Source organism: Podarcis erhardii, assembly GCF_964252035.2.
Source record: "Podarcis erhardii genome assembly, chromosome: 1".
Classification (NCBI taxonomy): domain Eukaryota; kingdom Metazoa; phylum Chordata; class Lepidosauria; order Squamata; family Lacertidae; genus Podarcis; species Podarcis erhardii.
The window spans coordinates 133180026-133301921 of record NC_138497.1 but is presented as its reverse complement, the minus strand read 5'-3'; the positions used below and the strand labels follow the sequence as shown (position 1 = coordinate 133301921).

Sequence of the window (121896 nt, the reverse complement as noted above, 5' to 3'; positions counted from 1 at the left end):
AGAGGAGGACCTCAGTGTGGAGGTGGAAACACTCCTTCAGGTATACACTGAGGCTGTGTTGGCAAGGGTTGGAAGTAGACAAGTTTGATTTTAAAAATTGTTCTGCTGATGCCAATGCAAATAGAGTCCACCATTATTATACCACCTATCCTGGTATCTGGGTTTTGTTTGTTCGCTTTTTAGGAAAATTACAGGGGAAGGGCTGTGAAATTAATTGTGGAAGCAGCACAATTACCGGTATATTAAGGACTGGAGGGTGAAGAGAATTGGGGAATGACTTAAGGGTTTCAGTGCTCAAGCACATGAAGATACCAGGTTGATCCATCAATGGAAAGCAGAAACAAGCAAAGTTTCTCAGAGGTTAGGTCTAGCCGGGCCTTCCTACCAGGCAGTTACCAAATATACCAGTACTAGAAAGGGTAGACTTGTTTTCTGATTAAAGTTTTGTTTATTTAATTGGAGCATTTACTTGCCCCGCTCCCGAAATGTTCCTGCGGACACTCCTGTTTGGAGCCAGTTTGCAATATTTGGAGCAGAATGGGCGGAAAGTTTATTTGGAGTTAGCTAGGCTTCTCTTTGGAGCAGGAACTGGCAAGCCACTCCAGTATCCCTGCCAAGAAAACTCCATGGGCAAAGACAAGCTGTGGAAGACAGGAGTGCCTGGCGTGCCCTGGTCCATGGAGTCAGTGGCGTAGCGTGGGTTGTCAGCACCCGGGGCAAGGCAAGTAATTTGCGCCCCCTAACCCGTGGATTTGCGCCCCCTAACCCCCCAGATGTTGCGCCCGGTGCGGACGGCCCCCCCTGCACCCCCCACGCTACGCCACTGCATGGAGTCAAGAAGAGTCGGACACGACTAAATGACTAAACAACAACAGGCCTCTCCTTCCAGAGGGGAGGGGTTGTGAGCAGGAGCAGCTTCCCGCTGGGGGCAGGGACGCATACTCGGCTCCCTGCTCCTAATTGCTTCTGCTGCCGCGGCCAATCCCTCCAGCTGACCAATAGGGCCACATTTAAACAGCAGCGCTCAGCTCCCAGTCTGTTTCTGCTTTCTTCGGATCTCTCACCCTCCCTCCCTCTTAGGTCAGCTTCTTTTTGCATATTGACCTTGCTATGGACTTTGGTTGGTTGCCTTGGTTGCCCAAGGGGCCTGGTAGGACTTTCTTATCCATTTGGCAAATTGGCACCAGCCTCTTGGTTTTTTCGCCTACCTCGTAGCAATTGGTCACAATATTCTGGTATTGGCAGTTAGGCATTGGAATAGGTGTGCTGTGTTGGATTGGGTATTGGGGTATTGGGTATGCACTGTCATCTACCCCTCCTCTTTTGGGTATTCCGTTAAAGGAATCCGGCAGTCGTGTATTTGCACCAACAAGCTCCTCCCATTGGTTGTTAACCCTAATTTGACTCCCCACTGTGCGGGGTGGAGTCAGGTATTGCTGTTTCATCCAACGCCTAAGCTAATACTACTCACATGCTGTAACCAATAAAAGTTGTGGCCTAACTTTGCCCATTAACCTAAAATAATGTGTCCTTGTGTCTTATTATACTCCTATGCGGGTGGCAGGTCCTCGACTCACAAAAACCAAATTGCAACCTTGGAGGTAGGGCAAGGCTGCAACAGCTGCTGTCTGAGAACCTGAGGCTGTGCTGGCTGCTACAGGAGTGCCTTTTTGCATCTAGCCTGCTGAGCTTGCATACTGTATTTGTAACAGAACTGATTTTAACAAAGGTCCCATAAGTTGCTAGGGCTCTCTAAGCAAAATGAAAATGAAATTTGAAGTTCTGTGGGTAATGCCGAAAAGTATTACACCAATAAAATCACAGCACACTTCCTTCTTAAAATGCCTTTTATGGTGTACTATTTCATCTTTAACTGGCAATCTCTTCTGCAGTTCCCAAAGATGCTATTGTAAATGGATAATGATAATTAGATTTGTATCATGTTTCACATGTAATGGGAGGGATTTAAAAGGCTGGTGAATTGAAAAGGTGATATTACTAACAGAAGCTGACTGCTTCAAGTCCATTGTCCCACATGAGATGTAAAATAATGTTAACTAATACATTATTGTATTATGAAGATATGAAACCACCCACCATTGTAGTAATTTTAAATTTCACTTTATATAAATAAGATTGTGCACCATGTCAAGCCAATCTAAACATAAAATAATGTCTTTGTTATATTCCCAGTACAGCATCTGAATCCCAGAGGATTAATTTTACTAGGGAAGGAGGCTTTTTCATACAGTTGTTGCTATAGAGACAAACCCCTTGCTTAGCAATCATGTAAATAGTACACTCAAACCATCTTAATTAGTCAAGGACTTTAGTGGCAATATGTGAAAAGTACAAAAGCATTATTTAAAACCGAATATACATTGGTTTATAAAACTTGTATTAATTACGGTAAGTTGTCTTCAGTAACCCTTATAACAGGCATGGCTGCATGGGTATTTTAAAAAAAAGGGCCTGGGGAGGTTGGAAAATATGTCAAGCAAAGAGGCAAGCTGGCCCCAGGCTCCAAGTCCTCAACTAGCACAACAGAACAGAAAATCTTCCTACTGTGTAATTGGAACTGGAGCAGCACAGTCAGAATGATAGGCGAGGGACACTAGGGTGCTCTCTCATCCCCCTGTCTGCACTGTGGAGATGATCAGAGCTTTTTTGTGTGACAGTACTCACCAGAACAGAGTACTGGCACAGCTTTTACATCAGCCCATTTTGTGCTGACACAAACAGTACTTTTATCAAGATATGAGTAACAGCATCTCATTTTTGAACCCAAGAAAGGTACTAGAGATGATAAAACTGACCTATCCCGCAGGGTTGCTTGTTTATTAATTCATTGGTATTTGTTTGTTTATTTATATTTGTATGCTTGCATCCACCCTTCCTCTAAGACTTTCAGCTCAATTTTGGGCAGAAATACGACTACTACTACTACTAATTTATTCTTTATACCCCGCCCATCTGGCTGGGTTTCCCCAGTCACTCTGGGTGGCTTCCAACAAAATATTAAAAATACAATAAAACATCCGACATTAAAAACTTCCCTAAACAGGGCTGCCTTCAGATGTCTTCTAAAAGTCAGATAGTTGTTTATTATTCCTACAGGTGCAGTTTCCGCAGTCACTTGCTACAGTTGTGCTGATGACAAGGACTGATCCCAAATGGCAGCTGCATTCTGCACCAACACTATGGAAGAGGCCACTGTGCCTCTCAGTGCCCAGGCCTCTGTTTTCAGGGCCCAGTACAAACTTGCAACATGGGTCTGCTCCCACCTACACACTGCAACCCCCTCCCATAGGTTAGGAAAGAAAAGGTTGCCTTTAAAGTCTAAAATTACCTTTCTGATATTTATGAAATTATGCCACAGCCCATGCTGGGGTATCTTTGTTTTTTTTTTAGCATGCCTCCAAATACCTCATCATTTTTTTTCCCCTGAAGAAGCATTCCACAAACCTTGCAAACAATTTTGTAACTTTCCGGTAGGTCCCACTGAATGTATTCCTATTCTCGAACATTTTCCAAGAAGAAATTGGGACATTTCTTGTCAGGTCCCCCCTCTCCACATGCACAATAACAACAACACTGCTTCCCACTTGCCCCCCCCCCCCGAAGCCCTGCACACTTACTTGGAAGTAAGCCTCATTGCTGAGTAGGATGGGATTCCCTCCTAAACCTGTGGAGTCCATAGAGATAAAAAAGTGGTCATAGAGAGAGTAAAGTGTAGAGAGAAATGCAATTCGGGACTTTGGGGACAAAGGTACAAATCCGTGACAGCTCATGTTTTTCTGTGATTGTCCCAGCCAAATTGTAGCACTTGGAGGGTATGTGTATTACCCTGTCAATGTTTAATAGTGTATCAATGTGATGGCATCCAGAATTTTGGGTAGGGATGTAATTTATATGTGGATGACATCCATTTCTATCTCTCATTTCTGTCATCTGACTCTGGAGAGAGAATTACAATTCAGATCAGGTGCCTGGAAGACATTTAAATGAACAAACTTGGATAAAATCCTATGTACACTTACATTATAGTAAGCCCCCCTGAGCATAGTGGGATTTATTTTTAGTAAACCTTCTCAGGATTGTGCTGTAAGAATGTAAACATCTCTGAAATGCTTCCTTCTTTCTTTCCCCCTACCAGAGCTCAAGCTACCAGTGTGAATTTACTGAAACACAGTAAAAAATATTCTGGGTTTGGAGTTTTTAATCATATGAGAAAGCAATAATATTTTAAGGATTTTTTTGGTATTGAAATGTTAAATCTTTTCACAGTCATTTTCTGTAAATGTAAAGGTAAAAGGTAAAAGGTAAGCTTTTTGCTGTGTAGAATATCACCCCCCCAACACACCTACACTCAAAAGAATGGTGGTCTGTTGCTTCCTAATGGCTGTTCTGCATCACCTCAGTTCCACATGAGAAGATTATAATTCCTAAGTTGTTTTCTGAGTTTGCCTGAATTTTTCATTTTCTGCAGTTCAGGTTTTTCAACATTGTTTTTATTTAAATATTTTGCAAGGCCAGGCGGTAATGAGAATGTACGGCACAATAGACTGATTGTTTTTGTAACAACAGCGCATTGTATTCATTCCATTCCATGTGCAATAACAAAAGTACAGTAATCGCCTATCAGGCAATAAGATGGAAAAGCACAGTAAGAGAATAGCAAAATAAATGAGATTGCTGCTTTAACCATGTCTACTCAAATGTAAGCTTTATTGAACTAAGTGGGGCTTGCTCCCAGTTCTGTGAGGTTAAGCTAGCAACCTGTTAACTGTAAAGGTAACAATAAAACTAAGACTCACTACACCATTTTTGAAACTCACGTGGCTCAGCAGTATAAATAGATGCATTTGTACTTGGCCAGTTTATTCCTGTCAGCCAGGCCTCAGGAACATTAACAATGCAATTCTATGCAATTGTACTCAAATGCCAACTCCCAGGTAAGCAAGTCTAGGATTAAAGTTTAAATGCATTTTCCTGGCTGACTGAATTTCATAATGGAAATGCCCCACACCCTCCTAGGAACATCACAGGAGTTTGCCTTCCCCAGAGTCAGATCATTGGTTCATCAAACTCAGTATTGTGCACGCTGAGTAGCAGGATCTCTTCTGGGTTTCGGACGGGGGCATTCCTGGCTCTGCCTGGAGATGCTGGCTGGGGATTGAACCTGAAACCTTCTGCATGCAAAGCATGTTGCCTCTGCAGCCTTTGCTTCCTTGTGGGATTCCTAGGATCTTTTCATAGTCCAGCAATGCCAATTTTGTCTGGTATGAGCAAGCATGGGAGAAAAACCTTTCCTGAGTTGGCAAAACCCTGAAGCGTCAACTTAGCAATGGAAATTCTTGAACTGTCCACTGTGGTTGGATTTGATCCACAAGAGAAGCATATACAGTGGTACCTCGCAAGACAAATGCCTCGCAAGACGAAAAACGCGCAAGGCGAAAGAGTTTTCCATTTTTTGAGTCGTTCCGCAAGACGAATTTCCCTATGGGCTTGCTTCGCAAGACGAAACGTCTTGCGAGTTTTTGCGAGTTTGTTTCCTTTTTCTTAAAGCCGCTAAGCCACTAAGCCGTTAATAGCCGCTAAGCCGCTAAGCCGCTAATAGCCGCTAAGCCGCTAATAGCCGTGTTTCGCAAGACAAAAAAACCGCAAGACGAAGAGACTCGCGGAACGGATTAATTTCGTCTTGCGAGGCACCACTGTACTGAAGCTTCACTGGTTAATCACCTTCATTTCATTTATGCATGCTGCAAAAGATAATCTGGCACTAAAACATTGAGTCTGTACTTCTTCCTCCATTTGGGACCCAAAAGTTCCTCCACAAGCATAGACGTATGTCGGTTGTGTGCCAGCATTATTTCTATAAGGATAACATGGATGTATGAAATATTCTTTAAATTAGTTTCAAAGTATATTCTTTAGCTAGTATATTTCACTAAAAGCTGAAAGGATCCCAGACCTCTGAGTAGGTACTCTCCTTTATCATGTTCTTTCTATTAATAAAATGATGGTATTGTACAGACCCTCCAAGTGTCCCTATTTTCCAGGGACATCCCTGATTTAGAGAAACTGTCCTGGTTTCTGATTTGATCCCGGAATATCCCGCTTTTCCTTAGGACGTCTCTATTTTCATTAGAGAAGTGTTGGAGGGTATGGAGTTATTCAGTGCCCAAGCTATCTGAAGGCAATTCTGTACAGAGAAGATTTTTTTAAATGTTTAATGTTTTATTATGTTTTTATATATGTTGGAAGCTGCCCAGAGTGGCTGGGGCAACCCAGTAAGATGTGTGGGGTATAAATAGTAAAAATATCATTATGGAATGGGACGTCCGTATATTAATCAGATAAATTTTGGAGGGTATGCATTGTAGATACAAATGGAATGGGAAGTTAAGTTTTAAAAGTATGACTCCTGTTTAAACCCCTGAAAAAGATCTGCCATTTTGCTTTCCCCGATCTTTGAATGTTTAAGAACACTTGCTGGTTGTAAACACCCATCTGGTTGTAAACATAGGCCCTCATGATTTCAGTACAGTTTTTAAGTTGCAACATCTGTGTTTGTATATCATCTGGTTGTTCCAGGTAAAGATGAAAAGTTGGTTACTGAAATCCATCTGACCAGTTGGTGGCAGTATTTCCTTGCACTTGGATGGTGACTCCTTCTAGCAGCATTCTGGATGACAGAAGGTGGGCTGTTGCAGCCTTATATTCTCCATGATAGTTTAAATTGTTTGCTCGTTTGCTGGAGATTAAATCTTCAACTTTTGACACAGATGTTGAATACCCAAGGATTTTTTATGAAATATTTGTCATCCTTTGGCACACTTCTCTGATTTGGGTAATACTGGAGAGGATTGGACATCACAAAGGTTGATGTCCACTAGGTCTTGTTTTGCACAAATGGAGGTGTCACCTGGACTCCTTCAGTGCAAGAAGCAGCCCAAAGTGATATCTAGGTCAGACCTAAACTTGCCACTTTCGTGCCCAAATTATGGAAGCTTAATTGAGGGGCGTAATTGCAAATGCAGCAATATAGCTTTTAGGGATGTTGAAATAAATTGAATAGGGTCACTTGGAAAAGTGAGCACCCCTGTCAGGCAGAGCCTATTTGGCTTGAAAGTTGTGCCTGCCTTTGCCTATTACACCGCCCCACCCCAGGGGCCCTGAAATTCACCTGATTGCTGCCCTGCAGGGGCTTGGACTTGGTGACCCTCATGATCCCTTCTAACTCTACAATTCTATGAAAAAGGAAGACCACTGAAGCAGGATTCAACCTCAATCTCTTAGCCACCACCCATCCTCCAACCGCTTCCAGGCACTCACACAAGACCTTCACCACCTTCACTGGTTCTGATTTGAAAGAGAGGAAGAGCTGGGTATCATCCACAGACTGATGAACACCCAGTCCAAACCCCTGGTGATCTCTCCCCGTGGCTTCATATAGATGTTAAAAAGCATGGGGGAGAGGATGAAACCCTGAGGCACCCCACAAGTGAGAGCCCAGGGGTCTGAACACTCACCCCCAACACCACTTTCTGGACACGGCCCAGGAGGAAGGAGCGGAAGCACTGCATAAAGGTTGACATGATTTAAATGTGACATGAGATTCTCCATCATGAACCTTGTTTGACCTTGGTGCAAACCTGATACCATCCTCATCTCAAAATGTGTCCTGAAGGCATTCAAGAAATACCTCAAAGGTCCTTGTAAAGGTCAATACAGGCAAATTTAGTTGCCAAGTATAATCTATTCAAATTCCTGAATGAGGGGCATCCAGAGAACGGTCAGACAGAGGGCAGAAAATTCAGTCACTAGGATGACCACTAGGATGACTTTCTTTAAAATGGGCAAGAACTCTGGGAGAAAGACAGGAATTGCTCATCTCAAGCTCCTGCCCCCTTCCCTACTAGAAGTATTATTAAAAGCTCAGATATTTGAGTAGTCAGTTGGCTCTGCTAGCTCCAGTAGAACTAGCCCAGTGCTCTCAAGGACCAACATACATGAACTGAAGGACTGGTATATTGCGTGGACAGGCGGAGTCCCCAGATCCCGAGTGGTCCCCCCCGTCATGTGGAATAACGACTCTAGACAACGTGCTATGGGATTAAATTGGCCACAACTTTATTAAATTTCAAATGTGGGTAGACCTTGGCTCAGGCATTGGGCGTTCTCCCTCCCTAGTCCCCAGCCGGGGACCTAGGGAGCATCAGGGTTATCCAGTGTGTGTGGGGGGGATGGGGCGGCTCTGGAGAACATATGTTCAAGCAGAGATAGCCACCCCCGTTACGCCGCCGCAGGGGAGAGCAATGACGACCTTTCGGCGTACGGCCAAAGCCTCCCTTCAAAAACCCCTTTAACGGGGAACCCTGGTATCGCCGCCGCAAAGAGGAAGATGGACTAAAGGATTCCGCCCAAGGCCTGATACCGCCAAAGTTGTGACGTTTTGCTACGGGAAAGGCGAAACCTGCCAATGCAGGGAAATTCCTTTCCGGCCCTTTAACAGCGACCTTATCGTAGCAGCGCCCGCATACCTGTGGAGACAGGTTAACCTGCAAAACCTATGAAGAAAAGTTAACCTGCAAAAGAAGACATTAACTGAGGGTGGGTAGGGTGGGAGAAGCTCTGGAGCCAAGTGAGGATTACCAATTAAGATCCACCCTCTATTGTGTGGGCAGGTAATCCCTCCCCTTACCTGGCCTGGTTTCCCTGGCAACGCTTCCCCCAGGTGGGATTGGACAACTCACTGGGGTAGGCGGGGACCTCCAGGTATCCCACCTGAGGGAAGGCAAAGCCTATGCTGATGGGGCCACTCCAGATCCAGGGCTGCACGCGTCCACGCAAAAGGCGCCCCCCGTTTTAAGTGGGGAGCGGTCATTCTTCCCCAACCATTTCTGCCTTGCTATTTAGTGCAGGTTTCTGTGGCAAAGTTGCCATACTCACTTTTCTACAAGCTTTTTTGAAAATAGGTATTTCTGTTATTCTTTTGATCAACATGTGTATGTATTATGTGAGATGCTGCCTCTTAAATTTTAATTTTGCTGTCTGAAGCAGCATTTTGGTATACAGTGAAACCTCAGTTGTCGAATGTAAACCATTCTGGAAGGCTGTTTGACTTCCGAAATGTTCGAAAACCAAGGCGCGGCTTCCGATTGGTTGCAAGAGCTTCTTGCACTCAAGCGGAAGCTGCATTGGACATTCAGGTTCCAAGAAACTTTTGAAAACCGGAGCATTTACTTCCGGGTTTTCGGTGTTCGGGAGCCGAAACGTTCGAAAACGGAGCCATTCAAGAACCGAGGTTTGACTGTATTCTGTCACTTCTACTTCATATAATAAAGCAAACTTTATTTATTCATTTGGTGTGAGAACTTATAGGCATAAGGTTAAGGGTAAACATGTATTTATAACAAATGCACTTCATAACTCCAGGAAAAGATTCTAAACCTCTCGTTGGTGTGTGCTTGGACACCTCCTTGGGTTCATGATCCAAACTATAACAGTTGTGTGCATGGAAGGCCTCTCTGCACCTCTTTTTAAAATATATATATATAAATTTTTATTAAGATTTTAAAGGTTACCGAAAAAAAAGAAAGAATATATATATATATATACATAACAATCAAAGAAGAAAAAGAAAAAACCATACATATAGAAAAACATCATCAAAAAACAGAAAAAAGAAAAAAGAAATAAGAAACAAGTCAAACCTTTAAATCACTTACTTACATTCACTTATTTCCTTGACCTCCTTACGCCTCCCATTTTTGTATTCTAATTCAATTAGATATTCCAGCAAATCCTTCCAACTTTGTTTTTGTCCTAATAGTTTATCTTAATATACTGTAATTTTACATTCTCTTTCACCAACTCATTTTTACTTAATCCTTTATATCTTTTCTGCTAAAACCACATAATTTTTTCCCCAACATCTTTCTAACATTCCTTAATTTTGCAATATTTCTGAAGATAAACTTTAAATTTCTTCCACTCTTCTTCTGCCGACTCTTCTCCTTGGTCTCGGATTCTGCCAGTCATCTCAGCCAGTTCCATATACTCCATCACCTTCATCTGCCATTCTTCCCAAGTGGGTAGATCTTGTGTTTTCCAATACTTTACGATGAGTATTCTTGCTGCTGTTGTAGCGTACATAAAAAAAGTTCTATCCTCCTTTCGCACCAATTGGCCGACCATGCCCAAGAGAAAGGCCTCTGGTTTATTCTGGAAGGTATATTTAAATACCTTTTTCATTTCATTATAGATCATCTCCCAAAAGGTCTTAATCTTTGGGCATGTCCACCAAAGGTGAAAGAATGTACCTTCAATTTCTTTACATTTCCAACATTTATTATCGGGCAAATGATAATTTTTTGCAAGCTTGACTGGTGTCAAGTTCCACCTGTAAATCATTTTCATTATATTCTCTCTTAAGGCATTACATGCCGTAAACTTCATACCTGTGATCCATAACTTTTCCCCAGTCAGCCATCATAATATTATGTCCAACATCTTGTGCCCATTTAATCATGACAGATTTAACCATTTCATCCTGTGTATTCCATTTCAACAGCAAGTTATACATTCTTGACAAATTCTTAGTTTTAGGATCTAACAATTCTGTTTCCAATTTTGATTTTTCCACCTGAAAGCCAATTTTCTTTTTTTTTTTTATAAATATTTATTAAAGTTTTTAAACACAAATGCACAAATAATAAACGACCTTACTTCTATCACAACAATTTCATCACTTCTTTGGACTCCCTCACGTCTCCCGCTCCCATTTACATCGTTAAAATTTTTTTCCAAACAAATTATCAACTTGTTTACAATCTCATGTCCACTCATTCAAATATAATCTAGCACTTCTTCCAAAAAATTTTATATTTTCTTTAGTCTCACTTATCATCAAATTTAAATCTAGTTTAGTGGTGGCCAATTTTTTATAATCATAGAAAGCCAATTTTCTTATCCAAATTATAAGCCTCCCTTATTTGATAATAATGAAGCCAATCTCGTACTTTGTTTTTTAGTTTGTCAAAACTCTGCAGTTTTAATCTATCTCCTTCTTGTTCCAAAATTTCCCAATATTTCGGCCAATTTGCCTCCATATTGGGTTTTTTCAGAGCCTGGCCTCTCTGCACCTCTTGGCCCTGCATTTGGAGCGACGACTCCTCTGCCGCTTGCCACCGGATGAAGGGACCCTCGGCACTGGGAGATCCTCCTCCGAAGACTGGATGCTGAGCGCCTCCTTTGAAGGGGCCGACCGAACCTGCACAGAACTAAAAACATGTGAGGAGCTTGGCTGGAAAGAAGTCCCCCCTCCCATGCTGTGTAACTTGAGGCCCTGAACTCCCAGACCCCGGGGGTGCCGACTGTGAACAAGGCAGCCCGGGCCAGAAGGCCTGCTGAACCATGGCATCCATACTCCTTGGACGACCCCTAGGGATAGCTGGCACTGGGATCCTGGAAGGCTAAAACTGGGAGAGCAAGGCCCCAGAAGGATCATAAGCCGCCCTTCGCTCACATCTGAAGGACCATGGGCCTCAAAAACAGTGGAAGACGTGGAGGGGCCAGGCTGAGAATCAGGCTGCCTCCCAAATTGCTGAGCCAATGACTCAAGTTCCATATTAAACCTTGTCATGGCAGCAGGGGCTGAACCAATATCAGCCATGATTTCACCCAAGCGATCCAGCGTAAGCTGAGGAACTGCTGGCGTTTGCGCTGAACGCAGACTGAGACGGGCCTCTAATCACCCTTTTTGAAGGGAGAGCAGGACTAGGATTCCTCTTAAGAGGCATCTTGATCCCTTCTTTTCCAAGCAGGGGGAGTACTAAACAAAGACACAATAATAAAGAGCACTCAGGCAATCAAAATGGCGCTCCCGCCAAAACAAAATGGCGCTCCTGCCAAACTAGCTGGGGCTAAAATGGCGACTGGGCCAAGGGGGGCGGGGTTTCGCAGCCCTGGGAAAATTCCCCACCAGCCTTTACGCAAAATGGGCAATGAAACTCACCAATCCAACAGAGAGGGAATTCTCAAACAATACAAAAGCGATCGGCTGTACAGAACAATCCACCAATGAAACTCATAAATCGCCCCAACACTGCATAAATTCAAAGCGCTTGAAGCTGCAACTGCAGCTGGATCCAAGACTAAAAGTCGCTACACAAGAAATCACCAAGACGATCTGTCGAAGGTAATTCGCTCTCTCTTGGCTGCACAGAGGACACGCTGCTAGCTTGTTCCGAATGCACGCGCCGAAAGAGGAAGCTCTGGGTCATGTGCATGGGTATATATAGGTCCTTCGATCCGTTTGCACTGCGCCCCATTGGCCAGATTGAACCCAACATTGAGGGACCTACCAATCAGGTGTTGTGGCTGACCAATCTTACCCTCCCACAACAAAGGAGGTTGGTCTCCAGGTCTCACTGCAACACGTGCCCTCTTTTAGGGAGGACACGATTTGATAGACCTTTAAAATATACCCTTCTAAATTCCTTCCTGATCAAACCCAAAGAGTGCTCAATAACAGTTCCTCATCACCCTGGAAAAAAGTGACAAGTGGGGTGCCAGGGGCTTCTGTCCTGGACCCGTTGATGTCCAACATCTTTATAAACAACATGAATGAAGGAATTGAAGGAATGCTAATCAAATTTCCAGGTGACAACAAGGGGGGGGGGCAGACGCCAATGCTGCAGAAGACAGAATATGGATTCAAAATGACCTTAGCAGATTGGAGAACTGGGTCCAAAATAACAAAATGAATTTCAATAGGGACAATAGGAACAGGTTCTACACTTAGGCAGGAAGAACCAAATGAACAAATATAAGATGGGGGAACACCTGGCGTGCATGTGGTACATGTGAAAAGGATCTGGGGGGGTCTTAGCAGACCACAAGCTTAACATGAGTCAGCAGTGTGATGTAGCAGTAAAAAAAAAAAAAAAAAAGCTTACACTATTTTAGGCTGCATCAACAGAAATATAGTGTCCAAATCAAGGGAAGGAATCACACCACTCTATTTTGCCTTGGTCAGACCACACCTGTAATACTGTGTCCAGTTCCAGGAGCCAAATTTTTAGAATGATATTGACAAGCAGAATGTGTGCTGAGGAGGGCAACCAGGATGATCAAGGGTCTGGAAGCCAAGCCTTATCTTTGAGGGAGCTGAGTATGTTTAACCTGGAGAAGAGGAGTATGAGAGGAGATAGGATAGGTAAAGGTAAAGGGACCCTTGACCATTAGGTCCAGTCATGACCGACTCTGGGGTTGCAGCGCTCATCTCGCTTTATTGGCCGTGGGAGCCAGCTTCCGGGTCATGTGACCAGCATGACTAAGCCACTTCTGGCGAACCAGAGCAGCGCACGGAAACGCCGTTTACCTTCCCACCGGAGCGGTACCTGTTTATCTACTTGCACTTTGATGTGCTTTTGAACTGCTAGGTTGGCAGGAGCAGGGACTGAGCAACGGGAGCTCACCCGTCGCGGGGATTTGAACCGCCAACCTTCTGATTGGCAAGTCCTAGGCTCTGTGGTTTAACTCACAGCGCCACCATAGCCATCCTCTGATATCTAAAGGGCTGTCCCATGGATGATGGACCAAGCTTGTTTTCTCCTGCTCTGGAGAGTAGGACCAGAACCAATGGCTTCAAGGAGATTCCAACTAAACATTAGCAAGAATTTTCTGACAGTAATAACTGTTCAACAGTGGAACAGACTTCCTTGGAACATGGTGGATTCCCTTCCTTGGAGGTTTTTAAGCAGAGGTTAGATGGCCATGTGTCAGGAATGCTTTAGCTGAGATTTCTGCATTGCTGGGGGTTGGACTAGATGACCCTTGGGGTCCCTTCCAGCTCTACATTTCTATGATTCTATACAGAACTGAGAAAGTTATTGATGACTTGGGAGAATGGTGCTACGTGATTAAAGTAGCAAAGTAAGGCAGACAGCAGGGTGGAGAAAGGCTTATTGAATATTTTACAGTCATTTATATTTGACCTCATGGGTCCAAAACTTATTTTTAGGTTTCTAATCACCTTTCAAGTGATGGAAAATTGCTGGCCTTATGTTTCTGCGTTGCCGTGTTGTAGCACAAGCACTTTTCCAAAGGTGATTGGACTCATTTTTAATGTGTGATAATGGAGAGCCAATTTAGAAAATCAATATGAAATGGCATGCTAAAAAAAGAGGGTTGGTAGGCAATGTGGTATTATTTGTTTACCATAAATCCACATTGAAAGTTGAGAAACATTCTTCTCAAACCATGTCTCATCAATGTTGTGACCCAGTGGAACATGTACACACACATACCACTTCCTGATCTGAGACAAAATATCTTGTACCTGAAGCATTCCTGAGATACACCACCTTGCTAAACTTCCAAACTTGTTTTGAAAATTTTCAAGGAAGGACATTCAGTACCTTCATATTCAACTAGTGTTGGTGGTGAATTTCAGCTTCTACTGTTAGAAAGTTCTTCCTTATTTTTGATGTCAGTGAATGTTTTATTGGTTCCACCCCCCCCCAAAGAAATCCCAGTATATGAAATGAGTAAATGACACCATTTGGAATATTTTAATATTGTCAACTTTCTTAACCCTTAATCTAGGCTTTTCTCCCTGAGTTTCCCTTTAAAACCTTTTGCCTCCGTTTTGAACTGAGATGTTCACCACTGAATCCAGAGAAGGTTGTTGAATAATAATAATAATAATAATAATAATAATAATTTATACCCCGCCTATCTGGCTGGATTTCCCAGAACTAGAATGGTGTTGTGAGGTAATTTTAGGTTCTGGAACATTTCTGTGGCCACCTCAACTGACACCAAGCCAAACTGCACAGATCCTAGATACGACACCAGAACACTTGGGTTAGATCAGCTTTGGAGAAGCTTTTCTGCCTTGTGTTAAAATGAATTTAAAATAAATATACAGTACAGTGCCCAGCTTACCTACTATATCTGCCTAAATAAGCCCACATAAATATATCGTGCTTAAACAATCCGAAAAGAAAAAGCAACAACTATACTACTACTACTACTACTAATAATAATTTATTTATACCCTGCCCATCTGGCTGGGCTTCCCCAGCCACTCTGGGCAGCTTCCAAAAAAATATTAAAATACTGCAATAATCCATCCAACACTAAAAGCTTCCCTAAACAGGGCTGCCTTCAGATGTCTTCTAAAAGTCAGATAGTTGTTTATTTCCTTGACATCTGATGGGAGGGCGTTCCACAGGGCAGGCGCCACCACCGAGAAGGCCCTCTGCCTGGTTCCCTGTAACTTTGCTTCTTGCCGTGAGGGAACTGCCAGAAGGCCCTCGGCGCTGGACCTCAGTGTCGGGGCTGAACGATGGGGGTGGAGACGCTCCTCCAGGTATACTGGGCTGAGGCCATTTAGGGCTTTAAAGGTCAGCACCAACACTGCTGAGATACTACGTCTCTGATCTCGGAAACAAGATTACTACAATTCAGAATTGTGTTGTGTCTTTTCCCACCACTCAATATTATAGCTGAGGGCATTCTTCGTACTAAAAGCCCGCAGCAGAGCCATGATGTGCATGTTATATTTTTGTGTGTTTTTATATTGTAAACTGCCCTGTGATCCTCAGGTGAAGGGTGGTATAGAAATTTAATAATTACAATCAATCAATCAATCAATCAATCAATGATGGGTCGAGGCAGCTGCCTCAGGCAGTGGAAGCCCTCCAGCGGAAAATCAGAGCCAACAATGGTGGAGGTTTCTTGCAAGATCTTGTTTCACTCTGTGAGTTCTTGTCATCACTGCCATTGTGGCTGCCACTTTGTGGGTGCGGCCACACAACTCAAGTAAGGGAAGCTTGGGGTGGGGGGTGGGGGACAGTATTTTCCTATTTTACGTTGGCGGTGAAACGGGATGTGCAGCACTGTAGCCTGCAGAAACCTCAGTCTTCAATAACCCAAGCTTCACCAGGAAATTATCTGTCCATGAGAAATGAGTCAAGGCATATTCCTCACCCACAATTCTCTTTCTTTATGCACTATAGAGAACACCATGCCTACTGTATGAACAGCAGCATGTTGTGATATGTATTTGGAACAGGCGCACAATGGTTATGGTAATTAGGAGCTCCTGAGCTGCACCTGATAAGGCAGCCTCACCAGGGTTGTTGAAGTCCATTGAAGGCAACATCATTAATGTCTACTAATAATGAATGATGAGTACATAGAGGTTCCAGGTTCAGAGGCAAAGACTCTCCTCCCTGGAAGAGAGGGGAGTGGTTGTGGGCGGGAGCCCGAGCTCCACCTCCTGGCCAGGGGCCGTAGCCCCCGCCCTCCTCACCTGGCTGGTGCCCACGCCCACCGGAGGCAGCCAACCAGGTGTCTCCGGGGGGCATGTTTAGCAGCTTAATGCTGCGGGGCCAGCTCCGCCTCCTCCTCAGTCGTCATTGTCCCACAGCGAGTCACCCACCCTCCACTTCCATTTAGCTCAGGGTCTAGGTTTTTGGCCTTGCTATGGACCTTAGGTTGGTCGCCCCGGTTGTCTGGGGGGCCTGGTAGGAATTTTTCCATTTGGCATTAGGCTTTTTGGATTTTTCGCCTACCTCGTAGCAATCATCACAACTTTTGTGGTATTGGTGGGTAGGTTAGGCATTGGATTCATGTGTGTCAAGGGCTAGGTGTGGCCATCGCCTATGCTATCTACCGTGGGTTATTCCGTTAAAGGAATCTGGCGGTCGTGTATTCCGTCCGATGCCTGCTTGGCGGGAGGCCATGGCACGACCCTCAGTGACATCAGGGGGTGAGCCTATAGTTGTATTAGCATCAACAGGCTCCACCTACTGTTGAATAAACCCACCTCCTATAGTCATCCAATGCCTAAGCCAATACCTTTTCACTGCTGTAATCAATAAAGTTGTGGCCTTTTCTTGCCCATTAACCTTATATTGCGTGTCCTTGTGTGTTTATTTCACATATCGGGGGTCGGGCCCTCGATCCACAATATGCTACTGAGGAGATGTTATGACTGCCCTCCTGTCTTGCTCATAGGCTTCCTGTAGGCATTGGTGGGTCAATGTGGGAAACAGGATGTGAACTAGACGCACCGTTAGTCTGAGCCATGGCCACTTTTTATATTTAACAATGACAACAAATAAACTACATTGTTTTCTTCACATTACGTAACAGGAAAAAAACTAAGTAAAAATTAAATCTAATGAGAAGAGCTCTACTGGCTTGGACCAAAAGCCTAACCACAGACCCTACAAGTATCCCCATTTTCCAGGGACAGTCCCAGATTTACAGAAGCCATCATGGCTTCTGATTTCATGCTTTTTCTTAGGACATTCCTATTTTCACCAGAGAAATAATAGACTCATAGAATCATATGTTGGAGCGTATGGGGTTATCCAACCCCCAAGCTGGCTGAATGGAAGTTTTTATACATGTGGAAGCCGCTCAGAGTGGTTGGGGCAACCCAGTCAGATGGGCGGGGTATAAATAGTATAATAATAATAATAATAATAATAATAATAATAATAATAATAATAATGCCATCCCTATTTCATCAGAGAAATGTTGGAGGGCATGTAACCAGTCTCACATCCTATTTCCCTGGTGGACACCCAGATGACCATTGGAAGTTCATGAGCAGCACATGAAGACATTTATCTAATCCCATTTGAAGGCTGCCTAAATTGGTTACCATCAGCACATGATGGTAAACTGTAATTCCACAGTTTAACTATGTGATGTGTGAAGAGGTATTTCAGTTTGTCTCTCCCACCACTCGGCTCCACTGGATACCCCCAGGGTCCACTGTAAACATCTATCAAGATTTTTTTTTTTAAAGTTACAACTTTTTAAAGTTGCATTGAGACCTGATAATTTGGGTTTTCTAAGCATTTTGAGATATTAATCATTCATCAGAACAATCCAATTCTAATTTAGAGTTCTTACTATTGTACTGTAAAAATCTATCAAGGTGTTTCATCCTTTTACAATATTTATTTCTTTCACCCTAACAGAATACATCAGCTTAATATCCAAGACCATCTCCTGACTTCCCACTTAATAACCAATGGCGCCTCTGTTCTTTCACTGGGCCGTGAGGACCCTTGTCACCATGAATAATAATAGATTCACTCCGTTTCTTGTTCTTAACACCAAGCTTGAGAGCACCTCAGTCAATTGAGTCAAAACTAGTCCCTGTCCTATCCCTAGTTTCCAGCACCAAGTGTCCTCATGGGTCAAAGGGCACATAGGTTCCACAGCAAAGGGAATGGAATCCTTTTTGGAATCCCTGCTTCCCTGTATGCCTTCTCTCCACACCCCCCCCCCTTAAAATAATTTTTATTGATTTTCTTTTCTCATAACAAATATCCAATATCATTTTCCAATTTCCTCCCTCCCTGTGACTTCCCCCAACTTCCATTTCTGGTTTATTACATCAAATGTTACATTCTGCTGTTTGTACATAATACTATGTTATCACCTGTTATATTTCTTGTTCTCTGTAAATAAAATTGCAAATGTTTATTTAAATCCTGCCAACGAGTCCATTTTTTTTTTGTTTCTACAAATACTGTAAGTTGTAAAAGGTTCCCATTCTTTTCCAAAGTCACTATTGTCCTTTTCACACAGTTTATCCGTTAACTTTGCTAACTCTGCATAATTCCAGTTACAGATAGGTAGCCGTGTTGGTCTGCCATAGTCAAAACAAAACAAATTCCTTCCAGTAGCACCTTAAAGACCAACAAATCAGTTCTTGGTATGAGCTTTCGTGTGCATGCACACTTCTTCAGATACACTGAAACAGAAGTTTCCAGACCCTTCACTATATAGAAGGGTCTGGAAACTTCTGTTTCAGTGTATCTGAAGAAGTGTGCATGCACACGAAAGCTCATACCAAGAACTGACTTAGTTGGTCTTTAAGGTGCTACTGGAAGGAATTTGTTTTGTTCTGCATAATTCATCAGCTTTTCTTGCCATTTGTTTTTGATGGTATTTTTCCAGTCTTCCAATTCTGTGCTATTAAAATTCTTGCTGCTGTTGTAGCTTACATAAATAATGTCCAATTTTCTTTCGGCAATTCTTGTCCTAAAATACCCAAGAGAAAGGCTTCTGGTTTTTAAACAAAGGTTATTTTAAACATTTTTTTTCCAGTTCATTGTATATCATTTCCCAACTTTTTTAATGATCTTGCAATCCCACCACATATGGTAAAATGTACCTTCCCCGTCTTTACATCTCTGCATACCTTCTTGATGTTGATGCTGCACTTATTTGGCCAGAAGCAGGGCACCACCTCATCTAACCTGGTCTCCACGGTGCAGCAGTCTGACACCCTAGTGCAAGATCAAATCATGAATCATAGCAATTTTATTTGAAGCCAATCTAGAATGAAACAGCAACAGCCTACGACTGGTAGGAGATGATGGGATAACTTGAATACGATGAGTTGGAACAAGAGCTAGCTCCCTTCTCCTATCCTGCTCCCATTTATTACCAAGGACAGACCTCTCCAGTTCCTCATTCATGGGCAAATAAAGGCATCCTGCTTCTGTAAATCGCTTTGTGGTTTTTAAATTTTATGAAATAAAAAAATAAAATAATAATAATAATAATAATAATAATAATAATAATTTTTTATTTATAACCCGTCCTCCCCAGCCAAGGCCGGGCTCAGAGCGGCTTACAAACAATAATAAAAACAAGAAGAATGATTACAACTTAAAAACAAAAATAAAATACAACATTAAAATAATGGAACATTAAAATATTAAAATGTAGCCTCATCGCAGGAGGAGAAGGAAAAGAAAAAGAGAGAGAGAGAGAGAGAGAGAGAGAGAGACGGAGGGAGGGAATCAAATTGGCTCCAAGCCAAAGGCCAGGCGGAACAACTCTGTCTTACAGGCCCTGCGGAAAGAAATCAGATCCTGCAGGGCCCTGGTCTCATGAGGCAGAGCGTTCCACCAGACCGGAGCCAGAGTTGAAAAGGCCCTGGCTCTGGTTGAAGCCAATCTCACTTCCTTAGGGCCCGGGACCACTAGGGTGTTGTTATTTATGGACCTTGAGGCTCTCCGTGGGGCATACCAGGAGAGGCGGTCCCGTAGGTACGAGGGTCCTAGGCCGTGAAGGGCTTTAAAGGTCAAAAGCAGCACCTTAAATCTGACCCTGTACTCCACCGGGAGCCAGTGTAGCTTGAAAAGCACTGGGTGAATATGCTCCCATGGCAGAGACCCCGTGAGGAGCCTCGCTGCAGCATTCTGCACCCGCTGGAGTTTCTGGGACAGCTTCAAGGGCAGCCCCGCAAATACTGATCTATCTGTAAGTGAGTTTCTCATTAAGTCCCAGTAACTCTGAGTAGGGCTTTTGGTTTCCTTGCCCCTCTGTTTTGTTTTGCTTTTTTGGTCAAACAGCACCTACCTACTTTTGGGAAACAATTGACAAGCTTCATGGCTGGATGAAAAGGTCTTTGCTTTCAATGTTGATTTTGTATTTTTGAAAAACTTTTCTTTTTTCTACTTAAAAAACCCCCTTTTTAAAGCTGCTTCATGTGTTTATAAATCACCATGGGATACATGCAAATGCCAAAATAAACTAAACACCCCTAAATCACTTAGGAAAAGCTATTTGCCAGCTTTACTAAAAAACCCTAAACTTAAGCAAACTGTTCAGATTTCTGACTAGATTTATTAAAATAGAAAAAGGGGAGGTACAGGGTGCTGTCATGTTACATACTGTGGTCATCAAGCACGATAAACCTGTTTAGATGGATCAGCAGAGGAGCAGGTTTCATGGGAAAGGAGATAAGGTGACAGATAAGTTCGCTGTGGTTCCTGCATTGCAAGGGGGTGGAATACCCTTGGGAGTATCTTCCAAGTCAACATTTCTATGATTCTATGAGGACTGAGGATAATTAACAAAGGGCTTCCTGCTGCAGCCCTTTGTGCCCCAGCTTTAGTCTGCAACTGGGAAGAAAAAGAATAGCAGAAATCGGCACCTTCCCTGCTTGGTGCACCTGACGCATTAGGGAACCAACACAAGGGTTAAAAGGAGTTTCTGTGACTACGCATCAATAGCTTAAACTTTTAGAGAAAATGTAAAACCAGTATGAAAATATTATGTACTAATGTATAGTTGGTGGCACTGTGGTCTAAACCACAGAGCTTAGGGCTTGCCAATCAGAATGTCGGTGGTTCTAATCCCCGCAACGGGGTGAGCTCCTGTTGCTCAGTCACTGCTCCTGCTCACCAAGCAGTTTGAAAGCACGCCAGTACAAGTAGATAAATAGGTACTGCTCTGGTGGGAAGGTAAACGGCATTTCCGTGCGCTGCTCTGGTTCGCCAGAAGCAGCTTAGTCATGCTGGCCACATGACCTGGAAGCTATCTGCGGACAAACGCCAGCTCGGCTCCCTCGGCCTATAGAGCAAGATGAGCGCACAACCCCAGAGTCGTCTTCAGCTGGACCTAACGGTACCTTTTTATAGTTGCAAAATAATAGCAATAATGAAGTAATTGTTGGAGCTGCAACCTTTTTTGACCTGTTACAAAAATAGCTACTTTCACTTATTAAAAATTTCACAGCTGTGCTTAGTCGCATAGCATTTTGAAACAACAGATAGCACTTAACCTAAAAATATCAAGCTTCTGTACATTTATGACCTAAGATGTTTGAAATGGGTTTAATTACTTAAGAGGCTATATAATGGATAATGGATCTCATCAAAAAAGACGCCTGCTGATGGAGTCAAAGGAAGTTCATAGGAATCCATGTTCAGTCACAAACAAGAATGACTAATACTGTAGAGTGCATTTTCCATGTTGTTGAATAACATTTGCTTATTTTTAGATCAAATAACTAATATTTGTATAATTCTGCTTGCATGATTTTACCCACAGTGCTCTTGATTTTTCTTTGAGCAGAACTTTGGCTCGGAGTAAATCTTTTGGAGTGTAGCATCAGAAAAGGTACAGTGTCAATGAATGCACACTGCCAACAAATTCCTGCTGAGTGTTTTACTCATATTCAGCTGAGCACAAGTAGAGATGATGCATATATAAAATCTACATGCTTTATGTAAATTCTAAATTCCACTCCAAATGTCAAAGCAGCGAAGCACACATGAACAACCCCAAAAAATCAACAACCCACAAAACTAATTGAAATATCTTGAGCCTAAGACTTTGAGAGTTAATTCTAATATTAAGCTTTGTAGAGTTACTGTCAATCACCTATTAAGAGTCTCTCCCCCCCATACATTTTTTTAAATGAGATGCTTCTCTAGTCAGTAGCAGGTTGCTGCCTTTTCCTATCTGAATTTTTTTAACAGCTTGATCAATATTGAGCAGGTGAGATGCCAGCTAGCAGTCATGCAAGCTTATTAATTTTCCTTAACAAATATTTTATATTTGTGGGGATTGCAATTTTACTGGAAACAGCAAATATTATATCATAGCAGACTTCCACTTTTTAGATGTAAGAAAAGCAAATACTTTCCATTCTTATCAACATTGTTTGCAAATTTTCTCCTGCCATTAGTACTTATTACCAACGTGATTTGTTGTGAACTCCTTATTCCCCCCCCCCTTACTTCAGCTCCTCCCACTTTTAAAAGGTGGAATGACACAAATGACCAGGCAGAGCAGTGGATAGTGGAAGTCTGTCAACATCCTCCTGCTGCACACACTACTTTTCCAAGGCTGAGGAGCTTTTGCAGAGTGCTCTAATATTATCAAATAGGTATGTAATATTGTACTTTGCCTTCAGCTTCTTAGTAGTTATCCTTAGAATATTTCCTTTAATATCTGTGTTAATAAGCTTTTGTAGCCTTTTGTGTGCTTCCATTTATGTTTAGTTAGGAATAAAACATTATAGTTACTAAATACTGGCAAATATTAGGGGAAAATCTGTACTCCCCTGTCTGGGGAGTGCTGCTGAGATACATTTATTTTCAGAGTATATCTGGCATTTTATAGTGATACAACTCAGCCATATAAATCCTTGTAAACAGCTATGGCATGGGCTTGAGGTTACCACTCTGTTCATTCACAAAACTTTTCCAGCTCTCTATAATACATTTGTCTTTAAATAATTCATGTGGATAGTGAAATTATTTAAATCCTTTTGAGCTTTGAATGAATAATGAATCATCTTCACATCCAGCTTAACTGAAGTACTGTCCACGGTTTCTTTTTCTTTTTTGGGTGTTAAGGCTATTAAATAAACCAAGTGGTGAAGCTAATAATTATGACAGAGACAGACCAACAAATAATGTATGGACACTTTATCTAGAATAGTCATACTATGAAACTTACATTATGGTGGTAATTTTAAAAATAAAATGATGGAATAATTTGCTTTCCTGACTATGAGTGCAGATCCATTGTGTCAAGTCTATTGATTGTGGTCAGAATTCAGGATTATTTATGATTTAGGTGCGGGCAAATACAACTGGCTGTTTGGAATTTGTATTTTCCAATTGACCTATTTGCTCACTTGCTGAAATTGAATCTAAATCTTGGGACTGGAATTTCATTAGAAGCATAGAAGCAATATTTTACATGTATTTCTTAAATCCAAATGTGTTAAGCAGCCCTAAGCTCAAAATGCCCTGTAGATTTGAAAATTCTGGTAATCTTTTTGGAAGCCCATCAAAATTATTTGTAATCAGCTCCTGGATTGGGACCCTCTACACAGGATTAAGGCCTGACCTAAGGTGACTTCCATAGTTCCAGTTACAGATAGGTAGCCGTGTTGGTCTGCCATAGTCAAAACAAAATAAAAAAATTCCTTCCAGTAGCACCTTAAAGACCAACTAAGTTAGTTCTTGGTATGAGCTTTCGTGTGCATGCAGGTATCTGAAGAAGTGTACATGCACACGAAAGCTCATACCAAGAACTAACTTAGTTGGTCTTTAAGGTGCTACTGGAAGGAATTTTTTTATTTTGTTTTGACCTAAGGTGAGTTGCAGTAGCAGCACTACCACCAGGTAAATTTATGACAAAAAGAAAAACATAACTTGGGCCACATGTGGGGCCTGGGTCAAAAAAGGCTGGACTCTACACCCACCTAGAATGATTTGCTACCGTTTTGGGGGGTGGGTGTGTGATTTCAATTGGTTGAAATATGAAGGGTGAATATTTCTTTCTGTTATTCAATAGCGTGCCTGTGCTTTCATCACTGAAATGTTCACTGCTGTGAAATATTGTTGTGTGGGTGCTAGTGCAGCTTTACTTATTATAGCAAAGAGTTCTCCCTATTTTGAAATTCAGTAGTTCTCATGGGGTGTGTGCAAATGTACGCAGGCATCCCTACTGTTGAGTGAGCTCAGTTGTCCCCCGATTTTGGTGCTTGCCTTGGAGTCATATCCTGATTTCTTCTTCTTTCCTCTGCAAGTAGACAGTCTGTCATTAAAAAATAATAATCAGACACCTTGCGATTTTATCCAAATAAATATTAATAAATTTTTGTTTGTTTGCTTATTTGTTTAAACTGTCCTTTGCTGAAAACTAGCAGAACCATGTTCATTCATTCATTCATTCAGAAGCTTTCTTTGCCTGCTCTTCATGAAATGATTGCAGGGTGAGTTACAGTATTATTTAAAACAGAAAAAACAAGCCAGGAAAAATGAGATCAAGTAAAATAATCCAGAATAAAAAACATAAAAGCACAAACAGTTACAGTAGTGAACCTGCAACCTGGGCAGAAAGGTTTTAATCTGGTGCCAGAATGTCAATACAGTAAGTGCTGCTGTGCTGGTCCGGGGGGGGGGGGGAGGTTACCGTGGGGCGAGGTCCAGGACCTGAGTTGAGGGTCGGCAGACAGTCCTCCTCGGGCGAAGCGGGGTCCACAGAGGGAAGCCGGGCAAGGACAGGAACTCTGGGGGAAACAGGACTGGATGCTGGCCGAAACAGCTCATCAACGACGTTGCTCCCGCAACCTGGGACCAGGCTGACTGGCCTTTATCTTCTCTGAGGCCAGGGGCGGCCCCGGCCCCCAGGAGACCCGCCTCTCCTGGCCTTAAGGCGAGCACTCCTCCTGGGAGAAACCAGTTCCCTGAGCCTCTCTGCCCTGAGCCTCTGCAGTTCAGGAGAGGCTGAAGGGTTACTGGGCCCAGGGGGAGACTCACCTGTAGGCACTGAGTCCTCAACCACCTCTGGAGCCAGAGTGGATTCACCTGGTTCCTGCTCCTGAGGATCCGGCACAGGTGCAGGCGCTTCAGAATCAAGGCCCTGCCCCAGTTCAGCCGGCCCTGGAAGCGGGGACTCCTGTGCAGGCTGGGATTTCTCCGGTTCAGCCTCTGAATCGGATTCCCAGGCCATCACAGCTGCCTTGCAGGTGCCTTGCAGGTGCCATCACGGAGGCGACCCTGTCCCATGTGACCGGCCAATATACTTCCCCTGGTATTGGGACAGAAAGAAAGGGCTCCCCAACATTCAGGTCCTAGGCAGGCTGATCCAGTTCTCCTAGAATCAATACTGCAGGGAATATGACGTAAGTCTGTACTGACTCAGTTATAGAAAGTAGACCTGCTATGAGTATACATCCTAAGTTACTGTAAAGCTCTTCAACCGTTCTAGCAGCTTTAATATATACTTATGTTATCAATGTATCCACTGTGACACTGGCCCTTAGGAATCCCACCCATATGGAAAAGATCTCCCCCCGGCCGAAATATTGGGAAATTTTGGAGCAAGAAGGAGACAGATTAAAACTGCAGAGTTTTGACAAACTAAAAAACAAAGTACGAGATTGGCTTCATTATTATCAAATAATGGAGGCTTATAATTTGGACAAGAAAATTGGCTTTCAGGTGGAAAAATCAAAATTGGAAACAGAATTGTTAGATCCTAAAACTAAGAATTTGTCAAGAATGTATAACTTGCTGCTGAAATGGAATACTCAGGATGAAACGGTGAAATCTGTTATGATTAAATGGGCACAAGATGTCGGACATAACATTATGATGGCTGACTGTGAACAGTTATGGACCACAGGTATGAAGTTTACGGCATGTAATGCCTTAAGAGAGAATATAATGAAAATGATATACAGGTGGTACATGACACCAGTCAAGCTTGCAAAAATCTATCATTTGCCCGATAATAAATGTTGGAAATGTAAAGATACTGAAGGTACATTTTTCCGCCTCTGGTGGACGTGCCCAAAGATTAAGACCTTTTGGGAGATGATATATAATGAAATGAAAAAGGTATTTAAATATACCTTCCAGAAGAAACCAGAGGTCTTTCTCTTGGGCATGGTCGGCCAATTGGTGTGAAAGGAGGATAGAACTTTTTTTATGTACGCCACAACAGCAGCAAGAATACTCATCACAAAGTATTGGAAAACACAAGATCTACCCACCCGGGAAGAATGGCAGATGAAGGTGATGAAGTATATGGAACTGGCTGAGATGACTGGCAGAATCCAGGACCAAGGAGAAGAGTCGGTGGAAGAAGATTGGAAAAAATTTAAAGTTTATCTTCAAAAATATTGCAAAATTAAGGATTGCTAGAAAGATGTTGGGAAAAGAAAATTATGTGGTTTTAGTGGATATGACATAAATGATTAAGTAAAAATGAGTTGGTGAAAGAGAGAATGTAAAATTATAGTATATTAAGACAAATTACTAAGATAAAAATAAGGTTGGAAGGATTTGCTGAAATAACAAATTGAATTAGAATACAAAAATGGGAGGTGTGAGGAGGTCAAGGAAATAAGTGAATGTAAGCAAGTGATGTTTGACTTGTTTCTTATTTTTTTTTTCTCTTTTTCTGTTTTCTGGTTTTTGATGATTTTTTTTTTAATATATGTATTGTTTTTTCTTTTTTTCTTTGATTGTTATTATTTTCTCCTTTTTTTCTGTGATCTTTAAAATCTTAATAAAAATTTATTTATTTTTTTAAAAAGGAAAAGATCTCCCCCCTTCTCTCTGCTTCAACATCATCAACAGTGTTCTGTAGCAAATCCTCCAGGCGACACTAGTGTTGCTATGGAAATGCTCATCTGAACCCCCCTTTGCAGTAAATCAGAGTGAAATCCATTGTAGAGCATAATTGACTGCTACACAGGAGATAGTCAAGTTGTAGTTCATTTTTGGATGGATTTTTAGTTCTGTAGCCAAGTAGAAAGGACTGGTGCCATCAACTGGAAGATGCTCGTGTGAGCCAAATCTCAGAGGGTTCTGCTAGGGATACGGAGCACACAGGACAAATTGGTACATAATTACAATAGGTTGGACCCCCCCCCCATGGCGTTGCTATGAAACGTAGTGATTTCACAGTGATGGCACCCAACGGTATCATTTCATGTACATTGGTAAGTGCTGTTGTTAAAATGCTGGAGAATGGAAATAGCTTAGACATTTCAAGGGTGTCCTTTTTTGGCGTGTACAAATAGTTCCAGAAAAGGAGAGAGACAGAGAGGTTTTTGTGGTCTCTGTTGATAGCTGAAGAGAAGTGAGATACAGTGTTTTGATGAATCAGACTATCAAAGCAGTCTGACAAAAGAGCTATTTGTAAAGAGAGGTGAGACTGGAGTTGGATTTGAAGGAAATGAAGTTATTCAATATTTAAAAGGTGGTCTGTTCACATCATGAAATGTCTGTTTTGCTTTTGAGCAAAATACTGCGTGTTGTAGTGAGTCAGAAAGAAGACCAAATACTTCAAAAAGTCTATTACTGAATTGATAGATTTATAGTGAGCAGTGTTAGTTCTGAAGACACAGCATGTTGGATAAATCCAGAAACAAGGGCATACCTCAAGACCAAGTTAAATAATTAGTTTAGGGGTATCATTAATTGATGCTGACTTTATGAAATCAGACACCCATGTGTCCCTATTTTCTAGGGACATCCTGAATTTAATAAAGCCATCCCAGTTTTTTATTTGATCTCAGAAGGTCCCGCTTTTCCTTAGGACATCCGTACTTTCATTGAAGAAATGTTGGAAACCCATAGTAAACTGTTCAAACCCAGTACACTTCAGTTCTAAGTACAGTGGGACCTCGAGTTAAGAACTTAAATCGTTCCAGAGGTCCGTTCTTAACCTGAAACTGTTCTTAACTTGAGGTACCACTTTAGCTAATGGGGCCTCCCGCTGCCGCCGCACGATTTCTGTTCTCATCCTGAAGCAAAGTTCTTAACCCGAGGTACTATTTCTGGGTTAGTGGAGTCTGTAACCTGAAGCGTATGTAACCTGAAGTGTCTGTAACCCGAGGTAAAGGTAAAGGGACACTGACCATTAGGTCCAGCCGCAGACGACTCTGGGGTTGCGGCGCTCATCTCGCTTTATTGGCTGAAGGAGCCAGCATACAGCTTCCGGGTCATGTGGCCAGCATGACTAAGCCGCTTCTGGCGAACCAGAGCAGCGCACAGAAATGCTCTTTACCTTCCCGCTGGAGGGGTACCTATTTATCTACTTGCACTTTGACGTGCTTTTGAACTGCTAGGTGGGCAGGAGCAGGGACTGAGCAACGGGAGCTCACCCCGTCATGGGGTTTCGAACTGCTGACCTTCTGATCAGCAAGTCCTAGGCTCTGTGGTTTAACCCACAGCGCCACCCGCGTCCCTGTAACCCAAGGTACCACTGTATAAAGCAGAGGTGAAGGTGTACTTAAGGGTACACACAGAGGAAAATCTGAAACCTTGCCCCACCAGTCCATTTTCCTCCCACAACCTTTCTCCCCAGGCTCTTTTCTCCCACTTCCCCCCTCTAGTCAGCTGTGACTCCAGTTCTGGGGGCCATTATGGGAGAAAGAAGAGCAGGCAGCCGAGGTCCAGCAGTCTCTGCTGCAACAGGTCCATTCTCTGCTTCCACTTTGCATATGAAGGGGGAAGATCCTCGCACAGAGCTACTGCCAAAACATGTGTTTTGAGTCTCAAGCACACTTTGTCACTGAACTAGAATATTGTTTATCCTTTCCAGATCCATTTACATTTTCCTGCTCCTGGTGGGTTTCCACTGAAAAAAATGCTTTCACATTTTTCAAATGTACAATTAGTTTTTTTATTGCATAATTTATCCATCAGATATTCTACCTGAGACCCTGTATTTCAATATCATTCATAGCAAAATGGTATAAAGAGAAGTACCCATCAGGGAAATAAATGCAAAACGCCCAGGTAGCAGACAGGAATATGAAGAAATGATCTTTAGGGATGGTCCTTGCCAACTGAGAAAGAAGCATGAAGAGAAATTCAAGAAAGGGAAGGGAAGCAGGTCGTACATGAAATAGAGGGAAGCAAAGTGGAAGCAGTACTCAGACCTCTCCTTGCCCCTTCTCATTACAATGCTGAATATGCAGTGGACCACCCCCCCCCCCATTCTAGTATGTGCTGACTGTTTTTTGTAGGGAGTGGGGCTCCCACAAATCTATCATCTATCTATCTATCTATCTGTCTGTCTGTCTGTCTGTCTATCTATCTGTCTATCTATATCTATCATCTATCTGTCTATCATCTATCTATCATCTATCTATCTATCTATCATCTATCTAATCTATCTATCTATCTATCTATCTATCTATCTATCATCTATCTATCTGCCTATCTGTCTATCTGTCTATCTATATCTATCTATCTATCTATCTATCTATCTATCTATCTATCATCTATCATCTATCTATCATCTATCTATATATATCTGTCTGTCTGTCTGTCTATCTATCTAATCTATCTATCTATCTATCATCATCATCATCATCATCATCTATTAATTATCTATCTATCTATCATCTATCTATCTATCATCTATCTATCTATCTATCATCTATCTATCATCTATCTATATATCATCTATCTATCATCTATCTATCTATCATCTATCTATCATCTATCAATTATCTATCTATCTATCTATCTATCTATCTATCTATCTATCTATCATCTATCTATCTTTCTATCTCTGGAAATGTAATGATATGATGCTGTTTAACTGAAATATGAATAGCAAAACTTAGAGTTTGTATAACAACTATGAGTGCACAAATAATAATAATAATAATAATAATAATAATAATAATAATAATGTGTGTGTTATTACGCCTAGGGGAAGTGAGGTTCAGAAAGTGTAGCTTGCCTAAGGCTGTCTAGTGAATTCACGAGTAAGGGGAGGTCTGAACCATAGTCTTCCTAATTTGCTGCCTTTAGCTACTCTACTATATCCTCATAGGGGATGTTAACTTTACTCATTGTTTTAAAATGCATTTCCTCAAACACTCAAGGCCAATTCAACGAACCCAAATGCTAATATCAACAATTGCAGTGGTATGTGTTCATAGAATTGTAGAGTTGGAAGGGGTCCCACGGTCATCTAGACCAACCCCCTGCAATGCGGGAATCTCAGCTAAAGCATCCATGACAGATGGCCATCCAACCTCCGCTTAGAAACCTCCAGAGAAGGAGAATCTTCCATCTTCTGAGGGAGTCAATTTTGCTGTCAAACAGCTCTTTCTAGCAGAAAGTTCTTCCTGGTGTTTAGTTGGGATCTCATTCCTTACAACTTGAATTCATTGGTTTGGCTCCTAGCCTCCAGAGCAGGAAAAAACAAACTTGTTCCCTCTTCCATTTGACAGCCATGTTGCTAACACTTGGTTAAATATTCCCTTTATGTGTACAGTGGTGCCCGGCAAGACGAATGCCTCGCAAGACGAAAAACTCGCTAGACGAAAGGGTTTTCCGTTTTTCGAGGTGCTTCGCAAGACGAATTTCCCTATGGGCTTGCTTCGCAAGACGAAAACATCTTGCGGGTTTGCTTCCTTTTTTGTAAAACTGTTAATACCCGGGGAATCCGCGCTCTGCAAGATGAAAAAATCACAAGCCGAAGCAACTCGCGGAACGAATTAATTTCGTCTTGCGAGGCACCACTGTAATTCTTAGTACCTTTTCTTCTTCTCCTTTTTATGGGTGTCTGCATAACCCTCTTCATCAGAGAGAAACCTTCACTTTATAGTTTTCAGTGAATGCTGAACATGCATCTCTTCCCCCTGGCCTTTGATGCCTGAAGTGTGTTTTTAGGACCCACCTGATACCTGTGGCTGTAATTTGTTTAAACTGCTTTCAATACTGAATTTTACCTTGTTACCCTAGGACCTGCTGTTGAAGGGCAGGTAATAAATTTAATCACCTCCATCATTGTCCTATCAAATAAAATAGACCTCAGTGGGGAGGTTACTGTATTCAGTAGGGGATGTGTGTCTGAATAGTGGTGACATGTTTGCAGAGCATTGGACAGAAAAATGAATGAACCACAATGTGTCCCAACTACATTGGGTCTTTTAGGCTGTAATATGCTGCTGTGCTCAGAGATCACTAATCGTTTCTGTCCGCGAAGGAAGCTATGGACAGTCTGAAGTAGCAGAACCTTTATTGAAAATAAAATGAAGATACCATTATACTAAAGGAAACACTTCTATAAGAAATGGGTGGGACCCTAGAGGATAAGGTAGTGGCTGAACCCCTTTGTGGATGGCATGCAGAGAATCCACACATCATGGTACACTCTCCAAACCTTTAGGTGGAACTCACTGTCATGATTATTAAAAAGAAAACTAATAGCAAATGAAATCACATTAAGCTATTTTTTGAAAATGGCTGTTTGAATCCCCAAATTCCATTTAAAATGTAAGAGATATCACCTTGGTTCTCTCCTTGGGCAGATGGTGTTAGTCAGATTTTGAAGATACCATGAGAAGTCGAAAGAATGGTACCTTGGAGAGCTCAAAAAGTCTTTATTCCAGTATTTCTCGTAGCACAGATCTATCATACAGCGAGAATGTAAGTAGAAGGATTCTATTCAACTTATATTTGTAAAATCCTCCTAGGCTCATTAGCTGATTGATGCAAAATGTGACTGTGCTGTGTATGGAGAAAGCATATACTTGATGATGAACTTTCTTTGTTTATTAGTGGTCAGATTTTGGGATTTACAGAGCTTGTCTACTTTTAAATTTACTGTGAGTATTGTGTAAAAGCTGACAGCGAATAGTTCAAGATACTGTAGGCAAGTAATCAGCTACAGCTGAGACAAAAGTCCAGAGTACACCTCATGATTAGCCATCATTGTACGTGTTGAGCTGGTATCATCTTATGCTCTTGTTACCATTTTCTTTGGTATAACATGTGGACTGTCCATTGGTTTCAGTGTGTCTACTCTGATGCTCTGACTATGAATTAGTTGGATTGCTCCCTTTATGTTTTGATTTTCCCTTTGCGAAACTCAGCAAATTTCAGGTTTTGAACAATGAACCTTTAATTAACAGAGGTTTCTAGGCAAGATGGACAAGGTTTGGTTTAGTTGTGTTAGTCGTGGAGGGTGAAGTAGGGTCTGTCATATCCCATTCTTAGTAGCAGGTTGCTTGTGGGAAGAGTTTGCACAGATTTGAAAAGGGTCAGATTGTCATTACAATTCTGCTCTGATGACCTTTTGCTCTCTGTGAAGTAAAAATAGCTCTACCTTTGCTAATTACCTTTGTGGAGACAATGTATGTATGTATTTCAAAGAATGTATTACGCACAATGGTAATTCGTTGTTTGAGGAGTGTGCAATTGGATTTCACTCAACTCTTTTACATCTTGCTCCCATAGGACCTGGTGCACTTCATTCAAGAAAACTTTAAGAAGAGAGAGTGTGTCTTTTTCACTAAAGATACCAAGTCAATGTAAGCAAATATTTGTTGCCAAATTCTGAACAAGCTCCAGTGTAAACATTTACATACTGCTACTCATTGAACACATTTGTAAGAAATGAATCCCAGCTGTTTTTCATTCTAGCACTTGCTACGTCCACTGGCAATAATCAGACCCTGCCAAAAAAAACCAGATCTTTTGAAAAAGACTGAAGATCCCATTCTGATAAGCAACAACAACAACAACAACAACAACAACAACAACAACAACAAGAACAATTTATTTATATCCCGCTCATCTGGCTGGGTTTCCCCAGCCACTCTGGGCGGCTTTCAACAAAATATTAAAAATACATTAAAACATCAGTCATTAAAAAATTCCCTAAAGAGGTTTGCCTTCAGATGTCTTCTAAACATCATATAGTCAGAACCTCTGCCTGGTTCCCTGTAACCTCGCTTCTTGCAATGAGGGAACCGCCAGAAGGCCGTTGGCACTGGACCTCAGTGTCCGGCCTGAATGATGGGGGTGGAGACGCTCCTTTGGATATACTGGGCTAAGGCCATTTAGGGCTTTAAAGGTCAGCACCAACACTTGGAATTGTGCTCGGAAACGTACTGGGGGCCAATATAGGTCTTTCAAGACCGGTGTTATGTGATCTTGGCGGCCGCTCCCAGTCACCAGTCTGGCAGCTGCATTCTGGATTACCGTAGTTTTAGTTTCTGAGTCACCTTCAAAGGTAGCCCTACATAGAGCGCATTGCAGTAGTCCAAGTGGGAGATAACTAGAGCATGCACCACTCTGATGAGACAGTCTGCAGTCAGGTAGGGTTTCAGTCTGCCCACCAGAGGGAGCTGGAAGACAGCTGCCCTGGACACAGAATTGACCTGCACCTCCATGGACAGCAAAATAACTCCCAGGCTGCGCACCTTGTCCTTCAGAGGCACAGTTGCTCCATTCAGGACCAGGAGGTCCCCCACCCCCACCCACCCCCTGTCACCCCAGTACTTCTGTCTTGTCAGGATTCAACTTCAATCTGTTAGCCAACATCCATCCTCCAACAGCCTCCAGGCACTCACACAGGACCTTCACCACCTTCACTGGTTCTGATTTGAAAGAGAGATAGAGCTGGGTATCATCCAGAGACTGATGAACACCCAGCCCAAACCCCCTGGTGATCTCTCCCAGTGGCTTCATGTAGCTATTAAAAAGCATGGGGGAGGGATGGAGCCCTGTGGCACCCCACAAGTGAGAGCCCAGGGGTCTGAACACTCACCCCCAACACCACTTTCTGGACACGGTCCAGGAGGAAGGAGCGGAACCACTGTATCACAGTGCCCCCAGCTCCCAGCTTTAGATCAGGGGTAGTCAACCTACAGCCCTCCAAGTTTTGCTGGACTTAAACTCCCATCAAGGATGTTTGGAGTTTCAGCCCCACAAGAGCATCTGGAGGGCCACAAGTCAATGACCTTCCTTCTTTAATTGGCCAGCAGTCCTTGACTTATTATGTCCTTATCATTTAGATTTTTGAATTATTTCAGATTGCTTTGTTATGCTCCCTGTCAAAACAGAAACAAACAAAAACTTTGATGGTTAATTGTTATTTCTCTTTCCCAATATACATTTCTTGATAGTGACAATCTATGTAAATGTGGGTACGCGAAATCACAGCATGTAGAAGGGACTCAGATGGGCAACCATGAAAAATGGAATTATAAGAAGCACACTAAAGAATTCCCAACGGATGCCTTTGGCGATATTGAGTTTGAAAATTTGGGCAAAACAGGAAAAGTAAGTCATTTAAGTGTCCTTTTCGCTTTTCTATAGGATTTTTGGTGGTCATCTTTTCTAAAGGATTAATTTCAAAAGACGAGAATGTTTTGGGGCTGAGAGTCTTATCTATTCTTTCTATCTAATTCTTTTGAATCTGTGATTCTATGAAATTTATTAAGTCCTAAAAACGTACTCAGTCTTTCAAAATATAATTGCCAGGAAACTTATTAATCTTCTTTTTCCATTTGGATACATTCAGAGGGGAGTTTGTAGGTGCTGGGATAACTGTTGGCACCAAAGAAAGAATAGAGTAGATGTTTAAAACTAAGATTGAAGACTGAAGCAAAATCTCTGTTTGCATGCACCCTCACACAGTGGAAACATGAAGAGATACATGCCAACCTGACTTGGAAGAACTCTTAGAATGAATTGAGTTCAGTGGGACTTACTGCCTGGTAAGTGGAGTTAGGATTGCAGGCTTAGGCATTCATCAGAAGTCACTAACAGGAAGGATAAAAGAAGACATCCAAGGTGAATAGGGCTGGTGCATCAATTAAGATTCCTTAAGATGAAATGCTGCACATCACAGAACCTTGCACAAGTTGGTGCCTTTTACGCAGTCAGCATCTCACTTACACCAGCTCTTGGCTGAAGAGCTTAAAGCAGACATGGCAGCATCCCGAGCGTCAGGCGAGTGAGAAGAGAAGGTCTTGACAAAATGAGGCATCTGCCTTTTGGCTTGAGTGGAATATTTTTCTTATTGTAAATATGATTTTCCTCCCTTTTAAGTATATTCGCCTCTCGTGTGACACAGACTCGGAAACACTCTACGACCTAATGACCCAGCACTGGCACCTGAAAACACCCAACCTCATCATCTCTGTCACGGGCGGAGCAAAAAACTTTGCTTTAAAGCCACGTATGCGTAAGATAGTCAGCAGGCTGATCTATATTGCACAATCTAAAGGTAAAACAACCAAGCCTTTCCTCCCAAAACACTTGCTTTATCATAAGCAAAAATTAAAAATGAGCCTCAAGCCATGGGGGAAAGGAGGGACAGTGTCTGAAATATAACCTGCTCTCCGTTCTGCATGTTTATTGCCACCCCAGCCTTTAGGAATTAATGGAATCAATTTCAGGCATTGCTGAAACTGACCACTGATCCTTCCCTTCCCCCTCTATCCTCTCACTCTGGATCCCCCCCCCCATGGAGAGGGTGGGCTCCTACTCTGGGCCTCTCTGGCCCATTTCTCAACAATGTGCAGGACTCTTCTTGACTGGGACTGCCCTGCTGGGCAACAAGGGCAACCTCTGTGCTCATGGCTGTGGCTCTCAGCCTCTAACCCTGTCCTGGAAGAGCCTCCTTCTCCTGACCCACCTTGATCGCTCAAATGCCACAGCATCTCCCAGCTCATCCCTTCCCCAGACTGCTCCTCGGTGTCCCGCCACCACAATCCGGGGTCTAAATTGTCATCTCCTTTGTCCTCCCTGGGGGGCTCTTGGGCAGGCGGCTCCCACCACTCTTCCTCATCCAGCCAGTCCCTGACATTCCTGCAGCCAGGCTGGTGCCAAAGGTATCACTCTGCGTTCCTTTGCGTTCCACATCAGTGAGGCCAAGAGGGGGGGTCTTGACAAAAAAAATGGCCAGGATTTATGGAGGGGGCAGGACACTGTCTAGCAGATTCCAAATGCTGTTTTAAAACAGTAGCTTTAAATTACTTTCTTTTGACCCTAAGTGCTCAGAAAATCTGTCAAACTCTTCCTACAATTTCTATTTTTTAGTTAGGTATTTTTATTTATTTACTTGATTGGGGAGCAGCTGCCCCTCTGCCCTCCGGCTACAGTCATGTTATAGTGATACACACACACAAAATTCATGGTATGGGAATCTTCCTTAAATGTTGTAAAATCTATGAAACAGTTTGCACATTCAACGTGACCCTGTTTGGCCTGGCTTTGCACTCTCAAACTACAGGGGCCTGGATATTCACTGGGGGAACGCATTATGGATTGATGAAGTATATTGGGGAAGTGGTGAGAGATAACACTATCAGCAGGAGCTCGGAAGAGAATGTCGTTGCTATTGGAATAGCTGCTTGGGGGATGGTCTCTAACCGCGAGAGTCTGATTAGAAACTGCAGTGCTGAGGTACTGAACTTGATTAACATCCTGCAGTTATGTTACATCTTTCCCAGATTCCAACTTGTATATGTAACCCCATAAATGTAGCTTGTTGCTGTATAAATGAGGTGGTGGCTTCTTTACTTAAAGCACACCCTTGTGTGCACTGATACCCTGGCTTATTCTTTTTGAAGCTTAAACAGTCCTGCATTTTGATGTATTGTTGATGAAATGGCTAAAAGTGCATTCCAACCTTAATGCATAATTTAGAAGGCAATTTAGTTAATTTTGTCTCTAGGAATTTGGAGAACTCTGGGTAGATGTATACTTAGAAGAGAAAGGTGTAGAGTTTTAAACTGCCAGGGCAGCAGTGGGCTTAGAAAGGGCACAACAAACATAGGTTCTTGGAGGTGGGTCAGGCTAGGCAGTACAAAAATGAGAGAGGAAAGAGCAATGCTGGTGATGACCATGATTCACAAGAGGCTATTTACAAAGAGTGTGGAAATAGGTTGTAAATTTGCTATATGTACAGAAGAGTATTTCAGAGTTCTAAGAGGTAAAATAATAGGTGGCTAGAGGTATCTTGTTGCGCAACAATTGTAATCAGTTGGTGAAAGTAGCTTAATTTTTATTAATGTGGCTGTCTTTTCCAGATGTATTATTCCGCACCGTATATCATGGATGACCTCAAGAGGGACCCACTGTACTGTCTGGATAATAACCATACACATCTAATTCTGGTTGACAACGGAACTAATGGATACCCTGGCATAGAGGCCAAGCTACGAACCCAGTTAGAAAAATATATTTCAGAACGCATTATGCCAGGTCAGTTTCTAAGGAGCACGAGGGTTGGTGCAATGCATTAAAGGACTATCTGAGGGCGAATGAACTGGTTGTAATTGTGAATTGTTTTAATTTGGGTTTCTTTCTTTCTTTGTTTAAATAACTTTTTATTGAGTTTTATAAACAAAGATAATAAGGGTAATGAATACTACGAATAAGTAGAACAAGTCTTCTCATGCCATTTGTATGTCACAAAAATAGCATCATAAATTTGCAGTAATTTCTGTGACCTGGGTTCATTATTAGTGGTCAATTTATAGGTTCTTGGATTGTGAATTGGTTTAAACAAAAACAATAACAAAGGGCAAACAGGCTAGAAGAGACAACATTTGTCAGGGTTTTAGGGAGAGAGGAGACAGAGAGCGAGGGCGACGAGGAAGAGGACGACAACGACCCGAGGTTGTCCCAAAGTCCGTCTAGCGAATCAGAGGATTCCCAGAAGGGAGCCCCCCTGGTCAGGCCAAGGGGCAATAGAGAGGGAAGCAGTCAGAAAGAGGGGAACGAAGAGGGAATCCCCAGTGGGAGTGGCAAAGCGGGACCAGCTCCCCCGTCGGAACGGAGTGGAGGGGGGGGAGTTACCAGTGAAAGAGCAGAACAGGAAGGAGGAAGGGGGAGGAGTTCGGAGCAAGACGTCCTGCCTGAAAGGGAGGAGTGTAGTACCGAGAGTAGCGTAACTGTAGAAAGGAAGGTCAGAGGCAACGTACGCGCGCCAAGTTCAAATATAGAGGCGCGCGGAAATGAGGAGAGCTCTGAGGAGGAGCCTGGTGCCAAAGCACGAAGGAGGGGGGAGCAGGCGGGAGAAGACTCAGCCTCTGGGGAGTCCCGGAAAGAGGGAAGACAGGGGGGCAGGAAGACCCTGCGGAAAAGGAAAGAGAGGAAAAGGTGGAGCAGTACAAGCCTCTTAAATTGGTGCAGGGGAGGGACGGACTCAGAGGGGACTTCTAACATCTAAGGATAACAGATGCGGAGCCACGGAGTTGGGATGTAATGGCTACAATGATCTTCAATAAATCCTTTTGTACATAACTTGGACTGGACTTTGGTCTCTTGTGAGCTGGGACCTCGGGTGGCTCTGACAACATTCAACACCTAGTCAGGAGTGTTTTATTTGGTTTTATGGTAAAATACCTTCAAAGAAGTTATGCTTGAAAGGAAGCCAAAAATATATTAAGTAAGTAAATAAATTAAAGTATCTTAGTAAAAGACCTTATTTGCTGATTAAATCTATTAACGCAAAGCATTAATTTTGTACTGTTTCTGGATGGAAATCATGTGAAATATTATTATTTCTATTTATAAGGCTTAGTCAGTTTACATAATGAAACACAGAATTAGCTTAAGGTAACCTGAGGCTGCTGCCTGGAGGAGCTTACAGAGGAAACATAATGAAGAGAGGAGAAGGGAGGGAGGAGAGGCAAGGTAAACAAGGCAAATATCCAAAACTTTAAAAACCGTTACAAAGTGGTGAGTACAATTTCAATTCCCGCCCCCAACTTTATCTGCACAACTGTATGTTAAGCAGAACCCAAATTAAAGTAATAGCCAAACAAAAAAGAAGGGTGGGAGAGAGAAAACGTTAAGCATAATGGAAGAGCCTCAAAGTTTATGCAGGGGTCTATCGCATGCAGGAGGTTTTACCAAATAGTGGCAAGAAAATATTGGTTTAACAAGAATGCTCATAAAAATATGTCAGTGAAAAATTTATGCAGTTTTGCTTGATGTACACATTTTTGCAAGCCATTAGAAAATTTAGAAAAGGAGCTGTGTTTTGGTTCATGTAAAGTGCAAATTAGATAGGCTCTCATTAAAATCCTAAACAAATCCCCGTCCGTCCCCCCCAGGTGCCTTACCACACTGCTCAGTTGGCTGGATCAGGATGCAGTTACAGAGCTTATAGGGCTGCTTAAGTAGAAGCAGTCAGGCTCCAGTTGGTGGTAGCAAGGAAAGCCATAGGCTGTGACAGTCTGTGGCCTCTTCTGATGTTTAAAATTGCCCCCCTGCCCCCAGCTTTATACATGACCTGGGCCAGGGCAGCCCACCCATGAGGCAAGGTGAAGTGACCACATTGGGCAGCAGAACTGGCCTCCAAGGACTGCATCTGCTGCTGCTGAGATAGTGGCAGCGATGACTGTGGCGTACAAGGCGCCATCCAACTGTCTTAGGGACTGAGGTGGGCATCTGTGGGCAGGACATATAAGAGCTTTGTGGGATGGAAAGATGGCAGGCTAGTCATTGACTGCTGACCAAGATAACCAAGGCATAAATCTTGGTTACTAAAACTCCCTTGGGAGATAAGGGGGGTTGGGAATCAACTGCACATGCTCAGAAGAAGATATTAATCACACCAGAGACAAGGAAGTCTTTGTGTGCGGAGGAATATCTTGAGTGCGGAACCTTCATCGGGCCCATGCGCCACATAACAATCATTAATTGAGGACATCAGGTCAGCAAAACCTCCTTTTAATTATTTAAGTAAGTAAGTAAGTATGAAATGGATTTTTTATCCACCGGTTAGTTAGCACCCAGTTCCGCGGGTGGCGCTGTGGGTTAAACCACAGAGCCTAGGACTTGCCAATCAGAAGGTCAGCAGTTCGAGTCTCCGCAACGGGGTGAGCTCCCATTGCTCGGTCTCTGCTCCTGCCCACCTAGCAGTTCGAAAGCACGTCAAAATGCAGGTAAATAAATAGGTACCACTCTGGCGGGAAGGTAAATGGCGTTTCCGTGTGCTGCTCTGGTTCGCCAGAAGCGGCTTAGTCCTGCTGGCCACATGACCCGGAAGCTGTACGCCGGCTCCCTCGGCCAATAAAGCGAGATGAGCGCTGCAGCCCCAGAGACGACCACGACTGGACTGAATGGTCAGGGGTCCCTTTACCTTTTTACCTAGTTAGCACCCAGAAAACAAATGGACACCTCCAAGATGAAAAGGCACTAATTGACAGGCTAAAAAACAAACCGAAAAGTTTATCTTAATTATTGGAGACTATGAAAGAGTACCATGGACAAGGCAGCTCTGAATCTGTTTAAAACCTTTACTTTATATTAACTGTAATCCTCCAATATGTGCATGTGGTGTTAGCTGCAAAAGTGAAACTCAATTTATCAGCGTGGGAATGGAATTCAGGATTAATGCAGGCTTAAAGAGATGGACACAAGTTTCTTAAAGCAGAGACTGCCACAAGGGAGACTAATAGAACCCAACATGGCAAAGATGCTGCTGAATATCCCATTGATTGTTGGTATCATGCGACAACTGCTAGGTGAACAGCTGTCAGAATTAAGAACTGAGATGTCCAGAATGATAAATGAGAATGGATCTGAGAAACATCGGATTAAAGAATGCCGATGTGGAAAAAGGACCTGTGGAAAAAGATGTTGATCCAGATCTGCCTGAACATGAGAAAGTACAGGCAAAGTGGGAAACACCAGATGATGAAATGGAGTGGATATCCACATAGATGTTTGGAAAATTGGAACAGATAAAGGATGCTGCTGTGATGCTGGAAGAAATGAATGAAATTATGAACAGAGATACCAAGAATCAACATGAGATGGTAGAGACAGAGCTGAGAGAGAAAGGGCTTTGTGTACAAGTTGAAGTGAACAAAGAAAAAGCCTCTAAGCATTGATTAACAAAGAGGACTGTAGCCATTCCTTAAAATGCTGAGAAGAGCGAATCTAGGAATCAAAATAGATTCAGCAAAATATTCTAGTGCTATATAAAGAGAGGTTATTTAAATTATGGAAAGGTCAGGCACATTTTAATGAATGCCTGCTTTCAGAATGGAATACACAAAGTCTGGTCAAAGGACAATTCTGAGAATTATAAACTGTGCAAGGTAAAACAGAGAAGTGTTCTTCTGGAAATGCATACAACTGTTTATTACTGCATTTGTGTTTCAGATTCTAATTATGGTGGGAAGATTCCAATTGTGTGTTTTGCCCAAGGAGGTGGAATAGAAACGTTGAAAGTAAGTATGTCCCCCCAACACCAAATCTCCCTCTGTCTTCTACATCTTAGGTTAGGTGTGCATGGAGGGTAGCATTTTGCCGTTTCATTCATATACAGTTGAACCTCGAGTTGCGGATATAATCTGTGATGGAGGCACGTCCGCAACCTACCGCATTTGCATCATGAAGCACCGCGTCTGTGCAGGAACTGGCGCGATTTGGCACTTCTGCGCAGGCGCGAGCGGCGAAACCCAGAAGTAACCCGTTCTGGTACTTCCGGGTTCCCCGTGGTCCGCAACCCAAAAACATGTAACCTGAAGCATCCGTAACATGAGGTATGACGGTAGATGCAAGGACTGTGTACTTAGGTTTCAGTAATATCCTGAGTGTTCTTGGCAATGGTTTCTGTTTTAAAAGGAAGGAATATATATATATATATATATATATATATATATATATATATATGAAGGAATATATATATATATATATATTTGCTTTCGTAGATTTTCACGGGTACAGGAATGCAGGTTTTGGTGTCCTCGGGTGTCTTCCCGTGTAAAAGTTGGGGTGTCTAGGCGACGTTTCGACGAGGTCTCACTCGTCATCTTCAGGCTGGTGCTTTCGGCTTCTTGTTACTGGAACAGAGCAGGATCTCAGTGTTTGAGTTCCTATAAATACTGTAGAGGGGGTGTGGTGTATAGCCTCCAATGTTCTGGGCAGAGAGGAAGTTCCCAGGCTAGTGTGCCTTTTCTTCTTTTGTTCCTTAATTACTTGAGAGATATCTTGAGTGATTTCTTGAGTGATATCCTGAGTACCACTTAGGTGGGTCATTAGGTGTGGATTAGTTGTTAAAGTCTTTGTGTCTTGACCTCTTGAACTTTGTGAAGAGTTTTCCTGAGAAGATGGCTGTACTGTACTTAGATTAACAACTAATCCACACCTAATGACCCACCTAAGTGGTACTCAGGATATCACTCAAGAAATCACTCAAGATATCTCTCAAGTAATTAAGGAACAAAAGAAGAAAAGGCACACTAGCCTGGGAACTTCCTCTCTGCCCAGAACATTGGAGGCTATACACCACACCCCCTCTACAGTATTTATAGGAACTCAAACACTGAGATCCTGCTCTGTTCCAGTAACAAGAAGCCGAAAGCACCAGCCTGAAGATGACGAGTGAGACCTCGTCGAAACGTCGCCTAGACACCCCAACTTTTACACGGGAAGACACCCGAGGACACCAAAACCTGCATTCCTGTACCCGTGAAAATCTACGAAAGCATATATATATATATATATATATATATATTATCTAAGTTTCTTGAGCAAGCAAGCTTTTTCAATATCAACAGAAGGAGGCAAAAAGATCTCAATGGTTAAGTCTAATTAATTTTTTTCTTGGGTCAAACCCTGTGGTGTGTATGTGTGAGAGAGAGCATAAATGGTTGCTTATAGCCATTGTAAGAATTACTGGGTGGATTGATTGATTGATTGATTGATTTATATTCTAGTGCATTGTTAACTCAGGGGGCTATTTTGTGATCTCTAGACAACTAGCTCAAAATCATAGATCCCTTGACTTCAAAATATTCTTAAATGGGTCCCTTGTGCATCTATTCATGTGCTTGTGTACCTCCCTGCTAACCGTGCACCAGTTAGAGACTCCAAAAGAGAAGCAGAAGAGTTGTGTTATTAAACAGATGAAAAACAGGAGTAGCTCTGAGGCCAGAGTGCACAGACCTGAACTCGTGGAGGGCCAAAGTGTGCGCAGACACAAATGCCATAAATCTCACTCTTCATATGTCATGCCACCAAGCAAGCATGTTAACAGAATATATGTCAGTCAAATAGATATTACTTATAGTAACTCTAGTATAGACTATTACTGACTTTTAGTAGCATGAAGCAGAAGAGGTAGTGATTATTCCCCCCCCCCAACCAATTTCTGTTCCTAAGACTGGAGCTGGCAACTTCTCCACTCTCTCATCACAATGCGGAGACTAAAGCCTGCTCTTGGCTGATCCCTTTATCGGGCAGCAAATCCAATTGATTTTTATAGAATTTACAATTCGTCTTCACAGAACTTTGCTCTGAAAGACCTCTACTAAGGGGCTAAAGGTAAAGGTAAAAGTATCCCTGACCATTAGGTCCTGTCACGGATGACTCTGGGGTTGTTCGCTCATCTTGCTCTATAGGCCGAGGGAGCTGGCGTTTGTCCACAGACAGCTTCCAGGTCATGTGGCCAGCATGACTAAGCCGCTTCTGGTGAAACAGAGCAGCGCACAGAAACACTGTTTATTACTAAGGGGAAAGTCCCACCAAACACAGTGGAGCTAACTTCCAACTAAATATGCACGTGATCATGCTGCTATCCACTCTTCTTGTGACAGAGGGAACTTTGCTTGTTCAGCATCAGAAGCTTGAGCAGAAAAGCTAGTTTTCAGTAGTTAAATATCCAATAAATTCTGTTAAGGCTTGCAAGTGGATAAATTCCTAATTAGGTAATTTGTTTAATTTGAAATTGTTTTGGCATTTGAAATATGCATTATTCTTATTTAGATTTCTTGAACATTCGTTTTGCACAGTCAGTTATTTTAGGACCTTCAGTATAAAATATCAGGAGTCTCATGTGATGTTTAAAATGGTTATAAAATGAGTTCATGCTTGCTAATTATATTAATAGCAGCCTATCTTACATTGTTTCATTAAGTTACATTGAATCAGTTTGCATTACTAGATCATGAATCCGGATAAATGGTTGTCAACTTCACCTCTAGTATAGGTGTTAGTGTTCATTCTTCTGTCTTTATTTAATGGCTGGTATCTTCAAAGTTGTCTCTAAGTTCCATTTGTGGCAGTACTGCAGTAGACTCTTTGCACCAAAAATTTCCAAGAATGATCCCTGAGAAATATCCTTGCTTATTAGCTCCAAATTTCAACATGTGGCAGGCTCCTACAGCTAGTCTTTTTTTGAAATATTCTCATTATTTATGTGAGACGTTTTCAGGTTCCTTATGTTGCATCTTTGTGTTATTTGCTAGACGACCTCCTCTTCCAATATTTCTGGTCCCAGTAGCATTCCTTGTTATCTAAAGTGTAATAAACATTTATGTGGTTTTGAGTCTGGACCACAGACTCAATTTTTGTTAACCACACACACACACACACACACACACACACACACACGTTCCAAAGCATTTTCTATTCACTATTCACCTGCAATGTGGTTAAATGTTGGTTGCATCCACTCAGAGATATTGTCTGCAAAATAGGATTGTACTGTACCAGACATGCTGCATTAATAATATTCTGAAAGCAAATACACCTAATAGCTTTATGGAGCATGAGTATCTGTCTCATCATCCTAAAACAATTACTAATCCCATTGATTTGCTTGGCAACTGCCTCAGTACTAATACTGATACAGTACTAAAACCCTAACCACAACATATACTAAGTATTGTTGAATGATTGTATAAACATACATTTTGGTTGTTATAACTAGATTTCTAACAATAAAAGTTGTCACCAGGTAAAATAAACCACCACTGATGGTTCATATTTGTAATTCATTTCTTGCATCAGCTGAAAAATAACTCTTGCTTAATCTAATTTAGCATCAGCAATTGCTTTAGATATTTTTTATTATTAATTTTTATTGATTTTCAACTCAGATTAAAAACAAAACAACACACACACATGAACAAACAAAAACATATAAACATGTATAATTTCAAAACCTCTTTTTCATAAACCTTGTTTCCACGACTTCCCCTTACCTCCCCTTTTCTGCATCCCTATTCTAACTTTTTTTCAGCAACTCCTCACCCCAATCCATTAATACCATCTTCTTACTATAATTTCTTCTCATACTTAATCAGTTACAGCTGTAATTCTATATTTTCTTTTCCCTTGACATTTTACACCTCATGAATTTTACAACAGTTCTTAAGATATACTTTAAATTTCTTCCAATCTTCTTCCACCGTCTCTTTTTCTTGGTCACGGATTCTGCCAGTCATCTCCGCCAGTCCCATATAGTCAATCACCTTCGTCTGCCATTCTTCCAGCGTGGGTAGTTCTTGTGTCTTCCAATACTTCGCTAAAAGGATCCTTGCTGCTGTGGTAGCGTACATAAAAAACGTCCTATCCTTCCTTGGCACCGACTGGCCGACCATGCCCAGGAGGAATGCCTCTGGTTTCTTGTAAAACGTACACTTAAGTACCTTCTTAATTTCATTATAAATCATTCCCCAGAAAGCCTTAATCCTCGGGCAGGTCCACCAAAGGTGGTAGAAAGTACCTTCAGTCTCATTACATTTCCAGCATTTGTTATTGGGCAAATGATAGATTTTTGCAAGCTTGACTGGTGTCATGTACCACCTATAAATCATTTTCATAATATTTTCTCTTAAGGCATTAGATGCCGTGAATTTTATAGCGGTGGTCCATAACTGTTCCCAGTCAGCAAACATAATGTCATGACCGATGTCTTGTGCCCACTTAATCATAGCTGATTTTGCTGTCTCATCTAGCGTATTCCACTTCAGCAGCAAGTTATACATTTTTGATAAGTTCTTAGTATTGGGTTCTAACAGTTCTGTTTCTAGTTTTGATCTCTCCATCTGGAAGCCAACTTTCCTGTCTTGTTTAAACACCTCCATTATTTGATGGTAATGAAGCCAGTCTCTTACTTTCGACTTCAATTTCTCATAACTCTGTAATTTAATTTTTCCACTCTCTTGCTCTAAAATTTCGCCATATCTTGGCCATTTAGATTCCATATTAAATTTTTTCACCTCCTTAGCTTCCATTGGTGACAGCCACCTAGGGGTTTTATTTTCCAACAAATCCTTATATCGAATCCAAACATTATATAGTGCTTTCCTAACAATATGGTTTTTAAATCCTTTATGCATTTTTACCTTGTCATACCATATATATGCATGCCAACCAAATCTATTATCAAACCCTTCCAAGTCCAGAATATCCGTGTTCTCAAGAAGTAGCCAGTCTTTCAACCAGCAGAAAGCTGCCGATTCATAGTAAAGTCTTAAGTCCGGCAGGGCAAACCCCCCTCTATCTTTTGCGTCAGTTAAAATCTTAAATTTTATTCTGGGCTTTTTGCCCTGCCAGACAAATTTAGATATATCTTTCTGCCACTTCTTGAAACAGTCCATTTTGTCCACAACCTGTAATGTCTGAAACCAAAATAGCATTCTAGGCAATACATTCCTCTTAATAACAGCAATTCGGCCTAACAAGGAAAGTTTCAAATTTGACCATATCTCTAGATCTTTCTTTACTTCTGTCCAACATTTATCATAATTGTCTTTAAATAAATTCACATTCTTAGATGTCATATTAATCCCTAAATATTTCACTTTCTTTGCCACCATTAGTCCAGTCTCACTTTGAAACCTCTCTTTTTCTGCAGTTGTTAAGTTCTTTTTTGCTTTGGAGAAGAAGGTTCCCTCTCTCTCAAGAGGGTTCCTCATTCTCCAAATATCAATCAAATCCATATTTTCCGTCATTTCAAAGAAAGTCTTTGGTAATCTCCCATCCTTAGAGACCACCTGTCTTTGTGCTTTGTCCATGTTTGTAGAAACTACGCCGTTCATATCTCCCATCAAAATTACATTATAATCCAGATAGTCCATTAGAGTCTCATGCAACTTCTTATAAAATTCTGCCTTCCCTTCGTTTGGTGCATAAATTCTGACTGTCAGAAATTTTCCCCCTTGGACCTGTATTTCAATTGCCAAAAATCTTCCTTGCTCATCTTTAAAAATCAACTTTGGAGCCAACTTTTCCTTTGCATAAATCACCACTCCTCTTTTCTTAACTCTGTCTGATGAAATAAATTCCTGTCCTAATCTTTTATTTATAAGCAATTTTCTATGTGCCCTGGTCACGTGGGTTTCTTGTAAACAAATCAAGTCCAATTGTTCTCTTTTCAAAATGTGAAAAACCTCATGCCTTTTTCTGGGAAGGTTCAGTCCATTACAGTTCCAACTTAGAAATTGCAGAGCCATCTTGTTGTTTACTTGGTTACTCCTCCAACTGCTCCCTGCAGTTGTTCGTCCTCTGTCGGTGATTTAAGCCCAAATGTTAAGTTCAAAATATCTGCTTCTGAGGTCAGTTCCACCACTCCCTTCTGAAGGTCCTCTTCGTTTCTTTCCAAGAATTGCTCTTTATCTTGCACTGTTCTTATTTTTACTTTCTTTCCTTTGTAGTTGAAAGACAAACCTTGTGGAAACTCCCACCTGAATGGTAAATTGTTCTTTTTCAGCAGGTCGACTAAATCCTTATAGTAAGTTCTTGCCTCCAGAATGTATTTGGGGATGTCTTTGTAAATTTGCACATAGGCGTCTTCAATCTCTAAAGTTCTTTGGTAGTGTAGATTTAGAATTTTATCTCTTTCCTCTTTAGATCTTAAGGTTATCAGACAATCCCTTGGAATCTTTCTATTTTGCCTCCTACCCAATCTGAAGGCAGCTGTTATCTTAAATTCATCTTCCTCCAGGTCTCCATGCCAAAATTCTGAAAACTCTTTTGTGAGGAAGTCCACCAAGCTGTCCTTTTCACTTTCCGGGACCAGTCTCAATCTCAAATTTCTCTCCTTCCTCTGTAATTCCCACAAAGACAAGGCCGCCTCATGTTGATCCAGCTTTTTACAAACTGGTACTAGTTTTTCCTGTGTAGTTTCAGCGGTGGTTTTAGCTTCTTCAGCAATTTTTCGTGTTATAGAATTTTCTTCAATCAATTTATTTATAGTCTCTGTATTAGATGTAATACTTTTAGTGTTCAGATCTAGTTTTGTTGAAAGTTCTGTCAGCTGTTTAGTATTTTCTGTACTCTGCTTTGTCAAAGCTTCTAAAGATTCATTTATTTTAACTAATGCTTGTGTCACTGAATCCATGGATATGTTTATCCCTTTTTCCTGCCCAGCTGCGCCTGCCGGCAATATACTTATTATTGATCCCCTTTTCTTTTGTGCGGCTTTGCTCTTAGCTCTTGTTGTTATCTCATCTGCTGGGCCGCTCATGTCCCAAGGTCGTTCCCACAGGAGCAGCTTTTGAATGGAAAAATCCACTGACTTGTTCTTTACAGTCTGTTTTGCAACTGTTACCCCTCAGCCCTCTAGGGGGGGTAATCCAAAGTGTCCAATAAGCAGAGAAACAAAGAAACAGAAAGTCCCCAAAGAAAGTTGTTAGCAACAATCTTCCAATGTATCCAAGCTGTCAGTTAATAGTTTCAACAAAGTCCCAAACTTGTAACAAATAGAGTCCCAACTTTGTAGCAAATCCTAAATGACAGTTCACCTCGGTGCCTTGCTCAGGCAGTCCGTTCCAAGAATCTAAAACGGAGGAAAGCTTTTCCTTCCCTTTGCTTCTTTTCATGCAGGTTAAACAAAGTCCACCTCTCTTCCCCCTTGCTCCTGCCTGCTGGGGGGGGGGGTTCAAGCTCAATGTCGAGGTTAAGCGGCTTTCAAATTAATTTTTCATCCAATTTCAGCTTTGCAATTTCGTTGCTTTAGCTGTCATGCAGTCCGGGGAAGGCAGACTTCCTTATTTTTTACCTTTCCCGTTTCAGCCAAATTTCGAAAGTTTTTTATAAGTCCCAGTAAGCCTTTCAATCTTACTCACGGGTAATCCAATTCAGTTCCGAATTTCAGGAAGGAATCGGCGCTCTCCGCTCATGGCGACGCGGCTTCACTCCACGGGCTGGGTGACGACTCTCAGCACCGCGCGCATACTCGATGCCGCTCCGGAGCCTTTAAAAAGGCTCTTTTGCAGTAAAGGGGGCCGCAAATGGTGCCCGCCGAGTCTTCTTGCTCACAGGCTTCCGCGCCTGTGATTTTTGGGGGTCCCCGCTTCGCCGTAGCGGTCAGACCCGAACTCGTGGAGCAGTCCTCCTCCGGATATCGAAGGGAGGACCGCCATTAAGCGCTGGCGCCGACCGGAAGTCTCTGCTTTAGATATTTTAATGGCTGCTCACTATTTCTTGCCCTCAAGATAATTGAGCTATGGCCAGGAGACGTCGCAGCTACAGCAGGGTGAACACATTGTCACACCCTGTCATATTCAAAACTTCCATTCTTTAAAGAGCCCTGTAAATATTAAGGTGCTTCCCAGTGAAAACCTGTCTACCCAGGTGTACAGGAAGTTGAACAGAGAAGTTGTTGCAGATATTAATATTGTGCAGTTTGAAGTTACTGGAAGCATAAGACCTGACTTCTTTTGAAATAAATAATTGTCCAGATCCATAAAAATATTATTCAAACTTTTACTGGCAGAACTCTTTAAAATAAATCAGAATACATCAAATTATATATCCAAAATATCAATACAATGTCCTGTGCTGTCCAACACAGGATCAGCATCTTAGAAAACAACATGAAATAACCCATACAGACCTAAAATATCTCTCTCTCTCTCTCTCTCTCTCTCTCTCTCTCTCTCTCTCCAGCCTGCATTCCAGCCTACAGATTGTTTGCTCTCCCTTCAGGAGAGCTTCAATTTACATCTTCACTCCACTGAGTTTAGGAGAAAAGACTCAAAGGCAACTACCTTCATTATGGAGATTTTTCAACCCAATACCTCTCACATGATCTAAGGTTACAACACTCACATGATAGCTACTAGAGAAACTGCAATCAGTTAGTAGTTAATCATTAACTTAGCAAGAGCTCCAAGTGCTCTCCTTGCTTTCAATATAGCCCCATGGAAGAACCCCATGTTAAACCTTTTCACCAAAAAAGATTTAGCCATTTCTCATTTCTGTGTCAATTAAACCATTATACCTAACAGAAGTACCTCAAATAAGATGGCTAGTTCAGTGTTGCAGTTGCTGTGTTGTCTATGCTGAGCACAATATTCTGGAATATCAATGGCCAACATGGGGATTTGCATAGTCCCTGACCAGAGTGATGTGCATGTCAATTGTGACAATTTGTTGTGCCTCTCTTGCAAATGAAAATTCATTTTGGCTGGCAGAATGGAGGCGCCATTGGAGATCTGTCCCTTGCACTGGTCTGGAGAGAAGGACTGTTATAGCAAGATGACTTTTTCACCCCTGAATCTTTATTCATCCTAATGGTTTATTCCATAGGCCATTAACACCGCAGTCAAGAGCAAAATTCCCTGTGTGGTGGTGGAAGGTTCTGGTCAGATTGCAGATGTGATTGCAAGCTTAGCAGAGACAGAAGGTTCGCTTACGTCCTCATCTGTCAAAGAGAAATTACTCAGATACTTGCCTCGAACTCTTTCTAGACTCACAGAAGAGGAGACTGAAAACTGGATCAAATGGGTAAGTTCATCCATTTGATAGAAGCCCTGTATACACTACGGTTTTCTTTAGAGGCTCAACCAAATGTCAGCCTTCAGTGGATGGTTTTTGGGAGCGACTTATTGATTAGTTGCTAAGCTCTGGAAATTTTAGCACAACATTTTACTTGCATTAAAAGGGAATTGTTAGTGGTTGTTGTTGTTGATGATTTATTTATTTATACCCCGCCTTTTTCCCTGATGGGACTCAAGGCAGCTTACAGAGAAAAAACAAGAATCACTAAAAACATAGAAAAAACTATCATTTAAAAAACAATTAAACAGTAATAGAATTAAAATTATATACATATATAAAATCTGTTTAAAACATACAAACAATTACAGTAGTGCCTCACAAGACGAAAAGAATCCGTTCCGCGAGTCTCTTCGCCTAGCGGTTTTTTCGTCTTGCGAAGCAACCCTATTAGCAGCTTAGCGGATTAGCGCTATTAGCGGCTATTAAAGGCTTAGCGGCTATTAAAGGCTTAGCGGCTATTAAAGGCTTAGCGGCTATTAAAGGCTAAGCGGCTTAGTGACTTAGAAAAAGGGGGGAGGGAAAAAAAATCGCAAGACTTGCAAGACGTTTTCGTCTTGCGAAGCAAGCCCATAGGGAAATTCGTCTTGCAAAGCGCCTCCAAAACGGAAAACCCTTTCGTCTAGCGGGTTTTTCGTCTTGCGAGGCATTCGTCTTGTGGGGCACCACTGTAAAATAAAAACAGTATGGTACCAGCCCTTTCATTAAAAGCAGTCAATTCCCAAAAGTCTGTTGGAACAAGAAGGTTTGTCAGATTTACTTCTGCGTAACAGAAGAAGCAGAGGAGGACCAGATTCGTCTCAAAAGCTTTCATTCCTTAAGAGTTTGGCAGGGAAGTATGAAAGACGAGCTTGTGTGCTTAAGCAGTTTTGGGGGGCTTACTCTGTCTGCCTTGCCAGTACTCCCACCTGCTGTGACAGGCAGCTGAAGCAGACCAGAGTCTGGTGACCCAGTCACTCAGAATTCCACCAGAGGGCTGGACCGTTCTACGAGAAGGTAGATGGTGGATGGTGGATGGATGGAGAGCTTTGCCAATCAGTTACAAAAGAGCCTTAGTGTAGTTGTTGCCTTTTCTTTTGGGATTGTTTAAGCACAATATATTTATGTGGGCTTATTTGGCCAGATGTAGGTAAGCTGGGCACTGTACTGTATATTTATTTTAAATTCATTTTAACACAAGGCAGAAAAGCTTCTCCAAAGCTGATCTAACCCAAGTGTTCTGGTGTTGTATCCAGGATCTGTGCCGTTTGGCTTGGTGTCAGTTGAGGTGGCCACAGAAATGTTCCAGAACCTAAAATTACCCCACAACACCATTCTAGTTCTCTAACTAGGAGGTGGAGCAAGGGTGGTCCTCTCAATAGATGGTGTGCAGGAAACCTCTCCAGAGGTTACATCCATCTCTGGATTTTTGTTCTGTTTCAAGCACCAGGAAAAACTGAGTGCATGGAAAATCTTATTTTTTAATTTTTTAGAATGGCACTAAGCCCTAGTGAAGGAGTAATTTAGTTCTTGGGGGGTGGGGTGGGAGGAAATGACTTTCTCAGTTAATGGTCCAGTGTTTCATCAGTGTTTCTTTTTTGGTCCATTACCTGTTACCTATAATAATCTTAGAAGACAGATAATGGCTTCTCAGCACTGCTAATGAAGCTCTCTTATGTTTTGTGTTCACCGTTTTGTTTTGCTACTATAGATTTTTAAATGCTTTGTTACGTTTTGCCTCCTTAATGGATATTTGCCAGAAATCAGGCAAAAACATTTACCTTAATCTCTTGTAACAGTAGTTGGTTCCCACTTTGAATGTTGACCTCTTCCTGGAAATACTAGCATTGTAGGATGGGTCAGAAAGAAGATTTTACATAATCATGGCATTCCATCACATGCTAGTCAGTTGTTGCGCCATAACACTATGGTTCAAGCTTCCCCACTTAGGAAGTTCCAGGTTTCCCCTCTTCTTAGTTCTTTCTCTTTCCTCTCAGCAAAGCTGGATCTTTGTGACTCCATCTTTATCAGGACACTGTCCACCTCTAGTCTCTCTCCTCTATCTCTGCAGCAATATATAATATTTATTTAATTATGTCTGTCTGTCTGTCTGTCTGTCTGTCTGTCTGTATATAATCCTGACCACATGTGGGTAAACTTGCCAGTATGTGCATTGACCCAATCCTCCATATATTTTTCTGTAGTGGCATGTCAAGCCACAGAACTGCTGTTGTGAGTTGTTTGTCCATTAGACACAGAAAAATATGCAATATTAAAATTGTTATGAAGACCAACAGAATGATTCCTCCCTGCTCCACTTCTCTCCAAAAGTGGATAGTAAGAGAGCATACATGTTGTGTAATAAGTTCTAGTTAAACTTGACAGGATATTCTGTAGTCAAAGGAGAGTAATTTGATTACGAAGATCCTCAGGATAGAGTAAACCATGACTTTCCTTGTGCAGATTAAAGAAGTACTTGAAAATCCTCATCTGTTAACTGTGATCAAAATAGAAGAAGCAGGAGATGAAATTGTGAGCAACGCAATTTCATTTGCTCTTTATAAAGGTATGCTGTTGCTGGTTTTGTCTCTTAATATTATTCAGTTGCTTACATTGCATTTTTAATAAATTTTGGAAGCCATCTAGAGTGTTTGGGGTGGAAGTTCATAAAATTGATTAATTAACCAATTCATTAAACAACCAAATTTATTTTTTAAAAACACATATTGCTTGATTAATAGTTTCTACTTTCTCATTACCTTAAAAACAATTTACTTTGCAACCCATCAGTCATGAATTGTACACAAATTTGAGCAATATCTCTATTTTCCTTTTTGAAAAAGAGTTTGCTAGAATAGCAGTGAGTGGCAATTTCTCTTTCCCTGGTATGGAACCATCAGGATTTTCAGATCCGCACTGGAATTTGGAAGATTTAAATCTGCATTGGGCAATTGTTGCTGGTGTTCAGTAAAAGCTTCCATTTCCATTGAACTGAAACAATCATGAATATCACAGAAAATACAAGTGAGTGTGATCAGACACTGTAATGGATCAAAAGTAGTAGGCGGTTTATAGATTTGAACTTCTCCATAGTTTTCGATGTTTTGAAGCAAACTGGAGTGGAAATGCAGAGTACGACTTCAAACATCTAAAGGAGCCTTGGTGCTGTCTTGGAATTTGCAGCGGTTAAAGGAGCTATTTTGTTTCTTTGTTCTGCTATCAAATGAATGCTGATAATTGTGAGAATACATGCATGATGCTTCTTGTATGAATTTTCAGAAGTACAGCCATGTAAGCCTGTTGCAGCAAAATCAACCGTTTTATAATGTCTTAATTCTTTTTTTAATGTTTCATATTTATTTGATTTGGATATATGAACAATTTATAATAAAACATTAACAGTTATGAGCTGTATCTTAAACTCTAATGAATGAGCTAGAGTTCACTTTATCAGATGGGGGAATGTTTACTGAGGAACAGAGCAGGGGTCTGCAAGGTTTACTGGCCATGGGCCGGATCACTCCCACGGAGATCGTCCGTGGGCCAGACTGGCACAGCGTGATGCTGGAAATCACGCCTGCGCATGTTCGCGGCGCCGGAAATTGCTTCTGCGCATGCCCAGACTCCGAAAATTGCACCTGCACAGAAGCAATTTTCGACCTCTGCACATGCGCAGATGCCGTTTCCGGCATCACTTGGTGAGATCCCACGCTGCGCTGTGCTGGTTTAACGCAGCACATGGGGGACTTGCCGAGTGGGTGTCTCGGTTTGCGGGTGACCCGTGGGCTGGTAAAGCGGTTTTGGTGGGCCACATCCGGCCCATGGGCCACGTTGCCGACCCCTGGAAATAGAGGATGTGGGGAAAGTAAATAGCGAGGACTGAAGAAAGTGAAATGTAAAAAAAATACTAATAGTACAGTGACTATTCACAAATATTCTGATCCATCATACAATCATGAAAACATGGTGATTATTATATTTTAAAATATGATTACCACAGTTTTGGGTTCAGGGCAGGATTCTGCATCATGAGAACTGCAATATTTCAGCAGAATTCTCTCCTTTTTTTACATGATTGCTGGCAACAGTATTTCTGTTTCTTTTCAGAATAAACCACATTCATATACAAAGAGATCTTCCTTTTGGTTAATGGGCAAGCTTGAGAGAGCTGTTAAGGTGCGGGGGGGGGATGTCATCTCCACCCCTCAGCATTTCCTCATCCCACCCCCAGACTCAAATGAGAACTGGGAACAAACCAGAGAGTTGTTTTAATATTAATCAACCACCAACTTCTCTCTGCACTTGTAGCTTTCAGCACAAATGAACAAGATAAAGATAACTGGAATGGGCAACTCAAACTGCTTTTGGAATGGAACCAGCTGGAGCTGGCGAGTGAAGAGATCTTTACTAATGATCGACGCTGGGAGGTACGTAGAGCGGCTTGTGTTGCTTTTGCCTTGAAAAAGCCACCAGGCAGGCAGGGACAAGGCTGACACTCTTGGATGAAAAGGCTGGTGCTAGGAGTCCATCTTTTTAATGACAGGAAAACCTGGAAAGGCAAGGCAATCCGTGTTGTGCAGTTGCAGTCAATCAATGTGCCCATTGGTTTCCCCCCCATAATAGGATGGAACACAGGGTCCTATCAATTATTCCTAGATGCACACTAACATGAGAGCCTGCTCTGTAAACTTCTCCAAGTTTTAAATGGAGATAATTTCCTGAAGCTCCACACGGAAATTATCTTCACTGTGTGTGGACAATATGAAGCTACAGCCTATTGTCTCAGGAGGAATATTTTATTCTGTTGAGAATATTAAGGCTACCATAAGAAATTAATCACAATTTGTGTAGCAGAAGACAAGCCCAAGGGGCTAGAGAAAGACTTCTGCTTTCAAACTGGGTCAACATTTTGCTGTCTTTTGTTCCTTGCTAGTCTGCAGACCTCCAGGACGTCATGTTCACAGCCCTGATAAAGGACAGGCCAAAATTTGTCCGTCTCTTTCTGGAAAATGGCTTAAATCTGAGGAAGTTTCTTACGAATGATGTTCTAACTGATCTGTATACCAACAACTTCAGCAGTCTGGTGTTTAAGAATCTACAGATTGCTAAGAACTCCTACAACGATGCCCTCCTTACATTTGTGTGGAAGATGGTGGAGGATTTCAGAAAAGGTCTCAAAAAAGAGGACAAAAGCAGCAAGGAAGACATTGAGATACAGCTGCTGGTATGTAACTCAGATGCGCATATAGCAGAGTACAGCTGTTAACACTTAGAACCAGGTACAACAAAAGGGTGGTATTCAGCTAAGTTTTACTCAGATTAAATAGATCTACTCTGAGTAACAATTGAATACCACCCAAAGAGCTTCAGAAAAGAGTCAATACCAAAGTTTCCTTTTTCAGCAACTTTAGCTTTATTCTTGTTTTTATATGCTTTCAGGATGCCTCCCTTATCTCAAGGCACCCCCTGCAGGTTCTCTTTATTTGGGCAGTCCTTCAAAACAAAAAGGAGCTCTCCAAAGTGATCTGGGAACAGGTACGCTACACTTCCAGCATGACTTTTGTCCATTATGCTTACATGTGAGTTTGACCTAGAGCTTGTTCCGTTAGAAAATATGTACTCCTTAATTAATATTGAAGCTTCCCTGTGGGTGGAAATGGCAGTTTCCCTGCTTTTGAAATACATGAGAACTGTGATTGGAAAGTGGTGGCATTTTGCACTTGAATAATTTAATATAAGATAAGATGAAGCCTGCTCACTTTTAAACATCTAAAGGGAGATGAGAAAGAAGAGGGAAACAGTAATTGGGTGTGAGAATAGGATGAAAAATGGTGGATGTAAACTTCAGGTAGGTGAATTAGTGGAGTCTCAATTCTTGGAGGTTTGTAAGAAAAGTCTGGTGAGACTTTTGACAGAGGTTTGTTTTTAATTACGTAGTTTTTATTAAAGTTTTTGTGATTTGAAACAAATAAGCAAGAAAAAGTATGTATAGCATCTCCACTTTCAATTCCTAGAGTCATTTTTCATAGAGTTTGTTTGCATTCAGTAAAATAATAATAATAATAATAATAATAATAATAATAATAATAATAATAATAATTTATACCCCGCCCTTCCTGGTTCAAAAACCAGGCTTAGGGCAGCTAACAACAAATTTAAAACACTTACCGTAATTATAAAAGCAGCATAAAATACAGTATAAAAACATGAATAACAATAAAAATCAAAAATCAATTTAGGGGAAATAAGCATCAGATAGAGTTTGTTTGCATTCAGTAAGACGTTATTGTTATAGACACTGGTGGAAAAGAGGGAGGGAGAGGGTCGGAGGGATAATGATATTTTCACTCTATTGTATAGTGTTTGTGCAGGGGTTTTTTCAGCATGTCGTGGGTAGGTCCTTTATTTATATAGTTATTTGTTTTTATTGGCATTGTAAGAGATTGGATGGTGCAGGGCTTGGCTGATTGCATTCGGTTGGTTGCAGTATGGTATGTTTGTATGTGTGTGGGGCGGTGGTTTGTTGTGTCAGGTTAGCCATCTTGATTTGTACGCTGTTTGGGGGCCCCCGGTTGCGTGAGTGGCAGGGGTTGGAGTAGATTGATCAGTCAGGAAAGATGGTTCGGCCAACTCCAACACCCTAGAATCATAGAATCATAGAATCATAGAGTTGGAAGAGACCACAAGGGCCATCGAGTCCAACCCCCTGCCAAGCAGGAAACACCATCAGAGCACTCCTGACATATGGTTGTCAAGCCTCTGCTTAAAGACCTCCAAAGAAGGAGACTCCACCACACTCCTTGGCAGCAAATTCCACTGTCGAACAGCTCTTACTGTCAGGAAGTTCTTCCTAATGTTTAGGTGGAATCTTCTTTCTTGTAGTTTGGAACCATTGCTCCGTGTCCGCTTCTCTGGAGCAGCAGAAAACAACTTTTCTACTTTAAGGCAGGTGGCCTTAAGGTTTTAGCTTCCAGTTTAAGCAGCAAGATGTTTGACACTCCTTTCCAAATTTGAGAATTGTAAGATGAAACAGAAGTGCAGCACCCACATGGTTTCTCAGATACAGCTTCAGGGAACAGAGTACTATTAAATTATGCAGTTGCCTTGCTGTTTTGGGATATGAACTGATGTTACTGGAATTGTGTCACAGTTACAGTAACTCATAAGTAATGCTGTTTTGTAACCTGGCAATTCTTTTCTTTGCAGACTAGAGGCTGCACTCTGGCAGCATTAGGGGCCAGCAAGCTCCTGAAAAGCCTGGCTAAGGTAAAGAATGATATCAATGCTGCTGGGGAATCAGAGGAGCTGGCAAATGAATATGAGACAAGAGCTGTTGGTAGGTTTTGATCTAAAAGGCTCAAACTCAAGAGTGGAGCTAATGCAAATATCTGCTAAAAAAATCATAATGGGAAAGCAGCAAACCAGCAAAGTTAAACTTTCAGATTTAGCTTTGAACTCCAAGCAATGCATTGCAAATTTTAGTAAATATTGACAAGGATTTTTCTCTGATTAAGCACATCAACTTAGCCCATCTCAGCTAAGTCCAATAATTTTAACAACCATTCCTCCATGGTAGGTAATGATGAATCTTCCCATTTATGTGCATTAAAAAAATCTCATATTATGTTTGCTGACTGGAACAGTTATGGACCACAGGTATGAAATTTACGGCATGCAATGCCTTAAAAGAGAATATTATGAAAATGATTTATAGGTGGTACATGACCCCAGTCAAGCTTGCAAAAATATATCATTTGCCTGATAACAAATGTTGGAAATGTAAGGAGACTGAAGGTACATTCTTTCACCTTTGGTGGACATGCCCGAGGATTAAGGCTTTCTGGGAAATGATTTATAATGAGATGAAAAAGGTATTTAAATATACCTTCTTGAAAAAAACAGAGGCCTTTCTCCTGGGCATGGTTCGCCAATTGGTGCCAAAGAAGGATAGAACTTTCTTTATGTATGCGACAACTGCAGCAAGAATTCTCATCGCAAAATATTGGAAGACACAAGATTTACCCACTCTGGAAGAATGGCAGATGAAGATGATTGATTATATGGGACTGGCAGAAATGACCGGCAGAATCCGAGACCAGGGAAAAGAGTCGGCGGAAGAGGACTGGAGGAAATTTAAAGACTATTTACAGAAATAGTGCAAAATTAATGAATGTTAGAATGATGTTGGACTGAAATTAAGTGGTCACCAGCTGTAACGCAAAGGCTGAGTAATAAATTAAAATAATTCATATTAAGTTACAATAAGAATTTGCTGAAATTTGATTTGATTTGGAATACAAAAGGGGGAGGTGAGAGGAGGTTCGAGACATAAGGTAATGGAAACAAGTGATTGGAATTATATATGTTTTATTTTGTTTAAAATTGTATGTTTTTGATTTTTCTGTATTTCTTTTTTCTGTATTTTTGTTTCTTTTTTGTGGTATGTATGTTTGTTTTAATTGGAAACTCTAATAAATATTTATAAAATAAATAAATAAATAAATAAATAAATCTCACCGCTGTGATCATGTATTAAAATAATGTCCATAGTCTTTTTATAATTGTATATGCATACGTCCTTCAGGAAGAGCTCAAAAGACCAGTGATGCTTCTGATTCTCTGTCTATTTATACTTTTTAGAGTTGTTCACTGAATGTTACAGCAGTGATGAAGATCTGGCTGAACAGCTTCTTATCTATTCCTGTGAAGCCTGGGGTGGAAGCAATTGTCTGGAACTTGCTGTGGAAGCAAAGGACCAACAATTCATTGCCCAGCCAGGAGTCCAGGTATAATCGCCGAGATGCAAACAGATAATCGATGGTCAGTTCCCACTGTGAGAAGCAAAGTTACAGGGAACCAGGCAGAGGGCCTTCTTGGTAGTGGCACCTGCTCTGTGGGATGCCCTCCCACCAGATATCAAGAGAATAAACAACTTTCTGACCTTTAAAATACATCTGAAGGCAGCCTTGTTTAGGGAAGCTTTTAATGACTGATGTTTTATATTTTTTTGGAAGTCACCCAACAAAAGAAGTCACCCCAGATGGATGGGATATAAATATTATTATTATTATTATTATTATTATTATTATTATATTTCTGTCTTTCAGAATTTTCTTTCGAAACAATGGTATGGGGAGATCTCTAGAGACACCAAGAACTGGAAGATTATCCTGTGCCTTTTCCTTTTCCCTTTAATAGGCTGTGGCTTCATCTCTTTCAGGTAAATTACTTTTAGTTAATAAAGCTATGATGGGTTTCCTCTCCCAAAAGACAATTGCTGCCATGTTTTGTAGTATGTACGCAGGCTTCAGGTTTGCTTCCACTGCAGAGAAATCTTCACATATGCAAAGGGGTGGTTGTAAGTCCTGGGAAAGTTGTACCCTAAAAGGCACCCTAAAAATACTTACATAAATAAAAATGTAATCGCTGTTAATGTCAGAATGATGTAGCAAGTGGCTGTGCAGCTGCCTAGGCATCCATTGGATAGATGGGAGTCAGAGTAACTTGGTAGTGTTATTGCATTGCCTAGATTGGTCTTGTTTGATAGCTTTTTTAAGAGGTACTCAAGAGTACGCAGTATTGGCACCTCTTTTTGTTGTTAAAAAGTGTGACACTTGCTGTAACAACTTCAAGGTGAGTACCAGCACCTATTTTTCTGGGGGGGGGGGGAGAGCTCTGATAGTATCCCATTGTTGTTATTGTGTGCCTCCACTCAGCAGCATGCTCATTTTCCGCTTGGTTATCCTGTTCTAAGCTGTTCCTTTCTCTTTCACAGGAAAAAGCCAACCGAGAGGACCAAAAAGATGTTCTGGTATTATGCCTGGTTCTTCACTTCACCCTTTGTTGTCTTTTCTTGGACTGTCATCTTCTACATCGCCTTCCTCTTGCTCTTTGCCTATGTCCTGCTCATGGATTTCCAGAAGGAACCCACCATGCTGGAACTGATCCTCTACGTGCTGGTCTTCATCCTGCTTTGTGATGAAGTGAGACAAGTAGGGAGTTCTTGGAAATCAACAGGAGTTTTTATTTCCAGGAGATTATTCCAGTTGCAGAAAAAAGAAAATGCTCCACCCCTATTCGGGGCTTCTGCTTCTGAGTTTAATCAACACATGTATCAGGAGAGAGAGGATGAACATGCTAGTTTCCTCTGTCACTGCTACCAGTGAGCTGAAGAGAGAACTTTTTGCATGTATTGCCTCCCCATGCTTCAAATATTGTCACTCCAGTTTGTGGAGGTTGATGCTGAGTACACCTTTCATCCCTTTCCCCTCTTGCAGGTTGATTTAACACAGAATTAGTACACTTGAATGGGGCTCCAGTGGAGTTGAAATCTAACGTTTTCTTCATTTTCCATGAAGGTTCCACTAGAGCATTTGGAATTATATCCAGGCCATTTTTACTTAACCTGAGTTCATGGATTAATTTATAGTATCTCTGCTGAGGTTGCAATTTGCCTCTGCTTCCATTGTACACTAGTCCATGAGGCTATGCAGAATCTGTGGTTGGATTCAGATCCTCGTTCAAAGCCAGTTCCACTTAGTGTTAACCATGGGGAAGATCAGTGTCCATAAAATGCTTAACTAAAGTTAAAGCCAGCCTGTAAGGGCAGGGGGAACGGATGTGTGCAAGGGAAGAAAAGTGAGCATGCAGTCCCATGGACTGCTTTAAGGTAGCAAATCATTTATCCTTTTAAAAGTCTGTTATATCTGTGTAGGCTCTGTGTTACGCTATTCTGAGACTGGAAAAAATCTGAACAGACAAGGAGTATGTATTCTACAATATGGCCCCTTCCTTTGGCCCCATGACTTTGTCATGTCACAAGGTTTGTCCTCAAGATCTAGATTAAAAGAAATATCTGAAACGGTGAACACACAGAATTAATTCCTGAGTCTGTGGAGCAGACAGGCGTGAAAGGAGTAACTCCAGAGCATCCTCTTACTTCCACATATCTAGTTTTGTAAAACAGAGGAGACAAGCATGTTGCGTATGAGCAGTCTTGTAATACAGCTGTTTCTATGGAAATACTAGGTAGTGTGGCTTGAAGGATTCTTGGTTTATTAGCATCCTACTCCTGCCATGGTTCAAAGCTTGAACTTTTGACAGCATTTTCATTTCAAATATATGTTGATCAGTCAGAACAATATAGGTTCAGTATATTGGATTTTCTTTTCTTTTCTTTTTAAAAAAAGATAAAGCATGATTTTACTTATTTTACTAATGAGCTTATGGGGCAAACCCAGGCATAGGCAAACTCCAGCCCTCCAGATGTTTGGGACTACAATTCCCATCATCCCTGACCACTGGTCCTGTTAGCTAGGGATGATGGGATTTGTAGTCCCAAACATCTGGAGGGCCGGAGTTTGCTTATGCCTGGCCAAAACAGAACCAGAAATGACTCTAATTGTATTAGAGAAATGGTTGTCTGATTGCTCCATTGCATGGCCAAATGAGTTTTCAATTTTCAGACAATCCATTGTAATACCTAGTCCCAGCCCCTGAGAGGAACCACTGGAGTGTGCAGGGCCAGATTTAGGTTTGATGAGGCCCTAAGCTACTGAAGGTAATGGGGCCCTTTATATGCCCAGCTGTCCTTTGTCAACAACAAATTGTCGCTGTTTTTTTGTGTTGAATATATGCTATATTGTAATTTATGGACCTAATAGGTATCTAAAGCCCTCTGCACATGCAGAATGTAGGCACCCTATATATAGAAATGAGCAAACCAGTGATATTTTAGGGAACAGGCTAGCAGGCGGGGACCATTACTTACATCATAGGAGTCTACACAACACAGAACACTGTTGCTGTATGCAGGTTTTATTTTGTTTGTTTTTTATCTTATATTTTGGAAATGTACATCCAGGTTTTTTCTTTTAATTTTTTTGGGGGGCCCCCAAGAGAGTAAATCTGGAACTGGGAATGTGGCATACATCAAGGTGGGTGGGGACGGAGAGACTGACAATGCACAAAGGATGAAAAAATCAACTGCATATTTGTTGTTGTTTAATCATTTGGTCATGTCCGACTGTTCATGACCCCATGGAACAGAGCACGCCAGGCACTCCTGTCTTCCACTGCCTCCCGCAGTTTGGTCAAACTCAAGTTGGTAGCTTCGAGAACACTGTCCAACCACCTCGTCCTCTGTCGTCCCCTTCTCCTTGTGCCCTCAATCTTTCCCAACACCAGGGTCTTTTCCAGGGAGTCTTCTCTTCTCATGAGGTGGCCAAAGTATTGGAGCCTCAACTTCAGGATCTGTCTTTCCAGTGAGTACTCAGGGCTGATTTCCTTAAGAATGGAGAGGTTTGATCTTCTTGCAGTCCATGGGACTCTCAAGAGTCTCCTCCAGCACCATAATTCAAAAGCATCAATTCTTTGGTGATCAGCCTTCTTTATGGTCCAGCTCTCACTTCCACACATCATTACTGGGAAAACCATAGCTTTAACTATACGGACCTTTGTCGGCAAGGTGATGTCTCTGCTTTTTAAGCTGCTGTCTAGGTTTGTCATTGCTTTTCTCCCAAGAAGCAGGAGTCTTTTAATTTCATGACTGCTGTCACCATCTGCAGTGATCATCGAGAAAGTAAAATCTCTCACTGCCTCCATTTCTTCCCCTTCTATTTGCCAGGAGGTAATGGGACCAGTGGCCATGATCTTAGTGTTTTTGTTGTTGAGTTTCAGACCATATTTTGCACTCGCCTCTTTCACCCTCATTAAGAGGTTTTTTAATTCCTCCTCACTTTCTGCCATCAAGGTTGTGTCATCTGCATATCTGAGGTTGTTGATATTTCTTCCGGCAATCTTAATTCCAGTTTGGGATTCATCCAGTCCAGCCTTTTGCATGATGAATTCTGCATATAAGTTAAATATGCAGGGCAACAATATACAGCCTTGTACTGCTTTCCCAATTTTGAACCAATCAGTTGTTCCATATTAACAATACCTAAAAGGAAGAACAGTAGTTCATTGCATATAAATTAACAAATCATATCTAAATGCAATATATTCCTTCCCCGGGTACTTAGATTGTTCTTAATAATGTACCATATTTTCCCGTGTATAAGACCAGGTTTTCCCCCTAAAAAATATTGTCCAAAATTTGGGGGCGTCTTATAGACGGAAAAATATGATATATGGCTGTATGCATTTTTCTCTATTTCTTATTGTGCCAATACATGACAAATTAGCTCGATTTTTCAAGATAAGCAAATTATTGTCTTCCTTCTCTCACTCACAATATATTTGTTCATTTGGCCAAATATGCCAGGTCCCAGAGCCTTAGATCCAGGCTATAGTATAGGCTGCACTATTTCTCTCACTTAAAATATAATTCACCCACCTAGATTTTGATGTTAACGGAGAAAATTAATGATTTCCGGATGAGAAGGTAACTGCTAAGACTGAATATTTGAAGTAAGACAGCTATAAAAAGTCTTTTCCTAATGCATTAAGAGTGTGTTAGAAGCATCTTTGAGGTACTGAGAGCAAAACAAGTTGTAAATGTTTCTATATGCCAATAGATGTCACTGTTTCATAATAAAACTTGAGCTAGGACGAGGTATATTTATACTGGGGTGTTTTTGCACAGTTTAAGAAACATTTACATTTCAGCTCCTAATATATGATAGCATTCCTGAGCTTAGATGTGTGTTTACAGCAGCCACACATCCATCTGATGTGTATTTTTGCACAAGTACAGATTCTGTGTGTAATTTTGCAGCTGTATATTCCCAGATCCCTGCAACATCTCTGGGTTGCATAAATATTTGCACACAGCCTGTCATGGGCCTGCTTGGCAATCTCGTTGCCTTGCTTTCCAGCTGATACTCCCAGTTCCCATCCACAAAGTCATACTAGGCTCATGGGTCACAAGGTGGGGAAATGAACTCATGAAAAGGCTATGCAAATCAGTATTCATATGAAAACATTTGATGATGTTAGATAGGAAAGAAGCAAATGAGATGAATGAAAGCTGCCAGGAGTATTTCTAAAAAGAAGGAACATAGTTGAGCAGGTGGATCTGACACAAGGGATCTGGCACATTCTAGTGCAGTTGGATCCGTGATGGTCTTATTCTTTTTTTTATATAATATATTTATTAAGATTTTAGAAAAATAAATGGGTTACAAAGTAGATGTCAACAGAGGAAAAAATAAAAAATAGAAAATAGAAAAAACAAACAGTTAAAAACAAGTCCATCTTTTCATAGCTTATACTTCGTTTACTTATTTCCCTGACCCCGTCACACCTCCCTTTTCTGTATTCCAATTCACATATTTAGTTCAGCAAATCCTTCCCCTCTTTGTTTTATTCTTAATCCAATATCTTAATACAGTATACTGTAACTTTATATTTTCATCTATTATCAACCTATTTTTGCGAATTCATTCTAGCCTTATTGCTAAAACCAGTTCGTTTCAATCCAACATCATTTTAACTTTCATTAATTTTACAATATTTCTGCAAATAGTCTTTGAATTTTTTCCAATCTTCTTCCACCGGCTCTTCTCCCTGGTCTCGGATTCTGCCAGTCATTTCCGCCAGTTCCATATAGTCCATTACTTTCATCTGCCACGTGATGGTCTTATTCAAGGCATGGTCATTATTTTTTTAAAGGGGGTTGCTTCAACCCACATTGCAAAGACAGTACCCAAGGGCTACAGCAATGAGATTGTATTAAAGACGTATAAAAACAGAATGATATATAGAGGAAATCTGTGCTTAGTTGAGGTGTCCAGAGAAGCATCTTAATCAATGTCCTTACTGTCTGACATCTTATGTTTTGTCCTTTTGTTTGTATTTAATTATTTTAATTATACTAAAAAGGTTGCAGCTATAAGATATTATTAGCTAGTTTGCTTTGCACACTTACTTGGGAGAAAGCCCTGCTGAACAAAATGGGGTTTACTTCTGCATAAGCAGGCATGAGATTAGACAGCAGGGTATGTTATATATTTATGCTTTTATATCCCACCTTTCTTCCAAGGACCTCTCCATATTATCCTCACAACAACCCTGTACGGTAGGTAAGGCAGAGAGGCAGTGACTGGCCCAGGGAGCTTCAGGGTTGAGTGGAGATGGGAGCCCTGCCTGGCCTCTCAGCTCTCAGTCCAGCACTGCACTCACTCTTCTTCTATTAGCTTCTTGAGTCACGATTTCTCAATGAGCAATGTTAATTTAGATAGTAAGACTATGCATTGTAAATAAGGTTGGTTTGTGGTATTGTTAGATTATGGCAGGAGTAGCCAACGTGGTGCCCTCCGGGCTGTGACTCCCATAATCTCTGACGATTGGAGTCCAACCACTTCTAACAGCTGACTCTGCTCTGTGGGATTCTGAGCTCCTACCTTTGTTTGGTGACTTTTGTCTTCTTTTTTCCTCTTTAGTGGTATATGAACGGTAGTAAGTACTTTTCCGACTTGTGGAATGTTATGGACACCCTTGGGATTTTTTACTTCATAATAGGAATTGTGTTCAGGTGAGTTGTAACAGGTCCAGCCATTACTGCACCTGGGTTTGTTTTCTGCAAAGCTACTAGACCAGCGGTCAGGGAGGATGGGAATTAGAGTCCAGCAACAGCTGGGATGCAAGATGGAGAGAGGCTGTGCTAGACAAACATGTTATGATAATGATAATGATATAAGGTGATGCTTCCTGGGGTGAAGCTGAGGTATTTGGGGGGAATGGGGTGGGAAGGTGTCACCCTGTCATAACATCTGATCTGACAGAAAACAAATTGTGCCCAAGTTGATATTATTAAGTGGGAACACTGATAACTGGAATTTTTGTATATCTGTTTCTTTGCACAGGCTCCATTCTTCAAATGAGGCATCCTGGTATTCCGGAAGAGTAATTTTTTGCCTGGATTACATTATTTTCACTCTGAGACTCATCCATATTTTCACTGTAAGCAGGAATCTAGGACCCAAGATCATTATGCTTCAGAGAATGGTAAGGACTATGGATTGATTCAATATGAAATGTAATTGTTGTGTGACTCAAGCCTGAGTCTCCCAGAGGTCTCTCTGTGTAAATAAAGGTTTAACCAGAGAACCACTGTATGGTTTGGGCCTACAGTTTTCATTCTTTCATCTGTGTGCTGATAGATTGATTCATGATTAATCCTCTGCAAGGGACGTTTGTGCAGGAACTCTGCAGTGCCTGTCAGTCAAACCTCTGTGACAAATCTTCAGCAACAGCCCTGAATTACAAGACAGAACATCTCTTATAGAGCTCAGATCTGAGGCCAGCAATACTTTGCTGCTCTACAGCCAATTGCTGTGCTACAAAGAGCTGGAGGTTGTGTCACCTATTAAGTAGTGGGTTGACAAAGCAGACGACACAGAGATTTCTCCAAGTGGTTCTTTATAGTAAGCTGGAACTGAACTGAACACCAAACAGCTCAGCCGGCCTGCTTTTATAGGCACCCGGCTGTCAACATTGTAACAACAACAACCCAGGGTTTCCCGCCTAAACTAACTGAAGTGGACCTGAGTGAAAACTATATATAGTACATGATACCCCTGGTGGCCAGGGTGATAACCATAGCTGTCAACCTTCCCTTTTTTTGTGGGAAATTCCCTTATTCCAGCGCCGTTTCCCGCTGCTATCCCGGATTGTTAGATATCCCGTAGACTGTCTCCGGGACAGGTGAGGCTGCTGATCCCTTATTTTCAAATCTGAAAGTTGACAGCTATGGTGATAACATCACCAAACCCCATCCCAGCTGGCAATTGGTTTCTTGTCATGAGAGGTGGGTCTGTGTGCATGTGACACATCTGCAGATACTTTTTGCAAAATCTTGCCATCATTGATCTTATAACTTCATTGAATAAGGAAAGAAATGTGTCTTATGGTTTGGCAGCACTTACACAAGTGTTTTGGGCTGAAACTTCCTATATGTAGCAGAACAGGCATCGGTGCTGAGCACAAATCCTTCCCAAGCCAGGAAGACATGGACACTCGGGGGTGTAGCACTCAGGAGGTCCAGGGCCCTGGGCACACAATTTTGAGTGGGTGCTGGCTTCTGCCGTGATTCCTGTGCCACCCAGGGGCCCTGCTGGGTCCTGTCCTTGGCTCCCTGTCCTTCCATACCTACTGCCAGGGGTCTCTGGGCTCCGGAGCCCAGCCTGGCCTCACTGCTGCATCCCCAGCCCCCTTGCTGAATGGCCACCCGGCGAGAGATCACTGCTCCTTGCTCAGTGCACTCCCTGGATGGTGAGCATGCGCAGATGGAGGGAGGTGGACAAGGGGCGACTGCAGCACGGCCACTCTTCTCTGCTGGCGTTGGGGGGCTGCATCAGCCAGCTGAGCTGCCCCTTGCATGGGCAGCAGCGATGCAGCATGGCCCTACTTGGCTCTGGAGCAGGAGAGGGGTTGCTCCAGTGGCATTGGTGGCGAGGGCTGGGCTGGCATGGCAGGCTCCCTTCACCCTCCACACCCTGCCCCCCGGTATGCGTGCCCCAGATGCAGGCACATCACGCTACACTGTTGTGTAAACTACACTAGGGGTTAGGAGCCACTGCAGATGTTGAATCATTTCCCATTTGTTATTCCACATGCTAGTTTTCATCTGATATGGGGACTTCTCCTCTTTGGAGGAGCTACTTCTGTGATCTAGTGAAAGTATATATTGTGATTAAAAATAAAATAAAAACCCCACCTAATCTAAGTAGCCACTGCAAGCTCTCATTTCCATGGTTATATACTCAAGTGAATAGAGTGCTTTGTTGTTGTTTAGTCGTTTAGTCGTGTCTGACTCTTCGTGACCCCATGGACCAGAGAACGCCAGGCACCTCTGTCCTCCACTGCCTCCCGCAGTTTGGTCAAACTCATGCTGGTAACCTCGAAAACACTATCCAACCATCTCGTCCTCTGCCGTCCCCTTCTCCTTGTGCCCTCCATCTTTCCCAACATCAGGGTCTTCTCCAGGGAGTCTTCTCTTCTCATGAGGTGGCCGAAGTACTGGAGCCTCAGCTTCACAATCTGTCCTTCCAGTGAGCACTCAGGGTTGATTTCCTTCAGTATGGAGAGGTTTGATCTTCTTGCAGTCCATGGGACTCTCAAGAGTCTCCTCCAGCACCATAATTCAAAAGCATCAATTCTTCGGCGATCAGCCTTCTTTATGGTCCAGCTCTCACTTCCATACATCACTAAATAGAGTGCTTACTTGGGCAATTATGTGTTGGACTTAGCTGGCTACAGGAGCATCTGTCCTGGCTGTATCCTCTAGGGCAGAGCTGGTGGGAGTGTGTGGAGTCTGGTGCCTTCCAGGTGTTGTTGGACTCCAATTCCCATCATCTCTAGCCATCGTGGCCCATTGGCCAGGGACTGTGGCCCAATATCTGGAAGGCCACAGCTTCTGCATCCCTGCCTTGGAAGCATGCACATTGCTCTGATTTCAAATAAACAACATGATTTCAAAATAAACAATAAGGAGTGCATGGCCTCTGCAAAGCAGCCAAGCGAGATTTTCTCATAAATGCACAGTGAGAAGCAAGAGACAGTTGCCTGAGTTTTGTTTTTTTAATCTTTTCCCCCTTAGCCTTATGCGTGGAATGACTTAACAGAATCATCCTGACTTGTGTTTTAAATGTTCCCTTTCACAGCTGATTGATGTCTTTTTCTTCCTGTTCCTCTTTGCGGTGTGGATGGTGGCTTTTGGTGTAGCCAGACAAGGGATCCTGCGGAAGAATGAACACCGCTGGGAATGGATATTTCGATCTGTTGTCTATGAGCCTTACCTTGTAATGTTTGGCCACTATCCTACAGATATTGACGGTATCCATCTTAAGATACAATCCCAATGAACAATGAACAATGAATCCCAATGAACAATCGGTCAGAGTAATAAGGAGATAGGAGCACAGTCCTTAAGGAGCCCAAAGCTCATCACCCGCCCCCTTCTGTTTTAGTGGGAAACATGTTTAGTGGGAAAAATTAGAATTCAGGTAGCTCTTTCAGTATCACAGAGGCTTACTGAAATCAGTCTGGTGTTCACAGATGACTAGGGCAGAGGCAGCACTAGAGCTCTCAGGTGGTCTTGTAAAGTGGACTTATGTTCAGTTCAGGTCATGATCCATCCAAATTGAATCTGCCCACACCATCTACACAATCCATGCTGGTACTATGCCAGTCACTTTCCTTGTAGGGCCAGAAGGAAGACTGGAGTGGCAAAAGTCTGCATGCTGAATAAAATCTCATTCAGAGCTGTATTGTGAGTATGTTACAATGGGATGCAGTTTAGTACTAAATTGTGCAGCCAGCCACATGGGGATTCTGTTTTCTGGGCACATCTTTGCTCAGCAGGTATTCACTTCTGCACAGTAATCTCTACAATGTACAATTTTCACAAAGTTATCTGTATAGGATTCTAGCTTTATGCACTCCTATTAGGCAGCTAGATTAGCTCAGCAAAATCCAGCAGAGACAAAGGTGCCGGTAGCACTAAAGAATGTGCTGACAACACATGTCATGAGTTTGGTGTCATAATCTTAACAAGAGCTTTGGAATTTCAGGAGTCTTTTCTGTTCCTTTCATGATAGGTACCACATTGGAGGGTGATCAGTGTACTGTCACTGGGAATGAATCGAAGCCTCTGTGTGTAGAAGTGGATTCCAACAATGTTCCCCGATTCCCAGAGTGGATCACCATTCCACTAGTGTGCATCTACATGCTGTCCACCAATATTCTGCTGGTTAACTTATTAATAGCCATGTTTGGGTATGTAGAGTGATGTGCTGGGTGTAACGCCACAGGGTGTGGCTGATGGTTTTTCAATCTTCTTAACATGAGTTCTGAGACGCGGGTGGCGCTGTGGTCTAAACCACAGAGCCTAGGACTTGCCGATCAGAAGGTCGGCGGTTCGAATCCCCGCGACGGGGTGAGCTCCCGTTGTTCAGTCCCAGCTCCTGACAACCTAGCAGTTCGAAAGCACGTCAAAGTGCAAGTAGATAAATAGGTGCCGCTTTGGCGGGAAGGTAAACGGCATTTCCGTGCACTGCTCTGGTTCGCCAGAAGCGGCTTAGTCATGCTGGCCACATGACCTGGAAGCTGTACGCTGGTTCCCTCGGCCAGTAAAGCGAGATGAGCGCCGCAACCCCAGAGTCGGCCACAACTGGACCTAATGGTCAGGGGTCCCTTTACCTTTAACATGAGTTCTAGCTGCCTACAAATTGTTTCGGAAATGCAGCGGACTGGATCACACCAGTCATCTACTTTTAGTTCTCTTTCAATGGTTAAACTGTTTAGAATAGGGTTAATTTCAATCCAACATATGATTTTAATCTCCACAAGTAAGGTTGTAATTACCAATGCATTTTAATTAGTGATATGGTATCAGCAGCACGTCAGCAACCAATAACCATTTTTTGGTGAAATAACATTACCATCACAAACTGTCAAATTACTTCACTGTTTTCTGCAAAGTTATTCTTTGTCAATGCAATGTGATTTTGAATAGAAATGGATTCTTACGCTGCACTCTTATGCACACACTCCTGGGCATAAGCTCCCTTGAACACAGCAGGACTTCTTAATAAATATGTGTAGGATTTCACAGTAAGTGGGGTGGCTCCAATCTTGATGAAATTGAGGTACACTAGTTCAAAGCAAGACTTTTACACAGCTGCTCCTCTGCTTACCACAGTTTCCCTAACTCTACCCTTTCTACTGTCAATATACTGAGACACTAATAATAATAATAATAATAATAATAATAATAATAATAATAATAATAATTTATACCCCGCCTATCTGGCTGGGTTTCCCCAGCCACTCTGGGTGGCTTCCAGCAAAATGTTAAAAATCAATAATTCATCAAATATTAAAAGCTTCCCTAAACAGGGCTGCCTTCAGATGTCTTCTAAAAGTCAGATATTTATTTCCTTGACATCTGGTAGGAGGGTGTTCCACAGGGCGGGTACCACCACCAAGAAGACCCTCTGCCTGGTTCCCTTTTAGTTCGCTTCTTGCAGTGGGGGAACTGCCAGAAGGCCCCCAGAGCTGGACCTCAGTGTCCAGGCTGAACGATGGGAGTGGAGACGCTCCTTCAGGTATACTGGGCTGAGGCCGTTTAGGGCTTTAAAGGTCAGCACCAACACTTTGAATTGTGCTCGGAAACGTACTGGGAGCCAATCTTTCTTTCTTTCTTTCTTTCTTTCTTTCTTTCTTTCTTTTTATCAATTTTTATTCATATTGCACATATACACAGAAAAAACATAAACAAAAAAATCCACCACATACCTTATACAAATTATATCCACTTCACAAATCATAAATAAAATACATAACTGAGTTAGTCTCAACCGAGCCTTGGACTTCCCTCCACTCCTTTGGTAAGTATCGAATAAATTATATAGTCGCGTACTTTTTAACTCTTTTACATAGGCTTTTCCCGCTGTTAGAGTTATTTCAACCCCGCCAGTGTCACCTGAGATTTAGATTCCATATACATTAAGTATTTCTTCCAATTATCATGAAATTTCTGTTCGTCTTGGTCCCTTAATCTTCCTGATATTCTATCAAGTTCAGCATAATTTATCATTTTAACCTGCCAATCACTTATGTTGGGTATTACTTCTAATTTCCAATTTTGTGCTAACATAATTCTTGCAGCTGTCATAGCATATAGAAACAAGATCTTATCTTCTTTTTTAATTTCTTTACCGACCATTCCTAACCAAAAACCTTCTGGCTTTTTGGGGAATGTATATTTCAAGATTTTTTTAAGTTCATTATAAACCAATTCCCAAAAGCCTCTCACTTTGTAACACGACCACCACATATGGTAGAGGTCACCTTCTACCTCTCTACATTTCCAATCTTTCAGGACCAGTGTCATGTGGTCTCAGTGGCCGCTCCCAGTCACCAGTCTAGCTGCCACTAGATGTGCCCAAATGAGAAAATGCATTCATACTTGAAGGAAAATAAACATGATTAGAATAAGGTACGGTAGATAAACAATAAGTACAAAAAGTGTTAAAAAGTGAAAATCGCAATGGAAAAAGCCACATGTAGCTTTTGTATTTTTTTAACTGAAAGAACAATGTAGTAATTACTGTATTAATGATAGAATTTTAACCAGTGGTTACAGTATATAAACTAGGAAATAAAAATATGTGCCACCACTTGCTACGGAGCTGTAGCGAGATCCCAGGGGACGCCAGGTACTTGCCCACCAAGCGTTGTTTCCTTTGGGAAGTCAAGGCACAGCGGAGGCTATGTCTTTAAGAAATGTGGTTTATTTTACACACATTTACACCTAATGGCCTTCAATGGAGGGGGTGCAGAACATTACACCCCAAGAGAGATTTTCCTTGCTCCTTGCTCTAAGCTTCAGCAAGCTTGGGTCCAAAACAAGCAGCCAGGCTCTTGGTGCAGCGTCTCCCAGCCAGCACACAGGGAGTTCTCCCCTGGTCCCCCAGTCCAAACCTCTTTCTCAAATGCCGTAGCTTTTCCTTCCGCCTGTGTCATGGGAGGAGGAACGCACACTCCTTTCCTCAACAGCACAGGGTAACTGTTTATGTCAGCTGCTCCTTATCTTCCTTTCTACTGCATGATGGTTCTCTCTAAGAGATTCCTGGCCAAGAAACTGATTCAGCCTGCATTTTTATGATGCTAAGCTGTCTTGCACCTGGGTGAAAACTTCAGGCATTTAGTAATCTCCTACAATTTTGGGAGGCACGTGGGTGGCGTTGTGGGTTAAACCACAGAGCCTAGGACTTGCTGATCAGAAGGTTGGCGGTTCGAATCCCCGCGAGGGGGTGAGCTCCCGTTGCTCGGTCCCTGCTCCTGCCAACCTAGCAGTTCGAAAGCACATCAAAGTGCAAGTAGATAAATAGGTACCACTCCGGCAGGAAGGTAAATGGCATTTCCGTGCACTGCTCTGGTTCGCCAGAAGCGGCTTAGTCATGCTGGCCACATGACCCGGAAGCTGTACACCAGCTCACTTGGCCAATAAAGCGAGTTGAGCTTCAACCCCAGAGTCGTCTGCGATTGGACCTAATGGTCAGGGGTCCCTTTACCTTTACCTTACAATTTTTGGGGTGGAGTCGGGGTAGGGAACTGGTTCCTAGCACTTTTAGGAGACTCTGCCCCCTGCAAACTCATAACACTAGTGTGAACTCCCCTCCAGCTTGGAAATCTTGAGGCTTTCATAGTCCCTGTAATTGATCCATTATCACCAACCCTTACTGAAAAGTGAAGAAGTATGTGCTGATTTTGACATATTAGATAAGGGGCAAACGTAGATATGGAACTAACAACCCCGTGTGTTAATCTATCCATTAGTTATACTGTTGGATCGGTTCAAGAGAACAATGACCAAGTATGGAAGTTCCAGCGCTACTTTCTGATTCAAGAATACTGCAGCCGCTTAACCATACCATTTCCATTTGTCATCTTTGCCTATATCTACATGGTGATGAGGAAACTTTTAAAATGCTGCTGTAAAAATGAATGTAAACAGCCATCAATTTGTTGTAAGTAATGCAGTATTTTGCACAGTAACTATTTATGAGAGGAAGGGTAGGAGTCACAGAAGTGTATGAAGGCTTCTCAGACAATGGTTTGTCCAATGCTGCACTTTCATTTTGAGAGTTACTACATTTGAAAGTTACTACATTTGACCCGGGTGGCGCTGTGGGTTAAACCACAGAGCCTAGGACTTGCAGATCAGAAGGTCAGCAGTTCGAATCCCTGTGACGGGGTGAGCTCCCGTTGCTTGGTCCCTGCTCCTGCCCACCTAGCAGTTCGAAAGCACCTCAAAGTGCAAGTAGATAAATAGATACGGGAAATAGCTACGGCGGGAAGGTAAACGGTGTTTCCGTGCGCTGCTCTGGTACGCCAGAAGCGGCTTAGTCATGCTGCCCATATGACCTGGAAGCTGTACGCCGGCTCCCTCGGCCAATAAAGCGAGATGAGCGCTGCAACCCCTGAGTCGGTCACGACTGGACCTAATGGTCAGGGGTCCATTTACCTTTACCTTTTTACATTTGAAAGGTTCCCCATGTAAAAATGGCCCTTCATTGGAATGAAGTATAGGGTGCTAAAGAGAAAACTAGCTAAAGAGAAAACTGGTTTCCAATACAGTGGTACCTTGGTTCTCAAGCGCCTTGGTACTCAAACACATTGGTTCCCAAATGCCAAAAACCCAGAAGTAAGTGTTCCGGTTTTCGAACGTATTTCAGAAACTGAATGTCTGATTCCGCTGTCGGCTATTGTTTCCAGGGCGCATGCCCCAATCAGAAGCTGCAAACATTTTGGAAGTCAAACAGGCTTCCGGAACCGATTAAGTTTGGCACATTTGTTTTTGCTATTTATTTTGCGTTTTTCTTTATGAGGCTTTTTCAGTTCATTTGTTTTTGTGACTGTGTGGAACCCAGTTCAGCTACTGATAGATTGATTGTGTGACTGCGGAAATGGATAAAAGCCCCCCATCCACACAATGACTATCATCAGTGCAGGTAAGAAAATTTTTTTTTTATTTTTATCATCTACAATACTGTCTATTTTATAGTCCAGTACATAGATTATTGCTTTCATTTTATGGATCAATGGTATCGTTAGATAGTAAAATTCATGTTAAATTGCTGCTTTAGGGGTTGCAATACTTTCTATGGGGAAGTATACCTTGGTTTTGGAATGCCTTGGTTTTGGAACGGACTTCTGGAACGGATTGAATTTGAGAGCCAAGGTACCACTGTACAGGGTTAAGCTAAGACACACTTACCTGAACTCAATAGGACTTTTTCTGGTCTTTCTTCTGAATTGGACTGTAATAGAATCAGATCTTCTGAAACAAACTGAGGTTACTGTTTTAGCTGCATTCAATAGCTCTTTGTCTGCTTTGTCAATAAATATGCCCATGTTCCAATTTTGTGTGGATTTTATATCTTGAAGGTTCAAAAAATGAAGATAATGAAACGCTGGCATGGGAAGCTGTCATGAAAGAAAATTATCTAGTAAAAATCAATATCAAGGCTAATGACTCATCAGAAGAGTATGTTTTCTTTCTTTCTTTGTCTTTCCCATCTAATCAAGCTTCAGAGCCTATATTTTATTCTGAAACCCATACTGGAGACCTTCATGTTCTTAAAAGACTTCTTCAACTGATTCATATATATTGGCTTTCCATTTAAGAATGAACAGTTAGAAGAGTTCTGTTGCTAATAATACAAGCCAACTTGTAAAGATTCCAAAATATGGCTATAGAAGTTAACTGTCTCCAACATTTTAAAAATAGCATAGGTAATTAACCCCAAAGCCACCAACGCAATGATGAAAGTATATTTTAAGTAACAGCACTAGAACAAAACAAAACTAGATTTGAAAGGAGTAGCTTTAGTTTTTATTGTAAACTCTATCTCATTTATGTATAATGTAGGGCTTCAACCTGATTTAAGAAATTTTAATCAATTAATTATACAAGGCTATTAACTGATTAAATTTACAAATAGGTAAAACAAGAAGCATGGGTACTTTGTTTTTTAGATAACACTGTTGTTGTTGTTGTTTAGTCGTTTAGTCGTGTCCGACTCTTCGTGACCCCATGGACCAGAGCACGCCAGGCACTCCTGTCTTCCACTGCCTCCCGCAGTTTGGTCAGGCTCATGTTTGGAGCTTCGAGAACACTGTCCACTGATAACACTGGTCAACAACAAATTTGTTGTCTGCGTTTTTTCAGTTGATTTAGGACGAATCTGATGCGCTGAATCCAAAAATCACATTGGTTTTGCTCAATCAGGTCAAGTTTTTGAGCTATGGCCACATGTCATTTTTTTACGTTTTTGTTCACATGTACGCTTGTGTGGAGCATTTTAGAAGCAGTTGGTGGGGGTAAAATGCCACGTCGAATAATTGTTTTGATTGGAAATGATTATTTTAATGACAAGAAGCATTCAGGTCCAATAGTTCTGGGTGATTATGTCGAAAAGGGATCAGTTTGAAGTCATAAAACCTCGAAATCTTCCATAAATTGGTGTGGCAAAGCATAAAGTTATTTTGGTATTAAACTTGGTGACCAGGATAAAGCTTGGGTGCCACACATGGTGTGCAAGGCATGCACCGAGACTCTACGTGGGTGGACCAATGGCAAGAGGAGTCTGAACTTTGGAATTCCCATGGTTTGGAGGGAGCTGACAAACCATGTCACTTACTGCTACTTCTGCGCTGTTGATGTGACTGGGATCGACAGAAAGAACCAGAGCAGCCTCAAGTATCCTGATCTTCAATCAGCATGTCGTCCTGTAGCTCATTGTGATGAAATTCCAGTGCCTATCTTCGGAGAACTTCCTGACATTAGTGACGAAGATGCCTCCAGTGTTGAAGGATATGAAGAAGAAGAAGTGGTTCTTGAAGATCATGCTCCAGATCCATTTTCCCAAAAGGAGTTGAATGATCTAGTTCGCAACCTCAGCTTGTCAAAGGACTCTGCCGAACTGTTGGCATCCAGACTGAAGGAAAAAAAACCTCCTCTCTGACAGTGCTCGCATCAGCTTCTTCCGCAGCAGGCATCAAGAGTACCTCCGTTTTTTCTCGGAAGAGAAGGACTTGGTGTACTGTGCAAATATTGCGCAGCTTCTGCTCAAGCTTGGAGTGCCACAGTACGAATCCAAAGATTGGAGACTGTTCATTGACAGCAGCAAGCAATCACTGAAATGTGTTCTGCTACACAACGGCAACCAGTTTGCCTCTATACCCCTGGCTCACTCGAGTACACTGAAGGAGAACTATGAAGCGGTGAAGTATGTGCTGGAGAAAATTAGTTATGAGTGGTTTATTTGTGTTGACCTGAAGATGGTGAACTTTTTGTTGGGACAACAGTCTGGCTTCACCAAGTACCCATGTTTTCTGTTCATGTGGGATAGTAGGGACCGTGCTCAGCATTACACGAAGAAGGACTGGCCTGTGCGGGAGGAATTGGTGCCTTGCAGAGAAAGGAACATCATCAACGACCCACTGGTGGACAGAGACAGAATACTCTTCCCACCGCTGCACATCAAGCTCGGCTTAATCAAGCAGTTCACCAAGGCTCTGGACAAGGATGGTGACTGCTTCACTTACTTGTGCCAGGCTTTTCCAGGATTGTCCATGGAGAAGTTGAAAGCTGGCATCTTTTTTAAAAAATGTTTTTATTCATTTTACAATACAAAACTGTAAAAACACATACCAAAATTTATCACAAATACATTCTTTTGGACTTCCCCCAGCCCTTCTGTAAATTCTCCAATTTTATTCTTTCTTATGCATTTCCTAATTTAATATTGCCTTTTGATAACCTTCCCCTCCTTATTCCCGTTTTTACAATATTTCACATATTTTCACAGAGCTTCTTGCAAACCCACAAACGTTATTTGTTCATCGCATGTACTTTTCAAATAATCTATAAATTTACTCCATTCTTCGGTGAATCTATGGTCCCGTAGATTTCAGATCTTTCCTGTTAATTTATCAAGTTCTGCATAGTCCATTAACTTCATTCTCCATTCTTCCATCGTCGGTAATTCTTCTTGTTTCAATTTTTGAGCCAGTAGTATCCTTGCTGCTGTTACTGCATATAGAAAAAGTTTACAATCTTTTCTATTTATTTCATTTTTCCTAGCAAAAATGCCTCTGGTTTCTTAACAAATGTATATTTAAACATTTTCTTCAATTCATTATATATCATTTCCCAGAAGCCTTTTACCTTTTTACATTCCCACCACATATGATAGAATGTTCCTTCTTTTTCTTTACATTTCCAACATTTGTTACTGTGATGGCCTGGGATTCCGATTCAGAGGATGAACCAGAGGAATCCCAGCCTGCACAGGAGTCCCCGCCTCCAGGGCCGGCTGAACTGGGGCAAGGCCTAGATGCTGAAGAGCCTGCACCTGTGGCAGAGCACCAGGAGCTGGCCCCAGGTGAAACCCTTCAGGCCCCAGAGGGGCTTGAGGACTCAGTGGCTACAGGTGAGCCTCCTCCAGGGCCCAGTAACCCTTCGGCCTCTCCTGATCTGCAGAGGCTTAGGGCAGAGAGGCGAAGGGAACTGGTTGCTCCCAGGAGGAGTGCTCGCCTTAAGGCCAGAGGAGGCGGGGCTCCTGGGGGCCGGGACCGCCCCTGGCCTTAGAAGAGGATAAAAGCCCAGTCAGCCCGGTCCCAGGTTGCGGGAGCAACGTCGTTGTTGGCTTTGGACCTTCCTGTGTTCTTGATCCCTGCTTGGCCTCCTGTTCCTGACCATCTGGTGCTCCTGTTCCCTGCTCGGCCTCCTGTTCCTGACCATCCGGTGTTCCTGTACCCTGCTCGGCCTCCTGTTCCAGCGTTCCTGTTCCCCGCCCGGCTCTCCGCCTTGGACCTCGCCCCTCTTCGTGTGGACTCAGACTACGCTCAAGGTACCTTTCCCCCGGGTCCAGCACAGTTTGCTCCCGCCACACCCGCACTCCCCCTTCGTTGGGGTGCGTTCGGGAAGAGCCAGAGGCCATGGCTGACCAGGTGGCTGCGCTGGTGGCTTTGGCCCAGAAGAACCAGGCCTTGACTCACACCGTGCAGCAGCTCAGCGACGCGGTTACGGCACTTCAGCAGCGCTTGGAAGCCCTACCGGCTCCTGGGGCCGACGCCCCGGCTCCTGGCAAGTACCCAGTGGCTTTGCCCGAGAAATTTGATGGAGCCCCGGCCAGCTTTCCCATGTTCCTCGCCCAAGCCAAGCTGTATATTCAGGGGCGAGCCCGGAACTTCCCTGACGACCGCACCAAGGTGCACTTTTTGATTAGTTTGTTAAAGGACCAGGCGGCCAAGTGGGCGTTGCCGCTACTCAGGCAAGACTCCCCCTTGCTGGCAGACTATACGGGGTTTTGCAATCTTTTGGAGGCCGCGTTCGGCAACCCCCAGAAAGGGAGTCAAGCCAACCGGGCGATTCGGCAGTTGAAACAGGGCGAGTCCACGGTGGCCGCATATACCACGGAGTTTCGGCTGTTGGCACAGGACTTGACCTGGAACGACTCGGCATTGCGGGAGCAGTATCTCGAAGGGCTTTCGGACGAGATACTGGACCAGCTGGCCACAATGGAACGCCCCACCACGCTAGACACTCTCATTCAACGGAGTCTACAGATAGACGACCGGCTGGAGGATCGTCGCCAGGCCCGGGGCCGACGACACCTCCAGTTCTCGGCACCAGTTTCTTCCGGCAGCCCCATGGTCACAACTGAGTTATCGGAGGAGCCTATGCAGCTCGGGGCAGTGCGGCCACGCCTTTCCCCCGCAGAGAAGGTGCGGCGTCGGGAGGGGAATCTATGTCTCTACTGTGGCGGAAGTGGACACTACGCTCGGTCCTGCCCTGAGAAACGCCAGCCGCAGGGAAACCGCCAACCCCCAGTAGCTGATGGCCCTAGCTACCGGGGGTCCCAAACAGCGCAGAATGGGCCCGCACCAATGGACTTACAACATCTTATGGTTCCGGTACGTTTATACCCTCCAGGTGGGCCCTGGATTCTTTTTTTTTTTTTTTTTATAAATATTTATTAAGGTTTTTTAAAATATAAATGCACACATCAAACAATCTTACTTTTATAACAACAAATTCTTCACTTCTTTGGACTCCCTCACGTCCCCCTCTCCCATTTACATCATTAAAAAAAAAGAATTTTTCCAAACAAATTATCAACTTGTTTACAATCTCATGTCCACACATTCCAATATAATTTAACACTTTTTCCAATAAAATTTTTATATTTTCTTTAGTCTCACTTATCATCAAATTTAAATCTAGTTTAGTGGTGGCCAGTTTTTTATAATCTAGCATCCTTCTTAACATTCAAACAAATTACAATGTTTTTGTAGATACATCTTGAATTTCTCCCAGTCTTCCTCCATCTTTTCTTCTCCCAGGTCTCGGATTCTGCCAGTCATCTCGGCCAGTTGCATATAGTCCATCAGCTGCATCTGCCACTCTTCCAGTGTGGGTAAATCTTGAGTTTTCCAATTTTTTGCGATGAGAATCCTTGCTGCCGTTGTTGCATACATGAAAAATGTTCGATCCTTCTTTAACACCTTCTGGCCGACAATACCCAGAAGGAAGGCCTCTGGTTTCTTAGTGAAGGTATACTTAAATACCTTTTTCAGCTCATTGTATATCATTTCCCAGAAGGCCTTCACCTTAGGGCATGTCCACCAGAGGTGGAAGAATGTTCCTTCATTTTCTTTACATTTCCAACATTTATTGTCAGACGAATGGTATATTTTGGCAAGTTTAACTGGGGTCATGTACCATCTGTATATCATTTTCATAACATTTTCCTTCAGAGCATTACATGCAGTGAAGTTCAACCCAGTGGTCCACAACCTTTCCCAGTCCTCAAACATAATGTTATGCCCAATATCCTGTGCCCATTTTATCATAGCCGATTTAACCATTTCGTCTTGTGTGTTCCATTTTAGCAGCAAGTTATACATTCTAGATAGTACCTTGGTTTTGGGTTCTAACAATTCTGTTTCTAACTTCGATTTCTCCACCTGGAACCCTAACTTTTTATCATTTTTAAAAACTTCTTTAATCTGAGCATAATGTAACCAGTCTCGCACCTTATCCTTCATTTTCTCCAAACTCTGCAATTTCCAATTGTCACCATCTTTTTCTAATAATTCCCAATATTTTGGCCATTTGGCCTCCATATTGGGTCTTTTTAGGGCCTTAGCCTCCAGAGGTGAGAGCCACCTTGGAGTTTTGTTTTCCAATAAGTCTTTATATTTCGTCCAGACATTGAACAGTGCTTTCCTGACAATATGGTTCTTATAGGCCTTATTGATCTTAACTTTGTCATACCATAAGTATGCATGCCAACCAAAAGCATTGTTAAAACCTTCCAAGTCCAGCACGTCAGTGTCTTCGAGAAGTAGCCAATCTTTTAGCCAACAGAAAGCTGCGGCTTCATAGTACAACTTTAAGTCTGGCAGGGCAAAGCCACCTCTTTCTTTCGCATCTGTTAATATCTTAAACTTAATTCTGGGCTTTTTGCCCTGCCAGACAAATTTAGATATATCTTTCTGCCACTTCCGGAAGCACTCCGTTTTGTCCACAATCTGTAATGTTTGAAACAAAAACAACATTTTTGGCAATACATTCATCTTAATAGCAGCAATTCGGCCTAACAAAGAAAGCTTCAATTTTGTCCAACTATCCAAGTCTCTCTTAATTTCAGACCAACATTTTTCATAATTGTCCTTAAATAGACTCAGGTTTTTTGCTGTTATGTTTACCCCTAGGTATTTTACTTTTTTAACCATAGTTAGTTCTGTTTCTCTCTGAAACCTTTCCGACTCTGTATCTGTCAAATTTTTCCCCAACACTTTAGTTTTCTGTTTATTTAATTTAAATCCTGCCACCCGACCAAAATCCTGTATCAGTTGTAATACTCTTTTCGTACTAGATTCTGGCTCCTGCAGAGTCAAAACTAGGTCATCTGCAAAAGCTTTCAATTTGTATTGTTTCGCTCCGACCTGAATCCCTTCCACCAACCGGTCCCCTCTGATCAAGTTCAAGAGCACCTCCAGAACCGAAATGAATAACAAAGGGGAAATCGGGCAGCCTTGTCGTGTTCCTTTTTCAATTTTGAACTCTTCTGTAACCACATTGTTAACTATCAGTTTGGCCTTTTGTTCTGAATATATTGCGTCAATCCCATTCTCAAACCCCCGTCCCACTCCCATTTCATTCAAATTTCCCTTCATAAATTTCCAAGAAATATTGTCAAAGGCCTTCTCCGCATCTATGAAAATTAACACTGCTTTTGTATTTATGTCTGTTTGCAAAAGTTCCAAAACGTCAATAATGTTCCTAGTATTTGCAAACATATGTCTACCTGGGAGAAAGCCTGCCTGGTCTTTATGAATTACTTCATTAAGCACTCTTTTGAATCTACTTGCCAAAATGTCTGCAAATATTTTGTAATCCACATTCAAAAGGGAGATGGGACGATAGTTTTTGAGTTGTGTCTTTTCAGCTTCAGATTTTGGTATCAATGTGATAAAGGCTTCCTTCCACGATTCCGGCGCCTTCTTCCCTTCCATAATTTCATTACAGACCTCCATCATTGGTTGGGTCAGATAGTCTTTTAATGTCTTGTAATACTTGGAGGTCAAACCGTCTGGCCCTGGAGATTTGCCCAGTTGCATGTTCTGGATAGCTTGTTCAATCTCTTGTTGTGTTATTTTGTTGTTCAGGATTAATCTGTTTTTTTGTGACAACTTTGTTAATCCATTTCTTTCCAGAAATTGTTTAATCTCAACCTCATCTTGCGGCCCTTGAGTGTATAATTTTTTAAAGTATCTCTGGAAGCACTTTCTAATTTCCATGGGGTTCTGGATATTTCTTCCTTCAATTTCTAGGTTTGTAACTGTATTTAATTTCTGTCTCTTCTTCAACTGCCAAGCTAGCAGTTTTCCACATTTATTTGCCGATTCAAAAGTTTTTTGTTTCATTAATTTAATCTTCCATTCTATTTCTTGGTTTATCAATTTAGAATATTGGGCTTGATATAGTTTAATTTCTCTCAGAATCGGCTGTGACTTCGGGTTTGATCTTAATTTCTTCTCCAATTCTTTAATTTTCTGCAAAATCTTATCTTTCCTTTCATTTTGTGTTCTTTTCTTTACAGTGTTCTGTTGTATCAAGAACCCCCTCATCACAGCTTTGCTTGCGTCCCAGATAGTTCTTTTTTCCACCGTAGTGTTCATATTTATTTCAAAATAATCCTTCAAGGTTTTTTGGGCCTTCTTGAGAATCTCCTGATCTCTAAACAAGCTATCATTCATCTTCCATCTAAAGGAGCCGGTTGGCAATAGTGTCATATCCATCTTCAGCGCATTATGGTCGGAGCAGGTCTTTGGGCAGATTTCCACTTTTCTGACCTTGGGTGCCAGACCTCTAGATATCCATATTTGGTCGATTCTTGTCCAAGTCAGTTGGGCTTCAGAGAAGAATGTTCCCTCTCTTCCCAGGGGGTTCTTAGTTCTCCAAATATCAATCCAGTCCATATTGTCAGCCATTTCAAAAAAGGTCTTTGGTAGTCTGCCGTCTTTTGTAACGTTTTGATTTTGTGACTTATCCATGTTTGTCGATACGACCCCATTCATATCTCCCATCATAATGATGTTGTTGTAGTCCAGATAGTCCAGGTGGGCCCTGGATTCTTACCCATGCTTTGGTGGATTCAGGAGCAACCCGTTCTTATATGGACGCTGCTTTTGCTGCCCATCATCAGGTGCCACTTCGGAACAAGCCAGAACCGGTCCAGGTGGAAGCAATTGACGGACGGCTTCTACGTTCAGGAGCCGTTACTCAGGAGACCCAGCCCCTGGTCCTGTGTCTCCAGCAGCACCGGGAGTTGCGAACTTTGGACATTGCCTCTATGCCCCGGTTCCCCCTCGTGCTCGGGATGGACTGGCTGGAAGCTCACAACGTTCAGATTGACTGGGTCAAACGGACTGTGCACTTCCCAGACCCATGTTCCCATGCTCAATCCGAGACGCTGGCGGCCGCGCCCACGGAGGAGGCAGCACCCACGCTCCCAGCCGTGTACCAGGACTACCAGGACGTGTTCGAGGAACGGGGGGCAGACCAGCTGCCGCCGCATCGGCCTTTTGACTGCGGCATAGACCTCCAGCCCGGAGCGCCCTTACCAGTGAGTCGCTTATATTCTCTAACAGAGCCAGAGCGCGAGGCTTTGCAGGACTTCTTGCGCAAGAACCTGGAGCGTGGGTTCATTAGGCCTTCCACCTCGCCTACCGCGGCACCAGTGCTCTTTGTTAAGAAGAAATGTGGGGAACTTCGCCCTTGCCATGATTACCGAGCCCTGAACAAAATTACCATCCCAGACCGGTACCCCTTGCCCCTTATCTCGGAGTTGCTGGAGCGGGTGCAAGGGGCACAGGTGTTCACCAAGCTGGACCTCCGGGGGGCCTACAACTTGATTCGGATCCGAGCCGGGGATGAGTGGAAGACAGCATTTGGGACCCGGTACGGGCAGTTCGAATACTTGGTTATGCCTTTCGGTTTGTGCAACGCGCCTGCTGTGTTCCAACGCTACATCAACCACGTGTTCCAGGACTTGTTAGACAAGTACGTGGTGGTGTACTTGGATGACATACTGGTTTACTCCCGTGACCCGGCTCGCCATGAGGGACATGTCCGGACCGTGCTGCAGCGCTTGCGTGAGCACCGTTTGTACGCAAAGCTCAGCAAGTGCGAGTTCCATCAGCGGACTGTGGACTTCCTTGGACACCGGCTCTCTCCAGATGGGGTGCAGATGGACCCTGGGAAGGTGGCAGCGGTTCGAGAATGGGCGGCACCCCGGAACCGCAAGGACCTACAGCGTTTCCTGGGGTTCGCCAACTACTACCGGACCTTCATCGCAGATTATGCTCATCGCACCACCCCGTTGACCCGGCTACTGCGCCCAAAGACGCCGTTTTCCTGGGACAAGGAGGCAGAGGAGGCGTTTCAGGGGTTGAAGGCCTGTTTCCAGAGGGCGCCAATCTTACAACATCCTGACCCCTCTCGACCCTTTGTGGTGGAGACCGACGCCTCCAGTACGGCTCTCGGTGCCGTCTTGTCTCAACAGAATGGACCTGAAGCGCCACTCTTACCCTGTGCCTTCTATTCCCGCCAGCTCCTACCAGCGGAGCGTAACTATACTGTGTGGGAGCGGGAACTACTGGCCATCAAGGTGGCCTTTGAGGTCTGGCGCCACCATCTTGAGGGGGCACGACATCCGGTGGAGGTGAGAACCGACCACCGGAACCTGGAGTACCTCCAGACCACCCGCAAGCTGAACCAAAGACAGATCCGGTGGGCGTTGTTCTTTTCCCGGTTCCAGTTCCGGATCCGCTACATCCCTAGCTCTCAGAACCAGAAGGCGGATGCCCTGTCCCGGAAACCTGAAGACAACTCAGACACGGTACAGCAAGCAGAACCCACCACGATCCTACCTCCAGCTGCATTCCTGGCCACCCAGGAGGCGGAGCCACTGCAGGCTCGGGTGCGGAAACAGCAGCGGGTCGACGCTTGGGCCCAGGAACGACTCCAGGAGCTGGCTGAAGGGTCCAGCCCACAGTATCCGGGGCTGGTCCTGCATCAGGGCCTTCTGCTGCACCACGGTCGTCTATACATCCCGCCAGGGCCACTGCGGCTGGAGGTTCTCCGGATGGCCCATGATGCCCCAGCAGCGGGGCACTTTGGACGGTATCGGACCACCCATCTGGTCAGTCGTGAGTTTTGGTGGCCCCGCCTGAAGGCTGACGTGGCTCGATACGTTGCTGGTTGTGATGTCTGCCGGCGCGCCAAGGGCCCTACCGGGCGACCCCCCGGCCTACTTCAGCCATTGCCAGTTCCACCGCGCCCTTGGCACACGGTTTCGTTGGACTTTGTAGTGGACTTACCCCCGTCTCGTGGTTGTACCTGCCTCCTAGTTTTCTCCGACCATTTCACCAAGATGGTGCACTGCGCCCCCTGCCCATCTGTACCCACAGCCAAGGAAACCGCTCAGCTGTACCTTCAGCATGTCTTCCGCCTGCATGGCCTACCTGAGCGCGTGGTGTCCGACCGGGGCGTTCAGTTCACATCCCGGTTCTGGCGAGCATTACACCAGACCCTCGGGACAGAGGTCTGCCTCTCGTCAGCCTACCACCCACAGACCGATGGCCAGACGGAACGGGCGAACGCGGTGCTGGAGCAGTACCTCCGGTGTTACTGCAGCTACCAGCAGGATGACTGGGTCGACCACCTGGCATTGGCGGAGTTCGCCTACAACAACGCGGTGAATGCGTCCACCCAGCAGACCCCGTTCCAGGCCAGTTACGGTTATCATCCACGGCTGTTTCCAGATGTGCTGCCGGCATCCGCGGTCCCGGCGGTGACGGAGTGGCTTCAAGAGCTCCAGTCCCAGCAACAGCTTTTGGTGGAGCAACTGCACCAGGCCAAGGAAGCGTACAAAGCCCAGGCCGACCGCCACCGCCAGGTGGGGCCGGAACTTCGTGTCGGTGACCTGGTTTGGCTCTCCACTCGCCACCTCCACCCTTCTCGACCTTCGCGGAAGTTGGACGCCCGATTCACCGGCCCGTTCCCTATCGTGGACCAAGTCTCTCCTGTGGCATTCCGTCTCCGGTTACCCGCAACCCTGAAGGTTCACCCGGTCTTCCACAGGTCCCTTCTGAGTCCAGTGGCCCCACCCGACGAGTTCCACCCGAACCGTCCCCGACCGCAGCCAGTGTTGGTTCAGGGAGAGCCTGAGTACGAGGTGGAACGCATCCTGGACTCCCGATACCGCAGGGGAAAGCTGCAGTATCTCATTGACTGGAAGGGGTACGGACCGGAGGACCGTTCCTGGGAACCAGCGGCCAACGTCCACGCACCTGCCTGCCTCCGAGAGTTCCATGCGACGTACCCCGGCAAGCCGGGTCCGGACCCTCGGTTGAGGGGGGGGCCTGGGAGGGGGGATGGTGTGATGGCCTGGGATTCCGATTCAGAGGATGAACCAGAGGAATCCCAGCCTGCACAGGAGTCCCCGCCTCCAGGGCCGGCTGAACTGGGGCAAGGCCTAGATGCTGAAGAGCCTGCACCTGTGGCAGAGCACCAGGAGCTGGCCCCAGGTGAAACCCTTCAGGCCCCAGAGGGGCTTGAGGACTCAGTGGCTACAGGTGAGCCTCCTCCAGGGCCCAGTAACCCTTCGGCCTCTCCTGATCTGCAGAGGCTTAGGGCAGAGAGGCGAAGGGAACTGGTTGCTCCCAGGAGGAGTGCTCGCCTTAAGGCCAGAGGAGGCGGGGCTCCTGGGGGCCGGGACTGCCCCTGGCCTTAGAAGAGGATAAAAGCCCAGTCAGCCCGGTCCCAGGTTGCGGGAGCAACGTCGTTGTTGGCTTTGGACCTTCCTGTGTTCTTGATCCCTGCTTGGCCTCCTGTTCCTGACCATCCGGTGCTCCTGTTCCCTGCTCGGCCTCCTGTTCCTGACCATCCGGTGTTCCTGTACCCTGCTCGGCCTCCTGTTCCAGCGTTCCTGTTCCCCGCCCGGCTCTCCGCCTCGGACCTCGCCCCTCTTCGTGTGGACTCAGACTACGCTCAAGGTACCTTTCCCCCGGGTCCAGCACAGTTACACACTTTATACATTCTTGCTAACTTTACTGGAGTAATATACCATCTATATACCATTTTCATAACATTTTCTTTTATCACAGTACAGGCCGTAAATTTTAACCTTTCATTCCATAATTTTGTCCATTCACTTAATTGTATATTATATCCAAAGTCTCTAGCCCAATGAATGATAACCGACTTTATTTCTTCATCCTTAGTATACCATTCTACCAGTAATTTATACATCTTTGAAAAATTTTTAAAATCATTATTCAATATCTCTATTTGAAATTTCAATTCTTTTTCAACATAACTTTTCTCTTTCACCTCTTTTTTAAACATTTCATTAACTTGATAATAATGCAGCCAATCATTAAAATGTTCTTTAACCTCCTCATAAGGTTTCATTTTCCATTTACCTCCTTCTTTAACAATTAAATTCCCATATGTTATCCACCTCCCTTTCATATTGATCTTCTTTACACTCATTACCTCTAATGGAGACACCCAGTGTGGTATTCTTGGTTCTAATAGGTTTTTATACCTATCCCAAACTTCTATAAGCGATCTTCAGAAGATGTGGTTTTCAAACCCTTTGTGAATTTTTTTCTAATCATACCATAAATATGTGTGCCAACCAAATCTATTATCAAATCCTTCCAAATCTAACAGCTCTCCATGAAAGCTGGCATCTTTGACGGTCCTCAGATCCGTCAGCTCATCTGAGATCCAGAGTTCGGAAAGTCAATGAACGAAGTGGAACTGGAAGCGTGGAAGGCATTTGTTCTGGTAGTGAAGAACTTTCTTGGCAACAATAAGGCCAGAAACTACGCAGAACTTGTCAACAACATGCTGACTGCTTTCAGAAACCTGGGCTGCAACATGAGCGTCAAGATGCACTACCTATTTTCACATATGGACCGGTTTCCTGAGAACCTGGGTTCAATGAGTGGCGAGCAGGGGGAGAGATTCCATCAGGACATGAAAGAGAAGGAGAGCAGGTATCAGGGTCGCTGGGACGCAGTCATGATGGCTGACTACTGTTGGACTCTGAAGAGAGACCTCCCTGCCGCTGAGCATTTCAGGAGTTCTAAGAAACAGAAGTTCAAGCCCTGAAGTTTGAAAAATGGTGAAGCAACATGCAATTTACGTGTACTTACCTTTATCAGTGCCCACCATTCAGTTTACAGTAATCGATGTTTCTATCAGGTAATCAATATATGTTGTTGGAAAAACATTTTTTTCCTCTTAAAAACATATTTAGGATGATATGTGTTGACAAAAATCAGCTGATAATGCCACAAAAATGTAATCGATTTTGTCACAAGATCTGGTTTTTTTCAAATCAACATAGCATAAAAACCTGACCTGATGGAGAGAAACGGATGTCATTTCCTGATTCAGCAGTGCAAAAATACCTTAAATCAATTGTAGAAATCTAGACAACATTCAAAAAGTTGCTGTGGCAGGCAGCATCTTAGAAGAAGCATCCTTGGCGTGCAGAGAGGGAGTAAGGACTCTCCTAAGGATTACATTAGGGACGCGGGTGGCACTGTGGTCTAAACCACTGAGCTTAGGGCTTGCAGATCAGAAGGTTGGTGGTTCGAATCCCTGCGACGGGGTGAGTTCCCGTTGCTCGGTCCCTGCTCCTGCCAACCTAGCACCTAGCTGTTCGAAAGCATGTCAAGTGCAAGTAGATAAATAGGTACCACTCCGGCGGGAAGGTAAACGGCATTTCCGTGCGCTGCTCTGGTTCACCAGAAGCGGCTTAGTCATGCTGGCCACATGACCTGTATGCTGGCTCCCTCGGCCAATAAAGCGAGATGAGTGCCGCAACCCCAGAGTCGTCTGCGACTGGACCTAAAGGTTAGGGGTCCCTTTACCTTTAAGGATTACATTATAGGTTACATGGCTACATTCATAGGACCCAACTCCTAGGGGCTTTGGGCACCCAGTAAAATATTTGAGGGGGCTGCTCCCCAGTTGATGGGCCTTGCTAGTCAAATGGTGTGCATGCACCACATCATGTTATTGATTATGCGGGGCGGGGCTTACCTGTCCCCACCCCACTAGTATTTTATTGAGGTTGGCACCCCTGGCTAGATTTGTGTCTCTAGTTAAGACATCCATAAATCAAAGCTTCATTCCTGATTGTTATGTTTCCTTTCACAGAATGGCCCAGCGATTTAGACAACTGGATATGAAGGTACATTATTATTATTATTAATAATAATAGTATGGGGGAAAATTATTGTTTTGTTTATATGTTGTTGAAAACTACTGTATTTATGCAAATCTAATGCACTATCAAATCTAATGCACACCTCAATTTTCAGAACCTTGAAACCAAAAAAGTATTTGCTGGTGAATGTAAATGCAGTATCAAATCTAATGCACACCCTAATTTCCCCAATGTAATTTGGCCAAAAAAGGTGCACATTACATTTCAGTAAATATGGTAATAAAAAAAAATAACAGTAATGGCAGTAATACGCAGCCTTCCAGTATAAACCCATGAAGATCTCAAATGAATTGGGTATTGGGTATTTACAAATGATTTAGAATTTTTTGTGGCTGAGTCAAGAATTAAAGTATGTCCTTAGAAGAAAAGCACAGATAGAAATTCCTTGTTACATTATAGATCTAATCATCCCAAACATCTCCGTAATAACCTTCCCTTAGGTCGGTTTCTAAAACTAAAACGCAATTCATCGGACCCAAAAGACTTTAAAGTCCATTCTAATTTGCTTTCTGCATCCTTATTACAACGAGGTTATCCGAACTCTGTAATAACAACTGCCATTCAAAAAACACAATTAAGAGAGAGATTGACCCTTCTTGCATCTGGTTCACATGTAAAGACTAGATCTTCACGTATTTATGCTTCCCTAGAACAGTGTTTCCCAACCTTGTGCCTCCAGCTGTTTTTGGACTACAACTCCCATCATCCCTAGCTAGCAAGACCAGTGGTCAGGGATGATGGGAATTGTAGTTCAAAAACAGCTGGAGGCACAAGGTTGGGAAACACTGCCCTAGAATACAACCATATGACTTTTGAAATTGAGAAAATAATTAGACACCATTGGCATATTCTTAAGGACATTCGTTGAACTTTATGAGCTACTTCTGTTGAAATCAACAATTCAATACAATGAATAATATATATTATTTTTTCAAACGTACAGCTGGTTACGTCTTGTGCGTTTACTGAATGTTTCACAAAACCAGAGGTTTGTTGTTGTTTTCTAAAAATCACTGCAACCCCCACCCTCCCTGCCCACATGACCTGGGTTGCTGTGCGTAAGAGAAACCTGGTGGACAAGCAGTGGCAAGGACAGGCCCATCTGCTTCATCCAACCAAGTCTCTGTCACACATGCCAGGTCAAGTCCTCCATCCACAATCAAGTCGTGGATGACAGCCGTCTCGTGAATCATTGACCTGGCATTGCACAGCAGCACCTTCAGGTCATGTGGGTCTCCCTTGGTGATTCCAGTATCCATCCGGTCACGACCAGACCCGGAGGCAGGAATAGTCTTCAAACAACGTCTAAACCTGCCTCCTCGGTAATGACATGGTCTGGTCTTAGCATAACTCCTCCTCCTATCAGTGATCATTGAGATCGGGCATCCCAGTGGATCCCCCCCACTGTGGAACCTGCCCCAGCCATTCTGTTGTCAGGGGCCCACGCCCTGGCAGCCCTTTAAGAACCAAATACAAACTATATAAAACAATAGAAACTAATTTAAAACAACAACAACAACAATTCAGTTATATTAAAAATTAAACTAACCCCAGCCTCAAGTAAACATTAATCATCCCCCCCCCCAACAGAGCAAAAACCAAACGATAAACCAAAATTGAAAACACAATAAATTAAAACTATTTAAAGTCATTTAAAAGCAGTCACTGGACTAGGGCAGGGTGGGCCTGGGTCTCGCCACATAAGCCGGGTGGAAAGGGCCTTTCGGGGAGTGGCCTTCAGCACTCACAGCCCTGCTGCTGGTGTCACAACAAAGGGTTGTGTCAACCATATTCCTTTGTTGAATGAACACCCACCATAGTATGCTTGTTGTAAGGATTAATAAGATAATATAAGTGAAGCAATTTGAACAGTTTATATGTGCTGCTTAAATAACAAGTGTTATTGTTATTAATTATTGTAAACTGCCCTGCAATCCTCAGGTCAAGGGTGATTACGAAATTTGGGAAATAACAACAACAACAACAACAACAACAATAATAATCCAACATTTTAAGCGTTATGGTGGCCCTGCTCTTAAAAAGCGATGTATCTGTGGGGGTGGCAGTTGTGGGAAGAAATGGCAGGTCTTGTAATTTGTCTTCCACTAAAGAAATAGGAGCAAGTCAGAACAGCGTCATTCCTCACTTGAATTCGGAGGACAACTGCAAAATTGTAAGCTTCATGTTGGTGCACTCAGATTGCATGACCAGGTATTTTATGGTGTATGCCTGCAAACTAGAAAGTATTAGCTGAGTTACTGGAATCTGCTACTTAGTGGGTTAGTTTAAGGCTGAGCTTATAGACAGTTCTATGCAGTCTCTTCTACTAGTCAGGAGGCAAATCCTGTGGTTGAATTGTAACAATGATTGCTATTACCTTATAATTCCATGCGCTTGTTACCCTCTCATGAGATGCTTTTTGTTTGTTTGTTTTTAATTTGAAGCTGAATGATCTGAAAGGTCTTCTGAAAGATTTTGCAAACAAACTCAGATGAAAGCTTCCTGGATTGAAGAAGAAACTTCTCCCAGCAGCACAAGCTTGCGCAGAAGTGGAACATTACTGAATAAGCAACAGCTTAAGTACTAAATCTGGTACAAAAGGGAAGAAAGAGACTTCATTATATTCCATCAAGAAAATTAACTCTTCAATGCAATCATTAGTTGTTATATGTAACTTACAGTACTAAAGCTTCCTGAGCCTAGGTGTTGATTATAGACAAATATTTGTCTAAGCTTAAGCTTGCAGAAATTATCACACCATCCCCTGATTTCTTCTGAACAATTACTGGAGTCCAGAGCAGCTACAGATGACCCACCACCCCTGCAGTTAGATAATTGTGTAACTAAGGGCACATTCAAGCTTGAGGTCTTTCCGACTTCCTGTAATCCTAACACTCTTTGAACTTTTGTCTGTGGCAAGATACATCATTTGGAATGATACTGCTCACTACTGAGTAACCATAATTCACCTACTACTTGTTTCTAGGGGTGCTGAGCTAAACTTCAAGGTCTGAGGAGGAACTTTCAGGGAAGCCAGAGCTCCAAAATTAAGTTTACAAGTACAGTGGTACCTCGGGTTAAGTACTTACAGTAATTCGTTCCAGAGGTCTGTACTTAACCTGAAACTGTTCTTAACCTGAAGCACCACTTTAGCTAATGGGGCCTCCCGCTGCTGCCGCGCCGCCAGAGCATGATTTCTGTTCTCATCCTGAAGCAAAGTTCTTAACCCGAGGTACTATTTCTGGGTTAGCAGAGTCTGTAACCTGAAGCGTATGTAACCTGAAGCGTATGTAACCCGAGGTACCACTGTAGTGATGTGATGTCGCTCAGTTTTGAAACTGTTGGTTTAGAAACAGCTAGTTAAGAAATGGCTGGATTTCCTACATCAGGTTATTTGTAAGGATCACCGCAGTTGATTCTGTCTCTCATTTTCCCTAGCTAGTAGAACACACTCTGCACGAGCTCAGGGGTGGGGACCCTCAGTCCCAGGGGCCCAAGGCAGCCCTCTTGGCCTCTATCTGGCCCTTGGGACTCTCCCCAGGCCACAGCCCCTCTCCACCCTAGCTAGGCACCTCCTTGAAGTGTTTTTGCCTCCGTTGATCTCTTCCTTTCCTGGATGGAGGAGAAGAGGTGTGTGTGAGAGAGGTTGTCTAGAAGCTAATCTAGCCTTTGTTTCTGGTCCTGCCCAAGACTAGCATGTTGCTCCTGGGAGGAGAATGGGATTCTTGGTCACCCACTCCTGCTGATAAATGTATTTCAAGGTGCATTCCGCTTAGTGGGCAGATTGTAAAAAATGAGAGTTAAATGATATGTAAAATGCTACTTTTTCATGGGAAAAGGTCCATAGCTCTCCAGGGCCACCCTTCCCACTTAAACAAACTTCTTGGGACCTTGTGAACAACACCAAACAGCTGCTTTCATTCATTCCCTTGTGTCACTTCCCACTTGACACAGTCACCCTGGTTGCATTTCAAAGCAAGTTACTGGAATGTTGCTTTTCCCTGGAAACAAGGGGATTGTTACAAATTGGTGTCCCCTGTTGTTCACCTCTGATTTGGTTTCTCATGCTTTATGTTGACATACATCATATTCTGGGATTTCTGATGCCAGTCACCAAATGTTCTGCACATCTTGTCCTTTGTTCTGATCGCCTTGTAGGATGTGCTAACATACAAATGTGGGCTGCCACTTCCACACAAATCTCTATATCACAGCTTCCTTGCCTTTGTATACTTCTGAACCATGTGAATAAGACCATGACCACCCTTCCTCACAAGGCCGTCGGGCTTCTGAAACATAGAGGACAACTAGCAGGACTCTTCTGGAAGATCTCAGTGATTCTGCTAAGGTGGTCCAAGTTATGCTGGAGCCAAGTTGTTCAGGACATTGTATGTTAATATAAAAAGCTTGAATCTGACCTGGTAGCATATGGGCAGCCAGCGCAGATTGTTTAGCAGAGGTGTTACATGTTGTCTGCCATCTGCCCCCATCAACAAGCTACCCACTGCATTCTGCATTAGCTGGAGTTTCCAGAGCCAAGGGCAGCCCCACATAAAACCACAGCGGTAGTCAAGATTTCTGGCACTGAGGTTACAATACTTGTCTTATATAGCTAGTACTAGACAAGAAAAACTGGGGAAACCAATTTAAAAATTGCAGTGTGTGCAGAAGAAGTTGGACAACAAAATAAACTGTTTAGTTTTCTTATGCTTGTCTCTATAGAAGATGTATCTGAGCTGCACATAATCATGCTTTGATGTAGTCTGTCTGTGAAAGTGGTATAATCACCATGTTTAGTAGGTCAGAATGGATTTTTAAAAATCTTAAATTAACAGCTGCTTTCTGTCATCATTTGCCTAACTGGTAAGTGTACTTTTGGCAATAAAGAGTTAATTCCCTGCCTGTTAGCACCATGGCACTTTATTACAAGTTCCTGCTAAGTCATTGTAAACCTGTGGCAGAGGCAAGTTTTTTCAGCCCAGGAGCTCACCAAGCATTCTCATATGAGTATTATTAAAAGGTATATAGAGGATGGCTAATGGGACACCTGAATTTATTATTGGTTGGAATATAGGTGGCTTGAACCATTAACCTACTAACACATTTTTAATAAATAAAATAAAACAAAACATTGCATTTTAGAAAAAGTTAGAATTGGTACTGAAAAAGCAATACTGTATTATGTTTCACATGGGGAGGGTAATATGTGTGTGTGTGTAGGATTTATCTGTACCTAATCTATGTTTAGGGATGCAGGTGGCGCTGTGGGTTAAACCACAGAGCCTAGGACTTGCTGATCAGAAGGTGGGCGGTTCGAATCCCCACAACGGGGTGAGCTCCCATTGCTCGGTCCCTGCTCCTGCCAACCTAGCAGTTTGAAAGCACGTCAAAGTGCAAGTAGATAAATAGGTACCGCTCTGGCGGGAAGGTAAGCGACGTTTCCGTGCACTGCTCTGGTTCGCCAGAAGCAGCTTAGTCATGCTGGCCACATGACCCGGAAGCTGTACGCTGGCTCCCTCGGCCAATAAACGAGATGAGCACCGCAACCCCAGAGTCAGCCATGACTGGACCTAATGGTCAGGGGTCCCTTTACCTTTACCTTAATCTATGTTTATGTTAGGTTATTGCCTGTATGCATTTTTGCCTTTCAGGATAAAACTAATGAACTAGCCACTAGGTGGCGGAATTGGCAAGAGAGATTTCAGAATGCTCATTGCGCTTGGAACAACATAATGGGAACAATCCTGATTTATGGTGGTGTTCATAATAGAAACAGAAAGAAGTGTCCCTCTTTTAAAAGTGAAACACACACACACACACACACACACACACACACACACACACACAGCATTTTCCTAGCTTCCATGACATTAGAGAAAAGCAGGATGGTTCAGAAGCTTGAGAAAATCAAATGTAAAGAAACTTGGGTTGGAAATATAACTCAATGTTATTATTTACTTATTTATTTATTTCATAAAATTTACACACTGCTTGATTGTAAAGAAAACCCTTAAAGTAATTTACAAAAAGATAAAACAATAAAATCAAGAAAAATTGCAATACTTTAAAATATACAACAAGTTAAAATATAAAAACAGATTAAAATTCACCTCAGCATTTCTCAGAGTACAATGAAGGCACCCGCTGGGTATCAATAGGCAGAGAGTTCCAAAGTGTAGATGCTGCTACACAAAATGATTGAGTTCTTACAGATGTGGTGGGGGTATTATGTGGCACTTGTTTTTTGTTTAACCCGTCCGTTTTATTGAGGAGAAAAAAATAATATCTGAAGAGAGGATTGCTCGCTTTTCCGTCTTGGATGCAGCTCATGTTTTGCAGACTCACAGAAGTGCTAGATTTTGGGATGTTTGGGAAGATGTTGGTCTTGGGTCGGGAAGGCCAATAAATATGTGTTGGTGGCCTTTTCTAAGCAGTTGGGTCTTGCTGGAGGGGACACGCCCTTTGGCACGCAGGATGACTTTTCTGTCTTAGCACAAGATCCTTGCATGAGAAACAAGAGCTGGAATCCAGAGTGTCGTCGTCCCCAGCTCAAAAAATGCAGGCTAGCACAAGCATCTCTTGGACAATGTCTTGGGCAACATCAGGCAATGTCTTCTGTTAGCTCTTAAAGAGCAGTTCATAGAACAGCAATACTGCCAGCACTTTCCCCACAAGTACAGGGTGAAGCAATTTTTGTGGCACCAAGTGTTGGGGGGGCTGCATGGTGGCATGTGGGGCTTTTTTCAGCTGGTACTCACCAGAACTCAGTTCTGGCACCTCTCGGGTGGGCTTCATTGCCATTATAAGGGAACAAGAGAGGCATTCTTGGAGAGTTCCAGCACCTCTTTTTATAGAGAATAGCGTGGCGCTGTGGATTAAACCACAGAGCCTAGGACTTGCCGATCAGAAGGTTGGTGGTTTGAATCCCTGTGATGGGGGGAAGCTCTCGTTGTTCGGTCCCTGCTCCTGCCAACCTAGCAGTTCGAAAGCACATCAATTGTTAGGAAGTAGATTGTATCTGGTTCCCTTCCTTTGGCTATGCCTAATAAATTGGGAAGGGATGCGGGTGGTGCTGTGGGTTAAACCACTGAGCCTAGGGCTTGCCGATCAGAAGGTCGGCAGTTCGAATCCCCGCGACAGGGTGAGCTCTCGTTGTTCGGTCCCTGCTCCTGCCAACCTAGCAGTTCGAAAGCACATCAAAGTGCAAGTAGATAAATAGGTACCGCTCCAGCAGGAAGGTAAACGGCATTTCCATGCGCTGCTCTGGTTCGCCAGGAGCGGCTTAGTCATGCTGGCCACATGACCCGGAAGCTGTACGCTGGCTCCCTCGGCCAATAAAGCGAGATGAGCGCCGCAACCCCAGAGTCATCCGCGACTGGACCTAATGGCCAGGGGTCCCTTTACCTTTACCTAGCACTGGTGGTATGTGTGCATGTACACACACACACACACACACACACACACACACATGCTCCCTCCCCCTCTGATATCCACTTTAACCTCCCTCTTCACTTCTGATAGACGTTAAAGACATACATAAACACACAGTGAACTTTCTCTTTCCCTTCCTCAGCATTTCTGATGCAATAAGATCTGCCTACTTGGCTACATGGTGCATGCTAGAGAAGAAGGTGAAGGTGCTTCCGGTGTGGAAAAGATCCATGTCTCTGTGCAGTTATTGGCATCAGAAATGCTGGGGAGGAACTAAAAGCCTCCCGCAAGCTCTTAAAAATAATACTGCTCCCCAGTTAGCTAGAAAAGGAGCTGAACTGTGCTGCAAACTGCTTTACTTGCATCTAGAAAACTTACTTTAATTGCTAGAACATAGTTCACAAAACATCAGTGATGGTGGATCTATCCAAAGCAGCAGAGTCCAGGCGAGAATGGACAGCAGACCTCCAAACAAGACTCAAGGAGGATCAACCCTAAAATCTACAGTAGTTTAACACCTTTATTAGCACCAACTAAAGTGCCCACAAAGTTAAGATTGCCAATTTCAAACACCGGGACAGAAAAGTTGTTGAGCTTTCTAATTCTGCCCAAAATTGTTGAGCTTTTTGGTTAAAAAAAAAAACTTTTAAAAGAAGTTTTTGAGGTATTTTTAAGGAAAATTGTATGGCAAGCCTACACAAAGTAGCAAGCAAGCTATTGACATTTTCAAAATCCAGAGTCACCTGCCTAAAGTGAGAGAGCTGGTGGGTTTGGGATGCTGTTCTGAATGGTGTGTCAAACACCTTTTTGTGGTGACACACATTGGCTCAGATTATGCCATGATCTATCCATTTAGCCTCCTGCTGAATTTGGCTGGCCACTCCTGTTACTGACCTTGATCTTCTGCCTTTTAATACCAAACAGCTAAGAAAGATGATACCTAACAAATGAAAAATCTGTGGGAAAACCAACCTCATATAACCAACATGCTTAAGTCTATTTAATAAATAATAAAGCAGCAGGGATATTTTTCTCAAAAAATTAAGCAGCAGGCCAGACATCAGATGATGTTCTCCCTCTGTCTCTTCAAAAGTTCCCTGAAGGAGGATTGTCTTGCTGCATACCAAAACCATATGCCCCAAAATGGGGGTGGGGGGGGGGAAATGTGGTTTAGTATTATGGGTTAACTTGTTACTAGCTGAGTCAAGCATGCTTTGATTTCCTTAAAGGTAAAGGTACCCCTGCCCGTACGGGCCAGTCTTGACAGACTCTAGGGTTGTGCGCCCATCTCACTCAAGAGGCTGAGGGCCAGCGCTGTCCGCAGACACTTGCGGGTCACGTGGCCAGCGTGACATCGCTGCTCTGGCGAGCCAGAGCTGCACACGGAAACGCCGTTTACCTTCCCGCTGGTAGGCGGTCCCTATTTATCTACTTGCACCCGGAGGTGCTTTCGAACTGCTAGGTTGGCAGGCGCTGGGACCGAACGACGGGAGCGCACCCCGACGCAGGGATTCGAACCGCCGACCTTTCGATCGGCAAGCCCTAGGCGCTGAGGCTTTTACCCACAGCGCCACCCGCGTCCCGCAGTCACCAAAATCCAGCGGTGCCAACTTGAATAAAATATGGGAGGGACTAGCTAAGCCCCACCCCACATAATCAATCACAAGATATGGTGCACACACAGCATTTGAATGGCAATGCCCATCAATTTTGGGGAGGCCTGGGCCCCTCAGATATTTTATGGGGGGCAGCAAAGGGACTTTGGCCCCTGGGAGCTGGCTGTAGTAAACATCTTGGTGACATTGTGGCCTGACTCACGTGTCACATTAAAATAAATTCTGGTTTAAAGTGAATGAGTGGGCTTCTCCATTGCTCCTGGTGCCGCAGTGTGAATGAAGCAATGGAACTTGAACTTAAGATTCGTTTCTTGCCAAACAAACCATGTTTAGTAACCAAGGTTTGTTCTTGGCTTTGGAAAGAAACAAACCAGGAGCCAAAGTTTGCGCTATGCAGCAGGTCAGAGGAGCACCATGGAGGCATTTTTTCAGGACCCCTCAGCATACAATTCATTTACACAGCTTGTTTTAAACTGTGGCTGAACATGTCACACAAGCTGGGCCAATGAGTTCTGAAAATTAAGTGAAATCAGCGGATTATCATTTTGGGATAATCAATTAAGTAGCCAACACCACAGATTGTCAGCTGTCTCCAATAAAATAAAATGTATTTGTTAGGAAGCAGATTGTATCTGGTTCCCTTCCTTTGGCTATGCCTAATAAATTGGGAAGGGATGCGGGTGGTGCTGTGGGTTAAACCACTGAGCCTAGGGCTTGCCGATCAGAAGGTCGGCAGTTTGAATCCCCGTGACGGGGTGAGCTCTCGTTGCTCGGTCCCTGCTCCTGCCAACCTAGCAGTTCGAAAGCATGTCAAAGTGCAAGTAGATAAATAGGTACCGCTCCAGCAGGAAGGTAAACGGCGTTTCCGTGCACTGCTCTGGTTCGCCAGAAGCGGCTTAGTCATGCTGGCCACATGACCTGTATGCCGGCTCCCTCAGCCAGTAAAGCGAGATGAGCGCCGCAACCCCAGAGTCATCCGTGACTGGACCTAATAATTTAGCTTTACCTAATAAATCGGGAAAGAGAAACCAGCCACTGCTCTTTCCACATCAGATTTCTGCAGATACAAACTTGTTTCCTTGCAGATAAAAATTGGGATAAGTTGGGATAAGACTCTTAACTAATGTCTGATTGTTCATCTTTAAAAGCAATAAAATATACATTATGACACAGGTTTGTTAAATATTCACTCCTTTAAAAAACACACAAACAAACTCATTAATGCAGTTCAGGAAATACAGTACAGTGGTACCTCAGGTTACATATGCTTCAGGTTACAGACTCCGCTAACCCAGAAATAGTACCTTGGATTAAGAACTTGGTTCAGGATGAGAACAGAAATCGTGCTCCGGCGGCTCAGCAGCAGCAGGAGGCCCTATTAGCTAAAGTGGTACCTCAGGTTAAGAACAGTTTCAGGTTAAGAATGGACCTCCAGAACGAATTAAGTACTTAACCCGAGGTACCACTGTACCACGATCAAGCCTCTGATTACCCCCTGCCCCCAATTTTCTCCCTAGCTCCTGTCCTTAAGTTAACACGGGTGCATTTTTTTTAAAAAAAACTATTGTCATGTTCTACCACATAATGGGGCTGCCACTGAGGACTCTTTGGAAGCTATTTGATTCCAGATCCCATGCAAAGGCCACCCCTAGTAGTCCTCTGGTGTTGGTAGACAGAGAGACCATACTGACATCCAACTGTGGGGCGTGAGGTGGAGAGGTTAGGCTGTGTGCCTGAGCTCTTCTAATTCTTGGATCCAGCAAGGGTTAAAATCGAATGGAGGAGTCAATTAACCAGGCCAGCTTCTTGGTGAGTTATTGGTGGTATCAAAGGAAGAGGCTCTGTACCAGGGGGCAAGTTGGTGCCCCCTCCCTTACCTCACTGATGGTGACAACAGGGGCAGAGTTGTTCGTGCATGAACTGGGCTAGAAGCTTGAAGCAGGCAGAAGCCCAGAGAGACAAAGTCATGCTAGATTTCTGGTTGAATCAAAGGATGACTATGGGCACAGCAAGACCTCCTGGAGTGTTAATGCTGTGAGTCCCTCCGCAGGTTGTAGGATATAAATAAACCATATATCATAAAGACACCACAGTCTCTGCTGTCATTCTGAGGAAACCAAACCCTAAGTGCCTGGAACCCCTGGAATCAAGCCTGAAGAAGAGTTCTGGTCAGTGTGAAAGTATCCTTTCCTTGCTTCCTGTCTTTGAATTGGTCATGATAAATATATTACTGATAAATATATTAGCAATAAACTCTTGGTTTTGTTATTTATAATGGAACAAGATGGCCAGCTCAGTTTCTGTCTGTCTCAGGACAGCAATTTAGCCATCCAGGAGAGAAGCCCTAGAACTGGTGGAAGTGGCCTTCTACCATCTAATGGTGGGACTTCGTCTATGTGGGAAGCAACAGGCACACTAACCACTGTGCAACACTACCAAACCAGTGTGCTGCCTATTAACTAGAGGCTGAGGAAACCCAACCAGATGGGTGGGGTAATAATAATAATAATAATAATAATAATAATAATAATAATAATATATTAGTTTAGTTTAGTAAAATCAGTTTCCACCTTTGCTAAGGTGTATTCTTTTTTCTGCCCTCTGCTAGAGACAAATGCCCATAACTGCTGGTCTTTGCATTTTCAGAGAGAGCAGCCATTGTTACTCTTTCCCACAAGCCTTTAGAGAGACCAGGGATCCCCCCCCACCCGATGTATTGCCAAGCCAACCCGAACCAGTAGGCAGAATGGGCCTAATCCAAAGCCAATTCTCCCCTCACTTAGCACAAAAGAGTCTGGGGCCAAGGGACACCTGTTTCCCACTCCCACAGCATTTCTGAGTGCTGCTCTTGCCTCACTCTGTTCTCTAGTGGGTAGCAGGTTTGTATGTTTGGGGAAGCATTAGCCAGTACTATTCTGTGGGCTGAGTTAGTTGGTGTTGGTAGAGAGATGCTCAATAGAGAAAGAAATGCTCCCTTTTGAGTTTGTGGCAGTGGCAGAAGGTTTTCAAAAATCCAAAGGTTGGTATATCTGGTTTTGGGGATGCAAAAACATTGTTTCCTGAATTCATTGTATCTGTACATTCGAGGAACTCCTCTTTAGAGACAATGCTTCAAGGAGGTATAGTGAGGTCTGCATTTGACTTCTTCCTTTATGAGGTGAAGCAGAAAGAGATGTAATTAAGAAGCAGTACAAAAATGCAGTTAGTCAAGATTTAGATGATGGAGGGTTGTCTGAAGAAGAATGCAGTACAAGGTTTTAAATCTAGGGAATTTTGAGTATGCCCAGGCATGTCTGGGGAATCTTATCTGTTTGGAAGCACAAGCTCTTAAAAGTCCATGAAAAAGCGCGACATACATGAGAATTCTTTTGCATCAGGGACATTTTCAGGTGTGAGGATACAGAGGAGAAGATTCAGCCTTGCAAGCTTCTCCCTCTGATGCTAATACAGCCCAAGCAGTCATATAAGCACGTGAGCCATTGTAGATTGCCTGCTCTGCTTCTTGCTTCCTCAGTAATTTTTCAATTATTTTAATCTGTCACAAGGCTGCAGGCTGACTTTGCATAAGAGCAGTTGTGGGGGTTAATGCTAAATCCGACTGCAGCTGTGGCAGACTGCATGCAAAGCTCAGAGCAGATGGGCTCCTGCTGCTGAAGGAAGTCTCAACCACCAGAGAAACTTGTTGATACTTGTGACTTAGCAGCTTCCCCCCCCCAAAAAAAACCCCCTCAATGACTCATACTTTCTGGAAAGAAGGAAAACTCATGTTCTTAATGCCTCACTAACATTCACAGTGCTCTTCAAAAGGAAGACCACAGAACTAATCACAACATTCAGCTGATCCTAATATTCAGTATGCCACTTTCATTTTGTCTTATACTGAGAGCTATGGCTGTTATCAGTAAGCTTCATAAAATATAATAATCCAAACATGGAAATGTTCGCTCATTTAGAAGAATTTGTTAAAGAAAATACAGATCATTTCATAACTCTAGTGAAGAAATATGGGAAGCTGAATCATCTGGAACTGTTTCTCATGAATCACATGATTTATTTCTCAAATGCATAGCTGCTTTAGTTTCTTGATCCAACAGCTGTACACATTAACAATAAAGAGTTCATTGCATCACAGAAACTTTAGCATAATGTTTGTAGGCTTTCTTGGATTGTGGCAATCTCATGGTACTTTGAAACAAAACAAATTCCTTCCAGTAGCACCTTAAAGACCAACTAAGTCAGTTCTTGGTATGAGCTTTCGTGTGCATGCACACTTCTTCAGATACATGGTACTTTGGTAAGGGTATGAATTGTGTTGGTTAAGAGATCTTTATAAAGTCTTCCTTTGTTCTTCTTTCTGAACAAAGAGCCAGTACCTCTTTGACCTGACTTCTGTTGTCTCCTTTTGCATCCCTTGAGTACCTGACTCAGTGACCACAGCCTATGTGATCTTTGAGGCGTACATGGTGATATGTTACCTCTGCAAAAGGCAGTGAGTTGTAGTGGTTGGAACTACTGTCTCTGCCCTTCAGCCTCATCCCCAGTCCCTCCACAACAATAAAGGGGACTAGGACTGTCCCAGGACTGGAGAAGCAGCAACTGTCAGAGCAAGAACTCCTTCTGTATTCATTTTGTTCAACCCCACATTGGAATTTGTACCATTCAGCTTTCACATTTTGGTTAGAAGCTGTTGCCAGTTTTCAGAGACAGATTCTCCCTTTCCACATTTTTAGCTGAAATATTGTACCTTGAGGCTATCAAGGTACAGCAAAACAACAGCATCCATCCCCAGTCTTTCAGCATTCATGGACATAACAAGCGGGGTATAGAAAGCAGCAGTGGACACAGAACTTTAAGAATCTGTGCCAAGAAACACGACACAAAAGGAAGTCTGCATGAGCCCTGAATTGGAGCAGACATCAATCGCGTCATCCAATTTAGCACTAAAGAGCTGTTTTGCTTGGGGGAAGCAGAAAACTACTCAGACCCATGCTTGGAAAGGACAGCAGGGCCAGCTTGAGACATTTTGGCATCTGAGGTGGACCCCAAAATGGTACACACACCCTCCGCCAGGGAAGATCTACATCAGGAGCAAGGGGGAGAGAGATTGACCAGTCTTTACAAAAGTGCATATCCATAGGTGCTGGCTCCCTATGGAGCCCCATGAAGGGGCTGGGCACCCACAAATTTTGGTGCCAGGGCCATTCATGCTACATAGCACCCAGAGCCCCAGGCACCCATGGTCGCAGGGCCAAGCTGGCATTCCTGTCGTATCTTAGTTAAAAGTGTGCATATTAATGAAAATAGCATTAAAACATCTTCCAGGCCATCAGATGAAAGATAATATAAGGAACAAAACTGATGTCATAGAGCACCTGGAGGTAAGAAATGAAAAACAAGCAGCCTTGATGTTTATTGATGCTGAAAAGGCATTTGATAATATTTCTTGGTTATTAATGTATAAGGCTTAAGAAGAGATGAATTTGGGTTTAGAAGAGGAATAGATGCAATTTACTCAGAGCAACAAGCAAGATTAATTGTGAATAACATTATTACTGAGAAATGCAAAATTCTAAAAGGGACAAGACAAGGGTGCCCCTTGTCACCATTCTTGTTTATCTTAGTATTAGAGATTCTGGTGAGAAATATAAGAGCAGAAGAAACCACCAGAGGAATAAAAGAAGGAAATAAAGCATATAAACTGAAAGCATTCGCGGATGTCCTTGTGATAACAGTTGAAGACTCTATAAACTCATTACCAAAAGTAATAGGAAAAATACAGGAATTTGAACAAGTATCAGGTTTTAAATTGAATAAAAGAATAAGCTTTTACTGAAGAATGTTTCAGAGCAAGATAAAAAAGAGATACAGCAGAAAACAGAGATAATCATATATAAAAAGTTAAATATTTGGGAATATGGTTGGCAGACAAGAATATTAATATATTTAAAGATAATTATGAAAAATTGTGAAAATAAAAAAAAAGGAATTTAGAAATCTGGGGAAGGATGAGTTTGTCATTATTAGGTAGAATTTCTGTGATTAAGATGAACGTATTGCCAAAAATGTTGTTTTTATTTCAGAATATTCCAGTGTAACAAATGTTAACATTGTTTTTGATTTGAGCCAAGCCAGGTCCATTGGTGACCAAAGGCTAGAAATTAATTTATTATTCTGTTAATAATACAGTGAAGTCTATTTTTCATGGATTAACTGCACCTAATTCATTTTGAAGGCTTTGTATGCCTTTGACAAATCTACCTTGACTTTCTGTTTTGACATGCCAATCTATCAAGTGACTGCTGGGAGAGGCTAGTACTTGCTGTCAAAGCAGGTAAAAAAGACGTCTTCTGTCTGGTGAAAACTAACTTCAGTGATTCCAGATTCCTTTCAGCTGACCAGGAGGGCCCTGTCCTGGGGAACTTATTTTGGGCCCCCTAAAAACTGATCTGCAGAGGTATACTGGTAGCTCCTTTCCCCATGCATAATTTTTGTAAATTTCTATCATGGCTTATTATTATTAGAATAACTTCAACCATGACCCTTTCTAAAACAAAGAAGCATCACTCTGGTTAAAGGAACCAAAATTTGGATGCCTATGATACAAACACAGTCTTCCCCCTTCCTTTCCTCCCTCTATGAACCCCCGAAATGTGCTCTGGAGGGTCTCCCAATCCTCTGGAGCACGTTTTGAAGGTGCTGGAGGGGGACAAAGTGGTTCTGGGGGGTTGGCATGCTTACAGACTCCCTTCTGCCTGGTTGTGAGGAGGTTTGTGCAAAAAGCATGTAGAAGCTGGGAGTAGGGCCGGTGCCCCATTAAGTCGCGGGCAAGGCTGAGGTGCACATTCCTGTCTCCCTAGGGACTATCACCTTCCCATGTCGAGGTGGAATGGCTGAAGGTGGCTTGCATATGCCCTGAGGGCAGTGCATGGCTGGACGCATCACGATGCAAGTCTGAGAGAGACAACAAGTGCGAAACTGATACCACAATTCCAATTCTAGCTCTTCCAATTCTAGCTCTAACCATGCTGAGACATAGATTCACTAAGGGCCAAGTCCCTTCAATGTGTGCGTGTGAAATGAAAACATCAGAATCTCTACATCATGTAATGTTTATCTGCCCTTTGTACAGTTCAGTCCGTGCTAGTATACTAAACTCCATAATCCAGTCTACGGCTGACAAACCAGTAGACCTACAGCTTGCCTGGGTTCTTCAAGATGTGGATCCTTATATTACCCTACAGGTTGCTAAATTCCTAACAGCCGTCCTCTCGTACAAGAGACGGAATGGAATGTTAGCTGATTATTGATAGCTATAAGAATTTTCTATAATGACTTCAGATATCGATTTTAGTGTAGTGCCTAAAATTTTTAATCCTAATCTTAATCCTAACCTTAAACTTTTCTTAGGAATGGCTAATATCTGTCCTTATGAGTTGTGAACTGTGTTATACTACTTGTGGTTTGTACGAGTCTGCTGTTTGATTTGTTTTGTTGTGTTGTGTTGTGGTTTATGATGGGCGTAAAGCCGAATAAACAAACTAGCTAGTTCTACCAAAAAAAAGAAAGATGATGCCTGTTTGTTTTACTTTCACAAGAGAGCACTTTGCTCAGCTGGCCCTTTCAATCAGAGTATGAGGAAAGTGGGCGGCAGCTTTCAGGCATGCAGATCCTCTCCAACATGGAATAAATGACCCATTAAATTGGAGCATATTGAAAAGGGAGTAAAGTGAAATCCTGCAACTTCTTTGGAAGCGATTTATCATCTCCATTTTGTCAGACAACTGACGAAAGAGAATGGAGGCCGGCATTAATGATTTAACATGCATCCTACTAGTCCTTTATGCCTCACAGAGGAAACTTTAACTGAACTGTGCTGATATACAGCTGGGATATTGGGTGAAGAGTGCCTTTATAGTTATTTTGGTAAACAAATTTAAAATCTACCAATTTAATGTGATTGTATGTGGACGTGTGTGTGTGTGTGTGTGTTTGTTTGTGTGTGCAAGATATCAAATGTGCAGATGGAAAAATAGACAGAATGTTCCATCTGTATAGCAAAGGACCAGCTCAAGACCTCTGGAATGTAAATTGGTTCCTATTAGCATGAATCTGTGTTGAAATGTATTGCAAATTCAAGATAGCATCAGTAAGGGCCATGAAATGCTGACCTGTGATCCACCATCCATTTTGTGTTTGATAGTGCACTGTAAGGATGGCATAACATTGTAGCCAAGATATCACATCAAAGCAAGGAAAAATCAGGGCATCCTGAAACTCGTTACATGTAAGGTTGCATTCAGTGCTGTGTGAGTGGGACTCCCTTATGCAGTGGGACTTCCCCCTTCCATTCCTCCTTCTACACACACCCAAAATATGCTCTGGAGCAGCCATGTCATCTATGGGGGACCCAGGGGGACTGAGGCCTCCCCACATTTTCAATGAGGGGACTGGGCCCCCCTCAATATTCCACAGTCGGGCGGGCCCCATTGAGCCCTCCCACAGCTGTAACAGGATCCGTTGGGTCCTCCTGTGGCTGTGGCAAGGCCTCCTCCAAGGGCACGACAGGCCCCATCGAACCTCCTCACACTGTGTGATGTCATGTACGCACCGGGGGCCCCAATGTTGGGTGGAACCTGGCACACCTGCTGTGAAGGGTCTCCCAATCCTCAGGGACAAATTCTGAGGGTGCTGGAGGGGGGCTTCGGAGATAACAAGAGGAAGGGGAAGATTCAATGCACATGTGGATGTGTGTTATGAAAGTGGAACAGCAGTGTTAGATACTGCCCATACCTAATAATAATAATAATAATAATAATAATAATAATAATTTATTATTTATATCCCGCCCATCTGGCTGGGTTTCCCCAACCACTCTGGGCGGCTTCCAACAAAATATTAAAATACATAAAATATAGTGCATCAAACATTAAAAGCTTCCCTAAACAGGGTTGCCTTCAGATGCCTTCTAAAAGTCTGGTAGTTGACATCTGATGGGAGGGCATTCCACAGGGCTGGCGCCGCTACCAAGAAGGCCCTTTGCCTGGTTCCCTGTAACTTGCAGCGAGGGGGTTGAGACGCTCCTTCAGGTCTACTGGGCCGAGGCCATTTAGGGCTTTAAAGGTCAACACCAACACTTTGAATTGTGCCCAGAAACATACTGGGAGCCAATGTAGGTCTTTCAAGACCGGTGTTATGGGGTCTTGGCGGCCGCCCCCAGTCACCAGTCTAGCTGCCGCATTCTGGATTAGTTGTAGTTTCTAGGTCACCTTCAAAGGCAGCCCCACATAGTTAGCATGATCACAGGAAGACTCTCCTGCCATACGGCTCCCCATAAACCCTTGTGGCCAGTTCCTAAGATCATCTGAGGAGGCTCTGCACGCTATACAACAGTTGGTGCACCTCTTTAAGCAGAATCCCCTGGATTGCAAAGCTTTTTATCCCATGAGCAGGACTCACCCATTTGCCTTCTTCCTTGGTTAACTCAACAGCCCATTCTTAGAGGATTACCTTACCAGAAACCTAGGCTGGCTATTCCATTGAATCTGTGCTGGATCCATGAATTCGAAGAGGGCCCAGGGCAATACAGCCTACCCCTCCCAAACCCATAGAACAACCATCTCTATAGTTAATCACAGTGTTATTAACATACCATCCAACATTTCTCTGAGGAAAATATGGACATCTTATTCCACCACCACCATTTTATTATTTATATCCCACCCATCTGACTGGGGTCCCCTAGGCACTCTAGTTGACTTCCATTATATATAACGAAACGAAACGAAACGAAACGAAACGAAACGAAACGAAACGAAACGAAACAAAACAAAACAAAACAAAACAAAACAAAACAAAACATTAGACAACATTAGAAAATTTCCCTATGCAGGGCTGCCTTCTGATGTCTTTTAAAGGTTGTACAGTTATTTGTCTCCTAGACTCGGGGGTCACATTACTACATACCTTCTGATGAAAATCGGGACATCTAAAGGAAAAGCAGGACATTCCTTCCAGGATCAAATCAGAAACCAGGACAGCTTTTGTAAATGTGGCTATATGGTATGAGCCTGAAACTCTTTCCAGCCATATATATGGTATTCTGCTGAAAGTTGTAAAATAGGCCTTTAGTTTTGCTTGGGATGTGATTCAAACTGATGAAGCAGAAACAGAATCCTATAGCCATTCCATTAAAGGTCCCTGAGCGAGACATTTACTTAAATGCTGCAACAAATGGAGAGCTGAAGGAAAGGTTGAATATAGCTCAGGTGAATTCTGTTGCCCCTGCAACCTTCTGGACTAGGGTTCCACTTAAATCAAATGCCAACATGCACACAAAGCTTCTGAATACATTCCTCTATCAAACTTCATGTATTTGCTGTTTAAAAAACATATATTCTGCCCTTCCGCAAGTACAGTGGTACCTTGGGTTACAAACACTTCAGGTTATAAACTCCGCTAACCCGGAAGTAGTACCTCAGGTTGAAAACTTTGCTTCAGGATGAGAACAGAAATTTCACGGTGGCGGCAGCGGGAGGCCCCATTAGCTAAAGTGGTACCTCAGGTTAAGAACAGTTTCAGGTTAAGAACAGACCTCTGGAATGAATTAAGTTCTTAACCTGAGGTACCACTGTAATAGAATTAAGTCAGCTTACAAAGAGAAACATACAATATCTAAAGCATATAACAACCAGCACTCCTAAAGCAGATATTTATTTATTATACTAAATTAGTATATTGCTTGACTGTAATAATTTTTGTGAGCAGTTTACAAAAAATGAAAAAATATCAATAAAAATAGGCATTTAACAACATTCCCAAAAGCATTAAAGACAACAGTGAACAAAAAGATTTAAACATATGCCAACATACAATTTATGTCTAAACGAAAATGTTTTAAGCAGACATTGAAAAAGTACAGTGGTGCCTCTGCTGAAATGTGATGCCCTGGGGTCTGCCACAGGCCTCAGCCGCATGACCCCAGTAAGCACGAGTCAAGGGGGGGCAGGGAGGGGCAGCTGTCCCCTAAATCAATAAAAATACATACTGAGGTTCTCCCCCCCCCCCAACAAAAATCCCATCTATGCCATGCCAGTAAGCAAGGCTTCAGGGAAAAAGGGGAACTTTCCTGTTTTTTCTCAGGCCGTGAGACAGGATGGACTACTAGTGAAATCCATTCATTCTGAGGGACTTTCCACAATGAGAAGTAGCAGCAGAGAGCTTCAGTTACTTTCCTTTAACCAAGGCAGGGGGAAGGGGAAAAACTTTGCTGACATTTCAAGAAGCAGTGGAGCTGCGGTCAGGACCCTAGCAATCTAGTGACGCTTTCCTAGAGAATGACCAAATGGGAACAATGCACTGGGACCCCATTGGAGGGAGTGGGAGAAGGTTGACCCCACTGACCAGTAATTTTGACACCTCCTACTACAAAGGTAAGGGATGTGGGTAGCGCTGTGGGTTAAACCACAGAGCCTAGGACTTGCCGATCAGAAGGTCGGCGGTTCAAATCCCCGCGACGGGGTGAGCTCCTATTGCTCGGTCCCTGCTCCTGCCAACCTAGCAGTTCGAAAGCACATCAAAGTGCAAGTAGATAAATAGGTACCACTCCGGCGGGAAGGTAAACGGCGTTTCCGTGCTTCTCTGGTTCACCAGATGCGGCTTAGTCATGCTGGCCACATGTACGCCGGCTCCCTCGGCCAATAAAGCGAGATGAGCGCTGCAACCCCAGAGTCGGTCACAACTGGACCCAATGGTCAGGGGTCCCTTTACCTTTACCTTACTGCAAAGGTAAGCTTCCACCCCCCCCACCCCCAATATGAATAGATTTCAGCCTCCTACTGCACAATTGGCTGGAAATTTCCCACACTTTCTGTGGGGCCCAAATAGCCCTGCAAAAGTGTATGTGTGGGTTTCATGCATTTTAAATCAGCAGTCCCACTGCAGATGGATAGGACCATTGGTGATAGCCTAACAGGGTTTGTGAGCAGGTACAAATACTTGTAGGAGAAAACAGTCTAAATAGTTGCAAGCAAATGTTTCAACAAGGATCAAACCACAGATTACTGCAGCCTACCCCAGCCTGGTGCCCTCATAATGCTGTTAGACTGCCAGAGATGACAGAATAAGTTGTAGTCTAAAGATCTGGGGGGCACCAGGTTGGGGAAATCTGGCCACGCAAAGGGGTGCTGTTGCTGCTGCAAAAATCTGTTAACGGCACTGTTAGTCTTTTCTTGTGCAAAACCCACCTCCTCTGCACCAGTTCTTACGATGATTTTCTCTCAGCAGAGTGACTGCATGGTAAATCTGTTAAAATATTAATGCAATAGTCTGAACTCCTCTCCTGAAATACACAGCACAGCGAGGTCACTTGTCTGTGGATCACTGAATCAATATGTTGCTAAATTACTCTGCAAATGGAATCACTGGCTGCTTATAGAAGACGTGCAGCAGAGCGCATATGAGACTAGGAGTGAAACCTAGGTGCTTTTTAAAGTGCGTCATGCAATTTGTTGTCAGCTGGTTGCTCTTTTGCTGGAAGAAGGTTCAGCATAGCAAGAGGCTCTCCAGATCTCTATGCCCCAACTACCATACCGACGGACTCCTCGACTGACTGTTTTTCCTTCCATGGGTCGGGCATGGGGTCCATCTGAGAATGAACAAAGTTCAGCTGAACATAAGCTCTCCCTCCCTCTCTCCCTCTGCACAGCATGCAGGGTAAAGAAAGAGCACACCCACCGAGCATTCCTGCCCCACCTCCAATATCCATGCTCAGACAACAGGGAACCTCTGGGAACCTCTAAGTTAGATTACTGCAACGCGTATACATAGTATTGCCTCTGAAGACAGTTCAGAAACTTCAGCTAGTGCAGAATCTGGCAGCCAGGCTGCTCACCGCAGCAAGACAGTTTGAGCATATTACATACACCAATCCTGGCATGACTGCACTGTCTGCCAATTAGTTTCCAGCCTCAATTCCTGAGCCTTAAACAGCTCAGAACTGCAATATCTCAAGGACCTTCTCTCCCCATATAAACCAACTTGGACTCTAAAGCCCTTCTTTGTGTGTCTCCTCTGTGAGAGGTCCAGAGGGTGGCCATATTTTCATGGGCTTTTTTGCCGTGGCTCCCCATCCCCTGGAAGAGTCCTCTGGTAACTTCCTTACACATCTTTAGGCGCCAAGCATAAATGTTCCACTTCAACAAGGCCTTTGGCTGATTAATAGTCCTTTTATCTGTAGGGAGGTTATTGGTTTGGTTTGGTTTGGTTTGGTTTGTTCTTGCTCTTGTTTTAGTTATGTATTTTGTGGTTTTATTCTGTATTTTATATTGTGAACCACCCTGAGATCTCCAGGTGAAGGGTGGTATACAAATTTAATTAACAACAACAACAACAGATATTGACTAATTTGGCTTAGAGGGTGCACTTGTTCTGGAAACTCTAGAATTCCTAGGTTTGAGATACTGGGTGATGTGTGCCACCCTATAAGACACGTTCTCTCAAGGATTACATCCCTGGCGGCTGATTGACAGAAAGAAGAAGGAACCAGCATCAAGGGCTTTGGCATTCCAGTGTAATGGGAAGCAGGACAGCTGGTAGAATTTGCTGGACAAGGAATACGCTGGATCAGTGGATTGGGCCCTTGGTGCCCAGAGCATTTAGAACAGGGGTAGGAACCCTGTGGCTCACCAGATGTTGTTAGACCAACTATTCATCTTCAGAGGAGAACGATTTATACCAAAGAAATGTTGGAAGAATTTTTGTAATATTAATTCCACTGATTACATTATGCAGAGAGCAAATGTAAGTGAAATTTATAAATACTGTACTAGACAAGGGGTCACAGATGGGGGGGGGTGAGCCTTGAATGTTACAAGTATGCACTGGGCCCAGAGGTTTGAACACCGGACACATGCAAGCTAAATATTTTTTTGAAGAAGTAAGGTCTGTACTGAGAATTACCTTTAAAATTAACTATGCATACTGTGCATCCTCACAAAATATCTTTTTTAGAATTCACTAAGATGTGGAGGCTCTTGTAATTAGATACAGATAGTGGCTGACAAGAAGGGTGGGTGGGTGGGTGGGTGGGGGAGACTTCTACATTTCTTTGTTCCCGAAGTCAATTATTCTTCCAAATCCTTTTGAGCTGAAAGAGAATAATATCACAAAGTTAAAACTTGACAACATTTCCAGTGGCGTATTCTGTGCGGCCATTGTAAGTGCTTCTGTGAACAGGGGGATGCTGTGATTACAAGTGACACAGAGCTCCCAGAGGTACATTTGACTTTCATATACTGAGGCCATTGCAGAAGATTACCAAAGTCTGTCAGGACAAGTAATTCCAAGCGACTGTGGGAAAGGAGATAGTGTGTGTGTGTGTGTGTGTGTGTGTGTGTGTGTGTTTGTGTGATGTATAAATTGAAGGAAGGACAGGAATGGCTTGGACACGGCTCCAGACCTACAATATGGCCAAAACTAATTGGCAACAGAGAAATGAGGCTTCTAGGTTCTCTGTAATTCAAAGTCAGGGCCCCTACCATTATGTAGAGTGAGGCATCTGCCTCAGTAAATATATGCTTGGGGAAACAGCGGTAGCTCCCTGACTGCAAACCAGCCCTGCTGCCTCAGATGTGTATCACTTTCACAGAGACATCCTTTGCTAAGCTAATGAAATCCTTTCACTCAACTCTGTGCAGTCCTGATCAGCCTTTGCCACATTTGCATCTCTCCTACATTTTGATAAATTTGCTGGGAGCAGAACTAAAATAAGAAATAATAAGAATTACAGAAGGGCTCTCCAAAGCCACTTATATGGTCTACAGGTGATCCTCTGCCACATAACTGCCAAAAGGAAATGCAATGGTCAGCAGCATCTTGGGGTTCTTTCCCCACTAGCTCAGAGCATCAGTCTCTGGGCTCACCTCATGCTTACTGTGGGTGTCCCAAAACATTAGGCAGATGGAAGAGATTGACAGAGGCTGGAGTGTCTATTAGATCTCTTTGCTCTTACACACTTTCTTAAACCATCTAGAACCAGCAGCTGTCAAGAGGCAGGATATTGCGATGTAGATAACCTAGTACTGTAAGGTTTTTCTTCCGTCCTTAAATTATAAAGGGATGTAATGGGAAATAACATCACTTACCGTATTTTTTGCTCTATAAGACTCACTTTTTCCCTCCTAAAAAGTAAGGGGAAATGTGTGTGCGTCTTATGGAGTGAATGCAGGCTGCGCAGCTATCACAGAAGCCAGAACAGCAAGAGGGCTCGCTGCTTTCACTGCGCAGCGATCCCTCTTGCTGTTCTGGCTTCTGAGATGCAGAATATTTTTTTTCTTGTTTTCCTCCTCCAAAAACTAGGTGCGTCTTGTGGTCTGGTGCATCTTATAGAGCGAAAAATACGGTATAAACAACCACAATAGGATAGACTCACAAACAACCACTAAAGGAATTCTGCCTCAGAGGAGGGAAAAACTTTTCTAGGGTATGTCTGTATTAGCAACCCTTTGTATATTAGCAACCCTAATGTTTGGCATCATCACTCGCTTCTTCCTGTAGTGATAACGGGCTGTCCCTTGACATTTTGAAGCAATAATTCAAATCTTCACACAAATAGATACTTTGCTTCTTAGAGACTATTTAGAAAAGAAAATCTGAAATATTTGTGGGAAATAAAACATGGCCCGGGGTGTGCCAAGTGAGAGGGAAGGAAGAGAGAAAATTGTCTCTATTGATGGAAAGATGGGTCTGTGTTTTATCAGATTCAGAACACACATGCAAAAGTTGTTGAGCTTTTTCCCTTTTGGGGGGCAGGAGATCACTGGGGGGCCAGAGATCTACCAGGATCTACAGGAACACCCCACAATCTACCAGTAGATCACGATCTACCTGTTGGACATGCCTGGGCTACAGGATTTGGTGAAAGTCCCACCGCTCCAGTGGGAAGCAAGGTATGCCCCACCATGAAATATATGTCATGAGAACCCCCCAGGCATGCCAGCAGTACCCTCTGCTGGTAGAACCATCCCCCCAGCAAAGATACATAATCAGAAAGGCCACCCCAAGATGCAGTACTTCTTGGCAGACACCAGGGATGGCAGGGAAATTTGTTCTCCTTCATACCTGGCATTTTTCTGAAATTTGCAATACAGTTGTCCAAGCAAAGATGTAGTACAAAAATATGTATATTAGTAAAAAGTGCATTTAAAAATGTATCTTTTGATGCAAATAGCATACAAAAATACATTCTATTAAGGGGAAATTTCTTCTAGCCATTAGCAAACTTCAGTGTCACACAGTTTGAGAACCAGAATCACTTTTCAAGTACGAGTGAGAAATGTTCCTGGCACTTAAACCCATCTTTTTCTCACAAGCTCTCCTGTGGGATTTTTATTTATTTATTCTGACACATCAATATTTTGCTCTGAATTTCATGTGGGATCTTTCCCTTCTAAAGAAGTTTACACTGTACAGTGGTTTCCATTAGTACTTGGTGCTTCCCCTCTCTCCTTATCCAGGAGCTGGAATTAGAAGAGACAGACATTCTGTCCAAAGAGAATTTGCTCTAAGAAATGTGAAGAGTCCAAGCCAATTACAGTAATGAGATGAGGAGGGTGGGGTGGACACTAGACCAGAAGAGAGGTAATTTGACTGACCGTCACTATCGGTGGGTTTGAAGGCAGGCAGAGGCGTTAGAAGAAAGTGTGTTGCTTGGCTCAGAGCTTTGCTTCCATGAAAGCTTTAGCATTACTTTGTCTCAACAAAAATAAATGTGACCCCACTGTCTGAGACAATGTACTATACCTAATAGTGTTCAGGCTGTTTTTGTTGTTGTTGTTGTTTTTTTTCATGTCCTATTTCCCTACTTGTGTTTTGAAATGCTGAAGGGGCTGCAAGTATCGTTCTGGTGGGTTGTGGTGACTTGTCATTCACAGCCATGTTGCGCCCGCTCTAAGGCACATCCCTCCCAAAAGAGCCGTCGCCATTTTCTTCTCACTTGTGTTTGTTTGAAAGAGACAGGAAGAAAGAGTCAAGGGCATATAAAGTGAAATATGAAAATAGAGAAAGAGGGGGGAAAGGCAGATAACAGTTAAAAATTAAAAATGGGCCTGAAGTTTCCAGCTAGGGCTTATGGGGGATCCTGAATCTTTAAAAACTGAAAACTGGAAGGCAGGAATAGTAAAGTCTAAATCCACCAGGGAGCAAAAATTCAGGTGCTTGTGGAAAGAGCAGATTTTTTAAAGGGACTGTTTCTCTTGTGTTCGGAAGCCAGGGAATCAGAAAGGTGTGATGTTCACGAAGGATCCCTACAGCCTGATCTGCAATAGGCTGGAGCCAAACATTGTGGAATGCTCTCCCCAGAGACACCTTCATTACATATTGTTACAAAAGGCGTGTGCCACCCCCACTCTCTGAAAGATTCCTGGGGGTTCCAGGCACTCGTCCAGGGTCTGTGATCCTTTGGAGCATTGAGACATGGCAGAGACTGTAACAGCTTTAACAAATGTGGCTTATTTACCTATTTACACCTTCAGGCTGCCTGGAGGGAGTCCACATCTTACAGCGTGGTCATTTCAAGAGGGACTTGTCCCCCACAGCAGTGCAGCCAGCCTACAGCCAACCTGCCCAAAATGGATCCCAGTCTTTTCCTCTCCCTTCTTCTTCCCATAATGCCTTGCTCCAAAAACTCCCTTTTCCTGTCACCTCAAACACACAGTTCCCCTGGCAACCTTCCAAACCCCCAGTCTCTGTTCACACCTCAGGGCAAGGAGAAAGGACCGCTCTCTTGCCTTGTCAGTGGCCCTGTATTGTTTCTTAATGGCCCTAGCTTGGTCAGGTCGTTTTGCATAGGCTAGCTCAGGAATTCTTCTGCAGCTTGTATTTTCCCTTCACATCCCAAATACTCAAAATCCTACCATTTATTAATTTTTAGGATTTAGTGCACCCCTTCAAATCTATAACAATATCTTTTAAGTGCCAAGTGAAAGCATTCTTCTTCACCCAGGCCTTTGGTTGATTAAACAATCTATGCCCTTTTAAATATATCAAGGGGGTATTGTTTTGTTTGTTATTGTGTTATGTATTTTTGTGTTTGTATATTGTGATTCTAAAATGAAGGGTGGTATATAAATTTATATGATGGTGGTGGTGGTGATGATGATGATGGCCCCCCAAACAGGAAAAATTGAGTGGAAAGATTGCTTTCTTTAGCTCGCACTAGCAGGTGAATGTTAATGTACAGGGAGAAGGGATAAGCATTAAGAAATTGAATCAGGACTGTATTTTGTACTCTGAGATTAATGAGATCAGAGAGCTGATTCTAAAGGTAAAGGGTAAACGGACCCCTGACCATTAGGTCCAGTTGTGGCCGACTCTGGGGTTGCGGCGTTCATCTTGCTTTATTGGCCGAGGGAGCTGGCGTACAGCTTCCGGGTCATGTGGCCAGCAGGACTAAGCCGCTTCTGGCGAACCAGAGCAGCGCACAGAAATGCCATTTACCTTCCCGCCGGAGCAGTACCTATTTATCTACTTGCACTTTGAGGTGCTTTCGAACTGCTAGGTTGGCAGGAGCAGGGACCGAGCAACAGGAACTCACCCCGTTGCGGGAATTCGAACCGCCAACCGTCTGATCAGCAAGTCCTAGACTCTGTGGTTTAACCCACAGCGCCACCTGTGTCTGGAGCTGATTCTACCTCTCCCTAAAATTCTCGAGGGTGGGAAAGAATTCAGAAAAAAATTCTTCCCTCTTTATTTTATCCTCCAAGGTCCCAATGGAGAAAATGTAAAATACATGGAGGAGCCCATTGTGGCCAGGCTCTAGGAGCTCTTGCAAGCTGAAGCTACATTCTGGGTTCTTCTGGGAAGAAGGTTAGAGCATAAAGGTAACAATAAAAAAACAATACATACAGCCTGTCAACCATGATATCTCACTGGAGACTGCAGTTCTACATGTAGAATAACCATGGAGCCATGATGCTTCCTGATGCTCCCATTTGCTGTGCACCCAGCTTGTGATTGCCTCATAGCCTCAGTGGTGCACCTTTAATGTGCATGGCCCAGGCAGCAGCTTCATGCTCTCTAAGGCAAGTGTGCAAGTTCCCAGTTACAAGTATGAGAAGCTCCTTCTCCCCAGAGGTACATTTGCTTTGGGAAGTTTGGCCAAGGTGGCTTATTCTGTTCCTCTCTGGAATGTAGTAATGGGTCAGTGCTTCCAGTCTCCCAAATAAGTGCTGCCTGGGTCCAATTCTTCTGTGAGGCATTTAATTTTTCCCTCAGTAGGAATCTGCAGACTATCACAAGACCATGAGATTATCTAAGTAGAAAAATACAAAAGGTATGCATCAAGCCGAGGTGCCAGCTTGCAAGGGCGATGGGGAGAGGGCAATGTTGCACACATGACGTCAGGAGGAGCTGGGGTGGAGCTACTGGCAGGACGTATTTTTGACCCTCTTTCCCCTCCACAGCAGCAGGAGGAGAAGGAGCCAGCCACTGCAGCCGTTCCACGCTTGGCTCCACGCTTCGCCTCTGTGCCTTTTGGACATTAGGGGCAGTAGCCCTCACCCCCAAAATATTTGGGGGGGGGGACAAAAGAGCTGGGTCCCATGGAGCTGGTATTCCTGAAGCCACAAAACAAACACAACTTACTGTTACAAATGTCCCTAAGCCCTTGTGTTAGTTGCATATCCTTCATCCACACACAAAATATAAGGCAACTCACAATAGGCACATGAGAGACACCTTACATTCTGCCTTTTAGCTTTTGACATCTTCAACTATCTGAAGGGCTGTCACGTGGAAGATAGAATATGCTTGTTTTCTCCTGCTCTGGAGGGTAGGACCTTAACCAACAGATGAGAGTTACAAGAAAGGAGATTCAGACTAAAGATCAGGAAGAACTTTCTTAAACAGAGGTTGGATGGCCATCTTGGATGGATGCTTGAGTTGCACTGCAGGGAGGTGGACTAGATGAGCCTCTAGGAACCTTGATGGGATTTATTCTTGCTTAATTGTGTTGATTCCCAATCCTCCTAGCTCACTCCTTGGAAGCACCACTTCTTCCAAAGCCTAGAATGAAAATGAGACTCTGCGGTTCCCTGCATAGCAGATTGCAGCACATTTGCTGTTTCTGAAGTAGAATCATAGAATCATAGAATCATAGAGTTGGAAGAGACCACAAGGGCCATCGAGTCCAACCCCCTGCCAAGCAGGAAACACCTTCAGAGCACTCCTGACATATGGTTGTCAAGCCTCTGCTTAAAGACCTCCAAAGAAGGAGACTCCACCACACTCCTTGGCAGCAAATTCCACTGTCGAACAGCTCTTACTGTCAGGAAGTTCTTCCTAATGTTTAGGTGGAATCTTTTTTCTTGTAGTTTGGAACCATTGCTCCATGTCCGCTTCTCTGGAGCAGCAGAAAACAACCTTTCTCCCTTTCTCCTCTATGTGACATCCTTTTATATATTTGAACATGGCTATCATATCACCCCTTAACCTCCTCTTCTCAGGCTAAACATGACCAGCTCCCTTAGCCGTTCCTCATAAGGCATCGTTTCCAGGCCTTTGACCATTTTGGTTGCCCTCCTCTGCACACGTTCCAGTTTGTCAGTGTCCTTCTTGCCAGGTGGGAAGGGGTGATTCATGGCTATGCATGCTTTTTTCTGAGGCAGTAGTTCACATGTGTCATATCTCCTTAAAATGTACTGTGAGAAGCATCTTAAGCCATAAGTGACACTTCAAAGAGTTCTGTGGCCAAACAGTACAGGAATATTTGAAGCTGACATACAGACACTCTCAGACCATTGGGCAAGGGTGATTCCAGACTGTTGCTATTTTCAGGTGGAATTCAAACACCTACTGGGAAATTCAGGTTATGCATTTTAAATCACTTTGGTGCTCTTGCGCAACAAACCTGCCTGCCCCAAGCCCAGTCTGCAAAAACCCTTATACTTTTAGCAATTAGGAAGGGTAAAATGCATTGGAAAGTGTTGGATGATGATTGCTTGATGCAATGCTGCATAACTTGCCCACCTTAATAGTTTCTGACTGATGATGTACAAGAAACATTAAGAAACCATTGATCAAAGCAAGGACTCAATTCAATATTAACCCCATGTCTCTCCCTTCTTAACATAAAATCTTTATCTTGATAATGTTGTTCATGGACAGCTACTGGAGCTGTAGAGCTGCAAGCCTTGTCAATAACCTTGACCAAGGCTGAAGCAATAGAATATATCTGATAGATGAAGAGAAGCAATGTTGTGGTTGCTTAGCAACTCCTCAATCCTCTTTTCTCAGAGTGAGGGGTGAAGAAGACCGTGAGAGCCGCACAGGAGAGAGTAGGAAAGGGGAAGAAAGAGAAAGGAAGCCATACCTGCTAGGAAGGGGGTGTTGCGCCAAGCCTTAGAAACATGGGTCTCTTGGGTTTTATGCAGAGGCAATTCTCAGGCCTCAGAAACATGGAATCGTGTGGATTTCATAAGTCTGTAAGATTCATCCTAGCATATTATTTATGAACTATTCTGCTACTCAGAGTAGCTTTATCGACCTCTGTTGTCCATAACCTGAGCCGGAGCAGTGTACAGTGGTACCTCTGGATGCGAACGGGATCCATTCCGGAGCCCCGTTCACATCCTGAAGCGAGCGCAACCCGCGTCTGTGCTTGCGCGGGTCGCGATTCGCCGCTTCCGTGCATGCGCGTGACGTCATTTTGAGCGTCTGTGCATGCGCGAGTGGCAAAACCCAGAAGGAGTGAAACCTGAAAACGCTCAACCTGAAGCATATTTAACCCGAGGTATGACTGTATGTGAAATAAAAATAAAAGTTCATGATTGAATACCTACACTGTACATAATTGGGTTCTGCAGGACTATGATTGCCTTATTTCATGGCTGCCTGTGTGTGTGCATATCTAAAAGATTGCAGAATTGTGAGAGGTAGCAGTCCCACCACCCCAGCCAATTTAAAAGAGGCAGTGGTTAGCCTGCTCCTGAATAAATCTCACTTGCAGCCAAAAAAATGTTAATAATGGCAGGCTGGTTGCAAACATCCCCTTACTGGGCAGCGAAGTGTTTGGGCAGGTGGTCACCAGACAGTGCCATTCTCTCTTGAGTGATACTCTTAATATCTTGCCCTGGCCCAGCTGGGCTCTGAGCTACCAGGGCAGCCAGCTACTGTTGTGGTACTTCTTAGTGGCAGAGTCAAGTTCAAGTGAGGCAGAGTAATGGCATAGTCAGGGCACTGGCAGAAGGGGCAATGTTGCTTTAGCAAGGTGCAAAAAGCTTCTGAAGGCTGGCTAGTTCTCCTGCTTCTGCCACCCCTCTGAGGTGATGTCTGTACTGTCGTCTTATTCCATACCTCCCTCCCCACACACCATGCTGCCCCTCCTCTGACTGTTGCCGCCCCACCCACTGCCACTTTACTCTATCTCGTCTTCTGCCATTGTGGCAGCGGCAACTTGGCCTTGGCCACCTAAGCCTTCTCACAGCCGCCTCTGCCTCACTGCGGCCGCCAGAAGTGCTGCGCCTGCTTCTGGGAGTATGGTGCTGGTGGTAGCAGCAAAGGCCATTGTGGAAGGCCACCACAGAAGGCCACCACAGAAATGGAGGTCAGGTGGTAGAAGTGGAGCACCTGGGATTTCAAACATAAGTCAGGATGGCTTCTGTAAATCCAGGATGTCCCAGTCAAAGCAGGACTGTTGAGTGGTATGTTATTCTATAGTGCCATGAATGAATGTAAACCTTGGTAGCTGAATATGAGGGGTCTAACAAAGCCAGGGAGGGACGCGGGTGGCGCTGTGGTCTAAACCACAGAGCCTAGGGCTTGCCGATCAGAAGGTCGGCTGTTCAAATCCCTGCGACGGGGTGAGCTCCC

The 121896-nt window shown here is 43.2% G+C and overlaps 1 protein-coding gene and 1 long non-coding RNA gene across 6 annotated transcripts; one reads left to right on the top strand and one right to left on the bottom strand.

The window, feature by feature from the left end:
* Positions 1 to 8931: 8931 nt before the first annotated feature.
* LOC309335725 lies at positions 8932 to 12301 on the bottom strand. Its single transcript, XR_014153674.1, has 3 exons — positions 11763 to 12301; positions 11151 to 11278; positions 8932 to 9539 (listed from the first exon to the last, which is right to left on the bottom strand). It is a non-coding gene; the product is annotated as an uncharacterized lncRNA (long non-coding RNA).
* Positions 12302 to 22592: 10291 nt separating this feature from the next.
* On the top strand, positions 22593 to 92674 carry TRPM8 (transient receptor potential cation channel subfamily M member 8). Of its 5 annotated transcripts, none has more exons than XM_081862412.1 (25): positions 22593 to 22732; positions 31652 to 31769; positions 32580 to 32653; positions 34253 to 34409; positions 35181 to 35358; positions 36367 to 36539; positions 37166 to 37340; positions 41259 to 41326; positions 50421 to 50618; positions 53112 to 53214; positions 54957 to 55075; positions 55582 to 55872; positions 56088 to 56183; positions 57855 to 57984; positions 59289 to 59434; positions 59756 to 59868; positions 60424 to 60631; positions 66032 to 66123; positions 66455 to 66596; positions 69254 to 69425; positions 70190 to 70367; positions 73935 to 74125; positions 75546 to 75645; positions 89917 to 89950; positions 92431 to 92674. In XM_081862412.1, the coding sequence occupies exons 2-25, from the start codon at positions 31680 to 31682 to the stop codon at positions 92479 to 92481; spliced, it is 3279 nt and encodes a 1092-aa protein (XP_081718538.1). In that variant the 5' UTR covers positions 22593 to 22732; positions 31652 to 31679; the 3' UTR covers positions 92482 to 92674. The 5 variants fall into 5 exon arrangements, 3 of the variants coding, with proteins under 3 accessions (XP_081718538.1, XP_081718537.1, XP_081718539.1); XM_081862411.1 differs by having other exon boundaries at positions 60424 to 60640; XR_014156708.1 differs by lacking the exons at positions 89917 to 89950; positions 92431 to 92674 and adding an exon at positions 74987 to 75109 and having other exon boundaries at positions 60424 to 60640; positions 75546 to 75651.
* Positions 92675 to 121896: the final 29222 nt, after the last annotated feature.

Bases quoted from the DNA above. Each gene is read 5' to 3' on its own strand.
- TRPM8 (XM_081862411.1), top strand. From the start codon at position 31,680: ATGAGAAGTCGAAAGAATGGTACCTTGGAGAGCTCAAAAAGTCTTTAT. The intron at 32,654-34,252 runs GTAAGCAAATAT...ATTTCTTGATAG, and splicing joins ACTAAAGATACCAAGTCAAT to TGACAATCTATGTAAATGTG. The intron at 57,985-59,288 runs GTAGGTTTTGAT...TATACTTTTTAG, and splicing joins ATATGAGACAAGAGCTGTTG to AGTTGTTCACTGAATGTTAC.